We start from the raw sequence: 121896 nt of genomic DNA on the forward strand, positions 1-121896 counted from the left end.
TAATGTTGATGTAACACATTACGCATAACATAACACAAAACTTTACACCGGCAAAACCCGCCGCCGGTGGAATCCAAAAAACTTCACATTCAAATTTTCATGCCCATCATTTTTTATTGGAAATTCAGATACCCAATTAAGAAAAGTGAAGAACTTTGAAGAAATTTTGAAGAAAAAAGCACTTTTTGTTGTTATTATTATGAAGAAATAGTGCAGTTGAATTATGGAAGAGAAGAAAAAACATCGTCGGAGAATGTTACTATGTGGAAAAGTTTCACGAAACGGTGTTGTTTCGGGATCGGTGCCGGTGTATCTTAACGTGTACGATCTGACACAATTCAACGGTTATGCTTACTGGTTTGGTCTTGGTGTTTATCATTCTGGTGTTCAAGGTTCGTCATTTTCTCAGAAAAACATAGTAACCTTAATTCTTATTTTTTCCGAACTTGCTTTAGATCTAATCTAGGATCTATGTGGAAAATTTTCATGATGGGTTTCTCTCTCTTTCTAAAACAGTGGTAATTGTAGAATTTACTTAACGTTGAATTTACGGTGAATTTTTGTGAAATTACAGTGCATTGTGGTTTAAGCAAAATCTTGATTTTGAAGCTTTTCTATAATCACTTTTCAAACTCGATGATTTCAAATATAAGCAACTATTGATCAAAGAAAGTTGACATACTTGGTTTAAAATTTGAATCAAATACATCCAATTCTTTTTTATCAATTTTTAGTTATATTTAAGACCCGATTAATATTAATTTAATCTCGAAAAAGAAAGTTTGTTGGGAATAACCGAATGGTGATGAATTCTAGTTAAGTGTGAATAATTCAAAATCTAAGTTTGAATTTTGAGTGAAACAATTTTTGCGTCAGTCTTTGTTACTTAGATTACTAGGGTCCCTTTTGCTTAAAAATTTAAATCAAGACTTACTAAATTTAGTTGTTTTATAAAATTATTTAATGAAGACTAATTTGATTGATATTTGAAATTTTGAAACAATAAATTAGTGTTATAGGACTTGTTAAAGACTAAATTTTCTATTTTTTTTTTTTCTTTTGGTTTGGGACTAATTTGAGTCATATTCTTTTTTATTAAAAAAATGGGTTTTTTCATTTTTGTTTGATTTAATTTTGATGATTTTTGTTTTATTTTTCAGTTCATGGTGTTGAATATGCATTTGGTGCACATGAGTATGCATCAACAGGGATATTTGAAGGAGAACCAAAAAAGTGTGAAGGATTCAGATTTAGGAAGACAATAATGATTGGAAAAACAGATATGGAAATTGGTGAAGTGAGAAGTGTGATGGAAGAACTTGCTGCGGAGTACAAAGGAAATGCTTACAATCTCATTACAAAAAATTGTAACCATTTTTGTAATGATGCTTGTGTTAAGCTCACTGGAAATTCTATACCTAGTTGGGTTAATCGTCTTGCTAGAATTGGTAAGTATCTCACTCCTACTACTAGTTACTATTCAATGCTTTTTTTTTTTTTTTTTTTTTTCCTGTTTTGGATATTGATCATGTGGTTTACAATCCAAGAAACATGTAAGCGGGGATGTACATTGGTGGTTGTTGCGGGTTGGGTCGAGATTAAACGGTCCAAATTGCTGAGGGTTTCACTTAAAACAAAACATTAAAATATGTACACCAATATCGATCTTGTCAAAAAATAAATAAATCAATCTCGATCCAACGACTATCAATATCTTTAATTGCGTGAATTGTTGACTAAAACAAAACCTAGTTAGTGAAAGTGACTAATGAGTTTCTTTTTGACTAGAAGTATTGAATTCAATTCGTAGTTGAAAAACTTGTCAAAAAAAAAATTCATAGTTGAAAAAATCTTTTGATTTGTTTTAGGCTGAATTTCAGGATATAAGACCGTTTTCTCGGAATAGGAAAGTTGAAATAGCAAAAGTTGAAAATTGGAGAAAAAAAATTACTAATATCTACGAAACAAAGGTTGAAAATTGAAACATTTAGCCGTTGTGAAGATTTTGGTCAAGTTATTGTTATTTATTTGCTATAAATGTGGAGTGATATAGCAAGATTATTGTTGATAATGATAGCGATTTTTATAAGCTCTAAGGCAAAAAAATTATTGGAACAATCTTTTTATTCAATTTTACTCGTCAAACTAGGTATTGTTTTAGTTACCATGATAATGGTACAAAGTTTTTAATTTCGGTACAATATGACTACTCTACGTCGGAAAATCAGATTATTTTTTCCATACGCACGAGCCAGGAACCCTGATTAGTGACTATATGTTTAAGAAGTATAAGTCTCTCACTCCTTGGACCAATCCTTTGTTGGTTGTATTATTTCAAATTTAAACAAGTTGTTTTCTTTTTAAAATAATTGATAGAGAGCTTTTAAATTTTAATTCCTAATCAAAATCCTCAAGACCATTGGAGACTATTTGCTTAATGCTGCACGTTGAATTTGTTAGGTAGATGATGGAGAAAATGTGAATAAATGTGGGAGGGTTACTTTAGAAATAGGTCAGTGTACTAGCTAGTACGCAATTAAATGACATTAGTCATCTACCTAATACTTGTGAAATACAGCTCATTTTTAATATTTTATTTGGCCTTGCACTTAAATAGAGTTAAATTTGTTTTATACTAAATTTAAAATAAAGGCATTCACTTTTCTGTATTAATATTATTAAAATGCAATTATAAAGATAAGGTGGTGTGTCAAAATCGTAAACTTTTATTAGATATAGTGTATAATTACTTACTTTGAGTCATTGACAATGCATATTCTTTATATGCAATTAAATATATGAATTTCTTGTTCATGTAAGTAAACATAGTTCAGTTGAAAAAAATATACATTGTTATTTGTAGATATAAGTGGTTTCACCGGTTTGACCTAAGACTCTTGATAACAAAAAAAGTAGCTAGACTAAAAAATTGTATAATAAAAGCAGGAGACAAGTACTTTTCCTTCTAATTAATTTATTATTACATGAACTTTTATGCTAAACTTCCGTAATTAAGATATCTTAAAGTTATCACCTTATTGAGATAAACATTGCTCAAATTATTGCAGGTTTTATGTGCAATTGTGTTCTTCCCGTGACATTGAACTCAACAAAAGTTAGACATCATCATCATAGAATAGAAGACAAACAATGTGAAGATGATAAACTACTCAAACAAGCACTGACAAGTGAACCAAACAAAGTTAATGTTTCAAGTTCAACACCTTCAAGAGCATCTTCACCGGCTTCTTCTAGCTCTGGATTAAGACGGGGAAGGAGTAGGACAAGACGTCCTCCACCTTCACCTTTGATTATTGCATCCCCTTCATCTTGATGTTTAAAATCTTAAATTTTTTATTATTTTCTTTTTTGTTTTGTCCAATTTTACAATAGTTGCTATCAACAAACCAAGAAAAGGCAACATATTGGATTTTTAATTGAAAATTGTTATTATTCATTCTTTGTTACATCTAATGAGATAGTGACTTTATAAAGATATCAAAAAACCAGCAAGGAATCATGGACTAATATTGCTTTATTAATTTTGTCAAGAGATGGGGTCCACCTTTAACTCTTAAATGAAAAAAGTTCAAAAGAAATTAGACATCACAGGAGAAAAAGAAGAGAAATTATTTAGTAAAAGGGGCAAGTGTTAGTGACTTGTGAGTAGACTCATATTGCTTTTTCTATTTTTATCAAGAGATGACCCACCTCTAACTCTAAGGTAGATTATAGAAAGAAAAGAAATAGAAAAGGTTCACGAGGAAATTACACATCAAAAAGGACAAAGAGGTGGACAAAGAAATAAAATTTATTTCTTTTGTTTCTCCTAAAAAATAATGATTTATTAAAATAATGATCATGTAGTCTCGTGGACTCGAATTTTGGACACTCAACTTATAATTGAATTTTTAATTATTTGACAAAAGAATAATATAATGATAATGTATTTGTGAACTATTTGTTATTTATATTCATAAAAAATATATTTTTCATTTTATTAAAATAAAGGCTTAATAGCAGTTTTAACACCCTAACTTTACAAAAGTTGCGATTTTGCCCCCTAAATAAAAACTACAAACCGCCTCATATGTTTTGCATATGTGGCAGTTTTGGCTTCCAAAACCAATTTAGACTCGGCCTACACTGACGTGGCACCCTAAGTGAGGTGTCAGTGTTATTTATTTATTTTTATTTTTTTTACCAAAAATTGGCCTTAGGGGGCCAAAACTGCCACAGTTGCAAAACTTATGGGTGATTTTGTAGTTTTTTTCTTATGAGGCCAAAATCGCAACTTCGTGAAAGTTAGGACGTGAAAACTGTTATTAAGCCTAAAATAAAAATTCCAAAAATTCAATCAACTTTTTCCAATCATATATCATTATCTTAAAATGAGAAAAAATACGTACATTGTTAGTGTGTATTTATTAAATTCTAATATATGTAATATTTAATATATTGGTAATATTGCTGTAGAGAAAATAATTTAGAGTCAAGGCAAGTAATTTCTATTTTTCTAATATATGTAATATTTAATATATTGGTAATATTGTTGTAGAGAAAATAATTTAGAGTAAAGGCAAGTGATTTCTATTTATATGTCAGAAAATAATTAATTTTTTTAAGAGGCTAAAATAGAGTATATTAACTGAAACGGTTGGTATTTCCAGCACAAAATGTGCCAAAAGAAAACCAAGAAAAATAGAAATGAATTACATCAAAGGTTCAAGGAGTAATAGAAGAAAGAGGCAAAGCAAAATTGTTACAATATGATTCGCAAACAAGAGAGATGATTAAACCACCATATATGATAGTTAAAAGCAAAATTGATGCGCTTCACTTTCACCTACCTATAAGATCGATGCTTAATTTTTTCAAGAAGATGTTGTATTGTGTCCTCCTATTGGGTGTAAAACCAGAGCGTTTCTTTTACGTCATATGACTCAGACACATGAAAGTCAATTAAGATCAAGAACAGAGAGGATATTTTTTTGGAAAATCACATCAAATTCCAAATTGAAGTATATGGTGTATCTGCAACATGAGTGGGATGTACCGTAATAAAACAAAGACAACTAGAAATACCATACCAAATTTTCTCCAAAAAGTCTCAAGATAGAAAAGGATATATAGAAAATAATTAATTTGAAAAAAATGTAAAGTACTAAAATTGATTTCCAATTCTTAATCAACGCCTTAAAACTTTTTAATTGTGTGTTTGATATTGTTAATTTTGTACTTTTTTTTTAGTAGAAAGTTCATTTCGTAATTGAAAATTAGAATATGTGTAATAAAAAAACGTGTTTTTCATGCTGAAAGTGAACCACTAGACGTGCAACCTCTACTAAGTATGTTGATTGCATAGACTTAGCGTATATAAAAGTGTTACTTATAGGCTCTAGGTTTGGTATGTTAGTTTTTTTGGGGTGAAACTTCGGTATACATTGACAAGATGATGGTAGGAACAGGTTAAAAGCAATTTAAAGAATCACCTTAGGCTGATATTTTGTCTCCAAGAGAAGAGTTGAATGCTATAATTGTCTATGTCAATAATTAAATTGTCCATTTAAAATATACATTGACAAAAAAATAAAATCATGACTATTAACATATCATGTTTGATTCAGTAATTCAATGAGTAAAATGTTAGTAATTCACTTTTAAAACACTATTTACAAGTGACTGAAATTCATATAAGTCTCATCATTTTATAAATTAATTCTGCACTATTTAATATGATTCACATAAATTTCAACTAATAGTGTATTATTGGCCAAGAGGTTTATGTATGGTATGTTATAATATAAAGTGTGAATTTTCTCACTTTACAACAGTTAAAAAAAAATTACTTAAATCATGTACTACAAAATAGAGATTAAATATATAAAACAGAATATGGAACTAAATGAGTCTATTTCCAAAAAGACATTATTATGTTTTGTTATTCTGTCCAAGTCATAAATGGTTAACATTAAATGACAATCTCCCTGTTTCATCTTCTGTTCTGTTCTGTTGCACTCATGCTTTTAGATACATAGCAATAAAACATCTCACTGCTATTATTATTTCCAAAGACATGGACTAAACAAAATTGGTGCTGTCATTTTCTGTCTGTGTCCTTATAGTTCATTTTCTTTTTAGGGTATAATGACTTTAACTATTTGGACTATGCACTTTTTCCTCCTTCAGCTCTATTGGGGTCAACAACAATGCTAGATGTTATAGAACAACTACTTTTGACTCATAATTATTGTCACTAATGAAATGAAACAGGAAAGGATCTATGTTACTCTATGTTTTGATCTTTTTAGCTTTAATAGCCACATGTTATAGTTAATCTCCTCCCAAAAATCCGACTGATTTTCTTTAGAAAAGTCTCATCACTCAACCACTTTTTTTTTTTTTTTTTTTTTTTTTTTTTTTTTTTTCATGCATAAGACATAGGTTTGAGACATTGTTTACATAATCTGAATTCAATCCCACTGCATAACTTTTGCTTTCTTTTCGGTTTTGCAAACTAACAACTTCGCAGCGCCGTAATTTTGATAAAGCTTTAAAGTATAACTTTTGTCAAAATCAGATAGTCGATCCGCTTACACGTCTTGTTTTTACTGTTATATCGGAAGTTACCCCATGTATTGTTTGACGTAAAATAGATAGTTGCTTTGTTTCTATCTTTTGTTGAATCCTTTTCATAGCTCGATAAATAATTTGATAAGCCAATGATTTTTTTCCGTGTTTCATAATACGGTTAACCAACATGTTAACTAATCGATTACGATAAATTGGATCGGATTTTGCGGTTTTTTTTCCTACAGTACCTCACCGTGACATGAACGTAGAAGGGATAATCCATTTGCAAAGCGGTGAAGCAAAAAGAATCCAATTAGACGCCAAAGTTTGTGAAGGGGGGTGTGGCTAGTACTTTTAGATCAATTATTGCTTTCACCAAGAACTTAAACTTACTTAAGAGGTTAAGGTAGGAAAGAAGTTACTCATGTATGGTATGGAGTATGGACAACTCATAATGGATTTAAGTTATCCATAATTACCATTTACCTAAGACTACTCTCAATTTAGTTCAATTTTCTTCCCATTCACTTCTCAAACTACTAGAAGCACAACTGCATTAAAACTCTTAGGTGAATGATATGAATAGAATATATGATGTTGGCACTGGTAATGATTACAGAATACAAGTTTGTATCTAACCTCAACTGCATCTATAAGATGAAACTTTTTTTAAAAATAGAAGTAACAAAAGTTTATATTTAGAATTCACATTAAGAAACTGAGCCAACAGAAGAACAGTATATCTTGTTGATTACAATAAACGAGCCCAAGGCACCCATCTGATTTGGTAATTCAACAGTTTCTCTTGCTCAAAGGGGTGCTGCCAACAAAACAATTAGTAATGTTAAAGTTAGAACATAGATTTCAAAAACCGCATAAATAATAAATAAATTGTTCAGAGAAAAAGGAACATGCACTATCGGTATAAACTAGTTTGACACCGACGCCAATTGAAAACCAGCATTTTGCGATTATTTTTAAATTGTAGCACAAAATGGGCTTACGCGTCAAATATCATATGTTCTTATTGGATTTCAGTGCAAACTTTTTTTTATAAACTGACAATATTTCTCCATTAAACTTGATGGTTAAAACATTTAATGAATGCACATACCAGGGATTGCACGGTGCAGAGAATCAGATGGCTGAAAGATATCAGATTTTTTTCTTTTCTCGCAACCATTCAACGAAATTATCCAGGATTAAAGGCCACGCAAGTTCGGGATCATAGTCACTAAGCGATGGAAAACTTATCTGTGAAAAAAAAGTTAAAAATTGAAATAAAGCAGTTAACAATTTATCAGAAATAGAAGGAAAACAGTAAAGAATACAACACGTGTGTTCATCTTCTTATGTGCTTCCGTGAAAAGAAAACAGTGCCATAAGAGACGAATGCATAGGTAGCAAGAGATTATTAAACAAGATATGAATACGACGGATTAATACATATCACTTCATTGATAAATATCATCATAAAAGCAATCTATAAGTAGTAGAAAAAGAGTGTATACCTCGTTGCAAAACCGGAAAAATCCCATCCACTGATCCATGTTTACGACCTTGTAATCATTTTGATTCTGACATAAATAATAAAAACATGTAAGAATCATCAATAAGAACTAAAACAATAATTCTTTTAAAAGAAAAAAAAAAACTAAAACAATGATGTGATATCCATTATTCACCTTCAAATATTCCACAAATAAGCTGACTTGAGCTGGAAATGTTGAACCCAAAACAAGAGAAAGTAATTCACAAATGCTCTCTATATCAATGCTTTTCTGTTTCTCCTCTAGTAAAATTGGAAAGAAAAAAAAAATTAGATATAGAACATATAATGAATGAGAAAAAGAAAAGTCAATTGTAAAAATTAATTTACACAAAATCACATCAAAGTTTACCGGTTAGACAATATTGGAAAGCATAAGAATAGAAATCTGAAAAATTTGACGGCCTCCGGACCTTCACATGTCAAAGTAAAAACAAAAAAGTTAGCAAGTAATAAAAAATTTCCTCACAAATAATAATTTCCATCTCAAAGAGTATCACTTAAGTAATCATACCTCCTTTTCTAGGTCTGGTAGTGCCTTCTTCAATTTACTTACTGTATCAGCCCTTAGTGCTTTTAAGCCTCTCCTCCACTCGTCCTATAAAATATATAGGTGATAAAAGTTATTCAGTATACGGATGGGAAAGAAATATGGTCCAAAACTACATGATTGCATACCAAACATAAACAACAAGCATTTCCAAATATTTGAGCCTTTAATGTATAAAAGTTTGTATAATAAACAGGGCAGAACATAAGTTCAGTTCTATAGGTCCCAACCTTGCTGTTCTCCTACCACAACACGACACATATTAAGGTATTCTTCTCCTTCACCATACAGTGAGAGATATATAATATGAGTCACGCGCTGTGGTCGGAGAACCTTCAGTACAGGACCTATGGGACTGTACTTAGTTCCAAACTTCTAAAATTTAAATAATTGCAAGAGAAATGTTAAGAACAATTGACATGATAATTTACGTACCACGGTAAAATATCCTTGCTCCTCAGATTTCATTTTCCTGTTACATTTAGGCTTCATTAACTTAAGATAAAGATCTAAGAATACAATGTTTAAGGACAGTTAAGTGAACAACTGTAGCTTACCACGCAAGCATCAAAATCCTCAAATCAGTATGATCCACCTCCATATCAGCACAAAGTGCTTCAATTCCTTCTGGGCTGTAACAAAATTATAAAAAAAAAAATGATAATCTACTTTAAAATGTATTTAATATGTTTGTATAAGAAAATAAAACTCCACCTACATACCAAGTATCACTTTCTAGAATTATACACAGTAATTTTCAAAACTAGGTAGAATAAAAAATTATCCTATTGTATTATGATGACACTATCCTCTGCCTCAGCCACCACAACCTTAAGTCTCTCCCAAAGACGTGACAAACATTGAACCAACACCAAGCTTCTGCTCACTCATACACATATCAACCAAATGTTCAAATCCTATCTAAAAAAGACCAATTTCGACCAAACAATTTCTAACAGGCATCATGATAGGGTGCTGGACATAGGCCCTGTTGTTGGGTCTAATGGAAATGCTTGAGTGGGCTTTATTCAGAACTTCTTTTTTCTATCCATCTATTTCTTTTCTCTATCACATTATGAAGCATGCAATTCCCTCGATAAGAAGTTGCAAAACAAAATAAATATTAAAATAGGTCTTGAATATCCTCATTTAATTAAAGAAACCGCCACCCATGGGATGGACAGGAAAATGATGATTATTAGGAAGCAAAGAAGATGAGAAGCGGGCATTGCAAGAGACGGGAGCCAGAGCACCATCATAAGGTGTTTTCTTTGCACACTGCGGCTGTTGATGGACTTCACAAAATCCAGATGAGTGTCCATTGCCAACATCATGAACATGATACCCATGATGGAGAAGACATATGAAGGTGGCTGTTTGTCACCGGAACATAGGTGGCTGTCTGTCAACAGAACCTAATAACATTGTTTGATCATGAACAGTGTCGCCAAATAGCAGCTATAGCAATGCTACAGCCTACAGCGCTACTCCCTCCGGTCTCGAATATAAGCAACAAAAATTAAACAAAGTAGATGTATCATGTATCTGGTTCAAATTTTTAACCAGATGCATAAACTTTGTTCGACTTTTTTTTGCTTATATTTGAGACTGGAACAGTACAACGTAATGGAACTTGAACAAACCACTATATTGTTCTGCTGTGTTATGCGCTATTTAATACAAAATGTTGTCAAATAGAAGTTATAGTGGCGCAATGGGTAGGCTGTAGCATAGGAGAATAACAGTTTTTAAACAAACTACAATTTTTTGTGATCCATGATTCACAACACTGATCACAACAAGGATTGTTTGGGGGGTAGGGCAAAAAGAAACTGAAAGCATCAAACTTTGGGAAGGAGGGGAATACATGGAAAGGAATTAGGTGAGCTATAACATTTCATTTAAAGTAGTAACTAGTAATCACTCACTAATTGAATGCTCTTAATCCCCCATACATCAATGTCCAAGATTAAAAAAATAAATTGAGAAAACATCAATGGCATAATCTTATTTGATTTTTGTAACTAAAATTACACAAAGAAACGCTTTGTTGAAGCATACTTACTCAATCAACCCGGAAGATCCATTGGCATATGAATAAAATAGACTATCAATTCTCTCCAGTTCCTTTGAGTTTGCTTTACTCGAAGCTGAAAAATCATTACACCCATACAATTAGAACACGCAACAGTTAACTTACCACTTCAAACGTGCTTTGCAGATACAAGTCCAATTATGTTTAACCAACATCATAAACATGATACGGTAATACACAAAATAAAAAAAGAGGCAGTAATAAACAACAAATATGCTTCAAACATATGGCCACAATTGCGGTCGCGGTGCTTTCACATATGCCTCGTAAACCTTGAGGTTACCGCCGCAATTGTGGTTGAACCAGCGCAATTTAAAACCTTGCATGCAAGTTAATTAATAGACAAGCAATCTCCATCTTCAATATTGATAGGTTAACAATTTTTTTTCCGGTAAAATCTAACTCTTGATCATCAATCAATGAGCCTCTTTTTTTTCTTCATTAAATTGTATTTTGTTTAACTCCGTATCGCACTCGAAAACCAACTAATCATATGAACCAATCCACCATCCATAGTCTGGTTTCCTTCATTAAATTGTGTTAATTAATCAAACAATAAATTCTAGATTTAATTCACTAGGCATAACTATTAGTACACTTCTTCCATCTCACCAATTACCCAATTTCCAAACCTAACACAAATTTGTAATCAAAACAAGAATTATAACAGAAATTAAAGTTCAAAAAATTGAAGAACAAAAAAGGTTGACCTGACAAAAAAAAAATCAACTTTAGCACGAGCATGATAATTAAAAACCCTTAATTTGAGTTTAACATTAACATAATCATAATTTGAACAATTATCATACATAATTAAATAGGAGAAACATGAATAAGAGCAAAATTAACCAAAGAGGTTTAACAGAATCGAAGAGTACCGGAGCGGAAGAGATCAGCGGCGGAGGGATTGGAATTGGATTGACCCGTTTTCTTTGATGCAGCGCGTCGCATCTTCAATAACAAATCCAGAGAGAGAGAGAGAGAGAGAGAGAGATTTTGTTTTCTGTGTTTTGAGGGAAAGAAAGAAAGAAAGAAAGAAAGAAGGTTGAGGATGATGACGTGTACCGCAGAGTGTGGCTTTATCCCATATGAATGATGATGATATCAGATTTGTTTCACTTTCTTCTATTTTTCAATTTAGATTGACTTTTAATTTAATTTCTTTTTTGTTTTTTTTTTTCTTTATATATAAACTCTAAAAAAGATAATTAATCATCTTTTAATATGGGATAAAGCCACATATGGTTTAACCGATTTAAAAATTAGTTGAATAGTAACTAACAATCGTTTAATATGTTTTATGTTTATGAGTAATCGGTATGCGCCTAAAGAGCGATACTCTTTTAATTTAAATGGTTAGGAGTTTTGAACCTAGCCTTTTAAGTTTTAACTTGATTTATCGGGTTTAATTTATTGAAAAAGTGGGTATGGAGGTTCGACTTGTGAGTTAATTTAAAAAGGGTATAGGAGTTCGTCTTTGTTCCATTAATTTTGCATCATCTATCTTCTAATTATGAGACAAATAGACACAAGAGATAGATTGGTGTAAAATCTATCTCTCTTGTCTATATATCACGTAAATGGACAATAAATAGAGGAAAGTAAACAAAGGAAAACCAAACTCGGAACTACAACTCAAGTCATTAGCTCACTACTCTTACGTATACTAATTTCTTTAGTAAAATTAGTGAAAACACGGGCACATGCTCTTTTTATTACCCTAACATTTGAAAATTATTAACGGTGTTCTTTTTATTAAATGTTGATTTTGATTAAAACTAAAAATATAAATTATTGTTGTTTTAAGTTATAACAACCAAACTAACCATGATTATCTATTTCAATGACACAAATAATACAACAAAAAATACAATTTAAATTCATTTTTTAATGACATCAACAACAATCTTTATTATAGAAAAAGTTATTTTAAAGGTATAATTGGGATAATGAAAAAGTAAGTATAAATATAATCTAGTTTGTTACACTTTTTAAATGATAAAAAAAAATAAAAAATGAGTAGTGATATTTGAACAACCATTTCATACAACTTTTTGTGACAACTTTTTTTTTCTCTCTTTTCATTGGATAAAAACAATGGAGAGAGAAAAAAGAAGAGAGATAATAAGAGGATAATGTGAGTATGAGAGAGAAAATTGTCACAAAGTGTTGTACAAATATCATTTCTCAAAAAAAAAAAATCATATATATCGTGTTTGTTACATATTTTTAAAATTTAAATTTATTCTTACCAATTTGTTAGATGTGTTATTTGTATTAGAAATTGATGACAGTTTTTGAAAAAGAAAAAGCCAACCCAAAAAAGCTGAAAGGATTGTTTTCTTTACGTAACAACAATCCTCCATTCAAATTTGTAGAATACCTTAATTGAAAATCAATTTAAAATTGTTGCAACAAAAAAGATGAATCAATAAACAAACTCACAAAATTCAAGTTAAAAAGCATGCAACGACAATATATTTACAAATGTGATAAAACCTATAAATATGACAAAATTAAAGTTGGAATATTCACACCTCCAAATCGGTAGCGAAAGACATCAAAGTTATTGTTTAGTTTGCAATGAATCGAAGCTAATATATCAAGCTGATCAAGAAAATATCGCAATAAGACATAAATCAAAATAACCACGCACCAAGACATCACACTAAGACCTCTCTCAAAAAAAAAGACATCACACTAAGTCAACAAAATCAAAAGGGAAAATTACTCATTTAAATGAAAAATACAGGGAAAAAACTAGAATGTTCTTAAACGTTTTTATCTTTAATAACAACAAATCATGTAAATTACTTAAAATATAAGTTTTTCTAGCATAATAATAGCAACAAATTAATAAATTTTATTATTCCTGATGAAAAAATAAGATTGTTTACCGAGTTAACGAGCCAACTTGTGGAACTTAAAATGCTCCCATAATACATCGTTAAATTCTTCAGAACAGAGAGATTTGTTCTAGAAAACTTTGCTCTTTCAAGATATTTGTTCTACACGCACTCGAAAACATGAGCTTGAGAGATATCACTATGATGACCCCAAACACTTCTTTTCATCTCATTGGCTCTTTCCTCACCTTTATACTCATTTTGTTTTGATGCAACCCATTTCTTTTGTACAAATATCAGGTTCTGTGATTTCTCCTATTATCATTTTATTGTGTAATATATGTATGATATTTTACCCACAAATTCCAATATAAAACATATATAATCTTTCACCATATACCGGCTCTTGATTATCATCTTCAGACTTAGTTACAATATATTTAATACAAATTTATTGTTCTTTTATTTGATATATAGCTACTCAGCCATTTACCATATTTTTTCTTATTTTTATTAACTAGATATAATATGAAATAACAAATTGCTTTATTTTTCAATAGTGAGTAATTCTCATAGACTTCTTAGTGAAAAATTCTTATATGAAAAAAATTGGACATATCTTTTAGACACAACCAAAAAAAGACAAATAAAAAAAAAAACTAATACTAAATGGTGTTTGTTTCAAGTTTAAAAATGACATTCTTGGGAATATATGATTAGGAAATAATTATACCCATGTTTTAAAAATGATTATATCCATGTTTATAAAGTTGAGAAAAAACATTCATGGTTATAAAAGTTTATCAGAATGAAATAACTTCTCATAACTTCCCTTGTTCCCATATATTTATTTCCATGTGAGAAGGTGAGAATGTGCATTCTCATGAAATTGTGCATATATTTTTTTAAATTATAACTTCCAAAGTTTTCATGAATGTCAACTTATTTGTTAAACATTTTTAAAAAAAAAAGGCATAAATCAAATTTTCATATTGTTATTCTAGAAAATAATTTGTGTGTCACTGAAACAAACACCACATAAAAGAAAATGTTAACGACACATCCCTTTGGGGATAGAATAACATTGCCGAGTCACTAGATATGTAAATTGTTAAGATAACTTAAAATTCTTTCACATAAATGGCTCGTGCAGTAGTAGAAGAAAGAACCAATTAATTCAAAAGAAAGGTACAACATAACAGATAGTAGTAGGTTACACTTAGGCATCAAACATAACAGAAAGTAGTAGGTTACACTCGGGCATCAAATTTTTCGCATCAATCTCTTCTTCTTATTCATCTTCTTATTCTTCTTGTTCTTCTTCTTCTTCTTCCGTTCTTTACGGTATCGATCGTATAAGACCTTAAAGGATTCAAATGGAGAAGAATGAATGGGTGACATTGACATTGGCCCAACAACAACGCGTGGTGACAATGGACGATCACGTGATAGAGAAAGAGGGGTCTGGTAATGCACTTTCAATAATAGTTCTTGGAATGTGTAGCATTCTTCGGTTGGTTTTGGGAATGTGAAGGAATCTGTTTCGAGTACGTCGTCATCAACAGCTGCACACAAAATGTGGAGAGGATTTATGTGGAATCCCAAGGCACTATACATGACAATATTCAAGACCAAGTTTCACAAGTAATTTTGATGCTAAAAGCTAAGATATTGATTCACTTGATGTCAAAGTAAACTTTTGAAGAATGCAGCACAGCATATACTTTATTAATGCACCAAATGCAGATGAAAAGAAAATTAGATAGTCTTACGAAAAAATGGAGAAACATCATCATCATCATCAATGAAATTAATCCAAGCAGGTGCCTCATCATCCTCAATGCACTTAGTGTGATCGTGTATGAACCAAAGGTCCTCCTCCGTAGCATTAGGTAAATTTGTTTCTTTCTCTATTTTCCAATAAAACACAACAAAACTAGTTTAATAAGAGGAGTGTAGTAAATAAATAAATAGAGTAAGTTTAGGATAAATTATGAAGTGCAGTTATGGAGAAAGGAATATGAAAAGAACAATGAACATATAAATTTCATAATTTATCTTAGAATTTGGGTTTGGCCAATTCATCCTCACAAAACCAAAACCAGACTCTTTATCAACCAAAACCTCACAACATATAAACTTGTCCTTCACATTCATAGTGTAACACCCCGTTACCCAAAAACAATTAAATAACAAATATTCATCAGAGTAATTCCACAACGGGCATGCTACACGTCATTTCAAAATTTTTTAAATAGAAAATAAAACTATTTAGTCAAAACAACTTGATATATATGAAAACATAGCAGCGGAATAGTTTTCAAATCCATAACCTCATGAACATCCAACAACAGTCTATGGCATTAAAGGCCTTAGCATAAGTCAACATCATTGTTCAAAAGACAATAAAAGGCTCCACATCACAATTCCAAAATTTGATACATGGAAAGGAAAAACAACAATAATATAAATAATAATTCTCATCCCACGTATCAGAGCCCTAGACACGACATTGAGCCACCACCAACTACTCAGGATCACCTGCAAGTTACCCATAGGAAGGGCAACATTTTCAAGCAGAAGGGGTGAGATTCACAACAATAAATATAGATATTAAATCTTCAATTGAATCTAACACCCTATAACATCAAATACATCATCTTGCAAATATACATAATTAATTCACAAGCAACAACAACATCATCATAATCCACTTATCAAGTATGTATACAATGTACATATTCACCAACAACAACATCATCATCAAGTAACAACCACAATCAACAACTAAGACTCATGCAAATGACATGACAACACTGCTAAGACAACACCTTAGACTTCTCAATGGATGCAAATATGCATGTGGTACCAAACAGGACTGAAGCCCTCACCGCTTTTGAATGGTTAAAGCATTCATCAGGACCGAAGCCCTCACCGCTGTTGAGCAACTAGTACTCCAGGACATGAGTCATCTCCGCTGTTTTATGCATATGCAATGGACCTACTTGTGTATATCTACATACAACTGACCATGCAATGCAAACTCCATGTGACACCACTTAACAACATGTATGATTCAATCAATAGCATACATTTCAGTCATCATCAGTAATCATCAATCCAGCAATCCAATCATCCAGAAATAATGCACAATTAAGTATAACCATGCTCAAAAACAACACTCAATCATCTACCATTCATGCAAGCAAAACAGCACCCTAAACTGCACAGCTCGCCTCGCGAGCCCATCTGCTCGCTATGGCGAGTTCACAAAATCACTAGCTCGCCATGGCGAGTTCAAGGCGAACTCGAGGCGAGTGAAAATTACGCGCTCTCGGGAAAAATGACATTTTCTCACTCAAATCCCAATTCTAAGTTCCCTATTCATCTTTTTAACCTAAAACTTGTTCCAGTCTTCATTAATATTATCTAGGTACCTTAATTCATCCCCAAAACATCTTATAACAACTTTTCAAAAATCAAGTTTTTATTTGGCTTGCTCGCCATGGCGAGTTGGACTGCTCGCGAGGCGAGCCATGATATTGTTCACTCGCGAGGCGAGACATGAATGCTCGCGAGGCGAGCGATGAATATCAGTACGGGCAGAAAACAAGTTTTTCCCAGAAATCCCATTTTTCTTCCAATCACTCCCCAAATTAGTTTACAGATACATAATTAAGTGTTCTATGCAACCAGAACCTAATTCTAACATCAAAATCACCCTTACAACTCCAAAATCCTCATTTTATCATGAAACCCCAAAATCCCCAATTTTCACCAAAACCTGTTAAACTCAAAATCAGAAATCAATAACTACACTATTGAAGTAAACCTCACCCTTACCTTAAATTTGCAGAAGAAATGCACAGCAAAAATCAACTCTTGGTTCTTCCTTGGTTCTCTCTTGCTTTCTCCCAAAACTGGTTCTACGTGAAACTGGTTTCTAACTTCTCTGTATTAACTTCCCACTTAAATGTAACTCCCTTCTATTTACACTTAACTCTCCATAATTTCTATTAACTCCTATTAATTCCCCAAACACCAAAATAATTAATATTTCATACTTATTCTAATTATTATTAAATAAACCATATAATAAAATAATACACCACGTAAATCACCAAACATCATATAAATATATATATATATATACCCACATAAATCAAAATAATTAAATATAACAATTAGGGTGTTACACATAGTATTGTGATCAATTATATGATACTTTGGAAACATAATTTTACCCCATAATACAAAGTTACACCAGCTGTCAAGTTTTAAGATAATACAATACGCCCTCCGTCCTAAACTGTAAGCAAAAAAAGAAATTAAATCACACTTGTTAAGAAAAGTAAAACATAAGATTTTGGAGTATAATTTTGTGTTTTCTTTGAAATAAGTTTCATGGAAAGATGTTAAAACAATTTTTATTGGCTATTGATTATGGAGAAAATGGAAGAGAGAGAAAATTGAATGTAATTTTCATTTAATTTTATGAGAATAAACAAAAGCATTTCTTAAAAAATATAGTTTTTTTTTTTTTTTAAAAAAAACAAGATTAAATAGGATAAAAGTAAAGCAGAAAGAGTTCCTCTCATTTTCACTTTCTCTCTCTAGAATTTCATATATATATATATATAGGGGCGGAGCCACCCCCAGCTAGCCTGGGCTAGTGCCCAGGCTCAGCTTCAACTTTCTTTGTAGCAAGCCCTACCATTACTAGAATTTTTAGCTTTTCCTGCAGATTTTTGTGTAAATTCCACAAAATGTCAAGGATATATCCGTAGGAAATGTAAATTTATCTGCAGGAAATGTGAAATTATTCGTACGAAGAAAGCAACGTTTTGCGATAATTTTTTTGCATATATATATATATATATATATATATATATTAGTGGTGGTTAATAGTATTATACCATAATTTTTGTTAAGAGTAATTTTTAGTAATTGATTATTGTCGGTCCATAGTTTACTAAAATCAACATAATTAACCAAAAATCAGACAACACTCCAAATATGGTGTACGATCAAAATGTTTTTAGTAAAAAGATGAAATTTGACTCATGCATACAATTTACACAATTATAAACTCATCCATTTGAAGTCATCAATTTAATTGACGTAAATGATGACTATTCTTAATTTTATCGATAAATTTAAATATATTTAAAATTAAATAATTTTGTATTTTTATGTCATTTAATATTTATAATGGTAAAATTTATCAAATATTTTACATTCAATCAAGTAGCTTTTCAGTTATATATCATCATCTATTAGCTATCAGAACTATAAGCTAATTTAGATCATCCACAATGGTGAGGTCTTAACCATTTAAGATCCGGTACCTATTAGGTACCTCCATTGTGGGAAAAATATTTGGGGGTCTCACTTAAGACCTCCTCCATTCTTAAGTGGACCCCACACAAATTTTTAATAAAATAATCATTGTTTAATTACTTTTATTGAAATGTAAATGATAAAGAGTTATTGGTTGAGTACCTATTAAGTACTGTCATTAAAAAATTATAAAAAAGTGACGTGTCAATATAGAACCCGTTTAAGATCTCAAGATTAAAGATCTCTATTATGAATACTCTTTATCACTCAATTTTATCAAACAGTGTAAAATTATATACTGAAGTCATGATAACTTTTTTTTGGAGGGAATACTGAAGTCATGATAACTGATACCAGTTAATTGACTTGAACCTATTTTTTCCATGTTCATAGCAAACAAACTTGTTCATACAAACTGCATATATAATAATTATGTCATGCTAACTTGTGCTCTTAGCACACATGTTAAGAATGTCATTATTATTACGCCGACCATCCACCAGGCCGTGAGGCTTTCCCAGGCGATGTTGTCTATTTACATTCACGTCTCTTAGAAAGAGCTGCGTAACTGTCTGACCAAATAGACGTAGTAGCCATTAATATCAAATATTTATTTTGAAAATTAATTCTTAACTTCTTGAGAAATAAATAGCCACAATTTTCAATACATAATTTCTATTTTTGGTATTTTAACATACTTTCCAATACATTTTATTTTATTGATTAAAATTTACATGAGTCATACCAAATCATTTGAATCCCATATAAATTTGGTTGGACCTATATATTTTAACAAATCAAAGAAAGTCTATTTAAAATTGTGTGTTAAAATATAGGCTTATTTGATCCAACGGTCCCTCAAATAATTTTAAATTTTCATTTTAGTCTCACAATTAATAAAACGTACCTTTTGGTCCCTCACTTTTTCCTCCGTTTGCCAAATAAATCCCGATGGTTAACTTTTAACTCTAAATGTCTATAGTAGACCAACTTTAAAAGTGTTCCATCGTATACCTTATTAATTTTGTTAATCTTAACCGTTTGATCTTTTTTAAAGAAAGTGGACCCTTTGATCTTTTTCAATTTCTACCTTCATCTTCTTCCTATCATTTTCATCTTCATCTTCTAACAATCTTCTCTAAATACAAACCCAGAAACAACAACAACAACTATCAACAACAAGAAGAACCCATTTTTCATTCATCTCTTCAGTAAAAAAAAAAAAAAAAAAAATCAAATTGGATACCAAACAAATGTTCTTCGAAACTTACCAGTTGAAACAAGATTACAAGAAGAACACATAAATTTATCAAATCAAATACGACAACACATAATCTCATCACTACACCACCATTATAACCAACAACAGTTCTAATTTTTAAACCCAGAAACTTTCTTTGTGTTTTATGTACAGTAAATAAAAGAAAAAAAAGAAAGGAAAGAAACAGAATAGAGAGAGAGGCTCGCGGTGGAGACAGAGAGGGAGATTGTTGTTGTTGAATGAGCAATCAAAATGGTTCTGTGAAGAAGTTGAATTTTCACCACTGTTGTGTTTGGAAAATTTATTAACGATCATGTTGTTCTTGTGTTGATGTTGATTATTACTGTTGATGTTGAATATTCTTGTGGTCGTTTTGGTTGATGTTGTGGTTGTTCTTCTTGTGCTTTCCATTTGTTTGAAGCTTTTTTAGTGACCAACTTTAAGGTTGGTCTACCATAGACATCATTTGGGGTTAAACTTAACAGTCATAATTTATTTGGTAAACGGAGGAAAAAGTGAGGGATTTAAACGTACATTTTATTAATTGTGGGACTAAAATGAAAACTTAAAATTATTTGAGGGACCAAAAGATCAAATAAGCCTAATATATGTTGTTAGTATTTTCTATATAATAATATAATGTAAGGTTTAATGCAATAGTGTCACCGGTTAATGAAATCCTCCATGAACGTGCCTTTATGCAATAGCGTGCTAATAGCCTAACAGATTAAATGAAATTGAAGAAATATATAGAAGCTATGTCAAAAACTTCTTACAGCATATGAAGAAATACAACATCATATTAAGAAGGCTAAATTGCATTTTTCGTCCTTTATGTTTTAAAATATTGCGATTTTGCCCCCTTATTAAAAAAATGGCAATTTTGGCCCTTTTCTTTCCAAAACTGCTAAGAAGACGTCACGTGTCCCAAAAAGAGGCTATAATCGCAACTTTTTGTAAAGATAAGGGGTCAAAAAACATATTTCCCTTATGTTAGGGGTCAAAAGAGCATATTTCCCTAAACATAGGAGGTCACTTTTTCCATTTTTTTAAATATGAGGCGAAAATCGCAACATTTTAAAACTTAAGGGACGAAAAGTGGAGTTTAGCCTATCAAGAAATAGCACTAAAAAGTTAAATTAATAATGAAAAACTAGAAATGAAGAGTATAAAATCTGTCGCAGTATGTCAATGAGCTTTTTAAATACATAAAATTTATTAATAGTGTCTAGCTACATCATCATCATGTGCTCACTTTATCCACTTTCATAGAAAGATTGCAGAGGCCAAATCGACTGTAAATATTTTTACATGCTCATGATATCTTATAATACACCAAAGTCGAAATAGACAAACCAAGAGCTAATTAACATGGTAACTAGGAATCTAACAAATGCAAAAAAGCAATAGACATCCATATTCTGGCCTCCCAGCAACTTTTCTTATCACCGGCGGTGATAGAAGTTTGAATGATGGTTTAGACTTTAGAAAATAAACTAGCACAAGGGAGCAACAAATGATATCTTTCTCCGGGTAGTTTAGTGGCTAGAATTCACCTTTTTAAGATGAATAAATGGGATGTCCGGGGTTCGAATCCTGACCCCTGCATATAACAATGCATGTCACCGCCAACTGAGCTATGCTCACAGCCTCATAAGAAGTTTAAATTGCAAAATCATGAGAAACAAATTGAGTGACATAAGGCTGAAAACATGTAATGACTTGCTAAGTATAAACTAAAAAGAAGATTCAACTCCACAACAAGTAATGAGTTATGAGTTATGAAACAACTAGTTTAAGGATGCTTCACCAAAACCAAATAAAATGCAACATAATGCTCAAAACAAATAAATAGAACATTCCCACCATCAAAATCTATAGCTTATGGTTAGTGTGAAAGTAAATAAAATGCAAGATAATTGAAGTCTTAGCCTTCCATGATTAATGTAATTGGCATGAAATCGATGATCTAAGCATGTGTTTGGTTATGCGGTGGAGAAAATTGATTTTGGTTGAATTGATAAGTTGAATGTAAAGTGATTCATGTTTGGATGCCTTTAATATAAAATTGATTTGTATGAAAAGTATTGTTTGGATATTTTATGTTGAAATTGCTTTTTGGTTTGTAAATGACCAAAATGGATTTTCTTGTGTGGATTTTAAACTAGATTTTATTTATTTTATTGCTACAAATTTAATTTCCACTTTTAATTATTTAATTTTATGTTGCAATATTAAATTTAATACAATTGTATAGATCATTAAAAAAAAACATTTTTTTTACTAAATTAAAAAGAAACAATTGGTAACTAAAATTCATTTTATTAATTTATAAAACAAAAAAATGAATGGGCTCAGGGTCGAACACGGCCATTGTTATTAAGAAGAAAACCCCTACCTCTCCTATTCACTCATCACCTTACCTCACCATTATCATACCTAAAAAAAATCTCATTTCAAAAATTTGTGTCAAAATCTTGCATCCAAATCATTGCTGATCGATTGCTAGGACGTTTTTACACACAATATGCATCAAAGAACAGATATTACAACGTTAAAATCCATTACATTTGATTGATTTTTCTGGTTTTTTTTTTTTGTACTGTCACGAGCTGTAGCGGCAGTTAACTATCACTGGGTGTGAGCGGCTGTTAAGTGCCGCTGGTAACTTAGAAAATATTGAAAAATTTTCAAATGGCACTGCTACTGCCCAAATTTTTTTTTCTTTTGTTTTTTTGGTTTGTTTATGTCATTATATGATATTAGATACATGATTATTAATTATTTTACAAATTATATGTTATTTATTTATAGACACGGTTGAGAATGCGGATGATGATCCTGGTGATCGAAAACCTAGTGTTGTCGATTCCGTTAAGGTTGAAGCTCCCATTATGGTCGAAGCTTCCATGAAGGTTGAAGCTTCTGTTAAAGTAGAGGCTTCAAGCGTTAATTTCGATGTGTGTAAACTTCGTGACAACGAAGTGGACACGACTCATTTATTTTCGACATGAGATACATGGAAAGATAAAGAGGAATTGCTTGGGTCCGTCGACAAGCAATTAGAAGATCTTGTGAAGGTAGAAATGCTATGTTAGAGTTGGTTTCTGAACGGAGCGGCGATCACAAATTACCGAAGAGAAAAGTGAAGCATGAAGCAACAGGATCAAGAAAATGTGGATGTTTGTTCAAGGTGCGTGGATATGTCGTGAGAGAAAACAATGCTTGGAAATTGGCTATTCTTAATGGCGTTCACAACCATGAGATGGTGTGGTATGTAGCAGGGCACCTTCTTGCCGGAAGATTAATGGAGGACGACAGAAGATTGTACATGACTTGACCAATTCTTCGGTGAAACCAAAAAATATTTTGACAAATTTGAAGAAGAAAAGGAAAGAGTCCATCACAAATATCAAACAAGTCTATAATGAACGTCACATATTCAAAAAGGCAAAAAGGGGTGACTTGACGGAGATGCAATATCTAATCTCAAAGTTGGAAGAGAATGGATATGTTCATTACGTAAGAGAAAAAAAGGAAAGTCAAACCGGTCAAGACATATTTTGGACTCATCCAACATCAGTAAAGTTGTTTAACAATTTTTCGACTGTTTTGATAATGGATTCCACGTAGAAAACCAACTTGTATAGAATGCCATTGTTTGAAATAGTTGGAGTCACCTCAACCTATTTGACATATTCGGTTGGTTTTGCATTTGTGACGTCGGAGAAGGATGATAACTTTACTTGGGCTTTGCAAATGTTGCTTAAACTTATTGAACCAAATAGTGATATGCCTAAGGTGGTAGTGACCGACAGGGACCCGAGTATGATGAAGGTCGTAGAAAATGTTCTCCCCGATAGTAGTGCAATACTTTGTTATTTCCATGTTGGCAAAAATGTTAGATCAAGAATCATCACCGATTGCAAAGTTAAACAAAATGTTGTTGTGCTGGATGGGCAAAAGAAGATTTTCGACGAGGAGAATCATAGTAAGTTACTTGATACCATATTTGATGCATGTGAAAAATTGGTTGAATCTCCTACTCAAGATTTATATGCGAGTAATCTAGTGGAATTCCAAGATGCTTGTAAGGATCATCCAAAGTTTCTTGACTATGTTGATACTACCATTTTGAAGCCTTTTAAGGACAAACTAGTGAGGGCATGAATGGACCTTGTGTTACATCTTGGGTGTAGGATCACGAATAGAGTTGAAGGAGATCATGGTGTGGTGAAGGAATATTTGTCCACCTCCAAAGGTGATTTGGGTACTTGTTGGTAAAAAATAGATGAGTTGTTGGCAAACTAATTTAGGGAGATACAATCATCGTTTGGTAGGAGCGTTACGGTCTTGGAACATAGGTACAAAGATGTTACTTTGTACTCCGGATTGGGGGATCACATGTCTAGACAAGCCATGAACTTTATTTTTGTGGAAGAAGTGTGTGCTAGGAAAACCTTGTGCATCGAGAAGAAAACTTGTGGTTGTGTTCAAAGGACATCGTATGGCCTACCTTTTGCCTGCTTCATTGCTAGGAAAATCTGTCACAACAAGCCCATTCGAGTGGATGCTATACACCCGCATTGGCATAAGTTGTATATGGGCGAAGAAGAAAGTAATGAATATTTGTTTTTAGTCGCGGAGGAGTGGCGTGGTATCCAAGAACGTCTCGAAAGAGTTCTGTTCCAAATGAAACTAGAAATCAAAGAGGGTATGCGGTTGTTAGCGTTTCCGGAGACCACAGTGTTGTCACCACTTCCAAGAAAGGTGTCAACCAAAGGATCTCCCAAAAAAATCAAAACTACACCAAAAACAACACGTAGGATCCCATCTACGTGGGAGACTATTGATTCTCAACACCCGGAAAGTCAATCTTCACCACGAAAAAAATCTTCACAACCTAAAAGAAAAGGTGCTCGCATTGGCATTTTTCCGGTCCCGGTTCCTAAGCCTAGCTTGGTTACATGCCAAAATTCATGAGACCACACATTGAGGGAATTGTGGATGTTATTGGTGACGGACATTGTGGGTTTAGGGCTATAGCTGAATGCGTGGGTTTGACGGAATAAAGTCATGTTATGGTGCGGAGAGCACTTATTAAAGAGTTGAAAGAGCATAGGAACAAATACATCGAGGTATATGCTAGCGGGGACCGCTACAAGTACATTTTGGATGATTGCATCCCCCCAAAAATCCTAGTAGCTTTGCACCTCCCGACAAATGGTTGACATTGCTGGATATGGGACACATCGTTGCATATTGTTACAATAGGCCGGTGGTGGAGATGACTACCCTTGATATTGGAGTCTCCAAGACTTTTTTCCCACTTAGAGGTGTGCCTCCGGTTAATCCGAAAAGCAACATGATTTGTCTTGGTTTAATCCTAAATCATTTTGCCCTTCTTTCGTTGAAAGATGGTTGTCCACTACTTTCATCATCCACGGAGTAGAGAAATCATAAGAGCGATGAAGCAAAAACATGGGATTATGAATTCTTGGATCAACACGATCGTTTTCGAGCACCCATGGAGATTGAGGACAAAGAGAGACCGGTTCCACCAAAAAAACCAATAAATGAAGACAATCCAATTATGTTTGATGACACTCCGGTTAAAGCAAACACCGTATTTGAAGATGTTCTAGAACATTTAGATGATTTGCTTTTATTAGATGAAATATGACACTTTTTGGTCGGTGTTAATCCATTTTTTGGTCGATACGCGCCGACGTATTTTTTGAGATATATAATGTAATGACCAATTTTTTGGGTGATATGTAACTAACCTTTAAATAATTATATATATATATATATATATATATATATATATATATATATATTTTGACAAGCTATATATATATATATATCAATATATTTGAGTTTCGCATTTATTATAAATTAATGTACATTACATGTAATGTGTTGCATAATGTGGAAAATTTGACGAATTTTAAACAATTGTGAAACGTTAACGGATTATCGGTTTTGTGTAATGTTACCGAATAATTGATAAACTATCAAATGTTGATGTTTGTGATTGTTGGATGTTGTTTTTTCGGTTTGATTTCCTCCGGAATTGCCGTTTGAAATTATAGGTAAATTAAGAAAAATTTCCTGGAAAAACTAGTGCAGACTGCACTGGTCTTGTTTACTGGTGTGAACGGCAGTTAACTGCCACTGGTGCCAATGATTGTTAACTGAAGACGTATTATTGAACGGCTGTTAACTGCCGCTGGGGCAATTATATAATTTACTTGTGTCATTGTGAAGTTTTCTATGTCAGAAAAGCAATTTTCTATTAAGAAAGCCTTGTATAGAGAAAGCCAAGAAAAAAAAAATGTTTCTTTCCATAACAGTTTTCATCTTCTTCAACCTTCGATTTTTGCAACATAAGAAAAAATTCACAACAAAAAAAAAATCAGTCAGGCTTCAATCAACCTAAACATTAAGCAAGGAATTCTCAGATTGGTGAAGATATTTTTCAAATATAAAAAGGTTTGTGAAAGGAAGTGATGAGATTCAAGGGCAAAAGGGACAAACAGATGTTGTGTATTTCTAAGGTAGGGAAACTCAATTTCAAAAAGCTAAGAAGAGCAGCTTCTGGAAGAATCAATTTTGGAGGTGAAAATCACGATGGCGGTAGAGTTTGGGTGGAGAACCAAACACGTCAAAATGGCGTTTTATGATGTTGGAAGCGCTTTTGATGACTTTCATCGGGTAACCAAACATGGGCTAAATATCATACAACAAAAAAGGCCAAAAAGGGTGACCGGTGGCGCTGAGCACAACCAAGGCTAGGCGCCTGCTGGGGATTTTCCAACTAGCGTTAGGCACACGAGAGGAAAGCGTTAGGCGCTACCACTTTGGGTCCTTAAGATCTTGAATTTGAAAATTTTGTCATCTATACAATCCTACGAGACTTGACGAATTAATCTATACAATTGTGCGCAAATGATACTCGATTAAAAAAAATTGTCCAACACATTCATTAATTTTTATTCATGTACGTAAATATGTTTTCTTTATAAGCAAATAAATTGATTACTTTTTATTTTAAAAAAAGAAAAAGAAATTGATTGCAATATATGGAATGAAATAAAGTTTAAGCATAAGACCGTCGGTTGTCAATAAAGCTCTTTATTTTGGATGCTTAAGTGAGTTTCTTACGAACCCATCACCCAATTTATAATTTTTCTAATATTATTGTTAATGTTCACTTAATTTTTCTTTTTTTGTGATTAATTTTTTGATTACGAGGGAAGTGGGCGCTAATAATTCGAAGTTTGGTCAAAAGGTCTTCTTGTTTGCCTAAAAGACCATATCCACTTAGCAAAAACCTAATTATATGGTAGGCCCAATAAAGCTTCAGTCGCATTACACTCCCTTATGTCTATAGAAACACGATTTCACTACAATTTGAAGTAACTTCATTCTATTCCATAAACTTCTCAACCTCCTTATTTCTCACCTGACTTGGGCGTCAGAGCGCATGTGCATGTATGATCCCCTTCCATTTCACCGACAACGGGGTTTCTTCCATGAATTATGATGAGATCTTCCACAACAAAGCATCTTCTTCATCAACCTGTCGTATCAATGTGAGTATTATCATCTTCCTCATGGTAACATTGTTCTAGGACGAAACAGAAGGTAAGTAAGCATTTAAAAAAAAAAAAAAACATATGTTTCAAGCATAATCGATCATTTTTATTCTTTATAATATTAATTTTTAACATATGTTATTTTAAATTTTCTATCAAACCTATTATTTTATTATGTTTTTTGTAATATTGATATTAATAATAAAAATTAAAACTATATTTTGGATATAAAAAACCGATCTAAATAAAACTACATTAAATTGGATCAAATCAAATTTTTGAAAGTTTCATCCTAACCGAAGTGCAGGATTTTTTATTTTTAATTAGATCATATATAACTCAAAGTCGATTCATACCGATTTGTGACACTATATTTATGGGTTAATTTCTTTATTTTTTTTAGAGATATTGTGAAATTGGTTTTCATAATAATTTGGATAAGGCTTAAATTTTGATTTTATCATCAACATCTATGAGTAAAAGGATAGAACTAATACAATTTTTCTTTTAAGCTTACATCTAAGCCTATAAGATTAAATTATTGTTAATACATAACTGTATAATTAATGAATATGGACCACCGAAACCGAATACATTTTCTAAGAATAATGTGACACTTGTTAATTTGTTGTGACTGTGAAGTGAGTGAGTCTCAAGTAACAACAGCAACAACATATATATATCATCATCATGTCTTTAAGGAGAGTAAGCATGGATTCTGAAATGAAACATCTCAATCTGATGAACATAATCTCACCGTCTAAGGTTCCCGATGGTTGGTTGGTTGAACAACGACCCCGTGTCTCTAACCCCAACCACATTGACAAGGTAACCCCTTCTTTTCTATTCCAGTTCATTTAATGTTTCTTGCATGCATGCTTCTTTGCACTTCATAGTATTAACAAATATTACACCGTCAATAGATTTATTCATAATTGTTATTTCTAAAATCATGCATGTCATTTGATGACAGTGTAAAACATTTTACACTAACGGTGTATGACAATTAAGAATTTTTGTGGCAACTAGACTACTTGACAAAAAAAATACAGTTTAATTTGTTCCTCTTTTAATTTTTATGTGGGGGAGCTTTGACGCAACGGACACATGATTGAAATGTCATAGGTTTAAGATGGGACCCTTCCCGGATCCTGCGGGAGTTTTAGTGTACCAAATTGCGTATGATGATTGATTAACAGTGTGTATGAATTAAATAAAAATTTATTAGAGATAAAAAGGATATGCATAGTTAGTGTGACGAAAAATGAAAATTAAGTATTTGAAAGTATATGAACAATTTTGTGAAGGTATGAAAATATGAAGAAGTAAATTGAAGTTTGGATAAGATATTTCCGATATGCGTTTAAAATGGCGATCTGTGTTTGTTTCATTCTCAAGAATAGAAGAAATGTTTGTGTTATGAGCTAATTCAGAACACAAAGATTTGATTGATATAAGTATTTCTATTCAAAGGTCAGTGCTGCTTTTGATTGATATTATAACATACATCTTTATACTGTTCTCATCTCATTGGTTGAAACTCCACAAGTAATTTCTAAAACCATTTGGAAAATCTTCCTCTCCTGTATGGATTTGATTTAATTTATTTTGTAAATCTTATTATTTTCAGTATTACTTAGAGCCGCGCACTGGACATAAGTTCCGTTCTTTGGCATCTGTCCAGAGATATCTAAATGCAGAAACAAGAGACTACCTTCCTACTGACAGAATGATATCAGAAAACAAAAACACTGTGAGTTCTAATTTCATGTTTAGATCAGTTTAAGCTACTAACTATGTTCCTTCAGCTACTATATATTGATTGTTATGCATGATAGTTTTTTTTTTTTTTGTTGCTTTAATCTATATGATGGTAATTAAGAGAATTGCAAATGGAAATATAATTTATATGAGTTCTAATTGCGTTTTGTTTCATCACAAATGAAAATGTTTTCTGATATAGAATGTATGAAATTGAAGCAATTAAGAAATTCATTTAATACTATTTTATGTTTTTTATGCTGATTGATCTTTGGAAGTATCGGTGTATCCTGTTTTGCTTGATAATCATGCTTGATTTGGGAAATGAATGAAGAGGACAATGTGTTATGTATCTGATCTTTGGAAGTATTGATGTATTCTGTTTGTTACGTATCTGATGCATTATTTTGTGGTCTAGCTGTCATTCAAGCTTCCTGAAGGTTGGTTGGTTGAGCATCGGCCTCGTCCATCTAATCCTGACCATGTCGATAGGGTAACCTTCTTTCTCCCCTTTGCACCGCTTAGTATCATCCAATCATATCATGCACATATATATAGTTTGTGTTTGTTGGGCACAGACAATGCGACAATTGTGTAGGATTGCTGAGTTGAATGTGTTTTGAGACCATTCTATCAATTAATTTTGAATCTTATTTATTTTCTTCTAGTGTTACATAGAGCCACACACAGGACAGAAGTTCCGTTCATTGGTATCTGTGAAAAGATATCTCAACAAAGAAACAAGAGACTATCTTCCTACTGACAGAGTGATATCAGAAAACAAAGACACCGTGAGTTCTAATTTCATGTTCACATCAGTTTCTAGTATTAGTATGCTCTCTTTTGTGTAGTTTCGTTTGGCAAATTTAAGTGACTATTTACTTCTCTTGATCCAAAACTCTCACGCACTCCCGTTCGGATGTGACATGAAGTTCTTCAATGGCTTGATATGTACTATATTTTTTGCAGACTTCCATCAAGTCCGTGACTGCACAAAATTTTGTTTCCGCGAGTGTTTTCGAGCCACGGAAGTTTCCTTCTGCGAGAGATTTTGAGGGACCTTTAATAGGAGAAAATGCATGTAGAATAACACCCAAGGTGCCTAAAGGAAAAACTAAATATCAAAATTTACTTTTAATCTAACAACTAATTTTGGAGTTTAAAGACTATGTACTTGACAGAGTAAACTTTTTTAATTGGTCATCCAATCAGATTTCAATAATGATGACATTGTTATGGTAGTTCATAAAACATCACAACAAATATGTATGCGGTAAGATCTGATTAGATGATTGTGTAAAAATGTTTTACACTTTTAGTGCATAGTCTTTAAACTCTTTTAGTATGGATTGCCACTAGCTAGTTTGTGCTTCCTTTTTAGTTAGTTTTTTAATGTGGCTCTGGAAAGCATAGTGCTCCAAGTATAACATGTTACGAAAAAAATGATTCTCAGAAGAAAATCAAAACGGGGGAAGACGATAGAGGTTCCATCCATAACTTAACAAAACCACCAACAAAAGTAAGCTGGGTTTTGTCTAGTCCCGAGGGCTTCTGGAACCCTTTCCTAGATGATTATATTGTACCAGCATCTGAAAAGAGGAAATGGTCCGAAGCATTTTCGATATCCATCAATGAATTCGAAGGAGCTACTAGTGGAGTTTATAGTTGAGGTAATCTTAAACCACATTAAATATGTTTGAATGTAAATTCACTAATTTGATGCTTTCAGAAACACTGATATCACTTGTTACTTGATTTCATCCATCTTTGCAGGATTTAACATGGAGAAGACATGACATATTGTTGACTATGTCCTGTTACTATGTAACTTAGGTCGTAGCATATATGTAAAGTTCGGTTTATTTCACTAGTTATAGTAGTATATTTTGTGTCACGCTTGTTCTAGAAACAATACATTGTTTTTTGGTTGCACAAACCTTCAAGAATCTTATAAGGGATAGGAAAACTGGTGAAGGATTGAAGTTTCAATTCATAGACAAATTTCAGAGACCAGTGCTGATTTAGCATTGTTGGAAAAACTTTTGTACAGAGAGATAAACAAAATATCATGTAGTGTCTTTTATTGTGTGGTTGGTGTTAATATGACTATGTGTCAAGCTGTCATCAGTGTCGTCATGCTTAAAATCCGAAACTAGGACTGTTTATGGTTCGTTTCATGAGGAAAATCAAATTGAAATGTTGCAACAGTTTTATAAAACTGAACTGAACCGTTAACCGTTTGCTCTGAACCGAATTGATATGAAGGTTGAATGTAGGTTCTGTGGTTTCAAATCGAATAGGAATTATCATCTTTTCCAAAACCGAACTGTACTTTTCTTGTGGAAATCTCCAATGCAAGTGGAAATCATCAATACAACAAGAAATATTTATTATACATTATCTACACTTTCCTTGTGGTTATATATTAATTTGTTCTACTCTCACTTGTGGAGTGAAGTTATTATTGTAATTATGAGGTTCTGGTCCAAAATTTGACTTAGAACCTTACACATAACTAGATATATATTTTGTTTGAATTTCAATGATTCATTAATATTGCCGTTTTTTAACAAACCATGGTATATGGAAGTTAAGGAATTTTAGACATGTTTTAAAGCTCTAAAGTCCCGTCCCAATCAGAATCCCTCTAAAATGTTATCAAACCCACAATCTTACATTCCTTCAATTTTAACTAAAAATCTTTGTTAGTAAACAATATATCGTGTGCCAATTCAATGAAAACTAAATCTTGTTTATTTTTATTTTGTACTCTTAAGCTACCTTCATATATAATTGAAGTCAAGAAAGTATTCAATAGGTATCTTGCATAACAAGTTAACAACTTTCACATAACAAAACACCTTACTTCAACAAAGACTACTACTATTTTACTATTGAAAACGTTATTTTAAGTAAAGAAACGAAAAAGGCTTCAGAAAATTTAAGAGAACCAAATCACACCCTCCAGCAGAAGAAGAAATCAGGCTTCCATTCTGAGACTGCAGGAATATGACTAGCCTCACCTCACCATCTCATCCAATGTCTTGTAAAGTTGTAATTTACCAAAGTTGCATTTCAATCTTCAACTGATTATTTAGTAATGCAACTATGGAGAATAATGTCTTACAGCAAGAATTTAGTAAGTATAACACAAGAATTTTATCCAATTCAGGGCAAAACTAATTAAAATTTATTTGCATTATACAAGTTAAATCTCAAAAATATTAACTTACGCAATTATTATGCACAGACTTATAAACAATAAGTAATTTCTTTCAGAAGTAAATCTCAACAAAAAAGCATCTTACATTTCAGGGTTCATTCAAGAAGGCATCCATGACTCGAGAAGAATTTCCTATTTTCGTCACTCAAAGGAAAATCAGGTGGAGCTGCTATCTTTCTCAAGGATGGCCTTAAAAGTACCATCGAGACAACAACCTTAGCATTCACTTCATGACAACGATACAAATTTTATAGAGTGCTTCATCGTCAACCCTTGTATATGACAAGTTCAACACCTCCAGTTTAAGAACTTCAAAGTTCATTCCTCGCAGCTTCATTATTGAACACTGGGCTAAGTTCAAATGTCTAATTTTAGAAAATCTCCTTAAAACTTGACAAATACCTTCTTCAGATATGTTAATGCAACTGCTCAAATCAAGCAGTTGCAAATTGGGAAAATTGGAAGCAAACATTATGATCTTTGTATCTTGTAACACATAATTGTTAGCCAAACGTAGACACTTGATTTGAGGGTTTACAACACAATTCCCTACTCTTTCATATGCAATATTTGCGCATGCCATTACGATCTCATTAAGTAAAGGACACTTCTCATTGAGTGCAAACAAGGCTGATTCTGTGAGCATACTACATTCACTAAGGTTTATAGAAACCAAATCACCAAGAAACGAAGTCAACAAGGCAACATGGCGATCTTTCAAAAAATCGGCTCTTTTAAGAACCAAATGTTGGATACGTTGACACTTGGATAACAAACTAACTACTCCAATATAACTATAGCCAGTGAAATATGCGAGGTCAAGCCTCCTCAAAGGAGGATTTTCCTTTGCAATAGAGGAGAGCAACTGATCCGAGATACGCCAATAGGACAATTCAAGACAAGTCAAACCCTTCAAACTCACCAATGAGTGAATGAAATGATTAGTAATCAAAATTCCATATTCTTGCGAATGAAAAATAGGTGAAAAGGATAAAGACCTCAATGTTGGTCTCTCACGGAGAGCAGAAGCAACAATGTCAGCATCGGTTATTCCATAACAGTCGAGCATGATGACCTCTTCAAGATGCTTGAAGTTCTTAAACAAGTTGAAAATCAATTTGTTGTATATACTGATAAATTAAATCTTAAGCTATTTTTTTTTTAAAAAAAAATCTTGGCTCTATCAAATAGAAATCAAATCAAATTGTTTTTTTTTCTTTAAAAAAAATTAAAAATCATTTTTTTTTATGATTTGTCCACACTTCCGGTAACTAGATATTAGGGTTCTCTCTTGTAACCAAAAAAAAAGATATTAGGGTTCTCTCGGCTCGTCTCAAAATCCTTTGAAATTCTTCAAGCAAAGCTTCATGCTATCAAAAACTTTTATTGGCTAAGCAGCTGAACTACCATGAGGTGATTTGCACTACAAACTCTGTTTAGTGTGTTGACATCCTCCATGTTCAAACTTCAATATTCCACAAATTTGCTACTTTTATCTAAAATGTCAAAGATCTTCTTAATCAAGATCAGGGCCGTTCCTTGTCATGCCTCAATTATTTATAGGGATATGAGTATAATTGTTGGAATGTAAGATAATATTTTCTCTTGTTATGTAGGTCTAAATCAAACACTTATTATTTTACAAAAGTAAAGAGTAAATGAACAAGTTAGGCCAAACCCACACATCTATCAACAACAAAAATTCAACAAAACAAATTAAAATCAAAATAATACTTATTGTTAATTTGCAATTGTTTAAATTATCATTAATTACTTTTATTAGGGACCATTTTAATATTAGAGCCGAGCCTCCAATTTTATTGGACCGGCCCTCATCAAGATTGAAATGTCCGCATTGTCCATACTCCGTGAGATGGAAATAGTTGAGCTGATTTTCTTGCTAAGCTAGGTGCTTCCTCTGTCATAGGCTACACACATGTCATCTGCCCTTGTCTCTCGAACTTTCTCGACACACATACTATATGGAACGTGGTTATGTGGAGTGTAGTTTTATTTTTCTTGTTTTTTTTCCCTCTCTTGTCTCTTTAGCTTCCCTCTCTTGTCTCTTTAGCTTCGTAACCAATAAAATATAACATGGAGGTAAATGAGTAAATGTAAGAGAGAGTACTGTTCTGGACTAACTTAAGATCCAAATTTTTCATCAACTCAATGTCCACTAAGCAAAGGTCAATCCACCATAACTCATCATCATCATCATTGAATCATATCCAACTCGTAAGTTGTAACGGCCCAACATCTAGTAACTAACATCCTTCAACGATCATTAGATCTAGATTATTACTTTTTCCAACCTGCTGCCTCCTCGCACGCCCTACAAAATTTACTAAAATATCCCTGGTCCGGATTAAATCCGGACCAGATTGTTAGTGATTTCTGGAAACAGAAATTCGGATCAGATGTTATGTAACTTTCTGTGTATTTCTTTGATGTCAAGGGTCTCTGTTGACCGTTATATGAACCCTACACAAGCCAATGCATTGCAACTGCAGGGTTCCTATGAACGGTCAGCAATGACCATGACACTATCGACACCCCTAAAAAACTAAAAAACATTTGAAGAAAATGGAAGAAAAGAGGTGAAGTGAAGAATGAAGGTATTTGTTGAAGATGAAAGCCTATTTATAGCCTAAAACAAGTCCTAGGTCATTAATACAGTCAATAAAACGTGTTAGTGGTTGTAACCGTCCAAATCCACATTAATGACTCTGAATCTTTCCGGATTTTACATTCCGGAATGTCCTTAGCCCTACATGAAGTGCCAATTTTTCCCTCGTTCACCACCATTATCGCATTAATCCGGAAAATATATTCCGGAAAACAGGTGTGCTTTCCGGATTTTATATTCCGGAATGCATCAGACATGGCCGGTGGTCTGCATCACACATTTTTGTCGGTGGTCAAGTAAAAAAAACGTAGTAAAACGCGTTTTTTGACTGCATTTATGGCCTCCCAACCGTTTTTGACCCACCCCTCCCTATAAATAGCATTCCAAACCCCACCATTTCTCTAACCATTCTCTCCCAGCCTCTCCTCCTCTTCTTCCTTCTACAACCATGGTTTTCCTTCGTTGGCCTTTCATAGATAAGGGTCTCGTTGAAAACTTTCAGGGTTTGTATGAACGGTCAATGATGATGGATCCGCGCTGCAAAGAAGTGATGTTCATCTGGGGGTCATGTGGGTCAGTATGGTTCTTAGCTTGTCCTGCATGGGCGTAAGTTTGAGCACCCCTACCTCCCTCAGGGGCATTGTTCTCTTCTTCCCGCCCTGCTCTTCCCCCTCCTCCGGTTTTCCTCCAATAGGCAAACTACTGGTATGTCCCATCACATACCAGTATTTAGGCTCTTAGTAGATTAGAATTAGGCTCATAGGAGATTAGAAATAGATTTAGGATCTTATGTAATAAGCTTAAAAAGCTTGAAAATTATTGTAATGTATTGTTCATATATTAATAAAATGAGTTGTTTTTATGTTTGTGTCTTTTTATTTTTGTTTTTTTATTTTATTTGCATTTTATTTTACGATTTTTGAAGATTAAAATTGCAAAAGTTCTGGTAAAACATTATTCCAGATTTTCAAATCTGGAAACATCTGCAAAATTCTAACAATGCAATCTGGAAAACGAAATCCGGACCAGGGGGTAAAATTGGAAAAAAAATAGAGCGCGCGAGGAAAGACATAGGGTGGGAAAAGTAATAGTCTTAGATCTAAACATTAGTGAGGTGTTGTTTGCAATTACCACTCCATCACCGTCTAACGACTTCTGGCCGATCGTTACAAAAATCTTTCTTCAACAATGCAAGGTACACAATTCTTTCCGGCTGATATATCTCATTCTTTGTTGTTATGCTAACTTGATTGTTGGAGTGTTTACGTGCACCACCCCCAACATCCATCTCAGCTAGAACTGTCAAAACGGGCGATCCAGCCCGTTTAGGCCCGGCCCGACCGGGTAACGGGCTTTTAAGGGCTGGGCTGTAACGCCCTCTTTGAATTATTTTTTTTATTTGATTATTTTATTGAGTTTAGAGTCTTTTTGAATAATTTATTTGATTTATGATGATGTGTGTTATTTTTGTGTTATAGGTTGGTGTTTTAGTAGTATATTATATTATATTATCTAGTGTAGAAATATATTTTTTATTTGGTGTAGAAGTATTTTATATATATATATATATATATATATATATTAAAATAGAATATTGAGACTTTGGGGGCTGATTTGGGAATTTAGAAGAGTTTAAGAGAATAAGTGGAGTTAAGAGAAAATAGGTAGGTTAAGGTTATAAAAAGAGAAAAGAGAGAAGTCAGAATAGTTTTTCACGTACAACCAGTTTTTGGAGAAAAAGGGAGAAAACCTAGAGAAGAGGAGGAACGAGAAGAGAATCTTGCAATCTATTTCTTAAGGTAAGGGTGGGACTAACATTCAATAATCTTGAGTCTATGATTCTGAAAATTGTATTTAACATGTTGTAGGTTTAGTTTTTGAGAATTTGAGAATTAGGGTTAAGAGTGATGATTGTGATGATTTTGAATGAAAGTGAAGTTGAATAATATAGGTTACTTTTTCTGATTTTTCTTTTCATCTCTGCCCCGAATTTGAAATGAAAGCTGGTATTGATAGGTCCAGAATTGGTCTTAGGTGTAAACACAAAAGTTGTAGGTATGGATGTTAGCTTTCTAATGTCGTTGGTCCGACGTCAAAACGATTTATAGAACTTGAGTTATGGTCAAATTACTGCACATAGGTCACAGTGAATTTTTATGAATTTCAGCACAACTTTGTCCGAATTTGAAATGAAAACTGGTATTGATTGGTACAGAATTGGTCTTAGGTGTAAACGCGAAAGTTGTAGGTAGGGATGTTAGCTTTCTAATGTCGTTGGTTTGACTTCAAAAGAATTTATAGAACTTGAGTTATGGTCAAATTACTGCACGTAGGTCGCAATGAATAATTGAATATGATTGATGAATTAGTATATGTTTGTGAATACTATATTGTTCATGATTGATGAAGTGTTATATGAATGTATATGTTTATGAGTATGATGTTGTTTATGATTGATGAATTAGTATATGTATGTATATGTTGCGAATACGATATTGTCCATGATTGATGAAGTGTTATATGTATATATGATGTTTAAGTTGATGTTGATTATCATTTGATGTTGTTATATCTTGAGATGTTTACGTGCTGCCTATGTTGCTGTTGTTGGTTATGTGAAATATTTATATGCGTTATGTGGAAAATGTATGATGTTTAAGTTGTTGATGCTCTTCATTAATATTGTTATGTTGTGAATTGCTTGTACTGTTTCTGTTGCTGTTGCATATTGATCAAGTTGCAGGTGTTGGTCTAAGTTGTAAGGTTGTAAGTTGTCTTTCTAAAGTATTGGAGTCTTAAGTTGTTAATGTTGTCTAAGTTGTTGAAGTCATAGTTGAAGCTGTTATTGGTGACTGTTTATGTTCATCTGTTATTGGTGGTGTACTCTTACGTTGTTATTCTTTAAGAGGTGGTGTACTCTTACTTGTCGTTTATAAGAGGTGGTGTACCCTTACGTTGTTATTCTTAAGAGGTGATGTATTCTTACGTTGTCGTATTATAAGAGGTGGTGTACCCTCACGTAGTTGTGTTGTCAGGTTGACGTTGTCGTTGATGAATCGTTGAAGTTGTTGATAAAGACAAACCATGGAATATTGATGAATATGTTGTTGCTTATGTTATTATAAGATGGTGAATATGTTGTTCTTTATATGATTATGAGATGATGATTATGTTTTGTTGTTTATATTATTATGAGATGATGATTATGTTATTATGAGATGATGATTATGTTGTGTCGTTTATGTTATAAGATGATGTTTATGATGTGATGATTTATGATATTATATGATGATGGTTATGATTTGATTATTATGTGCTAAGTGATGATGTATATAATGCGATGAATATGAAGTTAATAATAATTAGAAGTTGGTTGAGTTATTAAGAATCATTACATAAAGGATTATTATTACTAATAGATGAAGTTATTTATGTTGTTAAATATAATTAATGAATTATATGCTTGATATTATTGTTTTGTGAAATCTCACCTCATCTGCTTGGAAATGTTGCTCTTCGTATGAGTAACTTGCAGGTGATCGAGTTTAAGTTGCTGTTAGATTGCTGTCGTGAGTAGATTATCTCTCATGTGTGTCTTTAGGTGCTCTGATACGTAACGGGATGGGAACTTTGTTGCATGCTTTTCTATTCCTTACGTATTGCTTATGAATTTACATGATTAAGTTGTTAATTGGATTTTTATGAGATACTTTGATGAGGCCTTCGTGCCAAAATTATTTTAGATGTTCGAATAAATTCCGCTGCGAAGTATTAAATATTATGTTATTCAATTTTGAAGGATAATTAATTAATTATTCCGTTTATGATTTTAAGAAAAGAAGTGTGACATTCCGTTTATGTGAATTACTCTGATTAAATAAATGAAATTTTTACGTTGGGAAAATGGGGTGTTACACGGGCTGAAAAGCCCTGTTTGAATATGGGCTGGAAAAATAGAGCCCGAGCCCAGCCCTGGCCCTTTTCTTTTTCCTTTTTTTTGTTGTTTCCATTCTTTAAGAAATTTGATTGTTAAATATAGAGCATAAAAGCATGACCACTTAATTAAATATTTGGCGTATAAAGAGAGACATAAGAATAATAAAATTGGTTGAATGCTTCTTATAATAATTGCCAAACTAAAATTCTACATAACAAGACTTAACCAAGATAGTTTAGCATAATATTATTCCAACAAAACAGCCTAGCAGAAGTGCATAAGGCTGGAGATACAGAGTTCAATATTAACATACTTTTGGCAAGTTTGAAACAAAACAGATTCATCATAAAAGCAAGTTTGAAACGGATCCATCACAAAGCTCAATTATTAACATACTTTTGGCTCAGCTTAAGCACTTATATAAACAAAAAAAAAATAGGCCATAAATAAACACAGCATCATCATATCAGATGACAGAAGCGACATATTCTTTCACAATTGTTGCAACCTTGACAAGATTATTTGATATTTTCTCAATATAAACAGTTGTTTCAAAGTACTTTTCATTTCATTTATTAGATTAATGAAGCGTTACCACTAACACAGTTAGAAGGTTGAAGGCCACTTCATTTCTAAGATTAGATTGGATCAATTTTAGCCGGGCTGCCCTCAGCCCGAACGGGCTACGAGCTTTTTCGGGCCGGGCTAAAAAGCCCTGAAAAATTCGGGCTGCTATTATTTGGCCCAGACCCTGCATTTTATTCGGGCTTTCGGGCCGGCCCGTACGGCCCGACCCATTTTGACAGCTCTCTCAACGGACTTTGTCCAAGCTTGAACAATCGATCACATAAGATTAAGAACTATTGCAAGTTCGAGTTTGAGTCGCAACATATCATATATTTCTTATAACTTTGACTACTTAAGGGAAAATTTAAAATAAATTTTTATCAAAGACAAGTATGAAAAATAATGGATTTTTTTTTATACTTCTATATATGACATTTAATGTTAGTTTATTTATCAGAAGATGATAAAAACATGATTCAATACATAGTTGCATAAGAATAAGATAGGTACATGATAAACATGTTTTTTTTTTACTAAAAATAAATGGTATTCATTCAAATTGATTGAAAGATTGATAGACAGTATCAAAAAAATAGAAGACACCACCAAAAAAAAAAGACAAATTCGCTAAAGAATGAATCGGCCGACAAACTCGCATCATCAATTGTTAATATCATAAAACTCGAAAGTACATAAACCTACAAATATTACTACATTCAAATCTCCAAAATACTTGTGTCTTTGAATCTACGATATTAAAGACACCAAATTCATTAATTGTATCAAAAATAGATTTAACAATCTAAACTAACAAACTTTTGAACAATAATACTACAAGAAAGAATCATGTCGTCCATAAGCCAAAAGAAAAGAGTGTAGAAGGTTGTTCCAATATCTGTCTTGTTGCAACAAAACAATTTTACCATTCATTCAACATTTTTTTTACTTAATCTAATAATTAGTTTAATCCTAATTTTTAATTTGAATCAAATCAAATTTAATCTAATCCTATTTTATTTTATTTTTGATGAATAATCTAGCCCTATTTTAAATCTAAAATCAAATCAAATCTTCAAATAAATCTAAACAAATCAAATAAAAAAAATTTCTTATTCAATTTAATTAATCTGATTATAATTTTATTTTACTTTCAAAAAATTAAAATTTGAACATTTTTATTCATCTTTTTTAACATAAACAAACATAATACCAACTTCATCGTCTCTCGACTCTCGACTCTCACTCTCATCACTCACAGCCGCCGCCAGCCCAACAACCGCCTCTCTTTTGCTCCGTCGCCACACTGCCGGCAGCTAATTACCGTCCATTCTCCCACCGTATCGTTGTCCACTTCGTCCTGTAACTCAGGTATTTTTTGTCTGATTTTTGCTCTCAATTCCTTGTTTTTTTTTTTCTCTTCCGATTTTCTTGTTGCTTATAGCAAAAACACTTTTCATGATAAGTGCTTATGTAGAAGCTATTTTTATAGAAAAAGTTAAAATAATGTTCAATTGTTTTCGTAGAAGCTATAAGCTGTTTTCATAAACTATCTTGGACAGCTTATGAAAATAAGTTGGAAATAGCTTATGAACAATGCCATAAGCTGTTTTCATAATTTCTCTCAAACCGTCTCACAAAACTTATGTCAGTAGATAAACTCAAAAAAAGTAAGCCATTCCCTCAAAAACTATCCATCCAAACATACCATAAGATAGTTGAACTAGTCATTAGTTTAGAAAATTTGATTATGAAATTGAAGGGTAAGCTGAATGTGGCTGGGATTGCTGCTAATGGGTATTGGAGGAAGAAGGGTTTTGTGAATTGGTGGAGGAATTTGGATTCTGCGACAAGGAAGAAGGTGTTTAAAACTATCATATAATGAAATCCACAAAAGCTTTGGCATGGTTTAAATTTTTGGAACTTCTTACCATCTTTTGATTTGTAAATGGTAAAAGATTTGCATGTAATTGTTTTGGCCAAATGAAAATCAATAGAAAATGTTAAGAATGGCATTGGTGGGTGGGATAGTAAGGGAAAATTGATTTTGATATTGATGGGATGCTTTATAGTTATAGTGTAAAAGGTAATGTCCAGCGGAGTAGCTTAACATGCGCTTATCATTAAACTTTGGTATAGATTTTCATTTTGTGATGCCTGTTACTCAACCAATTAAGTTAGAAGCCATGTCTATAGTTTGACTAGTCATTCACATATCTTTGTGATACTTGCATTGTTTGTTGGGAAGATAGTTTGAGCTTCTCGGCTTTGATATTGAAATGATTTGTTTTCGGTCTCTCCATTTGATTATATTCTCTTTGAACTGTAGTTTCACCATTTAATCCGAGTCTCTGTTTAACATTTTATTATGGTGTTGGAAGGTTCAATTAGTCTGGTGTTGATGATGGATGGTATTACCGTTACATCATTGTGTGTTTATATATATATATTCTAGGAGGTTCATTTTATATTATTTATTTATATTCGGTAAACTCTAAGGAGTGCTCGGGTTTATAGAAGCTCCATAACTTTATGAGTATATGGAAGTTTCATGACCATGGTTCTGAATTGCGGTTGCAGTAGCTATGGATCTTTTGATACCGTGGCAAAATACAAGCAAATGCAGTTGATGAGGCCGTTGTTGTGGAGACCACTAAAACTTTCATATGGCGGACCTCAATTTAGAACTATAGCTTAGACATGCCATTGAAGGCTCCTCTACAATTCTCATAATTATGTATTTATGTTTCTTTTTATTATTGCACGTGACTAATCTCTGGTTTGTTAGGCAATATAGAAATCTGTAAATAGGAGGAATTTCCTATGACATTCCACAAATTTGTATGAAAAAACAAGGATACTGTCAATTTTGACAAATTTGGCTTCCCTGTTCTGTTTCCCTAATGACAAGTGATGCAGTCTAAACTGTTTTTATGTACTATTTACTATTTAGTTGCTTTTGGACTATGGTTGTGTACTTAAATTCTATTTTGATCATTAAATCAAGCCACATTTTTTTCCATGTTCTACAAGTAAAGTGTAGTTTGTGTTTGTATAACGTAAACTAAGTCTATCTTTTTTATTTTTTCTACTTAGTTCTCAACAATGGTTACAGACGTAACTAAAAAGCCTAAAGGTTCAGCACCCATAGCAGCACCACCTCGCAAAATTAATGTGCCGAAGTTTGCAGAAGCCCGTGCCTCTGAGCTTCAGAGCCTTCAATGTATCGTTGAAAATAGATTAAGCAATGATTATAAGTCTCAAAGGAACAAGAGAAGAAGAACAACATCATTTAATGACCAAATTGCAAGAAAGGGGCACAGAAGAAAGAGGCAAAAGCTGGGAAGAGTTGATAAAGCGAATGTTGAATCGCGTTTGAAGAAGGACGATATAACACAGCTTCCTCGACATGTTCGTCGAAGATATGAACTTAAGAGTAACCCTGAGAATGGGTTTTGCACTTCTGGGGGTGGAACCAAGAGGCTGAGAACACATGTTTGGCATGCAAAGCGATTTTCCATGACCAAGCTGTGGAGTTACCACCTTCCTCTGGGTCTTCAAGGAAGGTAGGTCTTTGTTGATTACAATTTGTAGGGTTGCTTTACTTTGTTGAGATGTATTTGAACTGGATTATGATAACCTAATGCTACAAGTATATATATGTTTTACAGTTTTTGGTAACACTAACCGGGATTTTGTGTGTTTATTCAGAGGGAAAGGTTCAAGGGCGTTGTTGAGAAAGCTCAAACAAGGAGTGCTGGCTCACGATGCCAGCTATTACTCTGCTGTTCAATTGGAAGGTCCAGAGGTAATTTATAAACACTGTAGGCTCAGCCTCTGAAAATAATGGTTTGGTTCATAGCTTTATTTAAGGTTTTTCTGTTTACAGGATTCGTTAATTTCAATATTAAGAACGGTACTTGTGCCCTCTCCCATAGAAGTAACACATCCCAGAAATCATGATGATTCTGTTCTTTCTGGTACAACCTATGGAACAGCAATGGTGAGTGTTCCTTTTGCTGTTTCTTATAGTTGAAAGAGCCATGTTGTTTTAGTCAAACAAAATTAATTTTTCTATCCTGACAGCTTCATCAAGTTGGAGCACCAGTTTCTCAGGCAATCGCTCCTGTAACTTATATGTGGCGACCAGCTTTCCAAGAAAATATCACAGACCTAGGTGTTAGTGATGAAAAAATTATTCTTGATGTTGATTTATGTGACAAATCAGAAAGAATGGATTGTAGCTCTTCTTTTAGACACCTTTGGGTGTGGATACATGCTTCTGCCTTTGAAGAAGGATATGCTAATCTAAAACTGGCCTGCCAGAAAGAGGTTCACTCTCGTTTATTTTCTTACATGGACTACTCAATTGTATTTTGTTTCTATTATTTGTCTTGTACTGGATAAAGATGAAAACAAGTAGAAGCTAGTGAGTTCATTACTCAAGTAGGTTTACATAACAAATAATTTCATTTTACTATGCTATTCACTGATCACTTTGCCTATTTGAAGGCTTTTGGCTCATTTCATCCCAACATAAGCATGATTGGGAGGTGGGACAAAAATGCATTTATGTCTGAGTTCACAATATGTAAAGATTCAGATGATTATGGATCCGTGCATGTAACTAGCTTGTTATTAATTACTTATCAAATGTTGTATCATGATAAGAAAGTTTTTTCTTAAAATTCAATAACAATTATTCCTTCTGGATGGCAGTTCAAAATCAATTTTAAAAAATGTAAAATGTGAATAAATTAGTCAGATGAATCACTATGCAAGATAGATTTATTTGTCCAAGGTTTTAATTTATAAACCGTAACTCACATTATATAGTTTTTTATCTTACCATTATTCAGTTGGAAAAGAGAGGCATCTCGATCAATTGTTCTTCTCTTGAGGGTCAACTTGCAAAATTAGAATTAATTGGATCAGGGACATTTCGACTTCTTCAAAAGATATTGCATCCTGTTAGAAGGTTTGTTGTTTAAATTTGTAAAGTAATTCCGTCTTAGTTTTTACTTGTTTAACTGTCATTAATGATCCAAAATAGCTTATGTTTGCGTGACAGTATTTCAGAAAATCATTGGCAGTTAAGGAAACACGTGACTACAGAAGAAAACCATGTTTCTCAAAATACAGAGCCTTCCATACTGAAAAATGAGGAGCATTTCTCTTGTCGTGCAATGTTATCTCTTACTGTTAAGGATCCTCGGGATTTACCTGTGAAAAAGACGGTTGTTCCAATAGAGCCAATTTCAACTAAGGCTCTAAGTGATGCACAAGAAACTAGTTGCAAAGAGCTTGCTGATTTGGGAGGAATGTTGGAAAAGAATAAAGATTTTGGAGACAACCAGTCTGATGTTGATGATCTATGGTATGCTACAACCAGAGGCTTGAAGCCTCCAGTGGAAGACAGTGTCCTTTCTATGGAGAAGCATCGTAAACGCATGGTTAAATTCTGCCTAGATGACATGAACTTTGGGGAGGCGAACTCTTCCAAAGTGCAGTGCTCAAGATCTTGCCCTATTCTGCTTTTAAAAAATGATTTGAAGGAATCAACCATGGGGTAAATTATTCTTCAATATATTTTTCCTTTTAATTTGTTTGAAATGACCATGTTGTTTATGAATATATTTCAAGTACTATTGTTTTTTTATTTTTTTGAAAGCACAAGATAGATATTTGTGATCACCTGCTTATGATACATTAGAAAAAAAAGATATAACTTGTAATAAGTTTGATGAGCTAAAAAGATCAATTGATCAAATAAAGCCTGAATATTGATGTTAAAACCTTTTATATTGTGTACTATATATAACTATATAATGAATGCTTTCATGCTTATCTTGTAGATGGTCTATTATACTTCCCTTAAGTTGGGTTAAAGCCTTCTGGATTCCACTTGTCTCTAATGGGGCACATGCAATAGGTTTGCGAGAGAAGCAGTGGATTGCATCTGATGTAAGTATTTGCACTACGTACACCACGGCAAATGCATCTTTTTTTTGTTTTTGTATTTACTATTTAGTATTGAATATTACTTTAAAACTTTTCTCTTTATCCAGACGGGGATACCATTTTTCCCTCAAGATTTCCCGGATTGCAAGGCATACTCACGCTTCATGGCAGCTAAAGCTGCTGAATGTGATCAAAAGGAAGAACTTTGTCCTCCTTCTGTAAGAAATTTGAGAGTTCCCATCCTGCCTCCTTGGCGTATTGTTCACAATACTTTCAACAAAGAGATTAGCAATATGGAGACTCTTGACCTTTCAGCTAGGGAAGATTTGACCAATGCTAATTCCTTGTCCAACTCTTGCCCTGGCAACTCTAAAATTTCAAATTTCGACTCTGAGAATGCATTTGATGGAACTGTAGCAAGGACAGGTTGTATGCTGACTACTTTACTCGATGAAACCAAAACTGGTCGTTTGCTGTTATTTCCTTATGCAGCAGATGGAAAGGCCAGAATCTCTAAGTTTATTAAGGGAGAAATAATGCTTGATACAAGGCATAAAAGTTCTATCATTTATGACCGTAAGCTATATTTTATAAGAGTTCATCTTCAGCCATTCAAGGAAGGCTTTTTTGAAGAGGGTGCAGTTATTTGTGCGCCACATCCTTCTGATATATCTTTATGGACTTTAAGGTAATTTAACAGTTAAATTATGAGTTCCCGTTCTATTGATAATTATATTTTCCTTTTTGCTGACTGGGAATTAAGAATTGACCATCATTTTTGTGAAATTTGTTTGTTATTTGTCAAACATGTATGCTTTGTTTAGCTATGAGATAACAAGATATGGCTGCTAGTGTTTTATCCTAGGATTCATTGTTCTGTGTGTTTCTCAATTAATTAGGTTGTAATGTCTGATATATTAGCCAATGGTCTACTCGATATTAAATTTATTTCTTGAGGGGGAGAGTCTACCACAGAAGCTTGTTATTGGGCCTCTTGCGCGTGCTTTTGCGTTGCACTATAGCAATTGCTTGGCACACCCCACCAAAAAAGAAAAAAATGTTAGGTTGTAAATGTGGGTAAGGATTGCAGGGAACAAAAACAAATTTGATTTTCTTCTATTCTTTTCATCATTCATGCGATGCATTCAGGATGAGCATAGATTCACCTCTTCTTGCTTGGAATAGATATTGATCTTTTGACTAAATTATTCCGCATTCCCCTTTGTTTTTAGATTCTACATAAAATCCTTCATATTTTACAGGACTTAAGTCCATTTTTTTATAGAACACTTTGACAAGGCTGCTAGTTGATTGGTCAATTGTTAGTCATTTCCACATAGTAATTATGGTATACGACTCTCAAGTATAAACACAACATATTGGACATAAGTATAGGGTAATTATAAAATGTGAGGGGTTTGGCATAGCTTTTTGAAATAGAAGTGACAATATATGGGTTGGTTGGAGTATTTTATTATATGTTTTGCATGTCTTGCAGTTCAGTGAAAAGTGAAGTGGGACTTAAACTGTCTGAGTCTGCTATGCGATCATATTTCAAAGAGAATTCCTCCGGTGAATGGGGAATGCAGATACCAGATGATTCAGTTGGTAGAGAGTCTCACCGGTGGCCTATTGGCTTTGTTACGTCAGCTTGTGTTCAAGGAAGGTATGAGATCATATCTTTTTAGATTCTAATCCTTTGCTATTAGTCTGAGCATAAACTATGTACAGAAAATATACGCACCTCATTGTAGAGAATCTAACTGTGTGCAATGTCATTGCAGCAAGAGGCTTGCAGCAGAGGGATTTTGTGAGGCAGTTTTACTATCTCATTTAAGAGAGGAACAGTGGAAGGAAATGCCCGTGAATCAGAGGAGGAGCGAAATATACATACTTGTCAGGAATTTAAGATCTGTAGCTTATAGGCTAGCTCTTGCTTCTATTGTCTTAGAGTATCAGCAAAATGACACTGAGTTCTTGTAAATTGATTTTTTGTTGGATTAAACTATGGATGTTACATTGCTACAAATAGGGCCAAATTGGTAAATATTCCTTATTAGAAAAAGGGAAAATCAACAACATAGAGAAAAATAGGTTACTTTTATTTTTTATAAATATTTGTACGATCAAAACATTTGAAATTATATGTTTTTTTTTTAGTTATCCATACTTGTAATTCCTTTAAATTTTAGCCTGTTGCTTTTTCTAGTCCATCCTTACTTCCAAAATCTCCGGGTTTTCCAAGACCACTGCATATGCTGTTGTTGATGTACCACGTGGTCTGTTCTACAAGCATTCGGAACTCCTGCTTACAACATTTGCTGCATTAGTTTTTTAGCTTGGGCAATTTAACCTTTTCTTCATGTGTTTCTTCCTTTTCTCTTTAATCTTGGTGGGGAACAGCTTTTACCTGATCATCCTCAATGCCTGCTGTTTACAGCTTCTGTTTCCTTTAAAGGAAGTGAAGGTTGAGAAGGATTGCACTGAATTTAAATTGAGGTTTGTGCTTTAATGCTCTAAGAACTGTTTTGTGATTGGTTGGTTTAATGTGTTTGGTTTGAATAATCTGAGCCTGTATGAGCTGATATAGACTCTGAATCTCTACTTCATTTTGAACAATTATGCGTTAATGGGAAGAGCATTCATTGTGTGAAGTTTGTTTACATCATGTTATAACAAAGATTCTGAATGAATGTGAAAACTTCATGTATTGTATATCATAATAAATTCTGCACATTCATCGTCAATTATGTTTGCCTACTTATTGCGAAGGGTATTCCCAAATTTTGGTACTTACAAATCTAGGGTATTCTATGATAACTCTTTTTTCCTTCTCATGCTCTCTTACTAAAAAATTCTCTTTTCGTAAACATTTTCTTCAATATGTAGTTGATGGTAGAAAATATCATAATGCTTGTAGAGCCTTTTTTGAACTTCGATTTTGAATCTATCTTATTGCATTTAGATAAATCATTCACTCTTTTGCTTTTATATTCTTTATAGAAACTGCCTCCAAATGTAAGCAAAATAGTACTTGCTGCAAATACGGCAGACACAAGCATTACTATCCGTGGTATACTTTCTGTGATCAATTTTAGAAAAGAAGAGACCACTTATGATGATTTGAATAAGTTGTGGATTTTTTTACTCGTGTGAGAACCTATTTGATGTCTTTGCATTGATATTCATTACACTATTTGCATTGATGTTCATTACACTTTGCAACTGCTGGATCTGAAGACAGTACACAAAGGCTAAAGGTACCTCTCTCTCTCTCTCTCTCTATATATATATATATATATATATATATATATATATATATATATATATATATATATGTCTCACTTGTTATTTCTCAATGTAAGTGATCTCTAGAATTTCCAAAGCTCGCCTTTATCATTTTTGTACCTAAGTTTTTTCAAATTTCAACTATCCTCTTCATGTTTTATGCGAGTTTAATTTTAATGGATTGCTATTGTAAAACTTTTAACACTGAATTATTCACAAATAATTGTGTGACTTTTAAAATAATTATTATGATTGAAGTGAAATATTTTTAATGATTTCAGGATGATAATTTTTAAATGTGTAAATATCTGTACACTAACAATGCATATCAATATATCATGAAAATATTATATAGTTTTAGTTGTCAATGGGGGAGAAGGAGTTGAGATTCCATCCCTTAACATTAAATTTCCCTGGTGCATCCAAATTTCTAGTTGCAGATGTACCAAGGGTTCTTCTGGTTGGGTCTAGATTATTTTGATTTACTTGTTTTTCCTGATACCAAGACTGACCCATTAGTGAATTTCTTATCAAAGCATAATTGTTTTATGACTTTCCTCTTCTCGAAATGTAGACCACTTCTGAAAGTGAGGGGAGTTTTTCCTTGAGAATATTATATTGAATAGTGTCATACTCATTCAAGTGTGGAATTCAAAAGTCGATCTACCTAAACAAACTTTGCAAGAGTGAAGCCCTTGTTACACTCCATTTTCAAGTTTTTGTAATGGTCTAACTTCATTCAAAGACCGTCGAGGATCCCATAGAAGTTTACAAATTCAATCAAATCATAGGACATAAAGTTGTTGTAATGAGTCCCAGTAAGAGGGACTGAGGCCATAATCTTGGAGATGGCGTCATAAACACTCACAACCCGATTATCAAACCTAAGACAAAGGATTGAATCCATTAGGCACTTCAAACTCGAATTCGTGATAATTACACACTATCATTGTGATATGTAGAAAGAAATAATAGGGAGTAATTATCACACAACACTGTCATTTCAAACAGTTTTTATGATTGGAGCTAAGGTGTAAAAATTAACAATCTAGAAATAGCAAAGAGCTACATTTTTATGCACTTGTTACAATAGGTACACTTGTGGATGTAGCCATAGATATATACGATATATACATGCATTCATGTGTTTACGGAATCTCCTATGGACATTTAACATTTGATGAACGAAACTGAATGACATAAAGGAATGAAACATAATATGAAGTAATGATATTATATTGTTTGTGTCTGTATGAGAACATTAGAAGTAACAATTATATCTAGGTTCTTTGTTAATGTTATGGAAGCATTCTTAAAAGATCTTTGAAACTGGAATAAACAGACTGGTCATAACACAAGATTGTAACTCATACTTTGGTTTTTCATCAAAATTTTCCATCCTTATGTTTGCTCATTTTCTTCTATGCCCTTGTAATTTTATCACCCTTTAGGCCTACATTGCTACACTTTTATCACATGTACATATTCAAATGATGCTAGTGTCTTTAATTACAATTTACGTGGATGTATCATGACACATTATTCTTCCTTTCATACACAGAGATACAATCTAGAGGCCTTGCCTCTTCATTTATAAATCCTTATGTCATGATCGTTATTATAATATGACATCATGTTTATATTTATGGCCTTAACATGTTAATATTTTTATCCATTTTAATTGTTATCCTAACATTCTGATTGTTTAGAATAGGAAAATAAAAAAGGTTTAGTACGTGGGTGTATTATGTATTCATTTGTAGCAAAAACAACTTTGAAGCTTTATTTGTATATGTTTTGCGACAATAGGAAAAGTCAAAAGATAGTTTGTGATAAAAAAAATCTATTAAAATATCTCAATTTAGCAAATAATTTATGTTGGGATACTTTCATTCTTGAAAAGAAATGAAATTTTGTTGGTCATTTTAACTCTCGACTTTTAAGAAAAAGATCCTTGGTACTCCCTCCGGTCTTATTTATAAGAGATAATTTGGTCAACAAAAGTTGATGTATCTGATCCAATTTTAACCAGATGCATCAACTTTGGTTGACCTAAACTTCTCTTATAAATAGGATCAGAGAGTAATTTAGAGTTTGATCTGAATGCAAGTAAAACTTGATCAATCTGTATTTAAATTCTGTTTCTTCTGAAAAGCTTAATGAGTGGGAATGTAAACAAAAAAGTATGCAATACATGCTACCTATTATTGTTACAATATTTGAAAAAGTTTAGCATGTGAAGGTGAACCCCACTAAAGGTTAAATGACTGATTCAGATTTTGTCTTGAGTATGGCCCACAAGAAATTGATGATTCAGTGATATCCTATAAATAAATATTCTTCTATAAGGCTTTCTAAAATCTTCTTAATGCGTGCATGGATGGAAGATAATCAAAGTGTTTGTACTGTTTATCTTTGAGTGTTTGTGAAGAAAGGAACATATAATGGCAAGTAAAGTTTCTACTCGTTGAAAATGATAACAATTTTGGATTTCTATGATTCTGAAAGCACGCGTAATCTATACTTTTTCTCTTGGTCGCTGAATGCTAGCATTTAAACTACTTTATGGTTGTCTAGAACTTGAAGTGAAGAAGTATAAAACAAATTAAAAGTGAGATTAAAGTAACTAAGTTCAAATGGTTAACGAGCTCAATCAAATATAATTTGAAAGAACCTAAGTTTGATTCTTGGATAGAATAATACTCGATTAAATTATACTTACTTTATGGCTGAACTTTAGTTTATCATTGTTTCTTTACTATGAGAATCGGATCGGAGGGTTAAAAAAAATGCTAAAAGTGAAAGTGATGATCATTAAGAAGTTTATTAATTAACAAAATGTGTAGTATACTCCCTCCGGTCTCAAATGTAGAGAAAAAAACAAAAAAAAAATTGTGGTCTCAAATGTAAGAAAAAGTATAGTAAAATCAACCTAATAAATGCTACTATTCCAATGTTATCCTACCTCCATGAATTCAAAAGTCACTTCATTAATTATTACTAAAACATGACAAGGGCAAAATTGGAAAGTTGTACATTTTTTAACATGACTTCAATGTAATCAATTCATTTTCTTAATTGGTGTGCTTTTTTTTTTCCCTACATTTAAGACCGGAGGGAGTAGTCAATAAGATGACCCGGTTTAGTATTTGAAGAGATTCCCTCAAACTGATTGAATCTTCCAAAAATGCATGCTTGTTATTCTTTGAACCAAATGCAAACAAACAATTTAAACTTCTTAGCTCAATTTTTATTGGCTTGACTCAATTTAGCACCAACACTTTAGATTGAAAATACATCGTGTTTCGAGTCTCACACACACACACGCATATATATATATATATATATATATATCAGAATATGTTTATATAAAACACTAATACATGTGGTTACATTTAATAAGTTTTATTTTTTAAAATTGTTACCAGTGTCAGAGTCAGCATGTGTCGATGTTTCACATATATGTTTTTACATGCTACTTATATATAAGATTTGTTATTGGGAAATGTTAACTAGTGATTTTGTTAGTGTAAGTGAAATCCTAAATTGAAGTCATGATAAGTTGATAACTTATTGTTGATTGACTGATACCTATTTTTGACTCTCCAATTCCCATGTTTACATCAAACAGATTTACTAGGCATAGATGGAATTATAAGTTTTGAAGACTCTACATACAACATCTGTAATAATAATTATATAATAATTCAAGAGTCGTTGCTGCAATTTGCAGCTCTTTTCATGAATTGAAATTGATTCACTAGCATATGATCACCAGGTTTAATCATGTATGAAAGAAAAAGGGGTTTGTTATGCCTCCATGAATGTGCCTTTGATGAAGAATTGAGCAAACATAGTAAATAAAATTTAAGGAATATGTATAAGGTATGAGGAAAAAAATATTATACCATATCATGAAATAGCATTACTAGAAAAAGAAGAAGAAAAAAACAATGAAAAATATGAAATGTGTCTAATTATTGAAGAGAGACTTAATTTTATCCGTTTCTAATTTTAATGCCAAGACATTTTTTCCTAGTACTTTAGAATCGTGAAAATGTAGATATTTTTTGTTGCCTCAATAAATGAACACTAAGTGGCAACTCAAATTAATTAACTGATGATTAACCACTATAGCCAACTAAACTATTTTTTTAATAAGTTAACTAAGGATTTTTCGTTATAAGTTATGGTTTTTATTAGTTTTATTTACAATGAGGAGTCACCATAAATATTTTTTTATGGTAACATAGGACATAACAAGGTTCTAGTTTCTTCCTTAAAAAAAAGGTTCTAGTTTCTTTTTTAAGGGAAGGTTCTAACTTCTAATATTCATAGATCATATGATAAAATAATTTGATTGTTTTTTACCTCTCCCATTAAATTGAAAGTAGGGAAAGAAGGCGAAAATGACAGATTGCAATTGCATGATTTGGATTGAGATTATGGACGCATAAATTAAATAAACTGCAAAGCAAGTTGTAATAGTTTTTTTTTTATTCACAATAGCCATGACAATGGAATTTTTAAAATGTTTACCATTCCAACTTGTCATTTGTTTAATTTATTTAGCTATCATAATATAGATAGTAAATACACACACAATTGATTGCCTAGGAAACCTCATCATATCAAAACTTGGTGACTATAGTTCCATCATTTGATATTATCATAATTGTATAATTTTCTTTTTTATTTGGTACGATGCATAATTGTATATTATTATGCATTATTAGTACTACTAAGTCTTTGTTTGTAACAATGCGATTCCATATACAAAATAATTCATTAATCAATTGCCTTGTTACTATTATGATAAATAAATGAATTTATGAAATAATTGGATAATGTATAGTGCACGTGTTCTGTTCAATCAACAGGCATGTTTTTATTATATATTACATTATTATATATAAAAAAGAACTCAAGTAAATAATCAAATATTATAGTAAGAAGATACATTACGCAAATGATAAGGACAAAAACAATAGTAGTTAATAGTGTTTTTAATGCAAAACAAATGTCCCTATGTAGCTAGTGACTGTACCAAAAGGACTGAATTTAGGAAAACATAATTCATTATGGAATGTTTTATAAAATGTAAAAAAAAATCTACTAGAATGTCTCATCAAATTGGCTTCATTTCTACCAAACACTTAGCTTTGCGTACATAATTGATCATGACCTTAATGTTTTCTTTTTGAATGAGGAACTAAGAGACATGTGTCTCACAGAGAACATAAATCAGTTGGTCTTGCCTACTACATTAAACCTATTTAAGTCTACATCTATTTAATATTTGAGTAAATCTTCTTCATCTTATTCTTATGTTTTCATTCAACGAATTTGTAAGGTATCCATTATTAGAAGATCTTGGTTAATTTTATCTATTTTATTTTTATTCAAAAAATAAATTATATAATTTATCACTTAACCTAATTTTAGATAACACTTTCATTCTTTATCAAAAACTTAGAAAATTATCACAAAACTCATGATTTCATTAAAAAAAAATGCAGAATTTCATCAAAACTTTATCTTCTTCATTTTCTCTCTCATCAATCAACCTAACACTCCAACAATTTGATTTAATTGATTTAGTTTAGATCTTCAAGTTTATCAAGTTTTATTTTTAGAAAAAAAAATAAAAAATTGATAAACTTAAAGATCCAATCAAATATCGTCGTTCAATGGATGATATCTATTCAACCCATTCTTAAATTATATAAAAAAAAAAAATTTTAATTATGTTAAAAAAATAAAATAATTTCATAATCATAATGATAATTACCCCACTCGATCTCAATCTGCCTCCAGTCAAAACAAGGATCTCCCCTGCCCCCGCATAAACCCAATCTAACCTCGCTCGTCCATGGCTTGCCCGCACTCGACACAAGTTTGCCGCCAAAGCTGAGTAAGAGAAGGTCAAGGTCAAGCAGAAAAGACTGGGTTGAGAGGGGCTTGATTCGAGGATGATCATGGTTGGGTTTGAGCATGGGGAAATGGTGATGAGCAATGGAAAATCGAGGTTCGAGCTGAGGTCAAGAGGGGGAGGACTTATGTCCGGGGGGTACAAGGTCGAGCAAGGGTGGTCCTCACATGTTGGGCTCCGCGATAATTTTTTAATTTTGTATTTATTAAGTTTACTATATAATTTAAGATAACCTTCGGGTTAATTTTTTTTTATTTGAATGGATGGATTTCCAAATCATAAATTAATTTTAGGTGGATGGATTTGATGATTAAATGATTGGATGATGGGTTAGTGAATGTACATTGCCACCCTTAAACGGAGTGTTGATGTATCAATATTAAATTTTTTAAGTAGGCCGGTTTGAAGAGTTTAAGAGGCTTTTTATATGGCTCGTAGCCTGATTTTTTTAGCTAAATAGACTTTAAGAAAATCTTAAATCGTTTCTATTTAACAAACCTAATCTAACACCACGTAGGCTAAGCCGTAGATAGCTGTAAGCCAACCTGACATATATTCCCATACCTAATTGCCATATCACATGTTAGTTTTAAAAAATAATTGTACAAAACTCATCCATTTGTATAACCTATAAACCCCATCTCAAAGTATATATGTGTGCATTTGCATACTAATTGCTAAATGAGTGCCGGCAGTTTGTTTTCGTCTCTTTTCATCTTGTGAACCTAATCGTTTTAGAGTGTTTTATTAAAATGAGAGTAAATAATATATAAAATGTATTTACTGCCAAGTAATTTAAAGTTTTACTATATTAGTTGCAATGCAAAGCTTTCAGCTAAACTTGACAAAAACAATATTTACCATATGTCAACGAGATAGACAGACATAAGTGAAGTGATGACTTCAATTATAATATATTTGGCTCTAAACTTGTTTATCCAATTAATTATATTATAATGTCTTTTCATTCTTCCTAGAGACCCCATCACGATCTTAGAAGTGTAAGCGGAATAACTTAGAATATTTATTGTCTTTTTTACAGGATCAATTCCTTTATTATTTTCATTGAAAAAAAATCCTTTATTATTTGTTTTTGAAAAGGACTATACCTATTGACTTTTTCTTCATTAAGAAAAATAACTAAGTTATTCTACGATTCATACAAATCACCTCAATATAGACGGTAACAAGTGCATATATTTTTTTTAAAATACGTGTATATGTTCTTGATAGCATTTTCATAAAAGTTAATTGTGTAGTTATATTAAGAAAATGATTGTGTAACATTTTACTTTTTGGAGTGTCTAAAAGGCTTGTTATTTGTCTTTTAGTGTTTTATTTTATGATTGGGATAGGGAAAAAAAAAAGTAAATATACTTATTAGAATGAGGAATCCTCTACTAATGTTGCTTTTGTTTTCTCAAAGTAAAACATTCATCCAAGTTTCACATTAAATATTGAGAAGAAAAAACGAGTGTCACAACATAAAACTCCCTTAGAATCAATTTTAAATTCAGAAACTTTTCCTATTTCGATATCCTTGATAACCTTTTTTAAGTGAGGATCTTTATCCTGAGTTGCCTTAATATTGTCCATTTAATTAAGAAATACATAAAAAAAAAAAAAAAGAAGAAGATAAAAGCAGGAAGATAAAGAGATAAAAATGTGTAAAATATCTTGTTTGATTATTTGTGTTAAAAATATGTACAAGTCTATTATTTATAGGCAAACACTAGTCGTACCACCGAAAACGTCATGGCCTACAAAAATTAGCATTGCTCGGTTGTTTAATCGGTTAATGTGTGATTTTTCGTGCGGTGAAGGATATGTTGTGTCCTATCTTTGACTAAGTCCTTATTTTGACATATTTTGTTGATATTATCCACACACGTGTAACTCTCCTCGAAACGTGGCCACGTGCTCACAACTTTTTTCGGTTAATGGTTTTATAAACATGAAACACGAGTTAGTTGCCGAATTGTCTAGTTTCATTGAGTCTTAACTAAGTCTGATGTCTTCACGATCTTCATATCCCTTAGTGGAGTTGAGAAAGAATTGAGTAATTTGCATTCAACTTCTCGTCTAATCTATCATCGACCGAGAGAAATGCTAAATCAAGCGAACTTTTTGTTTGCAATATGCATAGCGAAACACATGTTTTGGTCATACTAAACCGCAAAATCACTTAACTTTGACTTTTATGGAAATCATGGTTGTTGTTTGTGATAATAAGCCAATCTAGAATTGCCACCTCAATCATGAAAATATCGTGAAATGCTTTTTTTTGCTCCATCGAGCATTTCTCGATTTGCACAAAGAATTTTGATTAATGTTTTCGAAAATTTTGTTATTGACACGAAACATCCATCAATTATCGAAGAGCAATTGAATAAAATTATAAGAGATTTCTTTCAACTGATTCAGAGGTCATGTGTTCAAATTCAGCTCTCAGAATGGAGCAGTGTCAAATTCTTTTGAGGAAGAGTTTTGTGTTTCATTGTATTTCTATCCAGCTTGAAGGATTAATCTCTATAGTTACATGCAAAGAATACCCAGTCCATACCAAAATATATCCATCAATTTTATTAATAATTTGTTGTCGTAAAAAAATTGGCTTACCATCTTTAATGAAATAAAAAAGAATCTATTGTAAGTAATCATATTCGATGTGTATGAGACACTAAATATATATACATTTCTCGTCTGAAACTTGAATCTTAATTCATCATGTTAAGAGAATTTAGTCTCTTCCGCTAAATCCAAACCGTAGTTGATAATGATTTTTTTTTTCTTTTCGACAATTTTATTATCACAAGCTCAAGATCAAGAGCTTATTTAGTAGATCCAAGTTTCTACTCAGATCATCAAGATACATGAATTATGAATGGTGCGGTAGCCGTCTGATATTCTCTTGCTCCCTCGAGGCTACATACACATGCCAATTGCCAAGCTACATACATATTCCTATCCTATCTCCAAGGAAATTATAATTTATAAGCATCAACTAAATGTAAATTAAAGAAGTAAAATCAAGTACGTATATGTTTTTTAGACACCATAAGTTTGACTCTTCTTGGGTAAGTAGAGATCAATAAAATTAAAAAGAGAAAAACAATGATAGATATTTATTTATACCCATAATTAATTATTTTAATCATGTGTCCATATGTTTGTTTTCAATTAACCATCATTTTTAGAAAAAAGTTTATTCCTGTATTTAAAGTTTAATACGACATGAACTATTATTTTCTCTCTAATATATTTAATTATATATATTAAAAAGAGAAATATATATATATATATATATATATATATATATATATATATATATATATATATATATATATATATATATACACACACACACACACACACACATACACACAATATAAACCTCACTTGGTTCTAAAGTAAGTATCATTTTATTTTTATTTAATACAATTTCCTTTTGCCTAAAAAAAAAAAGTAAGCATCATTTTTGCATCAAAAAACAAATCAAAAATAAGTGCAAATTTTATTTTTAATATAATATGAATTTTTTTATTTCAATTCCACCCAAATTAACATTAATGTGAGTGATATGTCATGTGAGGAATTGATGGAGGCAACGATGGCGGAGAGTGCTTCGGTGCGGTGGTGACGAAGTCTTCACGATGGGACGAAAGGTGCATGCAGACAACGTTAGCACTCCAATGCTCAAGTCAGTATAGGAAATGAGATGGAATGTGTGAGAAAAGTGAATCATACCTTGGAGATGAAGCTAAATCACCATTATATAGGTGTGTGTGAGAACAACCGCCTATGTGAAGTGTGACGCCTCATCATGAGGTTGTTAGATGACACTTGTATGGTGTTTGATTGCACGGGGGCGTACTTAGGTCGGGTGACGCTAGGCATGGTAACAAAACTCATACCCGTGTTTACCCACCCGAACCAAACTCAATTTGACGTGTTTTCCCCGTTTGACTGGGTTTGGGTATGGGTTTGGGTTTTTCCCGATTTCAAAACATGGGTATGGTATGGGTTTGGGTTTTCCCCGATTTCAAAACATGGGTATGGGACGGGTAACGGTTATATAGGTACCCACCCCGAACCCATACCCAAACCCGTCCCGAATGCAGAAAACTACTTTATGTTGATATGTCATGTTATTTTGTTAGATAATTGATGTGTTATAAAAACTACTATTGATATTTAAAGGAGCAACTAAATAAATCGGTCTAACAAATGTTAAAGTGAACATATTGTTGGATAATGCATTTTAATATTTCTCTAGGGGTTGCAAAAAAACTTCTATTTTTTATTAAAAAAAATTATTCAATGTGGGGACGGGGATGAGGCGGGGATACCCAAACCCGTCAGGGACGGGGATGAGGTTCAATTTCTCATCCCCGTTGGGTATGGGTAGGGTAACGGATAAATATATGAGAATCGGGTATTGGGACGGGGAATGCAAAACCCGTCCCCACCCCGCCCCATTGCCATGCCTAGGTGACGCACACCTTAGTATTCTCCCAAGTGGCTTGCGTCGATCCGATGGGCTCCTTATCCACCTGTCAGCGTTGGATTGTCTTTCTAGCTGAATAGTGAGTATCACTTGCAATTTATTAAATCTCACATTCTCACTGTGCAGTTATAACAATTGTTTGAGAGTTAGTTAACGACAACATTTTGTAAAATTGTTACAATTATTCATTCATTATTCATTTAATTTATGTGAAAATCCTTTAACAAACGTATTTAAAACAAATGAAGTAAAAATAGTCAAAACTCAAAAGTGTCATGAAAAACAATAGTAAAGTTTACTCTTTTGTTAGTGTAAAATCACAACTCTTAAACAACTGAGGTAGTAATTGACATTTGTTACTATAAAGTAAGTAAAGTGATCAATCGATAGATCCAAGAACTTTTATTTTTTGATTTGTAACAAAGGGGTGAAACACAATTATGTGGGCCAATATTATTTTCCTTTATTTATAAATTAACAAAAGGACAATATTACTGCAAAAAGAACATAATATAAATATGTGCAAAGCTGCTTCACCTTCACTTCACTTCACTTAAGTCACATTTCTTTGTTTCTTCTTCGTTTTTTTGTTTCTCATTCTCAAAGACACACTTCACAAACACGTTTTTTTTGTTTCATCATCATGGCAAGACCACAACAACGTTATAGAGGTGTACGCCAAAGACATTGGGGTTCTTGGGTCTCTGAAATTCGTCACCCTTTATTGTAATTCACTTTCCCTTCACTCTTCAACTTTAATTAATTTCACTTTCTTCATCAAAACATAACATTTTTACAACATAATTCTCTTCATTTTACTTGTGAAAAACTCTTTCACATGTGTTTTAATTGTTGATGTAATTTACTACAATATTATATATACTATACTTAATTAACTTGATCACATGATTATTATAAAGGGTATTTATGGAAATTGTTTTTTTCCTTACAACAAAATTCTCCCTCTTAGTATGTGTTAGGTCTGGCTTTTGGTTTAACGCAACCGTGCGGTGAAACAGAAGCTAGGAAATCCAGCTTCACAAAATTACAATAAACATTGCATTGGGACTCGATATTTTACATTCGTGGAATCAAAGATTGCCTTAATGTTTTGTTTGTGAAAATTCTTTCATGTGTTTCTTAATTGTTAGCGTAAGTAAAAAATCGTCATATTTGATGAACCAAAATATAATTAACTTTGCTCTATTTAATGTTATTATTTCCAAAATACTCTTCAATGAAAAAAGTTGAGAAAATTTAAATATCATTTTGATTACATCAAGAAAATTAAACAAGGTTAATATTTTTTCTTAATTTGTGTTTTTTTTCTTTCTTATAATTGAGTTAGGAGAAATTACATTATTATATGCACTTGTCTTGATCATATGATTATTACAAAGGGTTGTTTATGAAAATTGATGAATATTTTAATTTTTTTGGACTATAGGAAGACAAGAATATGGTTAGGAACATTTGAAACAGCAGAAGATGCAGCAAGAGCATATGATGAAGCAGCAAGATTAATGTGTGGACCAAAAGCACGTACCAATTTCCCATACAACCCAAATGGACCACAATCTTCTTCATCTAAGCTTCTTTCAGCAACTTTAACTGCAAAGTTAAATAAGTGTCACATGGCTTCTCTTTCTCTTCAAATGACCAAACAACAACAACCACCACAAAAAGAGCCACAACAAGTTTCATCACAAAGTTTCAATTCTTCCATTAATAGTAACACTTTTGTCTATGGGAATGACATTGGTGGAACAAGTGGTGAAACTAGTTTAATTAGATGGCTTGATGAAGGTAATAATTGTGTTGGGTTTGAAGGTCAAGTTGAAGTTTCTCATCAACAATTTCAACCTGTTCTTGAAGATGATCACATTGAACAAATGATTCAAGAGTTGCTTGATTATGGTTCAATTGAGCTTTGTTCTGTTGGTTCATCTTAGACTACCTCTAATATAATATAATATAGCATTTAAGCCTTTCTTGGCACGAAGAGTCACTGAGACCCAACTCGCCTAAAACAAAGTTCATATCAAAAGAAAATGTATCATTTATCCATGACACCTTTTTGAGAGAGAGTGGTAGTAAGGGGTACTAATTCACCTGTAATAAATGTATAAGATTTAGTAATTTTGGAAATTCACTTCACTCGTTATTGTGTGTTTGTTTCCACGGTGGATAGGCTCTCACGTGCTTCGAAATAAATGTTACAGTGTGTAGCTTCATTGCAATCACACGTTTAGAGAATTTTACCACCGTTGTTTCAAACGTTCGTTTAGATGACGACCATGTGGAATCAGAATGTAACAAATAATGCATATCATGAACTTTTATATATAAAATTAGTATCAAAAGAGTACAATTTTCTAACTTTTGTTTTTGTTTTTGTTCACATTTGATATTACTTAAAGTTGTCTGAAATTCTTCACGAAGTGTTGGATGGTGGCGGGGTCAATGTTTGTTGTTAGATATGATATCCCTAGCTTTTATTTGTTTATTATACATTGTTTCTTACCATTATTATAGAGATAAACTTTGGATTATATGTCAAGAAAGACAATTCCAAGAAAAGAGAAAAAGAAGAAGGAAAGAAGAAAAAAGGACTAATCAAGTTAGCCATCGGATTCATACAATAATAAGTTTTAGCTATTAATTTTAGATTGGATATCACAAATCACATAAATCTTTCTAGCACGAACATTTTTGATTGACGGCGTGTTCCGATGTCTAACACATGTTGGATCCGACATCGACACAACATCGACACCAACATTTATGATTATATTAAATTATGTTATATTATTAAAATTTTATCGATGTCGATGTATTAATATCATGTATAATGTTTGTGTTTCATAACATAAATAGTAATTAAATTTAACCGAACTTGATCTTTAACTTAGACAAGATGGTCAAGGATGGACCAAAATTTGCTGATGTTCAAAAATGACGCAGTTACACACTGTTTTTCATTTAAGCCATTGGATTAGATTACAACATTGGGAGGTCTTGTGGCACAAATTCATCCAACGGCTGACATGAAAATTGCGGGAAAAGTTACAGCACCAAATCCCAATCCGTCAAGGATTGCACCTGCATCACGCAGTTATAGTAGGGAATCCATTTTTGAATTCATCAAACATTTGTTATAAAAAGTTAAATTATTTAATGGGTAGTGATATTTGAATAATTTTTTTAGTACAATTTTTGGGACAACCTTGTTGTGTTTTCTTCTTATTGGTCAAAAACAATAGAGAGAGAAAGAAAGAGAGAGAATAAGAAGATAATGTAAGTATGAAAGAGAAGGTTGTACAAATTTAATTGTAAAAATATCATTTCTCTTATTTAATACATATGGTTAGCACTTTGTTGTAATAAAGCCACTACGAGCACTTTGGCTGTAGTAGGCGCTGCTATGATGAGAAGGAAACATAGAAGGCAACAATTTGAAAAAGATTATCACTTAATAGTTTATTGTCTAAACATGCATAAAAGTACTTTGGTCTTGCATCAAGGAATATACATACATAGATAATGCCAATTAGGACTAAGTATGACAAATTGAAGGGATAATGATAAAGCATTGCTTTTTTGACAAAAAAATATATTGTTATTTTATCTCTCCTTTCCCCTTTTAGTTGGATCTAGATTTCTTATAATCAAATAATGTCATCAAGATCAACGGTACAAATAATGTGTGGAATGTAGTGACCATCCACCATGGTAGTACTTACCTTCACAAGCATAGGTCCTTATTAGGTATCACCATTGAGGAAAAAATTAAATGCTTAATGGGAAGAGGGTCTCCCATAGGGGAGTGGTTATGGTGCATAAGAAAATTCTTATGTACCGTGCATAAATCCATTTGAAATATAATTATTTCCTTACACCTCTAAGGGAAACCAAACGAAACAACACTACAACCGTGAAAATCATCATTTAAGTTCAATAATGATTTCAGAGTGTTGATTTGGTTCAATGACAGTCACAAATGTCATTATAGTATGTTTTGTATAAAATTATGTCAAAATCATTTTGTTGTGGAAATGGTTTTTATGAGTTGTACTCGAAAACCATTAGATGTACTTAATGGTTTCCAGCAGATGAAAAAAACTAAGGACCTAAAGTCATTGACATCATTCAGTTTTGGACTGACACAATTGGAGGAGGAGGAAAGAAATGGTTTATGTGAGTTGTACTCCAAAACCATTTTGCTGTGGAAATGATTTCTGTGTGTTGTACTCCAAAACCATTTTGCTGTGGGAATGGTTTCCAGACATTTTTGTTGTGGGAATGGTTTCAGCAATTCATTTTTTGAGCTTTCACTACAAATCCATCAAACACTTTTCCAGCAAACAATCATCAGAATCATAACACACTACAAATTTCGAATTCTTCTCTTCTCTTCTATCAATTTCGAATTCTTCTTTTCCATGTCCTTTTTTTTCCGAATCTTTGAAGGTAGATCTAGGCATATGTGTTTGCTTTTCGAAAATTTTAAAGGTGGATTTGAGTTTAAAAAGAAAATGGATGTCGGATTCTTGAATATTTTTTTTTGAAAACGGAGGTTTTTGCTATCTCCGGCGCGGCGGCTGTCGGCCCAACGGCGCCGCCGCCCTGTTAGGCCGACAGCCACCGCGCCGGCGCTTGAAGAGGAGGTCGGAGAAGAAACTCTTTTGCAGAGCATCTCTCTCTAAGTTTCAGACTTAGAGAGAGAAAGAGTGTTGGTTTATGACTTTTTTTTGTTTGAAGTTGTTTTTATACTGTCTTTTCTTATGTAAATCCAATGGTTGTAAAGTGTTTATGCACGGTGTATAAAGAAATGACTTATGCACCATAACTTTTCCCTCCCATAAGCATTCTCATTATTTGTGGGTTCCACACATATTTTAATATTGAAAAATAAAATACAATGATAAAGAGTTATTGATACTTTCTTTTTATACAAAGTTATTAATATAGAGATTAGTGAATCTCATTTAAGAAATTTGTGTGAGGTGTTGAATTGAAGGAATTAGATTTTTGTTAAGATATTACTATTAAAAAAATTATAAATTAATGATATTTATAACATGAAATACATTTAAGTACTAAAAAAATAAATGTGTTCATTGTAGATGCTCCTATAATTTTACATCGAATTTTAAGACGAGGAATATTTCTCCATTCCAAAGCCCAAACAAAAAAAACTCAGAGAAAGAAAATATAATTACGGAGGATTTGAGCTATGTACTGAAAATTTCCCTAAAAAAATACTAACTAATTAGAGGGCAATTTTGTACTAAGATTATCTCAATCTTACTAGATATGCATGAATATCAAATGGGTACTCTCGGTAAGGTGTTGTATGGGTGCTTATTGCAAAGAGTACCTTTAAATAAGCGATCTCTACCAACCGAGTGATTATCTCAAAGACTGACATTTTTTTTTTTTTTTTTGTGGTGATTGTGATTTGAATTCAGAACCTTACATAAATTATGTATTGTCTTTATCAACTGAGCTAAATTTATGAGAACAAACACTGACATATTTTTAATATTAAAAGGTTATATCTTAACTATATTTTTCTCTTTAAACATATGGATATCAATTTGTATTTTTTTTTTTTTAAGAAGAAGAAGCTAAACTAATCCCCTCAAATTAGCACCAGAGAGAATAGAATCTGAGACTTTGAAGAGGAGCACACTCTCAGGTCCCAAGCCAATACCACTAGGTCAACCCAAGTGGGTTATCAATTTGTATTTGTAAATGAGGATTCCTTTGGTCCCCATGATCTTAGCCCATTTGGATGAAGATGGAGAGATAGGGATGACAATTGCACTCAGGCTCAATGGATATCCACATAAAATACCCACAATGGGTAGGGTAAAACCCCGCTATCATGGATCTGAGACGGGTTCGGGTAATACCCACGAATTTAATTGGAGATGGGTACAGGTAAGAGTACTATACTGCCCAGCCCCGCAACCCCGCATATACATATTTATTTAATATTATAAGTAATTTATTTATTTTTAGTGTTTGATTAAATAATTTATTTAACTATTTAGGCCTAAACTAAAACCTAAACCAAAAAATTACTTAATACAATAACAACTTCATCCTGCTGGTGTACAGTTTTTTAGAGATATTTTGGATGTTTTTAATTTGACTAAATACTACAATTCATATTATTTTATGAATTAATTTTAAAAGATTTAGACTATAGTTTTATTTCAATTGTGATGTTTTTATTGTCTTTTCATAATTAAAGTGCGGACAATGGATGCAGGTATGGGCACTTAGGTACCCATAGAGTATGGGGAAGGGTACTAAATTTGTTGTTCACGAAGATACGAGCGCAGATAATTTTTACAAATGCAGGTATGGAGATGGTATTGTAGTACCTACTCATTTGATACCCATTGCCATCGATATGGAGAGAGGATACTCCCCAATGATGGAACGAGTACGGGGATAGAGAGAATTTTCACGAGGACAAGAGCGAAGAATGATAAAGTTTACTCTGCTATTGTTGCGTCTTATCGACTCTTCAAATTTGGATGAAGACTACCATCACATATAAAAAAAAAATTATCATATCATATCTCATCAAATCAAATCAAATGCAAGACATTTAGGCCCTAGAAATTGAATGTTTATTAGTATGTACTAACATCAATAAATTGTATAAGTACTTAAGTTCTTATGAGAAGAAAAAAAAGAAGAAAGAAGTAAATTATATGTGATTTGTATTGGGTCATTGGGGGAGCCTGGGGGACCATCCACATCGAGGCTAGAATAACCGCATGGGTCACCTAGAGAGCTGGAGGGACCGTCCACATTGAGGCTAGAACAACCACACAAGCAAGAGAAACACCACACTCTTACCCAAAACCTTAAGGCAATTGGTTTATGGGTCCTCTTATTTATAAGATGTTCAACCTTTACTGTTTTATCTGATGTGGGACATATAACTCACATTTGCACACAACAACAATTTGTACGTCCGACCACCTAAGTACCAAATAGAAGGAGTTCTATTATGGAAGCACATGCAATAAGAAGATTCAAGATTCAAACTCATTCACTCAAAAAATAAAAAAAATAAAAAAAATAAAATCAAACTCATTGTCATTCATGTGAATGTCATCAATAAAAATTCCATCAAGTGAGCCAAAACATTCTTAGCCGTTCCTATAATTTTCTAACTTGCTTTTTCCTGGTTTGATAGCATACCAGACAAACTTTTTTTATTTCTCTTTTTCAACTTTTTCTATTTTTTAAGATAATATTATCAAGTTTTTAATTGTATCTCATTTGTCATTTTAATCTTCTTCCTACCTAACATTGAAGTTAAAATTATAAATTTTATAATAGTGATGAACATTTTTTGTTTTGTTTTTCATCTTTGTGAATTACATTTCAACGAGAATCATATCTTTTTCACCATCCACATCTATAGCAAAGACATTTTTGAGTTTTTAATTATAAAAAATCACAACTTGTATAACATAATGGTTGAATTTACTCTTTTAGACTTTTCCCTATTTTTTTATAAAGTAAAACTCCAGCATGAGAATAGATCAGACCGTCCAACAAGAATTTATGGCCTAGCGCCTATTCCAACCCATGTCATTAGTCTGCACTCAATATAAACATTTTAGAAAATGTAAGGCTAATTTGTTAAAAACAAATATATAAATGACCAACATAAAGTTGAAAATTAAGTTAAATGATACTTCATCAATTGTGTAGATCCTACTTTTTTTTTATCCTATTCAAGCAAAATACATCTCCATCAAACTTAAATTAGAAAATATCAACGGATTGATTGCTTCACAATGTTAACTCTTTTCAAGACCATTTTCCTTAAAATATTGAAATATCAAGTCCATTGTTAGAACACATTTTCTTACTAGAATAAGCCTAAATTTGCAGTACAAACACACAAGATGTCTTTTAGTACATTTTCTTTTCCCTTTAACATGGAACTTTATGTCACATTGGAAATGTAATACAGTTGTTTTAACAACTTTAATTAATGTGCATGGGAAGTGTCTTCCATGACCATGCTTACAATCACGATCATGTTTTCCAACATTGAGGACCCTTGTGTCCCTTGGCTTTGTAAACTTCTCAAGTATATATAATTTGCATGATACCAAATGCATACAGAGAATATCAAAGATAAGATAAAAAAATGTGTCAAATATTGTGGCTGGAGATATATCAAGATAAAGTGCACGTTTTCTAACTTTATGAATTTTTTTCTACTTATTTTTGTCCAAGCATATGTGGATTAAGTGCTAGAGAATCAAAACAATGTTATAGAAGCTAATATATAGTTCATTATTATTTTGTTTTTTTGAGATTAGTTTGAAAGCATAAGCCTAGTCAAGACAAGATTTTGATCTAAAAACTCAAAGGACAAAATAGGGTTCCAAAATGTTTTTTTTTTGTGTTCTTGTCTTATATCAACCAAATAGGACTTGAACTTACTGTTTCTACAACTATGTAATTAAATTGGTCCAACTAAAATTCAGTCGTTGTATTAATCTAACAGTTAAAAGATGAGGGCGTTTCTCTTTAGCCATTAAATATCTCTAAGACCCCTTAAATATACATTTGGTAGTTATCTACTAGATGTACGTTTTTTATCAAACATACATCCGGTAGATAACTATCGAAAGTGTATTTAAGTTGGATCAAGCTGGAGAAGATTTGGGTTCACTTTGGTTTATGGTAGAGAACATCAAACATTAAGATATTAATGGTTGTTTTATAGACCATCAATTTGTTCAACCGATTGAGTTATAACTCCCGATCATTTTTTGGTGTGTAAACCATGATCTATTGGTAACTTTTGATAACCTTATTTTAGAATTCTAAGCAATTTTGTGGGATCTATTGAGCAACCATCGAAAGATATTGGTTAAAATGTTCTAAGGTAGATCTTTTTGCATGTAAAATATATATGGGTTAAAATATAACGGTTGTCATAATCATTAAAATGTGCTTCATTATTTTCTAATACGATGTTGGTTTTTATTTTGAGGGGTAATATGTTGGTTTAACTTTTCTTTTTTAAGTTTAAATCTTTGGAAAGGTGGGCAGTGTAGCACAAAGAATTGTAATACTATATCGATCGATCCTCATGCTTAATGATTATTTGTGGTAAGTCATTTTGTCTCCCACATTCATTTAAAAGTGAAAAAAACTTGATAAGCTTAATGACATGACATGAAAACCCAAAGATTCAGATCATTAGTTGAGCAATCACTTCATCGGCTAGATAATTAGCATAAACATATTTGTCTTATGCTAAGATATTGACTAATAACTCAAATATATGAAAGTAAAATATGTTTATGTAAGCTCATCCATTATAGCTTAACCTAAAACCACATTAAATTTATGGGTCCCCTCACTATATATATTGTCCAACCTCCACTTTTTTAAATATCATGAGACTTCAAAATCATACTTACTACACATCACTACTTACTAAAATATATGTGTGGTCAATCACTGAATCTTAAGAAATTTCCCTTCAATATTTTATGTTGATAACTAATTACTACTACTTTTCTACCCAAATCCATGTCAAGAGAAGAAAATTTCGAAGTAAAATTCTAGAAATTTTATGCTTGTTAGTTAAAAGTGTTATTCTTAGAAAACGTGAGGCACATTATATAATATTACAGTGATTTCAATGTGACACATGCTGAACCAAATCGTATACACACCGAGTTCCATCATATTATGTATCAATACTAGTAAAATATATCATCAGAACTCCACAGTTAAACTTGTTGGACGAAAGTAGTACTTGAATGGATGATCTTCTGAGAAGTCTTTGTATTGCACGGATTTTGTACCGAGGAGGAAAATAAGTGAGAGTATTGTTATTGTTCAGGAGATGCTTCATAGTATGGCTAAAATGAGAAGAAATATTGGCTATTTTGCAATCAAAAGTTTATCTTGCTAAGGTTTATGATTCTATCAAATGGTCGTTTATTCATAATGTGCTAACGCAAATTGGTCTTCCCCCAACTATGGTGAATTTCATTATGAATTGCGTGACATTAGTGCAAATGAATGTCTTGTGGGTGGTGCTAGATCTAATTTCTTCATGCCAAAATGTGGTATTTATCAAGGGGACACAATGTCTCCTTGTTTGTTCTTTGTATGAACTGATGAAAGCAGGTAGAGAGGGTCCATATATCTCCTATCTTATGTTTGCAGAAGAAAAAATTGGTTTTGGTTTGGCGTATTACATTGTCTCGGTTGCTCATTCATACTATACCGATGTATAATATAATGTGCATGAGTATTTGATGACTCCTCATCGTATGATGTTTTTAGGAGTTTTTTTGAGAATTTTCTTACTAATTTTAGGATTTGATGACTCCTCATCACCCCCATTTTACACACCTCAACTAGAGTTTTATATACAACCCCTTTCATTTAATTCCAAACTTCACCACAATTTGAGATCATTTCAAAATTAGTGAAATCACCAAACCAATCTATTTGCAATATTTCTTGAAAAATTGTTCTTCTCCCATACAAAATTGTTCACAATCAGTTAACTACCGAGGAAAACTTCGGCTGTACACTACCAAGGAAAACTGAAAACTTCGGCAGTTAACTGCCGAGGAAACCTCAAACCTGTTTTTTTTTTTTTGACAAAAACCATAAATTGTCATTAATAATATTTATTGATTTTGAATGTTTCAATCATTTTTTTTGGTACGTTTCAAACAATTGTAGTATTATACTTATGTGTATATATCTTAATAAGAATAACATTTAATTTAGTGTAAAAATTAAGCATTTGAATATTGTTTTGCTCATTACTTAAATACAAATAATAATAAAAAAAATCGTTAAAATAGTTGTGCACAACGATTTTTTTTTAAGGTATAATATGTTGTTATATTTTCTACATTAAAATAATTGTGCACAAAGATTTTTTTATTTATTTAAGTAATTTGCAAAACAATATTCAAATGCTTAATTTTTACACTTATTGAAATGTTTTTTGAGGACTTAAATGCTCTTTATTTTTTTGGTCAAGATTTAAATGATATTCTTATTAAGATATATATATGCATAAGTATAATAATGCAATTGTTTGAAACGTACAAAATAATGATTGAAATATTCAAAATCAATAAATATTATTAATGACAATTTATGGTTTTTGTCAAAAAAAAAAAAATAGGTTTGAGGTTTCCTCGGCAGTTAACTGTCGAAGTTTTCAGTTTTACTCGGTAGTTTACTGCCGAAGTTTTCCTCGGTAGTTAACTGCAGCCGGTTCCATAATTCGGCAGTTAACTGCCAAGAAACATTTCGGTAAATTATTAATGTGACACAACCAATGCATATGTGTCAACAACAATTCTCTAGGTGGGTTGCCTCGTAACTTAACTGGTCTATTGACAAATCTTCTCAAACCCTTACCAGTAATTTTACTTCCTTGTACTATTATTTTTGTTTAATAGCTTTGGAATGTGAGAAGCCATGTGCTACCGTCTTAGCTCCACACATGGCACTTTCTTCCAACTTTAATGTCATCATATGCATAAAAATCTACTAAACAAAATAAAAAACTTAGATGCATTATACGATTCTTCAATTCTCTACAACCAGTAGATTACAAACACAGCCAGTGTAACTTATGTGATCTTAAATGTAATCAGACCAGTGTAGTAGTAGTTTGTGTACGAAATCAAGGCCATCAAAGAAGCAACTTTCTGCAGCCAAAATTGATTCTTACACTGGATTTCAAATTTTCCAGTCATTTTATATGTTTGAATGAAGCATGGAAATTGGTACAAGAAATAAAAAACGTTCACTTCCAACCAAATTTCCTAAAATACCTTTATACGACTTGTTACACAGGTGTTATACCCAACGTAAATTAAATAACGTTGGAATACAACCTACGTTACGAATCCCACGTGAATTAACTCATGTGGGTTACCTTTTAAATTTGCAGCGCCATTTTAATTTGCTCTTCATATATAGTTGACTTCACACAAAAGGAATAACAAAGATACAATTGGCCTCTAAGGCTAATTAAGGATTTCATATTTATTCAGATCTGATGTAAGTAAAAAAATTGTAAGCTTTGCCCTTCCATAGTTTTTCACTTTCTTATTCTCCTTTATAATATTATTTTTTTTAACAAATACTTTGATTTATTTTAGAGTTCAATTTTTATGGTCCCTCAATTGCAGCACATAACAACCAAATCAAATGTGTCATGTGTGGCTATTAAAGTGTTTTTTGGTAGAGGTTTGAACCCTGAACCTCGTATATATTATACACTGTCTTCGTGAATTTAACTCAGTTGGTTAAGACAATGCATAAAATATGCAAGGTTCGGAGTTCAAACCCCGGCCATTAAAAAAATCAAGTAAATCAGCATTTTAATCTTTAAATGACAATTTGAGATCCCAAGTTAACAAATTATATGCATCGATGTCACTTCACATGTGAAGAAACTCTTAAGTCTTAACACAAGTTTCATATTGGTATAAAAAACTAAAACTTAGAAAGGAAGATACAATATTATTTAACTGACACATCAACACCTCTAATAAATATACTTAACGAAGAAAGCATTCTAACTGACATTAGAGCAATTTAATATTTCATAAGTTTAGAGTTCCAAATAATTAGACACTTACCATTTGAGGACTCAAAATAGTGGTTTACTTAGAACTAAATTCATATATTTATTCTATTGACACAATCACGATCATTAAGTTATAAGGAATGCTTTTTGAATGACCATTTTTTAAACAAGTTATGAAACAATCGAATATATATATAAAGAAATATAAATATAAAAAATCATTGGTTCATAAAAGTAAATGCGTAAAAAAGGGACAAATTTTAAGAGATGGTACTGCTATTGTTGGTGGTGAACTCTTTGAAAAAATAGCTTATATGTCATTTTCTGATCCCCATCTAATGAATTTTGAAATATTAACTAATAAAGCATACATTACAATTAAGACAAGACCTTCCTTCAGAAAAAAAAAAAAAAAAAAAAAAAAAAAATTAAGACAAGACACAGGCATCTTTTGAATTGCTATAAACAATTGTCAATTTATTATCCTAACATGGCTAAGAAATAAAATGTACACGTAACATGGATGGACCACTGAATCACATGACACAGGCATGAGTGGACTTTTTCTGAATAATATAATTGTTCTTTCTTTGAGTCCATACTATAATTGTTAAGTGAGTTAAGTTAATGAATGATTTTTTTTATTTAAGGATTCAGATTTGTGTTTGTTACACTGAGATTATTTGATAGTAAGAGAAGAGGAGGAGATAATGGAAGCAAGTGGGGGTGTTAATAACAATAAGAAGGTGTGTGTAACTGGAGCAGGAGGGTTTGTAGCATCATGGCTTGTTAAACTTCTTCTTTCCAAAGGTTACTTTGTCCATGGAACTGTTAGAGAGCCTGGTACTATTTCTCATCTCATCATTCTTATTGACTTTCAATTTTTTTTAGAATGAATGAGAAATATCTTAGTTATTATTGAAAAATATTCTAATACATTCATTACTTGTTGTTAATAAGAATTTTATTACTATATATGGAAAGAAACTAGGCTTAAGGACAAAGTGTGAAGAAGCAAACAATATATACATTTAGATCATGTATATATCAATTCCCCAAAATATGCAGAAATTATGATTCAGTGTATAAATGCTTCTGTTGATTTGCATTGCTACTGTGCTTAAATTTGTGACTCTAAATCAATTTGGTCATCTAAATTTACAAAATGACAAATTAGTTCATGAAATGGAAGACTGACAACAAATTTAGTCGTTATGTGACTAAAGATTTTGATGCAAACTGGAGATCAAGAGAAGGTCTAAACAAATTTATGGAAACATACTCCAACTAATTCCTGTGATGTCTGTCCAAAAAGTGTTCTAAGCTATGTCGAAGCAAAGAATAAAAAGTTTTTTTGGGACACTTGTTGTACCAGTGTCGAACACCGACATACCTAATCCCAAAGGTATCTGTGCTTCAAAGTTCATAAGTGAAGTATATGAACTTTTTAAAAATCTGGTCAGCAGTTAAAAACATGGAAGAAAATTTTGACTGGTTAATAGCATTCCAAATAGTCGTATGAATGTTGAAGTAAAGAAATTTTTAATCCCTGTAAATATATCTGAGATGTGTCCAGTAAGTGTTTAAGGTAAGTCGAAGCAAAGAATTTTTTTTTGAACACTTGTCGTATGAATGTTGGACACCAACGCATGTAGGATACAGAGACATTTAATCCGAAAGGTGTCTATGCTTCATATATCCTAATGAATGTTTGGTTTTCAACCAACTCCATGACCTGTATATGACCTTTTCCAAAATCTGCTCACCAATTAAAAACTTGGGAGAAAATTTTCACTAGTTTTCTAGCATATTCCAAAAAGTGCAGGTTGGTAGACCTCAAATTGTAGTGACTCTTGCAATTGTTATGTAAAGCTCAACTCAGACCAAACCATCTTAGACAAACAACATGTTATACTTGTATATGTAATATAAATTTTTTATTTTTCATCATTGGTTGAGTTACTCATTTCAGAAAACTGCTTACCATATTTCTATACTACCTACTTTTCAGCAAAATTTCAAATTACTTAGTACTCTATTTTGTATCCAATTGTTGATATGCATCTTTTCTCTCATTGTTTTGAGGTACAAATGTTGTTGTGATTCATTTGAAGTGTATGTCTGACAACTGCAGGTAGTCCGAAATATGAACACTTGCTGAAACTGGAAAAAGCTTCTGAGAACCTTACACTCTTCAAAGCAGATATCTTGGATTACGAATCAGTTTACTCGGCAATTGTTGGATGCAGTGCAGTTTTCCATGTTGCTAGCCCTGTACCTTCAACAGTTGTACCTAATCCTGAGGTAATGTTTCTAATGTTCTCTTACCATGTGTTTGTTACTGCATTTTTCTTGCTCTAGACGCGCGGCAGACAAGAAGCTACCTTTTGTAGCATTTAAATTCCCACTTTAGAAGTGCATTGGGACGCGATATTCCCTAATTACACGCTATTACTCTTATATGCAGACTAATTTGATATGTCACGGCGTGATTCTGAATTTGCCTTCATTTTGTAAGACACCAATAAGTTGAAAGATATTCAGCTTATTAATCTATGTCATCGAAATTGTTCATGTTAATAAACACGACATCCATGAAAAAACCTGAAGTGAAAAATAATGTACTTGAAGCTTAATCTGCAGGTGGAAGTGATTGAGCCTGCAGTGAAGGGAACTGCTAATGTACTTGAAGCTTGTCTCAAAGCTAATGTGGAACGTGTCGTCTTTGTATCATCTGCAGCTGCTGTTGCTATCAACCCTAATTTACCAAAAGATAAAGCGATCGATGAGTCTTGTTGGTCTGACAAAGACTACTGTAAAAATACTCAGGTCACTAAGATTTTATTATATTTGTGCATGATATAAATGTATCATTAGCCTTATGATATGATAGTAGTGTCTGTTATACTATTTTTTATTCAGATCATTAAGTATCAAAATATGCTATGTTTCAATCATCAAACAATTTTGTGTTATGTAATAAAGCTTATACTTCGCATGTGATCCAGAACTGGTACTGTTATGCCAAGACAGAAGCAGAAGAACAGGCCTTCAATTTCGCGAAAAGAACTGGACTTAACGTGGTAACCATTTGTCCTACTCTTGTTTTGGGACCAATTTTACAGTCGACCACAAATTCAAGTAGCTTGGCTCTCATCAAAATTTTAAAAGGTACCTAACATGCCTTATCAAATTCTTATTATAAAACACATATTTATGAACTGTGCAATGCGAGTTAATGATAACCATATAACTTCTATAAAAGGTAGCTACTAATATGGTTAATGATAACCATATTTATGAAAGGTGTTTTGGGAGTCGGCTGCTACGCTACGCTATCTTCTACTAACTAGATAGTCGATAGATCATGAATTATGAATATGCCCTTCATGGGGATATTTTTCTGCATAACTTGTTGTCCTGCTATTATAGTTTAACTAATTTCATACATTATAGATTTCATATAAATATTAAAATCGTTTTTCATGTTATTAGAAGGACACGACTCATTGGAGAATAAGCTCCGTTGGATTGTTGACGTACGAGACGTAGTTAATGCAATACTTTTGGCTTATGAGAATCACAAGGCAGACGGGAGATACATCTGCACTTCACACACTATCAACACACGAGATTTGGTGGAGAGATTGAAGAGTATATATCCCAACTACAAGTACCCTACGAAGTAAGCTTCAGTTTCTAAATCAACCTCTAAATTTAAATATTATCCGTAATATTAATAATATCAAGATATACATGAAATATGTAAGAAATGTGAATGATAAGAGAAATTGTTCTTAACAGAAAAATAAAGAAGTCATTAATTAGTGAGGAGATCATCTTTTAAGGAAGTTCTTGTGAGATAACAATAATTGTATCAGAGAAATCGTTGAGTCAAGAGAAAAACGAAGGAAAAATTGCAAGTAATGTTGCTCGATGGAGTACTTTCAGTGTCAAGTTTAATAGTTGCTTTGTAGCTTCAAAACCTCAGGTTGACGTTGTGTCCGATGTCTGACATCAACACAATACTGACACATGTGTTTGAATTCAATAATTCCGTTTTTTCAAATTCTCATTGGTGTCAGTGTTGCGTCTAGTGTCTGTGTCATTGTTTCATAGCTACCTACTTGCTTGTACAGATTTGATGGTTACAAACTTATGTTAAAGTTTTCATTTGTGGCAGCTATATTGAGATGGATGATTACAAAATGCTGAGCTCAGAGAAACTGCAAAGTTTGGGTTGGAAATTCAGGCCATTGGAGGAAACACTCATTGACTCTGTTGAGAGCTATAAGGAGGCTGGACTACTTCAATCAGCATAATTTTAGTTCTCCTAAAACCTAAATAAATGTGACTACTTGTTTAGCATCTCCATATTAGAATGGATTTGTGAGCGTCTTTCAGTTTATGTATTTTCTTTTGTTTCTCAAACCAATTAATGAGTGCTTTTAAATTTACAATGTGTTACTAAATATTGCACTTGTCAATGCTTCAAACTTGATTAAGTTACCAAAGAACATCAATTTTTATGCTAACAACACATAAACAAAGATAAACACACAACTTTCAACTTCTTTTATCACAAAAATGCTATCTACACATGCAAGGTATTTATTAGTATAATATAGAACATAGAACAAACAAGACTTGTTATATGTCACATTGAAAAATCAACCATAAAAATCAACACCAGAAGGAGTGATTATTTTTCTCAAGGAAGGCCTTGCATGCATTAGTCCACAAACAAAATCATCATCCACCAAACTGCAATTCCTCAAATTTAACTCTTTCAATGCTATGCAATTTTCTATTACTTCCCTTACTCCCTTAGCTGTAACATACCAACAATTTTGAATGTCCAATAACATTAGTCCACTGCACCACTTTGAGATTATTGAGAGTGATTCATCTTCAATTCTTGCTCCTGACAAGTTCAACACCTTCAATTGGGAAACTTCAAAGTTTATTTCAAATTTTTCAATTCCTGTATATGCAATGTTTAAGTGCCTTATCACATAGCATCTTTTCATAACCTCGGCAACACATTCTCCAGTGATACCTTCACATGCATTTAAGTCAAGAAGTTGTAAACCAGCGCAAATGGAAGTGAATTTGATTAAACTAGCATCATTCAGTAAAATATTATCACCCAAATGAACCGCTTTTACTTGACGGTTGACGACAAAATCTGACATGGAATTGGAATCTTCCTCACCTTCTACCCCGATATACGTTCTCTCCATTTTGATCTCAAGTAGCAAGGGACAATTTCTTGTGAGTATGAAAAAGGTTGAGTTCGTTAGCTGGCAACAACCACTAAGGTTTATAGAGGTCAAGTTAATAAGAAATATCGATAACTTGTTGATACATTGATCAGTTAGAAAGTCGGCTTTACGAAGATCTAAGGATTGAACATATTGACATTTGGATAAAACATAAAATATTCCTGAAAATGTAAAGTTGCAACAGTCTTGAAGGACAAGTTTTTTCAGAAAATTAACAGCACCGTCTGCGACTGAGATAAGAAACTCATCCGATATAAAAGAATTTGATAAATCAATAGCATTTAATCTTTTCAAGCTCACGAATGAATCGATCAAATCCAAGTTAATAGGTAAGGGAGTCAAACCAGGTCCATGTATTCTTTTCTTTTCGATGTTAAAAGAAATGGAAGACAAACTTGGCCTCATTCGGATAGCAGAAGCAATTCCATCTTGGGATATCTTGAAGCATTGGAAGAATGAAATTTCTTCCAATGATCTGCAGTTCTGGCATAGAGACAAAAGAGATTTATCAGTGATCAAGTGATTACCAGAAAGATCGATCTTGCACAGATTCTCAAGCATGGAAGACAGCCTTAGTAATCCAAAATCAGATGCTTGAGAATCCAAAGGAAAGCTAATGTCAAGCTCTTCAAGAAATGGAAAGCAATAAGCTATCACTACCAGATGGCTATCGCGAAGAGATCCAACGTTCGAGCAAATCAAAACCCTCAAGTTTATCATCTTTGTACCGAGTTCTCGCAATCCATCAACAGGAAGTGTTCTTTGGTTGGAAAGATTAATCAAATCAAGGTCCAACCCAGATTGTGAAATTTGATGAAGGATGTCTTCTAGTTCACCATTGAAGTGACTAAAATCTATGGCTTTGAGCCTTAAAAATCTCGAGAGTAGCCGAGAAAGGAATAGAATAGTGGAATCATGTATTGTTAAAGAAAATTTCACTTGGTTTGTAATGGAAAGGAATTTCTTGCAGACCATAGAAACAGACTCCAAATCTTTTCCTTGGCCAAGGAATTTGAAGATTGATTCCCAACATTCTTGAGGAAAATCTTTCAATAACATATTTGATATAATAAATGTTGATCTAGAAAGTTAAGATGAGAATGATCAACAAATTTAATGGCTTAATCATTTATAAACTCAATAAGACGCCAGCTGATCAAGTTCAAAGGATGAGATTCTAGAAAGTCTTTTGCTTGTTAGGTAGGCATCATCAATCATATATTAAGGTGATCTGTATTATTCACTTTTGAGACTTTTTGCATTGTGGTGTGGTGCCCTGAAATACTCCATAACCCCACATGCCCAATTTTTTTATATGAACAATCATGATTTAAATGTGTTTTTCTTACATGGAGCCCAAACCTTATCCATATTTTAGTCATTTCTGTGAATGTGCAACACATGATTTCTATAAACTGGTCATGCTTTCCACAAAGTAATTTCAAGAAGGAAAAACACATTTGGAAGTATTTTTATTCATTTTAATGACATTATATACTTACTATGTTCTACAATGAATGAGTTATTTAAAAATAATATTTAATCTCAAAACGAGGGTTACTTGATTCTAAACAAAAAAAAATTTTAAAAAAAAGTGTCACGTTTAATTTTCAATGTGGTGTTTCTTCCAATTATACGCGATAACTAATCTTATGTGCACCACTAAGTTAAATATTCCACTTCACATTTAGGTATTAGTGTTAATAGTGAAAATTAGAAGGTAAAATAGTTTACTTGCATAACAAGTAATGTACTAGTAGTGTAACTAACTTGCAGTGAATTGGTTAGACAGTTTGTTAGAATGACAACTAAATCTAGTTTGCAATCATATAGCTTCTATATATAGCGAGTGTATCACATGTAACAACCTAGATTGGTGAATAAAATTTTTCATTTTTTTTTCATGCTTCTACTTTATTTTCTATGCATGTTTGCAAGCTTTTTTCATTCATCCACAGAATCTAAGATCATCCTTTCACAAATAGTGAATATATCAAACAAACTAACTAAAAATGCCGCCAACGCACAAAAACTACAGCTCCATGATGAGCCTAACACAAGACTTTTTTTTTTTAATATGTTAATTGTTATGTTTGTTTTTTCTCCTGGAATTCCTCTCTCTAGCTTTTTTCCTCTGCCTTCTCTCTGGATTTTTCACAAGAGTTTGGTTTGCAGATCGCATTCGTTTTGGGGTTCGTCTCTCTCTGTCGTTTTGTTATCTGTGGGTCTGATTGCTGCATCCCCTTTTCCGACGGTTGCCGCTGCTTTGCCATGGTTGAGGGAGGTACAGTGGTCTCTTTGTTTTGGTTTGTTTGCTCGGTGGCCGGTTGTTGTTCTGTCGGATTCACCGCCGCTGACGTGATGTTCGTTATTGTGGGTTGCTGGCTTTTAGTTTGGCGTTTTTTTGTTATCGTGTTTGTGTTTGTGTTACTCTTTTCGTTCAGATCAGAGATTGGGTGGGGTTTCAGATTATTGGCCTGTTTGTTTGCTGTTGTTGGTTTCATATACCCGTAATGGGTTGTTGGTTCGTTTAACCCGAAAGGGTCTGGTTACTAACGTATTGGACTCATCCCTCAATCTGAGTTCTTACGCGTCTCTTGGAAACTGTTGTGTTTGGTGGTCTGTTGGTCCTTCGATTCTCTAATGTTTTCAAATCTGTTGAGTTCTGCAGGTTTCAACACGCTCGAAAGAGCTTTATGCTTGCTGCTTGTTCAGGGAGCTGTTGGCACTTAGAATTTTGATACCATGTTGGTGGTTCGCCATTTTTTAATCTTAACTGTTTGTGGGAGAAGTTCCCTCGTCTTATTTTTTGTAGCTTGGTTTTGTGCCCGTAAACGGGTTCGCTGGGTTGCGCCCATGACTGGTGAATTTTTGTTTGAATAGATTCGGACTGGTCCACTTGGTATGGTTTTTCACGATGTATTTCCGTATAAATTGTACCTGGGTCAGATCTCATGTCCCCCAATCTTTTGTATCTTTCTTTTTATTTTAATATTGTTTTCATTTTGCTTAAAAAAAAAAAATTGTTTTTTCTCCTTGTCGAGACTTGATCCATGTACCTTCAACTCATTAACCCATAACTCAAACCAGTTGAAATACCCAACCCCCTAGCCTAAACACAAGAGTAAAGCCTTAAAAACAAAACTGTAGCAAGGAGCAAAACCAGGAGCAGAAACCGAAGCATGCTACACACTTAACAGAATGAAACAAACAGTCCCAAGCAATACTCTAAAACGAAAGATAGCATAAAACCACCAAAAACCAAGACTAAACAGCAGAAAACACAACATGCACAATGTTGAACTACAGTACCACATCAAACAAACCTCAGCAGCACTAAGCAAAAAGAAGTTAAAGAACAACAGATCTATGGAGTTTCAAATCGACCATAAAACTTTTCAGATTCCACAACCATTCAAGCACACTCCTAGCTTCTAATCAAGGAAAGAAAGACCACTCTGGCCAGTTGACTTGGGAACCATAAAAACCAGCAAGAAAATTGTATAACCGAGCAAACCAGTGGAAACAGACAATTGGGCCAATTCTAGCAGGTGGATCACATTCTTTAACTTTTTAAAAGATAAAATAAAAAATTTAACAATGTTGTTTTGGTCCGATCCCTGATCCAAATTTTAAATCAGTGAGCACACTAACTCAGGGGTCGGTCCGATTTTGATTACCTTGCTTCTAATCATGCATACATAATAAGATTCATACACCAATGGGCATGAATAACCATCATAGATTATTTTCTCAAGTGTCTATTTTAATTTGTAGAATAATATCGACCTTAAACCAAAGCCAATATTACAGCCCGAAGGCTGAATCAAACAAAATATAAATCAAGTTAGACTAATAATTGTTATCTATGCAATATCAACCAAAGAAGACCACCACATCCACACTTATCTACGTAATCCAGCAGTCAATCAATTAGTTTAAGGTTATTGTCAAGTTTTGTCCAAAAAGAAATAACATAAAAATTGAAAGTTGATATGAACTAAGGTAGTAACAGCATAGAACAGTGTGCTGCAGCAACTGTGCAAAACCTATGTTGGCAGTGAAGGTTGCAATAAGTATGACACAATAATCAAATCCAGATGATACAATTCAAGGGAAAGCAAAGAAAAACAATGTAATTTATAACTTTGTATAACACATAACTAATTGCATTATATTGCACCTTATATAAAAATCTTACCATACAAGATTACTAGGAAATTATGGTGCATAGAGTAATAATCAAATACTAAGTTGGCATTTTCAAAGAAAAAAACTAGTTTCAATCAATGAAGCAAGGACACCGAGCACTTACACGCCGACACCGCTAATAAATTGAGAAAATCACATAATTCAGTTTAATTATACGTTATTATATGTGTCAGTGTCGTGTTGGTGTCGAACACATGGGGACACGCCTAATCTAAGGAGTGTTGTAGGTCAACCTCTTCAAGGGAGGGAAGTCATTGTAGTCGTGGCTAACAACTAGGTCGTTTTTATGGAGAGAGTGGTCAAAGTTGGAACAAGTGAGAGGGGTAAACATTGTAATCTTAATCTCTTTGGACAAAGCTCGCAATCCCTTTGCTGGAAAAGTGGATTGGTTGGATAGGTTGAGCAATTTGAGGTGCAATCGGAAAGTGGAGATTAGGAGGAGAAGCCGGTTGAGGTGGTTGAGGTTACCGCGGAAGCGTGTGAGGTTAAGGCAGGCGATATTGGGGAAACGCTGGAAGAGACGTGGGAGGTAAGGTAGGGTTTGGTTTGAGATTGAAAGAGAGAATTTGTGACAGTTGGTTAGGGAGAGTAACTGCTTTGAGATGAGGGAGAGAACCTTCAAGGAGTTGTTGTCGTCATCGTCGATGAGGAATTCGATGACATTAGCCCAGCACTCATCTGATAACTGTACTGCGGGTGCTGTCATTCTGGTGTTAGGGTTTGGTTGTAGAACGAGGTTGTGTGAATTCCCGATTTCTACAGCTTCAATTATATATATAGTTTCTGCTGCTGAGTCAACAATACCTAATCTATTATAATGGGCTATCTTGTATGGGCTGACCCGTTGATCCAGATACAAGACTTTTGAGCTTTAAAACCTCTCTCGAATTTTGTTTTTAAAAACAATAAAAAAACAAAATAAAAAATGATAAAAACAAGTCAAGTAAAATTAAAAAATATATATAAATACCACCAAAATTAAAAATTAAAATTAAAATTGGTCTAAACAATATAATTTTGGATTTTAATGGGTGGAGTCCCAGAAGAAGTCCTTTTTAGGGAAGTCTTGATCCTTGAATTGTTTTTCCTAATTTTCTGCAAATATCCTAAAAATTGGTTTTTCGATTGGGACACGACGGAAACAACTAACAATGACTTGAAACACAAAGAGTGGAGTTATGATGGTTAGTATAGTTCTTAAACTGAGAATCCCTATTACAAATAGATTGGTCTTTATGTTGATATAATCCAGATTATATAATCCAAATCAGTTTTTCGTGAATTCATTGAATGTTCAAATTTTATAATATGAAAGAAAATACAAAAAATGGGCCATGTTATATTGGGTTCTCGGATTTTAGAATCCGAATTGGTTAAAAACTCATTTTCCACCCGAAACATAAGGCAAAATTTGTTTCAGATTCTAGAATCTCAGAACCCCATGCGCAATTTGGTAAAATAGATTGGGCACGTGAGAATGTCATAGGTGGAAAAAGTAATAGTCTTAAAAGTTTAGCTTGAATTGTTTTAGGTTTTTTAGCTCGGTCATAAGTAGCACGCTACTCATTAAAGCTAGCCCGTATGAGTCACGGATAGCTTATTTGGTTCACATAACAAAGATTTTATTTGATTGAATCAATTACAATGAAGTTCAGTGAATAAATAATATCTAAGAAAGAAAAAAGTTAGTTTTTATGAACCGTACAACTCAAAAAGACCTTATCTTGAAGATGGGATTTTTTTCTTGATGTAATCTTCAGATGAAATATATGGTAAACTTGAATGAGGTTGCACCCCTCTAAAACATTCATTTGTTTAATTTTCTCCTTTATTTTATTTTGTGAAACTTTTTATAATGATTTTTTATAAAGAAAAATAAATAAAGGCAGCTGATTTGTACACTCATAATATGTTCTCGCAATCCATCAAGGGGAAGTGTTCTCTGGTTGGAACCAAAAGTTATTGTTTTTTTTTTTAAGAAGCTAAATAAGGAAGCAGATGTTATTGTTAAGATGAGAATGATCAACAAATGTAATGGCTTAATAATTTCTTAGCTCAATGAACCAACCACATTTAGTGAAAGTATTGAATTTGACTAGTCTATTCGAAGCATGCACCCTAGAAAGACTTTTGCTTGTTAGGTAGGCATCATCAGTCATATGTTAAGGTGATCTGTAATATTCACTTTTGAGGCATTTTTTTGCATTGTGCTGTGGTTCCATGAAATACTCCATAAATCCACATTCCCAATTTTTTTATATGAACAATCATAATTTAAATGTGTTTTTCTTACATGGTTCCATGAAGACATTTATGAATGTGCAACGCATGAGTTCTTTGGGTAAAACTATATTGAATTCATCATCAACAACTTGTAAAACTGGTCATGCTTTCCATGCATAATTTAGAACTCAAAAAGCTTTTTTTTTTGTTGCTAAACAAAAATGATGTTTTCAGTTCTAAGTTAATAGAAATATTAGCACAAGGTAATTTCAAGGAGAAACACATATAGAAGTATTTTATTTGCTTCAATGGCATTATACAATTTATTTATCATGAGATATGATTTCAACTTGAATGATTAATATCATAAAAGCTAATTGTTTTTGTAAAAAGTAATAGAGGGAAGTACTAGGAGTTTGATTTACACAATAAAAAGCACACAACAAAAAAAAGGCTTAAAAAGTCAAATAGCCAAATAAAACTCCAAACAGCATGAGAAACCATAGTTGCATTCACATCTTTATCTCCCTTTGGCACCTTCAAATGTCTTCCAATCGATTTTTAACCCCCGTCATCATGTCAAAAGAGTCATAAATTTCAATTCAGTTCATAAAATATATAATAAAAAACCTAGAATAACATACTACAATTAGGGGGTGGCCCCAAAGTAAATATTATGTTTACTTAGTAGTGTTAGATTATATAGATATAATTTTTTAACTCTTTTTGATTTATTCTATTAAAAATGCATTTTTAAAGAACCTTGATTACAAATAAATCTTTTACAACGAAAAATGAAAGAAGAAAGATATTTTAATAATTAAAACGTCACAACTTTATTAATTAGTCTAGCGCATAAAAAAAAATTGAACCAGCCGTGACTACAATAATATAAACAAGATTGAGACCCAAATAATCATATTTAATCATCTTCAACAAGAATCATTAATTAGAACTTTGACTATACAAATTACACCAAAGTGATGCTTTTTTTTTGTTTGGTACAAAAAGTGATTCTTTTGTCTTGTACATTACTACATATGATGCTTTTCTATATTGAGTTCATAGATTCAACTTTTGTGGACTGCAGAGATAACAAAGAAGAAAAAGCATGATGAAATCATACCAAATTTTGCCAATAGATAGATAATAAAAAGGAACCTACAAGAATCATCCCTCAAATATTATGACAAGCAACTTCCGTTCAGACCAATGAAACCAAACACAATAAGTTCTAAAATAAAGCACATAGTCATGTAATTCAAATAAAATGATTTTCTAATACATTTTAACTAATGAGGATTCAACAATATTAAGGGCTAAGGCTACTAATACATTTTATCATTTGATTTTATTCTGTTCTTGACTAAATTAAACCTAACTCATCACTCAATTCAGAATAGAAAAAATAGTTAGTCAACAACTTTCTCGAATCAATATCAAACAACATAATTTCACAGCGAACACAATAAGAAATATAAGAATTCTCGTTGGCATGGTAAGACATTAACACAACATAAACAACACATTTAAACCGGTAAGCGGAAGCAAATTCATAACACTAACCTCCAGCCATTGCTATGTGAGAAAAGAGTTTGTTGTCGCTGCTACAACCGATTTGTTTCACTATTCTAAGTGGTCACTCAAACTCGATGGTATAGTTTTCTACAGAGAGAAGAGTAGGTTCAGTGAACATAAAACATAATACATTTTGCTTTTATAGAGTCTTGCCCATCACAAAGTCTAGAAACGTGTAACACTTTGAGGGTTAATCTTTAGCACTATTCAATTACTATAGGAACGTGCATCAGATTATGGGATAAGTGGGAAAAGGAGTGGACCAACTCAACAAGTTTTTTCCCTAAGAATAGCAATCCACAACAACTCATTTTTGACTAAAAAATTGGCTCACATGGAAGAGGAAAAAAACTAACATTTTCCCACTTGGTCCATCTAACGGATAATCAATCATAACAAGAAACTAAACATAGGAATCATGGCGATATGTCCTCTTATTATGAGTAATACCTTCCATGTATTACAATATGTCCGGTCTCTCAATATCAATCCCCAACTTAATGAAATAACCACATGTTTATTTCTGGTCTAGATGAAGTGAATTTTCTTAAAAATAAATAAATATGTGCACATAACAAAATGAGAAAAACATTCAAATTGAATAAGAGTTTCATCAAAATAACAAAAGTTTAATGAAAATTTAATCGTGGAACCAAGTCCCATCCGTACTACATGATCCTTAAAATTCTTTGATGGCATGTCTTTAATTAGAGGATCAACAATCATCAACTCTGTGCCAACGTGTTCAATGACCACTTTATTTTCTTTAACACGTTCTCTTATATCTAAGTATTTAATGTTGATGTGTTTACTTCGACTTCCAATTTTGTTGTTCTTAACCATAAAAACTGCATCAAGAGTAGTCACAATACATCTTTAATGGCCTCGAAATGGAGTCAACAACTCTAAGCCCATATATGAAACTCTTCAACCACACACCATGCGAGGTAGCAAACTCAGATTCCATAGTGGAAATAGCAGTCAAGATCTGCTTGCACTTCTCCATGATACACCTCCACTAGCTAGCATAAAAACATAACCCGATGTTGATTTTTTGATATCAATGCAACCAGTGTAGTCTGAATCAGAGTAGCCAACTACTTTCAAGTTATCTGTTCATTTGTACATGAGGATGAAATTCTTTGTTCCTTGAAGATATCTCATCACCTTCTTTGTACATGAGGTATATTTTGAATATACTTTCCCAACACTCATCTGGTAAATACACTTCCTCTCCTGTTGCCATTGTTTTTTTCTGTAGCCGGTAGGTCAAGAACATGAAACTCAGCGGTAATGTGAATAACCTAAAATATATGCGAGTATATATATATATAGAGAGAAAAGAAAACACAACAAAATGTTCTAAGAAATAGCTTCTAAAATATATTTTTGATGAAGATCCGATTTTTAGATTCTTATAAACTAAAACTGATTCCTATAATTCCTATAAATTTTGCCTACTATAATAAATCAAAGTTTTTTTTTTTTTTTTTTTGACAAATATAATAATAAATCAAAGTATTATCAACCGTACCGGAGCAAGCTAAATAAAACATTATTTATGTAGATTTGATTTGAAAGATTGATTTAAGGATTACAATTGATTTGATTTAAAATTTAAATTAGTAGGATGCAAGTTATAAAGAGAGCGAAAAACATTACGAGAATTGGAAGTGAGTGAATAGGCTTTTTTGTCTTTCAATTTGAATGCATCGGTCAATTTCGTCCTCAATTTATTGAGAATATTTAAAATGTCTCTAAATTATACAAATGTCGTTTAATTTCGTCCCTCCGTTAAATCTCACGGTAACAGTGATGACGGGTGATGTTAAGTGCTCACGTGTGACGTTAAGCGCTGATGTGCATTGTCAACTCAAAAGTCATGTATTCAGGGGCGAAATTGATCAAAAAATTTGATTTTTTTTTACTTTTTTTTAAATGAAAGTCATTACAAATTATTACATTGTCGAATCAATCCCTGAATTATGTCACTCCATATCAAATTGATTCCTAAATTTTTTTGTCTTAATTATTAAACTTATCTCTCTCTTGTTGTCAAATAAATGATAAAAACTAAAAAAATGTGTTTAACTGTTTTTTTTTTTTTTAAGGATAAAATGTGTTTAACTCTTATTTATTATCTTTTATGTTTGATATGAAGTTTTATTCGGTGTTAATTGTGTGTTAACAAACAATTAACAAAGGATAATGCTAACATGTTTCATAATAGCATATGTTAAGAATGTTGAAGTGATTTTGATCTATTTGATATGGTCCGCAGCACAAATTTGAGCATGACCTCTGTCTGGGTACGCTAGTTAGATTTTGAATTGGTGTTTGGAAGTCTTTCAGCTAGCCAAAAAGAGACATGTTCTGAATATTTTCTCATACCCTACTAGTACTAGTAGCATAAAGCTTCGAGTTCCCTCTATTTTTTGGGGTGGCGGGGTTTGAACCCCCGACCTTGCATATGTTATGCATTGTCCTTACCAACTGAAGTAAGCTCATAAGAACAGTTCCCTCTGTTTTGAAGCAGAAGATTTAGAGATGAATTCTTTGATTAAACATGTTGTGAAAATTGGAGAATCTGTACTTCAAACAATTAGGTGTTGATTTATTTTTGCCAAATAGATTACAAGCACTTAAAAATGGACATGACAATCAAGCATTAAGTGACTTTACATTTAGAAATGTTTTAATTGCAAAAAGAATGGGAAAATGTTGACTAGTTTGTGCAAAAATTCCGAACAGTACCGGCCCGCATCAGGGACTCTCGTGCGAGCCGCCTTCCGACCCACGGGAGTATACAATGGCAACTTTCGGGAACTCATGCCTGATCGTGCGACTGCCTCTTGAACGTCCACTGGTGCACATATCGCTTCCTATATTAGACTTCCATTGCAAGTCAGAATGAGTCACCTTTATCGATTCCTGCTTTCTTTATTCTAAATTTAATTCAAAAAATTTCAAGGAGATGTAGCATAAGGAATACTCTATAGTATCCATTTCTGACTATACCTATACTATATATTCTCATTACTAATACGCTGTAACATTCTATACACAGCCATAGACAAAGATAAACACACAGCTTGCACTTCTTTTACCACAAGAAAGCTCTCTGCAAAACAAGGTTCTTACTACTGCAAGATAGAATACCTAATAATTAACCTCAAAACCTGAATGAGGGATTATTGATTAAAAAAAGAAGGAAAAAAGCAATAGATGGGATTTTTACTCATACAGATGTCATAATTTAATATTTATCACACAAATGAAAATTAAAATTAGAGAAATATAAAGATTGCAATCTTGTAATGATAAAGATAAAATTACATATAATTGCTTTAGTACTTTTCAAAATGCTAACAAAGAAAGCACCCATGATTCAATAAGGGTTTCCACTTGCTATCACTAGGATAAAAACCAGGGGGAGTCTTGATCTTTCTCAACAATGGCCTTGACAATACCATCACATTCCATAAATCAACATCAACGGCCACATTGACATAATGTCGCAAACTTATCTCTTTCAGGCGTGTGCATTTTTCTACTACTTGCTTCACTCCTTTCTCTGTGATATTATAACATTTTTCTAAATCCAATTGCAGTAGTCCAGAGCAACTCTTTGAGATCATGTACATCCTTAATTTTTGTCTTCGACAAGTTCAACACCTCCAATTTAGGAACTTTGGACAAGAAGTTAAGTTCAATTGTGTAATTTTAGAACATCTTAAAACTTCAACGATACCTTTAGATATGCAACGACAATCTCCAAGATCAAGTAGCTGCAAATTTGGGCAGATTGAAGCAAACAATTTTATGGTTTCATCATTCAACGATGAATTGTTGGCCAAATGGAGACGCTTCATTTTCATTTGAGGGTTTACAACAAAATACAATAAAGGACTATAGTTCTCTAAACCTAAACCCATTTCTCCAATACTTGTGTTTTCCAATATAGATCTCATTGAGCAAAGGACACCTCCTAACAAGTGTCAATAAGCTTAATTCACTGAGATTCCTACCATGACTAAGGTTTATAGACTCCAAATTACTAAGAAGAAAAGAAAGGTAGTCAATATTGTAATTATTCACAACCTTAGCATTTTGAATATCCAAATGCAACTTGGATAACAAACATCGGATTCCATCATAACTATAGCCGGTGCAATGTCCAAGCACAAGCCTCTTCAAAGGAAGACTTTTCATTGCAATAGAGTACAGCAGCTCATCCGAGATATTCAAAGACGACAAATACCGTATTCCATTGAAATGTGAGGTAAGGTATGTTTCACCGTATTCCATTGTGGGAGTCATAGAAAAGGATAAATACCTCAATGTTGGTCTCTCGCAAATAGCAAAAGCAATGCTTGCGTAGGTTATCGAATAAGACTTGGATATGATGACCTCTTCGAGAAGTTTACAGTTCCTGAACAAGCGAAAAAGTGATCGGTTGTTTATGTGGCGATGAAAAGAGAGATTAATCTTGCGGAGATTTAAAAGTTTCGATAAAAGAGCCTCGACTCCATTAGGGTAGTTACTAGCATCCTCGATATATGTGGGGTTACCGAGGTTGAGTTCTTCAAGCAAAGGGAAACAGTCAGCAATGAGGAAGAAGTCATTGGTATGGAGATGAGCGATGTTGGAACATGTGAGAGAGGTCAAAGTTGTAATCTTTTGAGAGAAAGCTTGCAACCCTTTGGTGGGAATGGCGTGTTGGTTGGAGAGATTAAACGATGTAAGTTTCAATGGGAAACGAGAGATTTGGCAGAGAAGTGCGTCCATATCACCAGAAAAGTGTGTGAGGTCAACGAGGGTTGGTTGGAGAGATTAAACGATGTAGTAATAGATATGCTATTCAAAAAATAAAAGAAAACAGATTTAAGTGATATTTATGATGATGGTGAAATTTTAGATCCTAAACTAAAACAGATTCCTATAAATTTGCCTATCACAATGACATGAGATGGCAAATCAAATCATATTAATGAACATATCAATGAATAAATCAAATCAAAAATTATCAACAAAAAAAATCAAATCAAAAAGGTTTTACTATATCTGTAATTCAAATTTGGATTAGGATTAGTTTTGACTTGAATTTAGATTGATGTAAGGATTACATTCGATTATTTATTAGTCAAAAAGAGTAATATTGGAAATGAGAATTTAAATTAAGAAAAAAATTGGAATAAAAAGGTTACATCAAATCTTGATATTCTATATATTTTTTAAGAATAAAAGGGGCAAAAAGCCCAAGAGAAAACGGATAGGAATTTAAAAAAAAAATAATAATAAAATTAGAAAAAATAATTGGTATCTAATGCAAGAAAAGACTAAGGCCCTGTTTGGATAAACAGCTTATATAGATGCTTATGGCATTAGGGCTTATAACAATAGAGCTTACATCATAAGCTCTTATACTTGATAAGCTATTTATGTTTGGATATGTACACTAAAAAGTACTTACATAAATTGAAGTGTTTGGATCTGACATTACATAAGCAATTATCAAAATTTTAAATATTTTTAATTTAACAAAAAAAATCAAAGAATCAAACCACAAAAATCAAAGATAATAGTGTACAATTTGTTACCAAAAAAACACAAGTTAAGTTTGTTTTATTTATTCAGTTTCATTTTGTTACGTAACAAAAAAATAATAAAAATCTTCCTTCAAAAAAAAAAAATCTTAGTTACATGTGTTACTTTGGTAAGATAAGTATATATCAATTTTATTACTCATGCACGCCAAAGATAACTAACATTATAATTAAAATATATGTTTGTTTCTAAAAACAAAAACAAAAAAATTAAAATATATGTTTTGAAAAAGTGGATTCAGAGAGAATCGAAAGAGGTTACATAAATTCATAAGCTCCTTGTTAAGCCGGAGGGTAAGCTGAAAATTTAGGCTTATTAAAATATGGCATAAGCAGCTTATGAAACTATGATAATCTATTTTTATTTATTTACCCAAACACCTTTAAAAAAGCTTATGGGAGTAGATAAGCCCATATAAGCTCAAAATAAGCCAATCCAAACGGGGTCTAATCCGAGTCCTCGTGAGCTTAACTCAGTTCATTGGGACAATGCATAAAATATGCAAGGTCCGTAGTTCAAACCCCGGCCACTATCAAAAAAAGAAGAGACTAATCCGAGTGTTCAATCTTATTGTCCACCGTTGAAATTGCTATCTTTCGAATTTTGTTGCACTGTGGAAATTATCCTTAAATTAATTTAAAATCTCAATATTATCTTTGTAACAACATTTATTATTATTAGGTTAGTATTATCTTTGTAACAACTTTTATTATTAGGTTATCCATCACTCTTATTTGTTACCCTTAAAAACCACTCTTCCAACGCTACCGCTACTTTGTTGTCGCCAACCGGCAACCGCTGCTTTCCTCTAACGTAAACTGAGTAATCCATTATTTCATCGTGTTGTTGATTACATCGTTATTGTTTCGTTAGTTTATTATCCTTATTTTATTAAGTTTAAGGGTAAAACAGTAAATTAATTTTAAAATCCCTCTCTTCCTTTGTGAATCAAACATATTTAATTAAAATCACTCACATCCCCTCTTTTGAACCAAACATATATTTAATTAAAATATCTCATCTCCCTCCCTCCGTTAAAATCTTTCCCCTCCCCTCCCATCCGTTAAACCAAACGGACCCTTAGAATATAATTGGGATCAACGGCGGATAGGGATGGCAATTGGACCCAGACCCAATGGATACCTGCAAAAAATACCCATAATGGGTAGGGTAAAACCCCGCTTTCATGTGGACACGAGTCCGGATAATACCCACAAATTGTTATGGGTATGGGCACGGGTAAGGGTACTATACTACCTAGCCCCGCAACCCCGCATATACATATTTATATAATATTTTAAATAATTATTTATTTTTGGTGTATAATTAATTATTTAATTTAGCTATTTAAGGCTAAACTCAAACCTAAATAAAAAAACTACTTAATACAATAACAACTTCATCTTGCCGATGTACAATTGTTTAGGGATATTTTAGATGTTTTTTTATTGGGTCATAGTTTTATTTCAATTGTAATGTTTTTATTCCTTTTTCATAACTAAAGTGCGGGTAATGGGTGCGGGTATGGGCACTTAGGTACCCATAGGGTATGGGGAAGGGCCCTAAAGTTGTTGCCCACGAAGGTACGGGCACGGGTATGGGCATTTCTTACAAATGTGGGTATGGAGATGGGCACTATAGTACCCTACCCATTGGATACCCATTGTCATCCCTAAAGGCGGATCTAGATATTTGGTACATGTGGGGCTAAAATTTCAAAGAAACAATAATGTAAACTATATATATTAAAAATAAAAATAAATATTGTGTTTTATTTATAAAGGGTAATGGTCATTTTGGCCCTTGAATGTGTAAGGAGTAGCCATAATAGACACTCAATGTATCAAAATTTCAAAATAGTTTCTTATTGTGTACTTCATTAGTCAAAATAGTCCTTGACATTAAAATACTTCGTTAATATTGTCATTAGTCCTTCAATATCATTGCACGGATTATTTTGACTAATAAAGTGAAAAATCAGAAACTATATTAAAATTTTAATATATTGAGAGACTATTGTGACTACTCATTAAACATTCAAGGACCAAATAACTATTACCCCTATTTCAAAATTGTGTTTTATTTATAAAGGGTAATGGTCATTTTGGCCCTTGAATGTGTAAGGAGTAGCCATAATAGACACTCAATGTATCAAAATTTCAAAATAGTTTCTTATTGTGTACTTCGTTAGTCAAAATAGTCCTTGACATTAAAATACTTCGTTAATATTGTCATTAGTCCTTCAATATCATTGCACGGATTATTTTGACTAATAAAATGAAAAATCAGAAACTATCTTAAAATTTTAATACATTGAGAGACTATTGTGATTACTTATTAAACATTCAAGGACCAAATAACTATTACCCCTATTTATAATTATAAAAAATAGGGAAGTTAGATGTGGGGCTTTAGCCCCACATAGCCTATGTATAGATCCGTCCTTGATTGGGATAATGAAAAAGATAGGCCAAAATCTTATATACATATTTATATTGTGTTTGTTAAAGTATAAAGGAAAAAATAAAAGATATATTCATATTGTGTATTTGTTATATTTTTTAATTTTAAATTCACTCCCACCAGTTATCTTTTTTAAAGAATAAAGGATCGTGTACAATAAAGATTGAATTTGTTACATTTTTTTTAATATATGAATTTAGTCTTATCTATTTGTTAGATGAGTTACTCTTAAAGTTGAGAGTAATTTGAAAATAGAAAAAGTCAATTTAAAATGGACTATTTTCTTTATATATAGTATAAATTATGATAATGATGATCGGGAATATGATTCATGGCTTACTTCTTTTCTTTTTTAGGGAACTTACTTGTTATTAGTAGCACAACTTTACAGAAAGAAAGAAAGAAAACATATCATTTACTTCGGATAACATATCACTTAGTATGTTAAAAAACAACAAATCATCATTCAAAATGATTGAGAAGTTACATAAATTATAGTACTAGCAGTATTAAGAAACTTTTTCATTGATTGAAGATAGATAAAACAAAATTCCAACAAAACAAAACTGCATAAACTGCAAACAAGTAGTGCAAGCTAAGTCCCAATAAGAGAACTGAATATAGCTCCAAGTAAGGATAACAAATGCATTCATGGAGGTGAATCAACCGATGGCGGAAACACTTCTGATGGCGACGGCTGGTCTTCCCACGGCACAGGATCAGGATTAGGAACAGGGTCTTGTGGGATACCTGGAAACTCAGGAACCACCGGTGACGCGATAAAAGCATCAGGTGCTGGCATGGCAAAAATTGGTGGTTCTTGTGGAATCTCAGGAGGAGAAAGAAAAATATCTGGTGTTGGATTTGGCATGGCGAAAATTGGTGGTTCCTGTGGAATCTCAGGAGGAGAAAGAAAAATATCAGGTGTTGGATTTGGCGTGGCGATAGTTGGTGGTTCTTGTGGAATCTCTGGTGGAGAAAGAAAAATATCTGGTGTTGGGTTTGGCGTGGCAAAAATCGGTGGTTCTTGTGGAATCTCTGGTGGAGAAAGAAAAATATCTGGGGTTGGGTTTGGCATGTAGAAAGTTGGTGGTTCTTGTGGAATCTCTGGTGGAGAAAGAAAAATATCTGGTGTTGGGTTTGGCATGGAGAAAGTTGGTGGTTCTTGTGGAATCTCTGGAGGAGGAAGAGAACTATCAGGTGTTGGGTTTGGCATGGAGAAAGATGGTGGTTCTTGTGGAATCTCTGGAGGAGGAAGAGAATTATATGGTGTTGGGTTTGGCATGGAGAAAGATGGTGGTTCTTTTGGAATCTCTGGAGGAGAAGGCGAATTATCTGGTGTTGGATTTGGCGTGGTGAAAGATGGGGGTTGTTGTGGAAGTTCTGGAACCATAGGAGGAGGAAACAAAACGCCTGGTGTTGATGGTGGTGGTGACAATGAAAATGAAAATGGATCTTGTGGTGTCATGCCTGGTTTTGATGGTGGTGGTGACAATGAAAATGATGTAGGGACAAGTGGTGGTGGAATAGAAATGCCTGGTTGGTTTGTGATGGGAATAGGAGGAGGTGATAGCATTGAAAATGTTGGTGTTTCTGCTAATGGAGGAGGAATTACAAGAGGTGGTGGGACTACCGCTGGTAGTGTTGGTAGAGATGGAGATGGAGGAAGCGGGGATGATGGAGATGGAGGAGGCGGGGATGCGACTAATGGTGGCGGAGGTGGTGATGGAGGGGGTGGAGGGGGTGATGGAGGGGGTGGAGGTGGTGATGGAGTTGGTGGTATTGGACAACAGGGAGGTGGTGATGGAGTTGGTGGTAATGGACAACAGGGTGCAACAGGTGGTGGTGGACAAACAGGCGGCGGAGGTGATGGTGGTGGAGGACACGCCGGAGGTGGTGGTGGTGATGGAGCGCAAGGTGGAGTACACGCCGGAGGTGGTGAAGGTGGTGGTGGTTGATCAAATGGGTTATCAGGAGAAGGAAAAGTAGGGAAAGGCCAATAGCCACAACATCCAAATAGATAAAAGAAAAATGGATCACAAAATAGACTTTTTATACTTTTTCCTACAAAGTTTCTACTACTAATATTTCTAGATCTTGTTAACTCCTCTTCATGTTTGTGATTGGAAGTTTTATTAGTTTCAACAAGAGTTTGTTGTGTGAACAAAACAAGTGCTAGTAGTAAAGCTATAATCACTGCACTCTCTTTCATTTTGTGTTATATAAGAGTTTGGATTATATTTAGGTTTTGTTGAGATTGTCTTGCTATAAGGTGTCTAGTGCCTATATAAGAGACACAAAGTAGTAGTAATCTTAACTCTACTGTTCCCTTATTTTAGTGTCCTTTGTATCAGTCTGCGTGGAAGGTTTAAATGCAGCGTGTAAATTTAGACAAGAATTAAATACTTATGAAGATATTATTATAGGTATTATAACGTGGGCATGGCCAGTTACAAATATAAAATTTGATGGAAAATTATTTTCTTTATGCACAAAATGAAGTGTGAGAGGTGCTCCACAACTCTGCTCCAATGCACAAAAGGAAGATGGAAAGATATATTAGTTTTCAAGGTATAAATTAGGTGTTCCAATGCATGAATTACTCCTTAACTTCGTTAAAGAGACCAATAGTTATGCTCAAAGAGAAATAGAAGATGTAATAACAATTTTTTTTTCAAAAGTCAAACTCCCTCAATCTAAAACTAAGTGTCGTTTAAGGTTATGCATGTATTTTAAGAAAATAATTGATTGTACTAATAATAAAATGAGTTTTATATACAATATATTTTAAGTTTATGCCCATAAATCATAGTTTAATTGATAAAAATATTGAAATCGTTAAGCCATATATCGTGACCGTTCTCAATTCCTCCATTATTTGTGTGACTTTTCAATAACATAGTCATTTCATCTGACTAACAAAAAAATAGTTTTATCTACTAAAATAACCATATCAATATAGTTATTAGAATAGTTAGGAGAATTGAAATATATTGGTCTCAAAGTAATTAATATTTCAATGCTATTAGTTTTGTTTTTAGTCTTTGTGACATTTTTCTTAAACATTTTAGGAATCAAAAATGTTGATGGAAATTTTTTAAAGGGACTAAAAATGCTGATGGAAAAATTTTATAGGAACTAAAAATACTGATAAAAAATTTTACAGAAACTAAAAACAAAATTATGAATTAATCCTTACAAATATAACGCATGATATGAGATATTGGGACACTAATAATAATAATATAATATGTGATAGGAAAAATAAAAGATTGAAAAAAGAAAATATGAAAAGAGTATGAGGAAATAGTTATTAATTGCATTTTTAATATATCTGCATGCCATCATGCATGCACTCTATCTAATTGACACACATACACCATAAAAATGGGTCTTCTTATTTTCTTGTACATTTCTGTGTATAACTTAGATTTGTAGAAGTGATTGCTGTAGTAAGGGAATTTAATGGAAGACCTAGTTGTACGTGCCAATTTAATTTAACTAAAAAAAATTTGATTTGATATTAGTATTTCACTATATTTTTCTTCAATGCTTTTGTAACTTGTAAGCATTCTAGTCCTATGCGTGTCAAATTCTCATTTCATTTATTTGCATGCATGGAACCTTTTTTTTTTTTTTTTGCATGCATGGAATCATTAATAATGTTTGTGGAAAACTAAACAAATGTCCAATTTATTGGTTGAGGTAAAGAATATTGATAATTTTTGTTATCTTTCATAATTTTACTTTCACCCCTCATTTTTTTCTCTTATTTTCTTGTTACATTTATCTATATTTACAGTACTTTCAACAGTTTGACCAAATCACTGATAAGTATAACAGAGAGCAGTTAGAAAAACTGATAGTAGTAAAAATAGCAAAAAGAATCTGCAGATAAATGAAGAATAGCAGACTGATTTACCTGAAATGCAGTCTGTAATATTTTTTACCCTCTTGCTTTCTAACCTTTAATTCTGTCCTCTGGGATATGTGTTCCTCTCCAATGAGACGAGTTGAATATATAAAGGATGGTAGAGGTGTTAAATAAATAAAATTGGAGAGAAAAAATTTCAAGGGTGAAATTGACACTAATCGTTAGAGGAATCATTCTCTTTAGGCTTTGTTTGCAGGCAAAGAAAGCATATGGCTTACTTTTTTTTTAAATTAAGAAAAAGATTAAATATTCTTAAAAATGAAATAATTGTGATTAAAGTATTAATCATTTATTATGTTATTCTTTCAAATATTTTTAAATTTTGAATATATATCAAGCCGAACTAGAGAACTACACTGAACTAAACCAACTCATAACATATCAATACGGTAACCAGAACTGAGACATGGCTGAACCATAACAAATCATACAACTCAAACTAAGATAAGCAAAATCAAACAAAACCTAAAATTAGAGAACAGTAAAATCATTAATCAAATATTCTTAAAATCCTAAATAGAAACAAACTAAAGTTAGAGGGGAAGAATTGAAGCTCCATCACCAATTCACCGTTCTCTGTCTCGAATGTCGAACAGTGATGTCAACGCTACTCTCAGTCTCTCAAGGTCACACATTAGTAGTAACTCTGTCGTTAAAAGAATCTCCACCATGAAAACCCTTTATGGCGTCCCAATGCCATGAAGGGGTCTTTATTTATGCTTCAACTTCTCCCGTATTGTGATTTACGCTCCAATACCTCATATTTAGAGGTGTCAAATGGGCCGGCCCGGCTCGGGCCCGAGAGGCCCGACTATTGAAATGGGCCAGCCCGGCCCGGCCCGTTTATGATTGGGCCGTGAATTCTAGAGCCCGGCCCGGGTGGGCCATGGGCCAGCCCGGCCTTGCCCGTTTATGTTTTATTTTTAAAATTTATTCACTTTTTTTTATGTATTTTCTTATGTATTAGTTACTCACCATTATTTGTTTGCTAAAATATGATTGGATGGACATAAAAATATAAATAATTTTTACATTAACATTGAATAATAATTAAACTCTAGATTATTCTTTCAATTAAATCAAATTAATAATTTATAAACTTTAAAATTTTAAAACTGTAAGCTAAACTCATCCATATTATTAAGTTTATTTTTTTAAATATTTTTTTGTTAATAAATTTTAAATTAGTTGATATTTTTTTAAAAAAAATATGTTGTTTTTTAACAAAAATAAAATGAAATATGGGCCAATGGGCCGGCCAAAACCCGGTGGGCCACCAGGCCCGGCCCAACTTTTTTATGGCCCAAATGGGCTTGGGCCGAAAAAGCCCGAGTGCATTTTTGGTTAGTTTTTTAGTCCCGGCCCAAAAATATGGGCTAATGGGCCGGCCCATGAGCCCGGCCCATTTTTGACAGCTCTACTCATATTGCATACATTTGATTTTCTTTTGCATAATTTGTGCGTTTTGTCTGCTTTGATACTTATATCCTCCCTCTCTATTTCCATTACATCTTTAGACAAGTGTTTCAATTTTCTCGTTTTTTCAACACGGATTACATACATTTTATATACATAATTTAACATATTAAGGTTTCAATTCTATCTTGGTTCATATTGTTAAAATATATTTTTTGGTTCAATTTGGTTCAAATTGAACCGGTTCACTGAACTGTTATGGCAGTTTGGTTCAGTTTGGAATGAATCATCAAGAGTTTGGTTCATTTTTTTTGAACTGCAGTAAAATTCAGTTCAATTCAGTAAAGTTTTCTCTGTGAACCAAACCATGGACAGGCCTACTTAGAATATGTTGGCTTAACAAGCTGCAAAATTGGCGTAACAGGTTATAGAATTTACTTGAAAAACTATTGGCTTAAAAAGCTACAATATGTTATAGTACTTATATACTATGAAAAGTGAATCAAACAGAATTCTCTCCTAACTTCATTTATCCATTTCCAATTATGTATGATACAAGAAATATTACGGTGGAAAAGACAACAAAAAATCCCACAAAAACAATTGATAGGAAATTCAACAGTTACCATAAATTAAACCTAGATCTGGCAAAAACAATATAATGGGCTGGCAACAATATTATTCTCATCTTCATACAGAAAAAAGAAAATGGAGCAACACATTTCTTCAGCCATGGATATATGGAAACAACACTTGTAGAAGCAAAATATGGAAAACCATTGACTAAGCTGCTTGAACTGGCTAGTCAAACACTCAGACCGGATAAAATCAGCTGGGTGTTCTTTTTTTTTTTCAATTAGTTTATGTTGGGGTTTATTTAATTGGCTACGTCACCCGATTTACCAGTCCGGGCTTTATAAGTATATTCTGGATTATCACGTAGACCTAACTTAGAGAGAACAAAACAATAGGAATCCCAGTCGGTTCTTCTGAGGTATTTCAGCAACTTTTTCCTCTTTTGAACCATTGCTATCAGACCTTTCCGAGAATGCACATCCTAAAGCATCACAGAAAGAGTTTAATCAGGGATAAAATAGTAATACTATGCCAGACCAGAGCTCTGTAGCCATATTTCCCCTTTGTCTAGGAGTAACTAGAGGACAGGGAATAATTAATGTGACCAGTGATAAGGGTTATTCATTGCCCACTAGGATAGGCATGTCAAAGAGCAAAAATCGCAGTAAGGTAAGTAAAACAAAGAGCATAATATATAAATGTGGACAGTATGCAGTTACCAATTCAAAATTATATTAAAGGCCGTGGTTAAGATTTTGTTCACAGAAGAATCATAGCAACTGTGAACATATTTTCTCTGCACTGGGATCAAATTGAGCCGCATATTACACTTTCCACCATGTTAAACAAATGATGAACTCGTAGAACACAGAAAATTACAACTTCCGACATCGGAACTAAAATGGAGCGGAAGCTTACGAGAAATGAAATACTAGGGTCACATCACACTCTTTAACATACTCCTGTAAACACACTCCCATCCATTAAGCCATGTCACTATTTTTAATGATGTAATGATATTAAACTTTCTTTTATTAATTTGGATATTAACCTTTCACCTTCTATACTCACCATCTCCATTCTCCACCAAAACGGTCCTGGTCTTGCAAGTTCTCTTGGTTGTCCACTACAAATTTTTCTGTCAGATCCCAGCTTTCATCCAATCTACCCAACAATATTCCTTTTCTAAGATGGTTGTGTATAAAAAAATTGTTTACTCTTGCTTTTTGAATTTTAAGTTTGTTGGTCTGTTCGCAAATTTCGCATTCATTCATGCTGCTTACGTTATTGTTACTCGTGCCTATGGGTTATTGCAATTGATTTTTAAGCTATGATTTTTATGACTCTGGCTAAGATTGCAATTGAATTTACCCACCTTCATAGTAATACCCATCATAATTTGTCTGAGATACAATGAAACCTAAATTGTTTTAGATAAACAACATGGCCACCGGAGCTTGCTACATAAACAATATGTTGGCAGCAGATCACAAGATAGAGACGACCAAGGGAGATTGCGATTGAGATGGTAGACAACGGAAAGCAGGCTCATGTCGTGGAGATGAATTTCAACAAATTTTTTTCTCCCTCAACTTACAGGACCAGTTAACTGGTATGATTAAAAATAGGGGCTGACGTGACTTAATAGATGTGTGTGTTTAAAGAAATGTGTTAAGAGAGTGTGACCCTAGCATTCCTCGGAAGCTTTTATTAACTCATTTGCAACATACAGTTCAATAGAAGACACTACAAAATAAAGCTCCCGAGCCAGACAACAAAAAGCGGGCTCATGTCGTGGAGATGAGACTCTGGAATGGCTAAATTTCAACAAATTTTTTTCTCTCTCAACTTACAGGACCAGTTAACTGGTAAAGATCAAAAATAGGGGCTGACGTGACTTGATAGATGTGTGTGTTTAAAGAAATGGGTTAAGAGAGTGTGACCCTAGCATTCTTTGGAAGCTTTTATTAACTCATTTGCAACATACAGTTCAATAGAAGACACTGCAAAATAAAGCTCCCGAGCCAGACTAAGTCGAGTCAAACTGCCATTATATAAAAAAAAAAAACAAAAAAACAAAACAAAAAAAAAACATATATATTAAAATACTAGCTCAAGATAAAGTTCTAACTGAATGATAGAAAATCCAATCATGGCTGTGCATTATGGACCCGGTCTCCTTTGCAGAATATTTATAAAGTTGTACAGATATGACCAATGTTGTTAGTGGCAGATGGCCAAAAATCTGTCGTATAAACACACCATTGCGGCCCCCTTCACAAAATGCCTATAGTGGTTGTCAAAAAATCGGCTAAACCAATGCCATTTAACAACACTGGTTATGACTCGCCATACAGTAGGGTCTTAAAAAAAAAGTTAGTACTAGAGTTGGTTGATTGTAACTACAAACTCTACTCCTACCTAACAGAAGCACATTCAAATATCACCTAACAGAAGCACATTCAAATATCGCAGCCAGAAGAAAATTTTACAGACTATGAAAACTGGTAAAAAGACGGCACTTTTAAACTAGTTAAAAGAAACACGTAACAGACTAAAACAGTCTTTCATAAACAAAGCAGAACAGTAGACACTATCAACAGTGTTTGTACATCAAATAGTTGAACATACAGATATTCTATTGAGGAGTATTCTAGCCATTGATCTACAGACGCAATAATATATCAGAAAAATGACAAACAAAGAAGCAACTCACCTTCTTGTGTAGAACTGATGATAGATGCTTAATCTTGGTTGTGAGTGTCGCAACTGCACAACACATTAGTGGGTTAGTATTAATTCATCAACAAGTTCCTACTAATATTCCACACACTTGATCAGATCATGAAAGAAAATAAGTAAAGCAAACCTATTTGGTCCCGTCCAAATTTAATATCAAACACTTCACAAAGCAGTTAATGAATAGTAGTTTCCATTACCTTGAACACGAGCAGAGCCACAATCTGACTCGGACATCTTAAATTCATCTCTAACCTTTGTGAGCTCAATTTTCAACTTTTCGGCAGAGGACATGTTATCCGGATGAAAATACTGGAATAAAAATAGAGTGGAAATATTAGGACAATGAATTAATTAACACCATTAACAAAACAAAATGTGCCTATCCATCGACATGTGAAGCAAAACAATCCAGACACCACGAGGTTAATTCAAAATATCATGCGACCTACAACTCTCAATTACAGAAATGACCAAAGCAATCAACAAATAGCAAGAGATAGACAATAACTTGATGAATTTCATCATGAGGCTGTAATAGCTTAAAAAAAGTGGGGAGAAAAATGTTTTGATATATTAATGTTTGACTATGGATTCAACATTCACTAGATAAGCAGCCTTTTAGATTAATTGAATAGAGAGAAAACAAAGAACAAATAATTTAGAGTTATTAACCACGGGCTTTGAGATTTGACAATTGTAGCTATCAGATGAAGGTCAAACCTCAACAATTCATGAAGGACAGACAACAAATCAAAATTATAAATAAGATATATATCAAACGAAACCATGCTTGCCTTTTCAACAAGATGCTCTTTAGGAGGCTTTGACAGGTAGCTTGGAGTCCCGCCAATCAGGGACAACATATCAATTCTCTGCACTGAAAAAATCACACCATCACTTATATTTTTTATATAAAATCACATCATAATAGCCTTACAACATGACCACAGTCCCCCACCTGGCAAGATCTATTATAGATTTATTTTACATTCAATCACACTACTACATGACCAAAGACGCAATATACAAAGATATATTCAGTGTTGTCAATCGCGGATTGTAGAAAATAGTTGTTTCTTCTAATTCGACTACATTATAGTGGTCCTATATCCCCTACTTGACAACACTTTACACTAAGGCTCTGTTTAGCAAGACAAATTTCAGCTTTTTTTTACTAGCATATTGAGCTTCATGACTGGCTACTTCTAGTAGGGTTTGAGCTTATAGCTTATAGCTTATCATCTTTTTCCCATTCAACCCACTAATTTATCAACTATGGGCTAGTTTATCCACTATCAGCTACCTTATCTAGTATCAATTATAAGTTCATCCGTTATCGCAGCTATCCACTATTTTTTACCAAACATAACCTAAACAGTGTCTTGCAAAACAATAGCAAATTGTTCAAATTCAACTATGCTGTAGCGTCGCATTTCGACAACATCGGATATACTAACTCAAGGATTTCCTCTTTAGAGGAAGATGAAATGCCAAGCGTCTCTAGTCTATCATTATCGTCATCACCATCATATCATAACTAAAAGGAACGATTGAAACAGTATCAAATCAAATCAACAAAACAAACAAAATTAAAAATATTACTAACATGAAGCTTTGGGTTTCTCGGCTTCTTTAGCTTTGATATGTTGAACAGAATCTTTCAAAATGTTAAACACTTGATTTGTATCAGCACTAGATTTACTCGATTTAGCATCAATTTCATCCATTTCCCTCACTTTCTTCAACCTCTCACTCAACTCAGCAATTGAAAACCAATCTTTTCCTTTCACTTGAGGCCTCAAATTCTTCAATTTCTCACCCAATTCATCATGCATATATAACCTAACAGTACCAAAACTCCCTGAATCATTCACCTTCGCTAACCTATCCCTTATCTCCTTCCCAAACATTGAATCTGGTAACAAACTCGTCCCACTATTCCCCGGCGACATATTCGGTCTCCACCTCGGCGTCACCGGAGTCTGATTCGGCGCATTTTTCAGCTGATTTAAACTTCCACGAATCACATCAAGTCCAATCCCACCACCACCAATGGTAGTTTTCGACGAATCCGAACCAATATTCGCAGCGGAATCTTTGGATCGATTATGCATTCTACTATACATATCCTGAAACGAGATTGTCTTCTTCTGAGTTAATAGATCATCGGAATCAGGTACGGTGGTTTTGTAACGGAAGCTTTGGATTTTGCTCATGATATCAACAGAGGATTCGCTTTGTTTCGAGGGAGAGAGAGGGGAAGGTGTTGTGTTTGAGGTTGGTTGTTGTTTGAATGAGCTTCTGACTTGGCGTAAGGACTCGGAGAAGGAGGGTCTTTTGTCGCCGTCGCCGCCGTCATTGTCGCCGGAGTTGGAGGTGGAGAAGAGGTGGTGGAGTGGTGAAGAGTAGGGTTTGGGTTTTGTGGTTTTGAGACGGAGAAGAAGCGCCATTGGTGGTGGTGGAGAAAGAGAAAGAGGGGTTTTTGTGAGATTAGGGTTTTTGTATTTGGTTCATTTTAGATGCTGTGTAAGGTTGAAGAAAAAAGTGAATGCAAACAGTAAAATTGTAGATTTAAGTTTTTTTTTTTCTTTCAAAAAAGCATTTAAGCTTAAATATGCAATTGTTTGTATTAAGGGAAATGTTAAACATTTAGTTTAGCTCAATCGGTAACTTCGAACTCCGGACATCATAAAAAAAAATATATATATATATATATATATATATATATATATATATATATGACAATATATGGACAAACATAAATTTAAAAAAAAAATATTTATTGACACAAAAATCTATAATCTAGAGATAAACTAATAAAAAATTATCGATTATGGTGGATAATTGATGAAGATTTTAATGTTAGGCTTAAAAAATTAGATTAAGATGTCATTGAGATTAAAGATTATGTTGTGAGTAAGAACTTTGCGGTTAACATATTTGTTGAGCATGGTATGGATGAGATTAGTGGATTAGTTGATGTTTCAAATTGTGTTCATGCCAAGACACAGTATATTTTGCTTTTCAGGTATGCAACCTAACTTATAAAGGTGTCAACTAGGAACACTTGTGATATAAAAATGTGGAGAAATCTTTATTATAAAGTTATATAAGTTTGACATATAGCAAACAAAACCCTAAGACCAATAGCTAGGGAGATTATAGAGGGTGATGGCAAGAGACAATATATTTTGTTTTGAGGCATGCAGCTGAGCTTATAAAGGTACTAGAAACATTTGTAATATAAATGTGGAGAAATCCTTGTTAACTGTTCAACCAAGGTTCATTATTGTTTACTTATGCTTTGGTGGATGCAAGAAAGTGTATATGACAAGTTGTAAACCATTTATCGGGGATAGATTGATGTCATTTGAAAATCAAATTTGGAGGAATCTTATTGATTGTAGTTGTGAGAGATGCAAATGATCAATATTTTTCATTAGCATTTGGAGTGGTCAAGAATAAGACTGAGGAGTCATGCTCGTGGTTCTTGAAATTATTGTCGGAAGATGTTGAGACAAACATGAGATGAATGTTTATTTTAGATTAACAAAAGTTAACCTTTATGATTGTATTAGTTTTCTAGATTTTCCATTTTTGCATTTCTGCTTATTTGTTTTTTAATTTCATTACAACATAATTTGATACCGATATTTGAAGATTAGTTTGATAGACTTTAACATATTTCATGTTTAACACATATAGGGTGTGTTTGGTAAAAAAAAAAAGCTATAAGCTAGCTGATAGCTGATAAGTTAGCTGATAGCTGATGGATGATAGCTGATAGCTTATAGCTGAAAATTTAGCTGATTAAAATTAAAAGTGTTTGGTAAAAGAGTGATGATACATGTACCACCCCATGTGGCAATACACCCTTTACACCCACACAAAATTCTGAGACGTGGCAACTTGGACCCCACATAAATAGAAGATAAAATGTGGTTGTGAGATGAACTTATCAAAATATCTCTAATACATGGGGTGTACAATGGGGTGTAGGAATAAAGGGTGTTCATGTAACATTTTCCTTGGTAAAATTAGCTGTTGAAGTGACTATAAGTATAAAAGGATATGCTTGTTTAATATCATATGTATAATTTTTATTACTTAACGCATTTATTTTTAAATATTTAAATATATTTCAAATTATTTTCATCTCCAAAATAATAAATGTATTTATGAATTCAATCGAATTTTTTATTTTACAATTTTTATTTTATTTTTATGATATTTATTTAATTGCTTCACTATTTATTATAAATTTTATATAAAATTATATATTATATGAATTATGAGCAAAGTAAAAAAAAACAAAAAAGTGGACAAGAAAATTTAAAAAGTCATATATGGTAAACGTGGTTAGTTTAAGAAGATAGTGGGTAGTTTTTTTTTTATTATAATAAAATTAAGAAAAGGTTAGAATGGGAAGAAAGTATAAAAAGCTACAAGCTATAAGCTAAAAAACTACTTGGATTAGCTTCTTAAAAAACGCTATAAGCTAGTGAGAAAAGCTTTTTACCAAACACATCTCATTTTATCAAAGCAAGCTTATAAGCTAGTCCAACAAGCTATAAGCTATCTTTTTTGTGTTATCAAACAGCCATATATGCCGATTTTAAAAAGAAGTTTATAGGAGGCCTTTTTATAAGGGACCTTGTGATGGTTGCCTTTTCTCGAATATAAAGTTGTAGTTCAAGTGGTTTAGGTGTTTTTATTTAGATCCCTTAACAGGAATTAGGAATTGAACTCATGACACATAACTCATAGGCGCGATGCTTTACCATTACACTCGATGTAAATGCTTGAAATTTAGATGCAAATGTTAATATATATATATATATATATATATATATATATATATATATACATATATATATATAATAACTTTTAGTTCAAAATATTTATAAATACCTATTAAAAATGAAAATTTTGAGACTTTGAGGTGATCATGGCCCTCCCCTGTCCCTACCTGGCTCCGCCATTGGGTATATGACAACATAGTATCATGCATGTGTCCCAGAAAAGGCTAAATACAAGTATAGAAGCTAGAAATTGGGCTGCAACTTGGGGAATATGTGAAGAAATTAAGGTAAATATAGTCTGTACATGTTTACCGGGGATATGGATAAAATAACTTATACTTGTATTTTTTTGGAGCCGATAAGCATACCTTTGTAGGCATGCAGTTACATACTACAACAATGAGTAAAAGGTCACATAACCTATAAGACTTTGAACCTATTAGAGTTTAGATCTTCGTCAATATTCTTCATGTCCAATTAGAAGCTACTCGATTCAAAAACAACCTAACATAGTGTTGATCTCTCATAAATTGGAAATATAAAAGGATATAGCGAGATTCGTTCTCCAATGAAGTCGCCACTATTCTAATCTAAAACTTATAAAGGATCAATGGAAGATTGTTATAATATTATAAAATCCGTGTAAAATTTCATTAAAAAATATAAAAGATACACATGAATTTAATTAAAAATATGAAGAAAAAAAATAATGAAAGATAATGTTTAGGATAGTAAAACTTGATGTAAATTTTTATATAAACCACACACAAACACTAACATGTTTGAAAAAAACAAGTCAGGAAAAAAAGAAGGAAAGACGAGAGGAAAGAAAAAAGAGAGAGGGTTTTAAACATGGTAGAGGAGAAGAAGAGAGCAAAAAGAGTCATGCATCACCATTTTTGTCAACTTTGACCATAATCATCTTGACCATTATCATTCATCACAGTCATCATCTCCTTTCTATAAATTCTCAACTAAGAAGATATTAATACTCTTCCTAAGGATTATAAATTGAGTTGAGTGCTCGTCGTCACTCAATGCATAGTTTTGAAGCTCGATCAAAACCTGAGTCTAAATTGTTTATTTTCATGTAAATGTTCTATCTTTCAATCTTCAATAGTGTTTGTCATTTTTTTTTCTCCAATAGTGTTTGTAAATTCCTTTTTCAAAAAAAAAAAGTGTTGGTAAATTCCTTAAAAAAAATTGTTTGTAAATATTTCTAAAGTTTCCTTTAACTTATAAATTTACTCCAAACACTACAAGAAACTTGACCTCTAGTGACGGGCAAAAACCATCACTAAAGGCTATTTTCCATAGGTATATGTGGCCAAAACTTTCACCCACGGCCACATTGGCCGTGCACTATACTTAGCAAGTTGCAACGGATTTTTGTCTGTCGGTGCATGTTTTACCTACGAACAGTACCTTTATCTACGGACGGGTTGTGTGTCTGTATAGGATTTTTCTACAGACTAGTACTTTTACCTACAGCGTCTCTGGCCGTGGGTAAAAACCAATCCCACAATTTTTTTTTTATAAAATGTCCCCCTTTTTTTTTAAAAACGGGAAACCCCCAAATATTTTTTTTGAGGTATTATTTATTGTTGTTGCACTGTATTATATTTTTCTCCATCATACAAACTGGTTAATAACTATAAAAACATTTATATTTCATCAAAAAAATTGGTAGATTAATATTCTCAAGGTATTATTCACCAATTATCATATAAACTAAAATCAACACCAACATATATTCTCAAGGTATTATTCACCAATGTGGACAAATCATATAACTAAAGACAACACCAAAATACACAAAATGAGTTTTAGTACTTATAAGATGCAGAAACTGACAGACACAGTTTTTATATGGTTCTACCCTATCAAGAACAATCATATACTTTTCTTCACATCATGTTCCGCCAAAACCAGATCATCTTCCTCTTCTCCATCAATGCACCTTAAAATAAGACCAAAAATAATTAACAGTTAGAGAGATGGATACGTTGTCATGCAATAAGTTGCCAAATTATCATCCCTCGTATTAAAAATATTAAAAAACCAAAATAACATAGAACAAGTGCGATATATTCAATGGACATACCAGTCTGAATCAATTGACAAATCACAAGGTTCAAAAACTTGTCAACTCAAAATGTAACTAATTATCTCTGGCTATGACTTTCTTTCTCTTAGAGTATATCCAACCAAATCCTAGGTGACTAGGCTTATTATTGTTCAAGTCCAATGGCTAGTCCATGCTTGTTCTATTTCATTGCTCACATCATATTCATCTTCCTGTTCTCTATCTATGACACCTCAAACACCTATGTTCAATCTTTTACCTTGCCAAATTCAACATGCACGTTACGTCCGTGCATGTGCGCATGTGCAAACACACAAAGTCATCTGCCAAGTGATAAACTTATCTTGCACAGACATTTTTGCTCCATCAAAGAATTCATTCAACTTTATCACACCTAATATGTCACAGACCACAAACTGCATCGGCTAACATAAAGATTACCAACAGTATACATACATCTTTACCAAACTCGCAGTCACATAAGTTTTAATTCATGACAAAGAAGAAGGAAAAAAGTTGCAGCTAGCACATAATTAGTGAACGCACATTTACCCTCATTGAAAGATAATACCTTAAAAGTGCAGTGAACCAGTGCCACTTGTAGTTTGTTGATTATTACCAATAGAACCATTTGGAGCACTTGCAACATCAGGTACCTAAGTGAAAAAAAAATGTATTTTATTTTCTTGAAAAACATTCTTGAAGTTGAAAAATAAGATTTATTACCTCTTGAGCTACAGCCTGTAAGACATCATTAATTTGTGGATCATCAGAAAATCGCATTTGAAGCACAACAACAAGATTTTCAAGTACACTTTCTACTTTTTGAAGTCTATCTTCTGAATTAGTGCGTTGAGATGAAATATTTGAACTAGCATGTCGTGGAAGTTTGCCAAGACAACGCACACGTCCTCTTCTTTCAGGCCCTTTCACTGTTGAGTATGTATCATTCATCCAATTTGTAGAATCTTCAGTGACTTGAGAATTTTCTGAATTTTCTACCTCTGCCATATGCTTCTTTAACTCCTCCTACATGAAGAACGTTATAGTGAATTTTCTTCTTGTAATCCAAGTAAGGTTCAAGTTATTACTTACAAGGAAACTATACTTAAGCAAGTTAGTAGACAGTACACCTTTCATGAAATTTTACACAGTTCCTTACTATAAATAAATATATCTTACAATTGTTGAAGCTGCCTTTTCAGTCAAATGCTCCCGTCTTTTCGAGTTCGGGTTTCAATATAAATTTCAGCTCGAGAAGGTTGCACTCCTATAGCCTTCGTTGTCTAAAATTTGTAATAAGAACAGTAAGCATTCTATTTGCAAAACAACCTAGTTTAAAATACTAATACAAGTCATACAAAGAAACATACCATCTCATGAATTAGCCTCGGAAGATTCTTGGTTCCCATGCAATGTAAATCCTCATATTTTGAGCGATTCCTTTTGTTGATTTGACTTATTTTCTATAAACAATTGAATACAAAGCATTAAAACACAATTCAAATAAGTCATTGTTGTAATTGTTGTAGTAGCTCTTGTTGCAGTAGCTGACTAGTCTAATTACCAACACAATTACAGAGAAAAATAGTGGGATGTAAATAAAAAGACGTGACATAAGCAATATTCTTAGATAAATTCAGCATTGAAAATAGGCAGTGCATTGAAAATAAACATATACCTTCCCTTCATTGGAACACCAATGGTGCACTAAAGCACGATATTGGGACGGATCAACTCTTGTGTCAGGGATGATAGAAGCCATTTCCTCTTCAGTTTTGCTTTCATTATACCCTTTTGATTTCAAATCATGCTTAAATTGTCTCCACTTACTGTTCATGTTATCCTTTAGTATTTGTGTTGTTTGCTCGGTCAATTCAGGAACAAATCGGAACTTACTCTATTTATTAAAAAGCCAAATTGTTAGACATTTTGTAACGTAATAAAATATCACAATAAATAAGCAAATTACTCTTTTGTTAAAAAAAATTTAATTATGTTTAAACTTCTAAATTTTTGAAAGATTTTTTACATATATGTTTATAACATCGAAATACACTCTTTTGTAATTTTTTTTTTTGTTTATTAACATGTAATGAATTAAATATGAATTTTTCTAAAAGCCAAATTTTCAAGATTATATTAATGAAAATTTGGACCTAATAATAAAATTTTAAGTTACCTTTTTTGTGGAGGAACTTTGTATAATATTCTAAGTCAGTATGTGAAAAATATGTTACAAATTTAAAAGTTTAAGCACAATTAAGCAAATTTTAATTTTACAAGGACTAAAAGTATGTGTTGGTCCCTGTTAAATTGAAATTTGTTTAATTATACTTAAACTCTTATAATTTTAAATGATTTTTAACAGATATGTTAAGAACATTATAATAATCTCTTTTATAAAAAATTAGAATTTTTTAACATGTAATGAAATAAATATAATTTTTTTAAAACGCCAAAAATTCAAGATAAAACTAACGAAAATTTGGACCTAAAAAAAAAAAATTAGCTAATTTATTGTGGCGGAACCTTTTATAATGTTTTAAATAAGTATGTAAAAAATCATTAAAAAATTTAAGATTTTAAGCATAATTAAACAAATTTTAATTTAACAGGGACTAAAAACACTAACGGAAAATTTTGTAGGACTAAAAAGTGTGATTTATTTTTATAGGGACTAAAAACAAAACTGCAGATATTTATAGGGACCAAAAACTTAATTAACCCATTTTTTTTTGTTACAAGGCAAAGAAAAAGAAAATAACCATTGAGATTAACAACAAGAACAACAACAACCAAGCCTTATCCCATTAAGTGGGGTCGGCTACATGGATCAAATGACGCCATACTGTTCTATCATACACCAAATTTGGATCCAACTCATTGACCTCTAAATCTTTTCTAATGGTTTCTCTAATAGTTTTCCTAGGTCTTCCTCTACCTCTTTTAACTTGACTCTCCTCCATTTGATCTACTCTTCTTACCACGGCATCTATGAGTCTTCTCTCTAGATGTCCAAACCATCTAAGCCTATTTTCTACCAACTTTTTTACTATAGGTGCTATTTCCACTCTCTCTAATGGTGTCATTCCTAATCCTATCATGTCTAGTCTTACCACTCATCCAACGCAACATCCTCATCTCTGCTACACTTACTTGATTCTCATGTTGACTCTTAACCGCTCAACACTCCGTACCATACAACAACGTCGGTCGGACTGCTGTCCGATAGAACTTTCCTTTCAACTTAAGTGGTACTTTCTTATCGCACAAAACACCTGAGGCTCTTCTCCATTTCAACCACCCAGCTTGAATACGATGACTTACATTTGCTTCTATTTCTCTGTCATTTTGTACGAAGGACCCAAGATATTTAAAACGTGTAACTTGGGGTATGATATGATTTCCAACTTTCACCTCCAAGGTAGACCTACTTCTCCTTCCGCTGAAGTTACATTCCATATACTCCGTATTGCTTCTACTCAAGCGGAATCCATACGCTTCTAAGGTTTGCCTCCAGGTCTCTAGCCTCCCGTTCACTTCCTCCCTCGACTCACCCACCAAGACTACATCATCTGCAGAAAGCATACATCTCGGTGCTAACTCTTGGATGTGTTCCGTCAATACATCCAAAACTAAAGTAAAAAGATAAGGACTTAGGGTTGACCCTTGGTGCAATCCTATTGTTATGGGAAAATCTTCGGTAGTCCCATCCTACGTCCTCACACTAGTTGAAAGCTCCCTCATACATATCATTGATAGCCCTAATATAGGCAATTCTAACCCCTTTCTTCTCAAGGGCTTTCCACAAAATCTCTCTTGATACTCTATCATACACCTTTTTCCAAATCAATGAAAACTAAGTGCAAGTTTTTTTTATCCGTCCGATATCGCTCCATCACACGTCGAAGTAAGTAGATTGCTTCCATAGTCAACCTCCCAGGCATAAAATCAAATTGGTTATCCGTAACTCGAGTCTCCTTTCTTAGTCTTCTTTCGATCACCCTTTCCCATAATTCCATGGTATGACTCATTAGCTTAATTCTCCTATAATTCGCGCAACCATTGAAATTAACACTGAAAAAATTAATTACCCAACGAAAAAACACTGAAGAAATTAATGTTGGTACTATTCTCTATATACATGAGATTCCACACATCTCCATATTCACGCTGTGCCTACTTGACTTGAAAAATAAAATAAAATAGGATCCTTTGGTTATTTAACACCCAGATTATAACAAACAAATCAAATCGCAGAATCTAAATCTTTAACTCCACGCTTCTCAGAAGTAATTAATTAATTATGTAAGTACCCTTTTTTTTTTTTTTTTTTTTTTGCCTTAGAGTACCTTTGTAAGTACAGAAAAATCAATCCAATGCGTAATCATTCAATTACATCAAACTCAAAATTCAGTCAAAACACATCAAATATGCAAATCATAAAGGAAAGTTTTGGGAAGACAGGTAAGCAGCAAGCACATCAATAATTGCGTTAGATTTATACTTAGACGAAAATTAATACTATTAAATAAATTAACCTTGTAATAGCTAGAATTGAATTTGGTTAAAGTAAATTGAGTATAAAAGTTATTTTAATTGTGAGTTAAAAAATTAATTTGAAGAATTAAATTAACGTATAGAGATAAAGTAATTGAATTTGAAAATACTGAATGCATACATGTTTAAAATTATTTTTGAGGGAGAAAAGAGTCATTCTCTAGACATAAATTGATTCTAACATCTTTAATCGTTATAATTTTTTTTCCTTTCAATTTAGCCCTCTTTTCATAAAAAAAATATATATTTATTTTTACCATAAGATTAAGATATATTGTTTTCCTCTTAAGTTGAGATTTATAACTTTTGTTTCAAAATGATTTCTTTTTCAACATTGATATTTTTTTTAAAAAAATTTGTATAAAAGTGGCAAACGTCATTTGAAACTTATACACATCTAAAAAATTTTAAGTTTGAATCTAAATAAACATGTCCAATATAACAATATTAACGTTGTGAGTTAAGCTAACCTTTAACTTTAATTTTCAATCTATAAAATCCATAATTTTTCAAAGTTTATTATATAAAAAAAAAAACGTATTTTTAGTTAAGAATTATACGAAAAACTCCTAGAGAAATGTACCTATCTTTTGTCTAAAAAAAATTGATTTTCAATCCCCAACAGACGGCACTAAAATTTTCACTTCGCCAATATTTTTAAAATCTGAATTTATACGAAAATAAAGTTAGGAGCTCCACTATTTTTTCTTTTTATTGCATTATGTTTATATCCCATCACTTTATTTCCTTAAATGTTTTTTAGCTTATATATAACAAAAAAAAATCCTAAGTTATATTTTTTTCCTAAAATAACCATTTACATTTTCTTGAAAGAATTTATTACATGAAATACATTCATACATTTAAAACAACGAAAAAAAATCTAAATAACCGTTAGTCAAAAAACATAATAATTTATTCTTATAGTATTAGTATTATTTTTTGACAAAATATTCTTGCTATTAATATTTTCTTGACTTGAGCAATTAATATTGATCATTTTTCTACAAATAAAAACAGAGTCAATACATAAAAAAGATTTTATATCTCCAGAATATTTTTATTCTTTTTTCGGTTACAAGAATAATTTTATTTGACTTCTCACAAAAACAACAAATAAAAACATACAAGAAGTGGAACTTCTTCTTGATCAATTTCAACCCTTCTTTTTTAATTATTATAATTATAATTTTGTACCTTCTTATATGACAATGACTAAATGAATTGAAAAACAAGATAATCATGAGCACCAATGATAAATAATCTCTTCAAACTTCACAAAACATAGAATAAGATTTGAATCTCACCTACATTAGTGCTAACTTTGTTTCCTTAAAAAAAAAAAAAAAAAAACTTTGTATAAAAAGGTCTTCACTCTTTGCTCCTCATTATAATCCTACTTAATTGATTAAATTATCTTTTACCATTGACACTGTTTAATTCGATGAATTATCCTTTGCAGTTGCGTGCATATTAATTTTTTTGATCAATAGTTTAGTGATTCAACCTCGCACATTTTTAAATATGAACATGTTTCTGATATTCAACAAACTCCAATCCTATACATAAACTATATTTTATCAGTTCTCATAAGCTTAGTTCAGTTGCCATAAATAATGCATATTATATACAAGATTCAAGTTCAAATCTCGGTTACCAAAAAAACTCACGGAACACATCTATTTCGTTTATTACATCAAAAATTGGAAAACAAGAAAAAGAGTAAAATAAAGAGAGTAGATGGAATGCCACGTTATACAAAAGGGGTAGGTAGGGCCCACAGTCCACACCACCAAAGCCAAAACTCCTTTGGCTTTAGGTTTGTTTGTCAACACCAACACAACCAACAAAGACAATATATAAACCCTTTCACTCTTCTCAATTCCAACTTTTTCATTCTCATTCATTCATTCAATTCACCAAATTTATTAACACAAACTCTCTCTCAATCCCTTTTTCTTCGCAACCACATCTTCATCTCTCTCTCTCTCTCTCTCTCTCTCTCTCTCTCTCTCTCTCTCTCATCATGGACGACGATAACTGGGTCGAAACAGCCATGGCTGACGACACAATCGTCGCTAACTTTCTCCTTTCCTTCACAAAAAAACCTTCATCTCCTCTTTATCCACCGTTTACCGTTCACTGGAACGTTCAAAAACCACGTTCAAAGCTACGACGGAATCACGCCGTGAAGTTCACTAGAGCAAGTCCTACAACTCCTCTTTCTTGGTCCGCCGCTAATTCCGCTAGTACCGCCACCGCTAACACCGCCGTAACCCTCGCCGATGGTAATGAAGCATCATCCAGTCGGTTCATCAAATCGGTTCATTCTTCAAGATCTAAGGTTCGATTTCGTTTCTATTCAGTTTTTCTTCATCTTCTTCTCTTCCGGTTTAATCACCCGGTTTTTTTCTTCTTCCGGTTTTTTTTCTCTTCTGGCGTGTTTTGTTTGAACGAAACAAACCAGTTAAGAAAAAAAAGCTCTATTTTCTGGTTTCTTTCATCTCTGACTCTGACAGTTTTAATTTTTTTAGAAGAAAATACCATTTAATTTTTTTATTTTGACGATTTTATTAACAAGGGTAGTTTTTTCATTTAAAATATCAGATCGGTGGTTTTTGGCTATCTCCGATGAACGGAACCGCCGTGGAAGTGTTCTGTTAGTTTCCCTTGGATTAACAGAACTCATGGCTTTTGTGAGTTTTGTCGCGTTTTTTCCGCGCCGCATTAAACCTAAAATTACGGAAAAAACCCTACTTCCGAGGGTATTTTTGTCTTTAAAGTTTTAACAATAATAAAATTGGAAAACATTTGATTTTTATCCTTGTCAAAAAACATTATTTTTTTTTCTGTGTGAATTATTATTGATAATAGTGAATCAGATAAAATAAGATTTCATCATCATCAACAAAAAAGTAGGATTTAGTTTTACTTTAAAATTAAAATGAATAAATATAATAATTTGAACTGATTTTTTTATCATGAAAAAATTATAATAAACAAATATTATTTTTTATTGAAAAAATAAATGAGTATGAGTATAATAGTAATGAATGATGTAGTTGAATATTGTTATTGTTATTTGTTAGCTGAATCTGTCATAACTGCTTAAGCGGCGAAATATTGTTAAGGATAATTTCGTAATATTGACGTGTCCACACACAAGTAGTGGTTGTGTTGTACTTTGTTTTTTTGGGTTCTTGTGTAATGTGTAATGAGATTGTGGAATATAATCCACTGTGATCTCGCTCACTGTACTTTTCCGTGTGGACGCGTTCACACTTCACATTCACATGTTAGACTTTAGTTTTCCCCGACCATTGTGATAGTCCTCCAATCTTATTTTAAGATCAGAGGAATATTACATAAGTTGGTTTGGTCAAAACCACGGACACTTCTGATTGAAGGCTGGTGTCCGACACGTATTATGTTATTTTTTCAAAATTTTATCCGCGATGAGGATAATATGTGATGCAATCATTCAACCAAATCATATAAGAAGCAAAATAAAGTTGAAATTAAGAAAAAAAGTGTTCTATTGATAGAAACTATTTGTTAGCATCCTTAATTGGGGAAAATGTTGTATTAATGACAAAAGACTAATTAAGCTAGTCCAACACTTATTAGTGTTTGTAAATCTTAACTCTTAAGATAAAAATCTATCTTTTAAATGCATCACTAACATATTTTTTTTTCAATGGTAAAGTTTGTTAAAGAAAAATGTGAAAAAGGTAGTTTTTTTTCTTTCTTGATTTGTCACAATGTGAAAGATTAGTTTAATTATTATGAAGTAGTGGGACATAAGAGTGTGTGCCAAAAGAATAGGTGATGTTATTTATTTTAGAAATCATGGCATCTTATGAGTTTAGTGGGATTTACGTGATATACTCCACTGTATAGTACGGAAGTAGGGTCAGTGTAACATTATTATGATAGAATATGGTACATTGAGTACTGTGCTCTGAAGACAGATACTGGTAGGGTAGTAGTACTAGTAATAGTATTCTCCTACATTATTTACATTATTACATTTATTTGTGATGGTTGAGTGTCATTATTTTCAATACTTGTGCCTTCATAATGTTATGAAATTATGTTAGATTCTTGATATAATGTGATTTATGTATGTCTAAGCTCTGATATCTGAATATATTTTTTTGTATCTTGCAGGTTGATGAACAAACTGAAGCCACTGCCTACAAAAAGATGATAAGAAAGAAAAGGGTAAGTACAGATTTTTGTTTGAATGTCTTATCTGTTTGCACAACTTTTGTTTCAATAATTTCATCACATTCATGGGTCAAAATAAAAAAATGAAATCTTTTTCACTTTGTCTATGTGTCTGCAATTCATTTTGAAGAAAATGATGTGTCCTGTTTTGAGTTACATGCTTAGTATCTTAATGCTTTTGAATGCAGTCTCTGCCTGAACTACTTGAGGAAGAGAAGATGCTTCTGCAAGAAAGGGGAAATTTGAAAGATGTATGATATTGAATAACTCCCTTGAATAATGTATATATATTGACTATAGAGTATAGACCTTGTTGATAGGAGATATATTTCTTATTGTTTTTTGTATTGAAAATTTGAACAGAAACTGGCATCCATGAATTTCACAGTTGAGAGAGAAAGAGCCAAAAATGAAAGCTTAAAGAAGATTAAGGTGAACCCTTCTTGTTCTTTTACTCTTTTTAAGATCTTTTATTTTTCCTAATTGTCACTTTCAAAATTGAGTAGTACTGCTCTCTGTTACATAGCAATGTTTGAAACCTCTGCTTAACGATTACTTGTATTGAATGGATGTATTAATTTATCTAATTATGTCTATGATCTCTTGTAACAGCTTGATTTGGTGTCACAGAAGGCCACAAAAGAAGCCAGAACCTCTCTGGTGACTGGAAAAGCTATTGTTGTTGACGAATCAAAACATCTGGACGCAACCTGCAGTTCATCTACATTAGTTCAGTCTCAAACAGTTCAAGAGAAGGAATCATTTGTCATTACAATGAATGCTTCATCATCCTCATCGCAACAAGATGTTAATAACCGAGGATTCTTGCTGCCTGACCTAAATCTACCTCTAGAGGAGGGGTTCAACTTCTCTTAGATAAGCTTATTAACCGAGTCTGTGTAGATCTCAATCGTTGCTTGCAATATGCCTTTTAAGATCTAATGCATTGGTACCAAGTACTAACCTTAGATTATGCTAATGTAATTGTTGGTGGTAAGCCATTTTGCTTCCCTAACATGGTCAAAATCACAAAGTTATTATTTTAAATTCATGGTGGTACTGAGGGAAGTGTTAGTGTAGTCACTAGCCAGTAGAGATCCTTGCAACATCAGCTATAGTTTAATTTCTTTTTCCTTTCATGGTTTCTATTTTGTTCAAAGATTCTTTTTGGGAAACCCCTCAACATTTTTCCTCCTTTACCATAGAGAATATTTACATGTAAATGTAATTACATGGTCTACAATTAAGATAATATGAGATTCTGGTTCTTTTAGCAGGTTTGTGTTGGTCTGATTTGCTTGTTTTCTCAATTTTTATTGTGTGATTTGGTGGGGGGAATTAACTGTTTCTAGAACATGAAGTTGGTAGGGCACGTTACAATAATAATAACAAAAGTAGCATGCTTGTAAATTGAACTGCTCTCTGTTCTAACTTTGTTGTGGGACCACGGCTTTCCTAAAATCAGTGTTATCATACTTTTTGAGGATCCATCTAATTTTCACTTTTAATGTATACAAAAGAAAATATGTGATGGATCATATGAAAGGAAAAATGGGAAAGGAATAGAGAAGTGTGAAGTGAGCAAAGAATAAAGTGCATAAAATAATCACCACTTTATGTGAAATGGTAACCGACTAAAGAGATTGCTGAATGTGTTGTTCATTGGCAACTATCATGATGAGAGTGAATGGATCATTGAAGCATGTTTTAAGTTCAAACCTCATTGTCTTTATTGTACATCAAAAAATCATGGCGGTGACTAAAATCTTGGAACATAATTGTAGAAAAAGATGGAAATGAGCACTTTCATAAATCTTGGAGCATAATCGTCGAAAAAGATGGAAATGTATGAGCTTAAAAGCTTTTTGAGAGAATTTATCGTTCATTTGTGTCCTATAAGACTCGAAAAAGATTATTTGATGAATTCTTTCGAGAACTTGTTTTTCTTCTTGTCACCAAGAACTAGTGTATTTTAAGCTTCATATCGTTTTGAATATGTAGAAGATTTCATTCTTTTTGAATATATTTCTTTAAGTTTTAGTGAGCATGTTTTTGAAGGGAATATACACGTACAATATCATTTGACCAAGCCTATTTGAAGATTTGTTATGAGAAATTGAGAATGAGTGTTCAATGCTTTCTCTGTTACATGAGTATCTTTTCCCAGTCTGTTTTTCTATTCTTTTGTCGAAAATTTCCATGCACCCTAAAAATATGGTGGTACACTTCTTTGATAGTTTCTCTAGTCATTATTGGTTTTCTTGTTTGTCCTGCCTACAAGGCCGTGGATGATATGGTGTCCTGCCTAACTTCCATGAAGCGACTATTTTTTATGTGGGGGTTTGTAAGTTTTGGTGAGTTATAGTTATAGTGAGATTAGTTTATATGCAGGAGAATTCAAAATAATTTTACATATAAACATATAGAAGTGTTGAAAACACCATCTTTTTAACAATCTCTAACACTCGTTATTTTATTGGGTGAAATTTTTGTGGAACATATAATTTGGACATAGGTCATACATCTAAGTTAATGAATATCCAAAAATGTTAACTTTTACTATTTTTTGAGTAAATTTAAAATAAAAAAAAATAAAAAACTCATTTTTGTATATACAAAGAAAGAATTCACTTTTTTAAATCTACAAAAGAACATACCTTAAATTTATTGATAAAATACATGGACGTTTCTGTGGACATTATGAACATGTTACGCAATAACCCCTTAAAGAAAGGGCTAAACAAGGAGAACAACGGGTAACCGAAATGGAGGTTTGGGCGCTCGAGGGATTCAATGTTGCTAATATTTTACAAGAGATGTTGACTTATAAATCTGATCATATTAGATATCATCAAGAAGTACTCGGAACTACGATTATTAGTGGAAAAATACCAAAACTGGAGGATGCTTCATGATCTTTTTGATTGTTCGTTCGAGAACTACGATCTTTAGCTTTGGAATGGAATCATTTCCTTATATATGAGAAAGACTTCCAGATTCAAAATAATGAAGTTTAATTGGACTTAATCATAAGTTTTATTCTATGACTGATCAGTATAAACATCAACACCTTCGAATTGGATCAATTTTTCCTAGACAATTAAGTGCTTGAGCAAAAGAAAAACCTACATAATGGAGAAATTGTTGGGGAGGTAACAAAACCCTTTACTTTTCATTACAATACCAATAAGTCTGAAAAAGATGGATTATTTTGTGAAAGAATTTTTTGGCATATAAAAAATGGGATGTGTGCTTGTAGGAGTTATCGAGTAATCAGAGATAAAAAAAAGACGAGCCAAAATTTTGTGAACAATGCGGAGTAGAATCTGTTGATTCTCGGATACGTAGATATCAAATGGGGTATGTAAAATTTGCATGTCTAGTAACCCATGTGTGGCATTTGTAACGTCTTCCTAGTTATATTACGAGCCTACCCAAATTTTTCGTTTGTTAGGCCCTTAGTTAAACAACATACTTTCTTACAATCACGAGGTTCATTCTAATATGAAATCCAATCTTGAAGATACAATATCCAATTCTTTTTTGCTACTTAGGGTTTTGAAACATTTTGAAACAGACGAATTTCTCGTGGAACAGGTGCTATACAAGATCAATTATGTATTTAAGAATTGTTATGGTTTATCCGTTGATAGAATGAAAAGAATTAGGAGAAGAGGGATCCACTAACAATGAAAATGAAAATTAACCGGAAGATCGAAAAGTTGGAAGAAGAAATATTTTTTTGGTTTGACACATGGAATTAGCTAAGCACTTTATCCGAACAAATATAGAACCATACTGGATGGTTCTATGTCTCTTATCAGTTCCTCCTTCCGAATTGAGACCAATTATTCAAATATTTGGAGGGAAGCTAATGAGTTCAGATATTAATGAAGTATATGGAAGAGTTATCTATATGAACAACACT

The 121896-nt window shown here is 32.6% G+C and overlaps 13 protein-coding genes and 1 long non-coding RNA gene across 17 annotated transcripts in view; 7 read left to right on the top strand and 7 right to left on the bottom strand.

Moving 5' to 3' along the window:
• The window catches only part of LOC25491272 (deSI-like protein At4g17486), a 3565-nt gene extending 69 nt beyond the window's left edge, over positions 1–3496 (top strand). The window contains exons 1-3 of the mRNA XM_013599154.3: positions 1–392; positions 1161–1448; positions 3069–3496. The exon at positions 1–392 is cut by the window's left edge and continues 69 nt beyond it. Of these exons, the coding sequence (XP_013454608.1) occupies positions 224–392; positions 1161–1448; positions 3069–3334 (723 nt within the window). The 5' untranslated portion in view covers positions 1–223 and the 3' untranslated portion in view covers positions 3335–3496. The remainder of the gene's footprint in view (positions 393–1160; positions 1449–3068) is intronic.
• Positions 3497–7129: 3633 nt separating this feature from the next.
• On the bottom strand, positions 7130–11861 carry LOC25491273 (DCN1-like protein 4). The gene is made up of 10 exons (XM_013599155.3): positions 11646–11861; positions 10738–10822; positions 9230–9304; positions 9108–9144; positions 8637–8720; positions 8475–8535; positions 8259–8365; positions 8085–8150; positions 7688–7827; positions 7130–7393 (listed from the first exon to the last, which is right to left on the bottom strand). Exons 1-9 carry the CDS (start codon positions 11716–11718, stop codon positions 7729–7731), a joined length of 687 nt encoding a protein of 228 aa, XP_013454609.1. The 5' UTR covers positions 11719–11861; the 3' UTR covers positions 7130–7393; positions 7688–7728.
• Positions 11862–28462: 16601 nt separating this feature from the next.
• LOC25491275 (methyl-CpG-binding domain-containing protein 7) lies at positions 28463–31664 on the top strand. The gene is made up of 7 exons (XM_039833013.1): positions 28463–28643; positions 29446–29568; positions 29995–30069; positions 30245–30367; positions 30546–30674; positions 31030–31246; positions 31350–31664. Exons 1-6 carry the CDS (start codon positions 28506–28508, stop codon positions 31243–31245), a joined length of 804 nt encoding a protein of 267 aa, XP_039688947.1. The 5' UTR covers positions 28463–28505; the 3' UTR covers position 31246; positions 31350–31664.
• A 1358-nt stretch (positions 31665–33022) lies between these two features.
• Positions 33023–33868, bottom strand: LOC25491276 (SCF E3 ubiquitin ligase complex F-box protein grrA). Its single transcript, XM_024782536.1, has one exon. It carries the CDS (start codon positions 33866–33868, stop codon positions 33023–33025), a length of 846 nt encoding a protein of 281 aa, XP_024638304.1.
• Positions 33869–41138: 7270 nt separating this feature from the next.
• Positions 41139–48050, top strand: LOC25491287 (ribonucleases P/MRP protein subunit POP1). Of its 2 annotated transcripts, none has more exons than XM_024783029.2 (11): positions 41139–41297; positions 43023–43492; positions 43638–43734; positions 43816–43929; positions 44013–44258; positions 44786–44904; positions 44980–45495; positions 45782–45890; positions 45995–46575; positions 47386–47553; positions 47672–48050. In XM_024783029.2, exons 2-11 carry the CDS (start codon positions 43032–43034, stop codon positions 47868–47870), a joined length of 2610 nt encoding a protein of 869 aa, XP_024638797.1. In that variant the 5' UTR covers positions 41139–41297; positions 43023–43031; the 3' UTR covers positions 47871–48050. The 2 variants fall into 2 exon arrangements, with proteins under 2 accessions (XP_024638797.1, XP_013454624.1); XM_013599170.3 differs by having other exon boundaries at positions 44998–45495.
• A 12093-nt stretch (positions 48051–60143) lies between these two features.
• Positions 60144–61993, top strand: LOC25491289 (ethylene-responsive transcription factor ERF003). The gene is made up of 2 exons (XM_013599172.2): positions 60144–60340; positions 61062–61993. The coding sequence occupies exons 1-2, from the start codon at positions 60258–60260 to the stop codon at positions 61564–61566; spliced, it is 588 nt and encodes a 195-aa protein (XP_013454626.1). The 5' UTR covers positions 60144–60257; the 3' UTR covers positions 61567–61993.
• Positions 61994–72746: 10753 nt separating this feature from the next.
• LOC11423739 (cinnamoyl-CoA reductase 1) lies at positions 72747–76723 on the top strand. Of its 3 annotated transcripts, XM_039833714.1 has the most exons (7): positions 72747–72800; positions 72902–73094; positions 74386–74555; positions 74883–75080; positions 75260–75422; positions 75747–75936; positions 76435–76723. In XM_039833714.1, the coding sequence occupies exons 2-7, from the start codon at positions 72962–72964 to the stop codon at positions 76571–76573; spliced, it is 993 nt and encodes a 330-aa protein (XP_039689648.1). In that variant the 5' UTR covers positions 72747–72800; positions 72902–72961; the 3' UTR covers positions 76574–76723. The 3 variants fall into 3 exon arrangements, with proteins under 3 accessions (XP_039689648.1, XP_003604294.3, XP_003604292.3); XM_003604246.4 differs by having other exon boundaries at positions 72747–73094; XM_003604244.4 differs by having other exon boundaries at positions 72747–73094; positions 74895–75080.
• Positions 76724–76803: 80 nt separating this feature from the next.
• On the bottom strand, positions 76804–78774 carry LOC11424771 (F-box/LRR-repeat protein 2). The gene is made up of 2 exons (XM_024782715.2): positions 78197–78774; positions 76804–78019 (listed from the first exon to the last, which is right to left on the bottom strand). Exons 1-2 carry the CDS (start codon positions 78593–78595, stop codon positions 76922–76924), a joined length of 1497 nt encoding a protein of 498 aa, XP_024638483.1. The 5' UTR covers positions 78596–78774; the 3' UTR covers positions 76804–76921.
• A 10684-nt stretch (positions 78775–89458) lies between these two features.
• On the bottom strand, positions 89459–90337 carry LOC25491291 (SCF E3 ubiquitin ligase complex F-box protein pof2). The gene has a single exon (XM_024782574.1). It carries the CDS (start codon positions 90335–90337, stop codon positions 89459–89461), a length of 879 nt encoding a protein of 292 aa, XP_024638342.1.
• Positions 90338–94268: 3931 nt separating this feature from the next.
• Positions 94269–94766, bottom strand: LOC11423741 (pollen-specific leucine-rich repeat extensin-like protein 1). The gene has a single exon (XM_003604249.2). The coding sequence runs from the start codon at positions 94764–94766 to the stop codon at positions 94269–94271; it is 498 nt and encodes a 165-aa protein (XP_003604297.1).
• On the top strand, positions 94765–95577 carry LOC11418692 (glycine-rich cell wall structural protein 2). The gene has a single exon (XM_003604250.3). It carries the CDS (start codon positions 94765–94767, stop codon positions 95575–95577), a length of 813 nt encoding a protein of 270 aa, XP_003604298.2.
• Positions 95578–99467: 3890 nt separating this feature from the next.
• Positions 99468–104836, bottom strand: LOC11420499 (uncharacterized). The gene is made up of 5 exons (XM_003604251.3): positions 103894–104836; positions 103082–103164; positions 102485–102596; positions 102262–102314; positions 99468–100026 (listed from the first exon to the last, which is right to left on the bottom strand). The coding sequence occupies exons 1-5, from the start codon at positions 104735–104737 to the stop codon at positions 99847–99849; spliced, it is 1272 nt and encodes a 423-aa protein (XP_003604299.2). The 5' UTR covers positions 104738–104836; the 3' UTR covers positions 99468–99846.
• A 4004-nt stretch (positions 104837–108840) lies between these two features.
• On the bottom strand, positions 108841–109525 carry LOC112420995 (uncharacterized). Its single transcript, XR_003010906.2, has 2 exons — positions 109194–109525; positions 108841–109049 (listed from the first exon to the last, which is right to left on the bottom strand). It is a non-coding gene; the product is annotated as an uncharacterized lncRNA (long non-coding RNA).
• Positions 109526–115581: 6056 nt separating this feature from the next.
• On the top strand, positions 115582–119244 carry LOC25491292 (uncharacterized). Its single transcript, XM_013599176.3, has 5 exons — positions 115582–116082; positions 117909–117962; positions 118157–118219; positions 118332–118400; positions 118581–119244. The coding sequence occupies exons 1-5, from the start codon at positions 115765–115767 to the stop codon at positions 118842–118844; spliced, it is 768 nt and encodes a 255-aa protein (XP_013454630.1). The 5' UTR covers positions 115582–115764; the 3' UTR covers positions 118845–119244.
• Positions 119245–121896: the final 2652 nt, after the last annotated feature.

Source organism: Medicago truncatula, chromosome 4 (genome assembly GCF_003473485.1).
Source record: "Medicago truncatula cultivar Jemalong A17 chromosome 4, MtrunA17r5.0-ANR, whole genome shotgun sequence".
Classification (NCBI taxonomy): domain Eukaryota; kingdom Viridiplantae; phylum Streptophyta; class Magnoliopsida; order Fabales; family Fabaceae; genus Medicago; species Medicago truncatula.

Coding starts and splice junctions, on each gene's coding strand:
- LOC25491273 (XM_013599155.3), bottom strand. CDS start 11,718: ATGCGACGCGCTGCATCAAAGAAAACGGGTCAATCCAATTCCAATCCC. Junction 8,721..9,107: donor AGCAAGGATATTTTACCGTG/GTACGTAAATTA, acceptor TATATTTTATAG/GACGAGTGGAGGAGAGGCTT. Junction 8,536..8,636: donor TACCAGACCTAGAAAAGGAG/GTATGATTACTT, acceptor TGACATGTGAAG/GTCCGGAGGCCGTCAAATTT.
- LOC25491275 (XM_039833013.1), top strand. CDS start 28,506: ATGTCTTTAAGGAGAGTAAGCATGGATTCTGAAATGAAACATCTCAAT. Junction 30,070..30,244: donor ATCCTGACCATGTCGATAGG/GTAACCTTCTTT, acceptor ATTTTCTTCTAG/TGTTACATAGAGCCACACAC. Junction 30,675..31,029: donor CATGTAGAATAACACCCAAG/GTGCCTAAAGGA, acceptor AATGATTCTCAG/AAGAAAATCAAAACGGGGGA.
- LOC25491276 (XM_024782536.1), bottom strand. CDS start 33,868: ATGCTCGACTGTTATGGAATAACCGATGCTGACATTGTTGCTTCTGCT.
- LOC25491287 (XM_024783029.2), top strand. CDS start 43,032: ATGGTTACAGACGTAACTAAAAAGCCTAAAGGTTCAGCACCCATAGCA. Junction 43,930..44,012: donor CAACCTATGGAACAGCAATG/GTGAGTGTTCCT, acceptor CTATCCTGACAG/CTTCATCAAGTTGGAGCACC. Junction 44,259..44,785: donor AACTGGCCTGCCAGAAAGAG/GTTCACTCTCGT, acceptor ACCATTATTCAG/TTGGAAAAGAGAGGCATCTC.
- LOC25491289 (XM_013599172.2), top strand. CDS start 60,258: ATGGCAAGACCACAACAACGTTATAGAGGTGTACGCCAAAGACATTGG. Junction 60,341..61,061: donor GAAATTCGTCACCCTTTATT/GTAATTCACTTT, acceptor TTTGGACTATAG/GAAGACAAGAATATGGTTAG.
- LOC11423739 (XM_003604246.4), top strand. CDS start 72,962: ATGGAAGCAAGTGGGGGTGTTAATAACAATAAGAAGGTGTGTGTAACT. Junction 73,095..74,385: donor TGGAACTGTTAGAGAGCCTG/GTACTATTTCTC, acceptor TGACAACTGCAG/GTAGTCCGAAATATGAACAC. Junction 74,556..74,882: donor CAGTTGTACCTAATCCTGAG/GTAATGTTTCTA, acceptor ATGTACTTGAAG/CTTAATCTGCAGGTGGAAGT.
- LOC11424771 (XM_024782715.2), bottom strand. CDS start 78,595: ATGTTATTGAAAGATTTTCCTCAAGAATGTTGGGAATCAATCTTCAAA. Junction 78,020..78,196: donor CTCTTCGCGATAGCCATCTG/GTAGTGATAGCT, acceptor TCTCTATGCCAG/AACTGCAGATCATTGGAAGA.
- LOC25491291 (XM_024782574.1), bottom strand. CDS start 90,337: ATGGACGCACTTCTCTGCCAAATCTCTCGTTTCCCATTGAAACTTACA.
- LOC11418692 (XM_003604250.3), top strand. CDS start 94,765: ATGGAGAAAGTTGGTGGTTCTTGTGGAATCTCTGGAGGAGGAAGAGAA.
- LOC11423741 (XM_003604249.2), bottom strand. CDS start 94,766: ATGCCAAACCCAACACCAGATATTTTTCTTTCTCCACCAGAGATTCCA.
- LOC11420499 (XM_003604251.3), bottom strand. CDS start 104,737: ATGGCGCTTCTTCTCCGTCTCAAAACCACAAAACCCAAACCCTACTCT. Junction 103,165..103,893: donor CGAGAAACCCAAAGCTTCAT/GTTAGTAATATT, acceptor TGATTTTTTCAG/TGCAGAGAATTGATATGTTG. Junction 102,315..102,484: donor TGGCTCTGCTCGTGTTCAAG/GTAATGGAAACT, acceptor TGTGTTGTGCAG/TTGCGACACTCACAACCAAG.
- LOC25491292 (XM_013599176.3), top strand. CDS start 115,765: ATGGACGACGATAACTGGGTCGAAACAGCCATGGCTGACGACACAATC. Junction 116,083..117,908: donor TTCATTCTTCAAGATCTAAG/GTTCGATTTCGT, acceptor TGTATCTTGCAG/GTTGATGAACAAACTGAAGC. Junction 118,220..118,331: donor AAAGGGGAAATTTGAAAGAT/GTATGATATTGA, acceptor AAATTTGAACAG/AAACTGGCATCCATGAATTT.